Source organism: Ursus americanus, chromosome 34 (genome assembly GCF_024610735.1).
Source record: "Ursus americanus isolate L20-20 chromosome 34, mUrsAme1.1.p, whole genome shotgun sequence".
NCBI classification, from domain to species: domain Eukaryota; kingdom Metazoa; phylum Chordata; class Mammalia; order Carnivora; family Ursidae; genus Ursus; species Ursus americanus.
In genome coordinates this window covers 25,954,454-26,098,632 of record NC_142160.1, presented here as the reverse complement: position 1 = coordinate 26,098,632, position 144,179 = coordinate 25,954,454, and positions in this window count along the sequence as shown.

The window sequence follows — 144,179 nt, the reverse complement described above, 5'->3', positions numbered from 1 at the left end:
TGGGATCGAGCCCCACATCAGGCTCCTCTGCTATGAGCCTGCTTCTTCCTCTCCCACTCCCCCTGCTTGTGTTCCCTCTCTCGCTGACTGTCTCTCTCTGTCAAATAAATAAGTAAAATCTTAAAAAAAAAAAAAAGACTTAAAAAAAAAAACCTCACCAAGTGTTAAGCATCAAGACAAGAGAATTAAAAGTATTTCTAACCCAGGGAGGTCTTGTTACTCATTTCTTTCTGTTTGAACTTGAGTCAAATTCAACCGTTTAATCATGGCATGTGTTAACAACAACAACAAAGTGAAAAATATCCCCCCCCTTTTCAGTCCAACATAGTTTACTCTTTTATGAAGAAAGTAATCATCCAGCACCATAAACAAAACAATGCTGCAGAATTTGAAACATACGCCTGGTAAGACTACAGGAAGAGAATTTTAGAAAGCGTATTTATGGATTCAGAATGTGTGCTAATATATCTTAACCTTTGTGTTTGTTAATCATGTGTTATATTCATTTAGAGTTTCAAAAGTGACTTCTGAAACAATGCGTTCTAGAAAAGATTCAAAATAAGACAGAGAGACTTCTGCTTTTGGTCAAAATGGAGTAACAGTGACTGAATTTATCCCCCAGCTTGAAATAACCACAAAATCAGACAAAAATGGGCACTCAACAGATAGAGTATTAGATGATAAAGGGCTAAGATCCCAGAAAAATGGGAAACAAAGGAAAGGAGACCTGTGATTGCCCAGCTTGTTGTATGGAAATATTCCTGGTCTGTGGTGCAGGGAGGGGAGCTCAAGAAGAATATAGTGGTCTTCTTGAGATGAGAAGACAGAACTGTAAGCCTAGGGAAGCCTAGGTTGTTAGATTTCACAAGGCAGAGCACCTGAGAGGAGAGAGCTATATCTAGGGAGACCTCTGGAGATCTGTAGTATTCAGTTAAGTACTAATCAGTGAATATGTTTGAGGAAGCTGAGGCTGGGGCAAGAACCACCCAAAAGGACTAGAGAAAATCTTGCCCAGTATTCACACAGTCAAAATAATGGCTGTTCCCAAAAACCAGATGGAGAGTTATCTGGAAAGCATCTTGTCTCAGGACTAAGGGAAAAATTAAGCCTGGATTACATGCTGCTCTGGTCCTTCCTAATGAATCATAAAAGTAAGATTTAAAAGATTTAGACTGTTTTCAAGTAATTTATTATTACTGCATCACTGAACAAAAGCTCAAGAAAATATATAGGAATATAAAAATATCCAGCACCCAACAGATAAAATCCAAAATGTCTGGCAACCAAACAAAAATCACTGGGCATGCAAAAGGATAGGTAAATACAGTCCACAATGAAAAGAAAAATCAACCATTAGAAACTGACCCATAACTGACACAGTGATAGAATTAGTAAACAAGGACATTAAAAGTTATGACAACTATATTTCATATGTTCAAAAAACTAGAAGAAAAATTGTATGTGTTATGTAGAAATATGGAAGAGAAAAAAAAGACCCAAGTTGAACTTCAAAAGTTGAAAACACGATGTGTGAAACAGAGAATACACTGGGTAAGATTAATACTGGTTTTGACACTGCAGAAGAATTAGTGAACTTGAACATAGCAATTGCAACTATCTAAAATAAAATTAGAGAGAAAAGAAGTGAAGAGAACTTCATCGAACTGTAGGACAACTTGAAACAAATACAGCTGACCCTTGAACAACATGGGGATTGAGGTAACCATGATGTTGAAAATTTTTGTATAACTTTTCACTTCCCCCAAAATTAACTACTAATAGCCTACTGTCAATTGAAAGGCTAATACATATTTTGTATCTTATATGTATCATATACGGTGTTCTTATAATAAAGTAAGCTAGAGAAAAGAAAATGTTATTAAGAAAATCATAAGGAATAGGGGGCGCCTGGGTGGCTCAGTCGTTACGCGTCTGCCTTCTGCCCAGGGCGTGATCCCAGAGTCCTGGGATCGAGCCCCACATCAGGCTCCTCCGCTATGAGCCTGCTTCTTCCTCTCCCACTCCTCCTGTTTGTGTTCCCTCTCTCGCTGGCTGTCTCTATCTCTGTCAAATAAATAAATAAAATCTTTAAAAAAAAAAAGAAAATCATAAGGAAGAGAAAATACATTTACAGTGTTGTACTGTGTTTATAAAAAAAAAAATCCATGTATAAATGAACCCCTGCAGTTCAAACTTGTGTTGTATAAACGTAAACTATATACATATAATTGGAGAGAGGACGTGCAAAATATTTGATTGACCAAAATTTCCCCAAATTTGATAAAAAATTATAAGCCCAGATCTCAGAGATTATCAAACCGCTGGCATAAGAAACATGAAGAATGCAGCGTATGGCCCATTATAAGCATATTGCTTAAAACCAGTGAAACAGAAAATTTTAAAAGCTGTCAGAGAAGAAAGATACATTATAAATGGAGGGTAAAATTAAAGAGCAGTAGTTTTCTTTTCAGAACGCTGCATGGTAGAAGATAGTGTACTGAAATTAACAAAAAGCCCTGTCAACCTAAAATTCATTACCAATTAAAATATCCTTAAAATATGAAAGCACAATAAGGGACTTTTAGTTATAAAAAAGCTGAAAGCATTTATTGTCACCAAACCGATGCTATAAGAAATATTAAGGCAGGGGCGCCTGGGTGGCACAGCGGTTAAGCGTCTGCCTTCGGCTCAGGGCGTGGTCCCGGCATTATGGGATCGAGCCCCACATCAGGCTCCTCCGCTGGGAGCCTGCTTCTTCCTCTCCCACTCCCCCTGCTTGTGTTCCCTCTCTCGCTGGCTGTCTCTATCTCTGTCGAATAAATAAATAAAATCTTAAAAAAAAAAAAAAGAAATATTAAGGCAAACCCTTTAAACAGAAGGAGAATTATTGCCAGATGGAATCCTGGACCTACACAATGGAATGAAGAGTGCTGGAAATAGTAATTGTATGGGTAAATAACAGTATTTTTTTCTTTTTATTTAAATCTCTCTCTCTCTCTTTTTTTTTTTTAGAGAGGGAGAGAGAGAGACAGAACGCAAGCAGGGGAGGGGCAGAGGGAGAGGGTGAGAGAGAATCTCAAGCAGGCTCCACATCCAGCATGGAATAAGATCTGGGGCTAAATCTCACAACCCCAAGGTCATGACCCAAACTAAAATCAAGAGTCAGATGCCTAACTGACTGAGCCATCCAGGGCCCCCTTATTTAAATCTCTTAAGAAAATAATTGACTATTTAAAACAAAAATAAAACATATTTGGGGGTCTAAAACATACATATAAAATATATGATAATAGTAGCAGAACAGCTGCAAGGGGAGAAATGGAAGCATATTGTTCCAAGCTTCTTACACTATGTATGAAATAATATCACTTGAAGGTAGATTGTGATAAGATCAAGATGCATGTTATGAACCATATTTCAACCACTAAAATCTCAGAAAAAAATAGTTCTATGTAATCAGCCTACAAGAAAAATAAAATGAGATCATGAAATTACTCAGTTCATCCAAAAAAAGTGGAAAGAGAAGAAAAAAGGAATAACGAATATGTAAGACTATGAGGAAATAGTAAGAGAGTAACCATACTGGTAATTAACTATATAATTGCTTATGACCAAAACACCCCAATTAAAAATAAGAGATTGTCAGACTGGATTTAGAAAAAAAAGACCTAACTTTACCCTGCCTACAATAAACTTTGAAAAGACACAAATAGGTTAAGAGAACAACAAAAAATATACCATGTTAACAATAGTCCAAACCCCCCCAAGCAAAAAACCAAAAATAACCTGTAATAGCTAAATTAATATCAAAATTGATTTTGCAGAAAAAATTCTTTGCTGTGGGTAAAGAGAGTAAACTCATAACAAAAGCGTCAATTCATCAAGATGATATAACAGTTCTAAACATTTAGGCACACACACACACACACACACACACACCCCAAAGTTCAGAAATACTTGAAGCAAAATCTGATAGAATCACAAAGAATATAAAAAAAAAATGTCCACAGTCCTTCACTCAATAATCGGTAGGAGTAGATAGAAAATCTGTAAGGTTATAGAATACTTGAATACTATAAACCAACTTTAACTTACTAACACTTACAGAACATTTAGTCAATGACAGGAGAATACATACTTTTTAAGTACAGACAGAATGAACACCAAGATAGACCATTTTCTGAGCCCCATAAAACAAGTCTCAACAAATTTAGAAGGATCATGTCATCCAAAGTATGTTCTCACACCAACATGAAATTAAATTAGAAATCAAAATAAGAATGATACCTGTATTATTTAGTTTCCAACTATTTGGAAACTAAACGATGTATTTCTAAATAATCCTTTGGTCAAAGAAGATATCAAAAGGGAAATTAGAAAGTATTTTGACCTGAATGAAAGAGGAAACAAAATATTAAAATTTATGGAATGCAGCTAAAACAGTACTTAGAGGAAAATCGATAACACTAAATACTTACATTAGAAAAAAGAAAGGTCTTAAAACAATGACCTTAGCTTCTATCTTAAGAATGTAGAAAAAAGAAGAGCAAATTAAATCCAAATGAAGCGGAAGGAAATAATAAAGATCAGAGCAGAAATCATTGAAATAAAAGACTTAAAAAGAGAGAGAGAGAGAGAGAATTAATAAAACCAAAAGCTAGTTCTTTGATAAACCCCTAGTGAGATCAATCAGGTTGGGCTGGGGGGAGAAAAAACACAAATTACCATGTTAAGATTTTACAAATTTTATACATATTGAAAACCTCATAAAGAAATACCATAAATAATTTTATGTCAAAAATATTTGACAACATAGATGAAATGGGCACATTTCTTGAAAGACACATACTAACATAACTTGCTCAAAATCGTAAGCATTTTGTTTATTAAAGAAATAGAACAGATAGTTTAAAAGCTTTCTACAAAGAAAACTTCAGGCAGAAATATTCAGTGGTGAATTCTGCCAAATATATAAGGAATAAATATTATCAATTCTATATAAACTCTTGCAGAAAATTGAAAAAGAGGGAATACTTCCTAATTCTATAAAACCAGCATTAATCTGATATGAAAACCCAGACCAAAAAAACCAAAACGACAAGACAGGAAAACTGAAGGCCAATATTTCTTGGGAACACAGATGCAACAATCCTTCACAAGTCAATTTCGATAAACATGTTAAAAGAATAATGCATTGGGACCAAGTGTGGTTTATTTCAGAAATGCAGGGCTGGTTTAATGTTAAAAAAACCTATCAATATAATCTCTGCCATGTTTACAGGCTAAAAAAAGAAAACTGTATGATCATTTTAATAAGTTTAAAAAAGGTATTCAGTAAACTCCAAAATCTACTCCTGACAAAAACTCTCAGCCAAATGAGAATAGAAGGGAATTATGTGCATCTCATAAAAGACATTCACAAAAACCAACCAACCAACCAACCAACGAACCAAATAAAACCCCTCTATTTAACATACTTTTTAGTTAAAGACTGATGATTTCCCTCTAGCAGGAATAAGTCAACAATGCCTGCTTTCACCACTTCTATTAAATATTATCCTGAAAAGTCTAGTCAGTTAATAAGGCAAGAAAAAGGGGTGGCTCAGAGTAGTCGACTCTTGGTTTCAGCTCAGTTCATGATCTCAGGGTCGGCGAAGGGCTCCATGCTCCACAGGGAATCTGCTTATGGATTCTGTCTCTCCCTCTCCCTCTGCCACTCCCTCCCATTTTCTCTCTCTCTCAAACAAATAAAATCTTTAAAAAAATAAGGCAAGAAAAAGAAACAAATGGTATATAAATTATAAATGAAGAATTGTAACGGTTATCATTAGCTAACAATATAATCGTCTATGCAGAAAATCCTATCAAGTCAACAAAAAACTTCTAGGATTAGTATGTGAGTTTAACCATGTTGTACTAAATAAAATCAATATGAAAATGTCAGTTGTATTTCTGTATATTAGCAACAAAAATCGGAAATCGAAATTAAAAATAGCACAATTTACTATAGTATAAAATATGTAAAACTTAAGGGTAAATCTTACAAAAATGTGCAAGACTTGGAAACTACAAAACATACTGAGGGTGATTAAAGATGACTTAAATAAATAGGGAGCTATATTATGTTCATGAATTGGAAGACTCAAAATTGTTAAGATGTCAGTTTTCCCCAAACTGATTTATAGCTTCTGTGCAATTCTAAACAAATCTCACCAGACTTTTTTTCTTTTTAAAAATTGACAAGCTGATTCTAAAATTCATATGGAGATGCAGAGAATTTAGAATAGCTAAAACAACTTAAAAAAAAAGAACAAAGTTGGAGAACTTTTACTATCTGACTTCAAGTCTTCTTATGAAGCTATAGGAATCAAGACACTGTGGTATTGTTGTCAAGATGGACAAATAAATCATGGAATAGAATAGAAAGTCCAGGAAGAAATCCACACACATACAGTCAATCGATTTTTGGTGAAAGTGGAAAGACAATTCAGTGGAGATATGATGGTGTTTTTAACAAATAAAGATGGAACAATATGAACAACTCATATGCAAAAATATGAATTTTGAGCCATAGCTCACACTATATTAAGTTAAGTCAAAGTGGATTGTAGACTTAAATGTAAAACCTAAAACTATAAAATTTCTAAAAGATAACAGAGGAGAATATTTGTGTTATCTCGGGTAAGGCGACGTTTCTTATAAACCACACGAATAGTATGACCCATAAAAGAAAAAAAAAACTTCTAAATTACACTTCATCGAAATTAAAAACTTTCACTCGCAGGAAAACAGTGTTAAGAGAATGAAAATTCAACCTGTAGACTGACAGAAAATATGAAATATGTGCATATCGTATATCTGATAAAGAACTTTTACCCATCATAAATAAGAGACTCTCAGAACTCAATAAGAAGAAAATTAAAATGCAATAAAAAAAATGGGCAAAAGATTTGAACAAACAATTCACCAAGGATGCATGGATGGTGAATAAGCACATGAAATTGTCTCAACACCATATGAGTCATTATAGAAATGCAAATTAAGGGGCGCCTGGGTGGCATAGCGGTTAAGCGTCTGCCTTCGGCTCAGGGCCTGATCCCGGCGTTATGGGATCGAGCCCCACATCAGGCTCCTCCCGCTATGAGCCTGCTTCTTCCTCTCCCACTCCCCCTGCTTGTGTTCCCTCTCTCGCTGGCTGTCTCTCTCTCTGTCGAATAAATAAATAAAATCTTAAAAAAAAAAAAAAGAAATGCAGATTAATACAACAAAGCACCACATACACCTGTGAAAATGATCTAAATTTTCAAAATTGACCATACTAAGTGTTGATAAGGATGTCAAACAACCGGAACTCTTACACGCTTATCATGGGAGTGCAAAGTGTCACAGCCATTAAAAAATAATGGTTTGGCAATTTTTTCAAAAGTTAAACATATAAGCATTTAGGTATTTACTCAAGATAAATAAAATGTCCATACAAACACTTGTACACAAATGTTCGTAGTAACTTTATTTGTAATAGTCCCAAATTGGAAACAATCCAAATATACATTACCAGGTGAGTGGATTAAAAAACGGGTACATTTATGCAGCAGAATACTAGTCATGCTAATAAGAAGGAATAAGCGATTGATCTATGCAGCAATATGGATAAATCTTAACGATTATTATGTTGCATGAAAGAAGCTAGAAGAAATAGAGTATATACTATAAGATTCAATTTATATAACTTTCTAGAAAATGTAATCTAATTTGTAATGACAGAAAGCAGATTGGTGGTTGCCTGAAAACGGGAATGGGGAGAAAGGGTTGGAAAGGGACGGGAGGGAGGAACTACAAAAGAATGCCAGGAAACTTTTTGGATGAATACACTCATTTTCTTGATGTGGTGATGGTTTCACAGATGTACACACACGTCTAACTTACATAATTTTATGCTATTAACACCTCCAGTTTAAAACGTCAATTATATCTCCAACTGCTTAACACAAAAGACTATGATATAGGAACTCAGTCTCGGGTTAAGGGAGGAACTGATGTTTTTATGAACTGGACACTTTAATCATTGAAACGGTGTAAATATTAAAATATCAAATAGACATTACAAGTAATGAAAAACAAACAAATATTGGAATCCATTGAAAAATAGTCAAGTCGGAAAATACTTTTAAAAATATATGGGTGAGAGTATTTCCTCTGCACACAGATTTGTCCATTCCAAAAATGTTGCCATCTGCTAAATTATAATTTATTTCAATAGGAAAGGATGATATTACAAATCTTGACATGATCTGGGAGTGCAACAAATGTCATCATTTTATTTTTTGAAAATTATCAAGGAGCAAATAAATCTGAAACCCCATCAGCCAAGCAGTCGTGGTAATACTATCACTGGTAGAAACCATGATAAAAATGAAAGTGCACAGGGATGTACTGTATGGTGACTAACATAATGTAATAAAAAAACACTTAAAAAAATGAAAGTGCTTTTTTTTTTCTTAAGGAATACATAAAAAAGGTCATAGTACATTTCAGAAATGCTTAATTTTAGAGCGTCTGGATTTTAAGCAATGAGTTATTATTTTTTTAAACACTCCAAAGTCCTAAATAGTTGATATTCAAAATAGTTTTTGAATGAATGTATGTGAATACGATCATTGCAGATTGAGTTTTGGGCATGGATTTTTTTTTATAATATTGCAATTCACATTGAAACAAAACAAAACAAAAAAACAACCTTGACTCATGTGAATGGAAATTACCACTGGGTTTGCTTTTTGCCTGATCCTTCTGTCTTCCCCTGGTATCTCCAGAGCCCATAACAGGGCCTGATACTCGATACGTCTCAATTAGTATTGTTAAATGAATTAAAAGATTTTTGTGATTGTAAAACTGACCTAGGTACTTCCATCATTGTCTCCTACACTTTGATGACTTGACTCTGAGAGACAGACCACTTTACTGTTGTCACCCCTGTCTCCACAAATTCGTCTGCTTCCCCAGTGACGGCTTTCCTGCCATACTTCATGTCTTCATCATTCTGATACGCTCTTCTGGGAAGCTGACAGCCCTCAGGTATTGTTAAATAAGGATCTTGAAACTTGAAACACAAACTGATAGATGTCTTGCATACTTAGCGCTGGTGGTGTTTTCTTTGAAGACCCAGAGATGATTAAGATTCTTATGATTATGGAAGCTGAAAGCAAGAGAAAAGACACTCATTGCTGCAAATATTTTCTTTTCACAAACTACATGGGGAAAAAATGGGTGTTCATCTCTTTTTCTGGTAATACACCGTAGGGGACACAGTTTGATCTATCACACTGTGATTTTTGCCTTGAAGAAATTACAAAGTTGCCCTTCACTCCCTAAAGGCTTTGCTATTTCAGCAAAGATGGATATGGCATTTGGTTGACTTATTTCATTTCCAACATTAAAAAGAAAATACCCACCCCAAATAGATATTGCTTTTAGCACATCCTAGTTATTTAAATAATTAAGCCAATACTAAAAATTTATTGAAATGGATTTTCAACAGTAACAGATGCCCTAGAGCTCCCTATTAGGCTCTCTACTGTATCTGGCTTTCTTAGAAAGACAGATTTTTAATTTCACAAAATAAAAAGTACCCTGAAGATTCAACCAAATTAAAAAAAAAAGAATCTACGCTGAGAACGTAAATGGCTTCACCTCTTAAACTTGAGCTTATTTGAATCACACAATCAATGCATGAGTTATAGTGCATATGCATAAGTGTGCTGTTGGCCTAGAGGCCAGCTATCACATGGTCCCTTAAGGAAATGCAAGCCAATTGTTACATAAAGAGACCAATGAGTTGGAAGCAAATGGCTTAAATGGCTTATGAACATCTTATTGCTTATATACTGTATTAGTCCACTGGAGCTACAGTAGCAAAATGCCACATATTGGATGGTTTAAGCAATAGAACAGTCTTCACATTTTGTCCTCACATAGCAGAGAGAGAGAGAGAAACTTTGGCCTCTCTTCCTCTTCGTGTAAGGTCACTATCCCCATCAGGGGGTCCCCACTGTCATGACTTCATTTAAACCTAATTATCTCCCAACGGCCCCTCCTTCAAATACCATTATCTTGAGAGTTAAGACTTCCAACATACGAATTTGAGAGAGAAACAAACATTCGATCTATAACATTCTTTCCTGATCCCTCCAGATTTATGACCTTCTCACTTGCAAAATACAATCATTCTATCCCAACAGGTTCGAAAGCCTGAAATTATTCCAGCATCACCTCGAAAGTGTGAAAGTCTACCGTCTCATCTAAATATCATCTAAATGAACTATGGGTAAGACTTGAAATGAGATATAATTTATCCTGAAGCAAAATTCCTTTCCAGCTGTAAACCTGCGAGACCAGACAAGTTCTGTGCTTCCAAAATACAATGCTGGGGCAGGCATAGAGTAGAGTTTCCCATTCCCAAAAGGAGAAATAGGGAAGGAGGAAGGAGTGATGGTCCCCAAGCAAGTCCAAAATGTAGCAAGGTGAATTCCATTCGATCTTAAGGCTCAAGAATAACCTTTGGTTTGATGCTGTCTTGCAGGCCCCCTGGGGCAGCAGTCCTACCTGCACAACTTTGGGTGGAGGTCCTGTTCCCAAAGTTCCAGGTGGCTCCGTCCCCAAGGCTCCTCCCCCAAGAGTCTGGGCGACTGAAATCTGAAACCAAGGCAATGTCCCCCTCCCAACCCGCCTGAAACCGAGGAGGAAGCCCTAATGATCTCTGAACTGCCCTCCGAGACTTCCCTTGTCTTGAAGAACAGCGTATGTATCCAGCTGACTAACTCCATGACCCCATCGCATAAGATGTAAGAAGTCCAAGAGCCTTGCTTCATTTTGCCCATCCCTGTCCCCTTCAGCTCAAACTGGCAGTGTCTCTGCTCATATAATACCATAATCTCTTCTGAGTCTTAGTCCTGACACAAGCTTGGTGTTCTCTTCCAAACATGCTTTCTCATTTTTTGCAATGTGGACAGGCTGAGGATTTTTGAAATCTAAGTTCTGGCTTCTTTTTGCTTAAAAATTCCTTCCCATTCCTCCCTTCTTGGATTTTACTATAAGCAGTCAGGAGGAGCCAAGTTGCTCCTTCAACACTTGACCTAGAAATATCCTGAGCTAAATAGCTGGTTTTATCAGTCACAAGTTCGACCTTCCATAACACACTAGAACCCGAACCAAATTCTCTGTCACTTTATTTTTCAAAAGATTTCATTTATTTATTGGAGAGAGAGAGAGAAAGCATGCACACAAGACAGAGCATGAGCAGGGGAGAGGGGCAGAGGGAGAAGGAGAAGCAGACTCCCTGCTGAGCAGCGAGCCTGAGGCGGGGCTCCATCGACCCCAGAACCCTGGCCTCACAACCTGAACAGAAGGCTGATGTTTAACTGAGCCACCCAGGAGCCCCTCTTTGTCACTTACAAAGGGCTGCCTTTCCTTCAGTGTCCACTAGCATGTTACTCATTTCCATCTGATGTTTCTACCAACCTTCTGTTCATGGATATTTATGTATTCTCTGGGGGTATGGAAGCTTCTATCCAGCTGTCCTCTTTGCTTTCTAGATAGTAGACACCCTGTGAGGCTGGGGGTTCAGCTGGAGCTGTGGTCTAGCCCGTCACAAGATGAGATGCTGCGTTCAATTTCAGGCAATCTCAGCCCTGCAGCGCGGGAGATAAGGGTTTCCTTGAGGACACACGTGGAAGCTTTCCGGTCATTTAGACTGTGCTCAACCTTGGAATTAGAATCCCTGAGCTCATCCCTTTTTTTTTTACTACTCTGTCCAGGAACAATGGGAGCAACCAGCCAACCTCATTATCTTTGTTAGGTTTCCAGAAAGGTTTGAAAGTAACATACACTATCATCCAGATCCTTTTTTCTTATAAGTGGTTGATGATAAGTATACAGTGGAGATATTTTATGTATGATTAGCACTGCTCTCTTTACTATTGGAAATAGAGTCAGTAGCATTTTAAAATCTAATCAGTTTAGAGAGCCATTTCCAGAACCCCAGAACAAATTTAGAAACCCATCCTTAAAATTCTGTCCCTCTAGAACCACTCTTAGTACCCAAATCTGTATTACTCTGGGTTCTCCGGAGAAACAGTATAGGTATATTGATATATATGAATATATATATTCTTATACGGAATTGGCTCATGTTTTTAAGGAGGCTAAGAAGCCTAAGATCTGCATGTGGCAAGTTGGAGAACTACGAGGAAGGGCAATGGGTCCAGAAGAAGCAGGAGAGCCAATAGCATTATTTCCAGTGTGAGTGTGAGTCTAGAGACAGAGGAAGACTGATGTCTCAGCTTGAGGGGCGGGGTGGTGGTGGGGAGAGACAGAGAGGAGAGAAAGAGAGAGAGAACGATGGAAGGAAGGGAGGGAGAGAGGAAAAGAAGGAGGGAAGGAAGGAAGGAAGGAAGGAAGGAAGGAAGGAAGGAAGGAAGGAAGGAAGGAAGAAAAGAGAAAAGAGAAAAGAGAAAAGAAGGGAAAGAATTATTACTCAGCATTTTATTCTATTCAGGGCTTCAACTGATCGGATGAGACATCTTCACCCTTAGTAGGACAGTCTGCTTTACTCAGTCTACTGACTCAAAGGTTAGCCTCACCCAGAAACACCCTCACAGGCACACCAGAAATGCTTAACCAAATACCTAGGTACTCCGTGGCCTATTCAAGTTGACACATGAAATTAACCATTACATTTACCAGTTAGGGAGTATCACCTGGATTCAACAGTTGGGCTAAACCAAGATCTCAGTCTAACAACATGGAAGGAGGTATGCTCCTCCAACAGCTGTTTGCATGTGTCAGCTGATATTAGCGATGGGAGCAGTTGTGCCTGGGCCCACGCGTGTCTCCATGACAAAGCCAGCTCAGATCAAATGGCAGGAAGGAAAAGTTCATCAGTGACTCCTTCTGATTTCAGAAAAACAACTTGATCCTCTTATGGAAATTGATGTTGGTTGTAGCTGTTTACTAAACATTGGGGAGAATCTTAGGAGAGACCCCATCCTCACACTCTGCTCTTCAATGGGGTCCAAGCAGCCCTGACAAACAGGGTTGACCCCAGTCCTTCCAGAAGATTGAGCCCAGCTGAGGATGGAGCAGGACTCCTTTTGGTCATTCAAAACCATTGAGTTCATTGAGTCAATAACTAAGCAACATACACATACACACACGCGTGCACACACACACACACACACACACACACACTCTTCCTTTAATCAGTCCATACGTGTACAGATTCTGAACCAAAGAAAAAACTTGTCGTTTTCTATTGTTTAGTCATCAAAGCAAGATTCTCATTGTCTTTAACTCCATCTTCCATTGGGATCCTTGTTTTAATTGCTTTCTCGTCAGATGGATTTAACACCCATTAAAAAGCCTTATTTCAAAGTGTTTGACCCTTCCTTTTTTTTGAGGGTGGTGGTGATAAAAATTTTATTGACTTATAATAGGTCTGAAAGAGGACACAAACCATACAATTGGCTTGGTGCATTTTCATAAAGTGAACACGTCTGTCTAACCACCACCCGATTCCAGAAATAGAACATGACTTTAGCCCCTTCCTCGTTCTAAAACCTTACAGTAAACTATCAGTTAGTTTTGCCTAAACTTACACTTTACATAAATAGCATAATATAATATATAATTTTCTGTGTGCTGCATCTTTCAAATTACAGTCCATATGACAGATTTATCTGTATTGTTGAATAAAGTAGTAGCTCTCATATTCTCATTGCTATGTAGTATTCCATTGTATAAGTATGCTCAAGTTATGTATTTATTGTAATATTGCTGGACACCTGGGTTATTTCTAGTTTTTGGAAATTGCGAATAATGCTACTGTGAATATTATAATACATCTATTTGGGTGGACACATCATGTGATTCAGCCAGGTATAGACCTAGGAGGGGATTCCTAGGTCATGTATGGGTCTGTGTGGTGTCGGAGACATTGTTTCCTGCAGTGATTGTACCAACATATACTCCCACCAGCTATATATGAGAATCTCAGTTGTTCTGATCTGATCACCTGGGATTGTTACTTTATAAAATTTTAGACAATTTGGTAAATATGCAGTACTTTGTTATTGGATTTTTACTCTGTATTTCTCTGATGATTAATGAGATTGATCACATTTTCCTATGTGCAATGACCAATTGGATATTATCTTGTGAAACAAATTGAGTTATCTGTGTTTAGTTGATTCAAGAAGATGGTGAGTGGATCTAAACTTTGATCATGTGCGATGTCTATAGGTTTTTACAATTGGGTATATTCATTTTCTAGGTGGCAGAAATTTGATCTTTAACTGTGAGCACATTAGTAGAGTGTATCTGCATAATCACTCTGTTCTTAAGTAAATAGACTATTATTTTCGTACTGGTGAGGTCCTCACTAGGTCCTGTCACTTCATTAAAATAAGGATTCCCGGTGATAGCCGAGGGCTCACTTTTGACACAGGTTCATTGCCAGGACCTTGAAAGAACACATATAGTGGTCCATATAGTGGTCATGGCAACACTGGCTATTATCAGCTGAATGGTGTCCCCCCACCCACTCGCATGTTGGAGTTCTAATCTTCAGTACCCTAGAATGTGACTATATTTGGAGATGAGGACTGTAGGATACTAAATCAGATGAAAAATGAAGTCATTATGGTGAGCAGGAATTCAGTATAATTGGAGTCCTTATAAGATGAGGAAATTTGGACTCAGTCACACACGGGGGAAGAACACGTGAATACAAGGAAAAGACGGCTACCTCTCTACAAACCAAGGAGAGAGGTCGCAGAAGAAATTAAACCTGCCAACACCTTGATCTTGGACTTTCAGCCTCCAGAACTGTGGGGAAATAAATTTCTGTTATTTAACCTCCCCAGTTTGTGGTACTTTGTTCTGGCAGCCCTAGGAAACGAATACACGGACCAAACACTATGAATCCATCCTGCAAGTCGAAACCATTGAACTCTGGAGGTGGGATAGCTGGCTCAACCCCTTAGACAAATACAACATTCAGGCCCCGTTCTCCTGAGTGGAGCAATTTCAAGCCTTCAAAGAAGTCGCAGGCAGGGGTATTCAAATTGATTTTCCAACTACCTAGACAATGCCCTTTCTGCCAGTATGTGGTTCTCCCATATGCGATAGGCTATGCTATTCCCTTTTCTTTTCCCCCTCTCTTTTTGGAGACTTTCCCTCTACTTTCAAATGCCAAAGCACAAAATCACTTCTCAAGTTGGGCCACTTAAAGCTGCTCCCAGCTGGAGAAAAACACCAGTATCCCTACCAACTGAGCTCAGCCACTGTCTATCCATACGAGAAACTTCTAAGTACAGTGTGTGTGCCATGGTGAGTCGTACTGGGGCTCGTTCAATCCACGCACTGTGTCTTGTTTGCCAGACACTGCAGGGTGGGTAAGGGATGCTGACATGACTGGGCCAGTATGCCCACCCTTGTAAAGATAAATTAATTGCTCAACCACCTTGACTGAATCTGGTGACAATAAGTGGGAAACAGTACAGCAGTTACTTAGTAAGGAACTTGGAGGAAACATTTGGTGGTAGATATGGAGAGACGCCCTTCCCCTGCCCCCAAAATACCTGCCTATGCTTGCCTGGGTAGCCCCTAAGGCCCCGAGGTGTCTACCTTCTGAAAACGCACCAGGATAAGAGAGAAGCCCGAAGAACAATAAATGCATAAATCTTCCCATGCAGCCAGGATCCTATAGCTCTCTTTGGATCCCTCTGGGTTCTGTAATGTAAGAAGGTCTCCACAGTGTCCCGCACTTCGCATGGAACAAAGGAGCACATTCTTTGCTCCCGATGCACATGTGCTCCAATTTAGAGAAAATGGGAACACCTCAAACAAGGACCTGGGAAGAGGCAGGGACCGGGCTGGCAGCGTGGAGAGTAGGAGGCAGGGCCCTGAGAGCAAGTGCATTCTACACAGCCCCGGGGACGTGCGGGAGTGGGAGGCAGCCTGTAATTTTTTTTTTTTTTTTAAGTTTGGAAAAGGATCAGGAGCTATTTTTTGGTTCGTGAGCTTTGCTCTTGTTTGAGTTTGCCCTCAGAGGGCTGATGGCGTGGGCAGATGGTAATGTTCGAGTGTAAAATGGGGCAACAGTTGGTGAGTGGTTAATTTCAGAGGGAATCATTGGTCTGACAGAACAACCCATGTGTCCTGTCCTGTAAGCGTGGGGAGAAGGGAGCCAGCGCTGCATTTATTGTTTGAATCGGCTCCGGGTAGCAGGTATTAGTACCTCCATGATGCAGAAGACACGATTTGCAGAGGTGAAAGCAAATTAACTCAGGTTAAGTTGAGGGCAGAGTTAGAATTTGAATTTAGCCTAGGCTTAGGCTGTGTACCTTCCATCAAAGAATGGTTTGTATTTTATTTATTATTATTGATTTTTAGTGCTAAAGAGAAGACATTCAATGGTGTCCAGCTGAGGAAAGAAGAATGCGCGCCTGCGGCCCCCCTCTGGGGTCCGTGACCCGCCGGGGTTTTCGTGGGTTGCTCCCCTGGAGCCACTCCTCTCTGGTGTGGCAGTAAGGTCAGCAGGGTGCCCTTCGTCCACTCCCCAGGGCACTTCTGCTTCTCACTACGGGAAAAGGAGAGGCAGCGCCAGTGGGGAAATTAGGATCTTCTTTTCCTCTTGCCTTTTAAGTTTCAAAAGAGTAGGCTCTTAGAGTGACATAAAAAATTAAAATGAAAGCTCTCTAGTGCATTTTAGGCAATGAAATACATTTGGGGCAATGCAAATAATATGAGAATAAAGCTTTCCTCCCTGTCTTTCCATTAGAAAAAACCTTCTCAGACCAAGGGAATGTAGGGAAAGACAGAAAGGACAGATGGAGGAAGAGAGGTTTGTAATGTTCTAGATGAGAGCAGGGGTTCCTAGTGGACCCCAAGTGGAGGAGCGCTGTCAACACTCAAAGACCACCAGCCTTCCCTGGAGCCAGCACCATCCCCCAGCTGCCAGCATCAGGGCCCACACAGGACCTCGGAAGCGCCTGAGGACATCCACGCCGCAGAACAACACGGCCACACTTCCCCCGGCTTCTGGCGGGGATCTCACTTTGACAGTGCTTGCGACTCATGTTTGGGTCTAAGCTTTCTTCAGCTTGCATTTTCCCCAGATGGAGAGTGGGTCCTAGACACGCAGAGCAGGTTATGGTGGAGAAAGTCGGAGCCCCTCTCCCAGGTCTGGGTGGGCCAAGAGGAACCAACTTCAAGGTTCAAGTTAGGCCTCACCCCCATGTTCTGTGTCATCTGTCTCAGCATGACGGAATCTCCACAGATGCCGTCTAAGGAGCCGTGTTTCCCCGGGTACAAGCATGGACAGACACCCGTCTTGCTGAGACATCCACTCATTCTTTCCCATTGTCCTTGCTAGGCCAGTGCGAGACCGCAGCAGAACCTAGCTTTCTGGCACCAGTGTTTTGTGCACTTAAAATTCCATCTGTGCCCTTCAGGGTCAGCTCAGCCCTCCCAGGGCTTGGGCTTGGAAGAATAAAATGTTCCTCCAGGATCTGGCCCCAACCTGGGACTCATTGACAAATGGGCGATCTCGTTACCTTCCCCCAGTACTTACGGGAGATTAAGCCAGGAGATGCTGAAGAAGCCCGGGGAGGCCCTGGCTAACGACAGAAGCCGCCTGGGACCCGGTGAACTGGGCTTGCCAGAAATAGACAAAGTTATTGGTCACGCAATCAGGAATGGAGTCAAAGCCGGTGACTTTCTAGGAACCCAGGACAAAATATCGGTTTCCTTTGTGTTATAAAGAAAACCCCAAATGGTATCTGTTAGTCCAGGTTACCAATCCGGGGTAAAATACCTTGCAGTTCTGACCTCCCCCAGAAATGTAAGTCTTAACCTGTCAATCAGGAATTTTCTGATGAGCACCAGTGAAGTAAGCTGTCACATGGGCCCTCTTCTATCCCCAAATCCACCTAATAGGACCCCTGCCTTTTGAGGAAGGTGACTTTGCCTGAAACAATCCTTTCTTTTCTTTTTCGTGTTGCCCCACCATCCTTCCTGTAAAAACCTTCCATTTTAGGCAACTCTAAGTTTCCCCTCTGCTTGCTAGATGGCCAATTAGGTCTTCACATGTACTCAGATGAATTTTTGTTTTTTTTAACCCTTGCTACAGGGTGACATCCTTGAATTCAGAGCAACGGGGTAATAAATGGGGGGAGTGTCTGGGGGCCTGGCGATGTGGCACCCACATCCGCATTCAAGGGAGGACCTGCTGCCCGTGTTACTGGCGTGTGGTCATAGCCAGCGCTCAGCTCCCAGCTCCTGTGGGTCCGTCTCGGCTGCAATGACTCTGACACCAACTAACTAAAGTCGAGCCAGACTTCACAGGTAAAGGGCAGGTTTTCCCACAAGGCTGCTCTCTCTCTGTAGACATGACACACAAGGTTGGGGGTCCCCAGGCCACGTTGACTTCTGACCCGTTGGCTACAAATTTGGAGGTTCCCCCTAACCCTTCAGGTTTGATAATGTGTTAGGACAACTCACAGAACCTAGGAAAGCCCTATAGGGAGAGACAAATAGGGCAAGTCTAGAAGGGTCCCATCTGTGAAGCTTCCTTGTCCTCAGGACATGGCAATCTGCCACACATCCATGGGTGACAAGACACAGAGCCAACTAGGCTCACCCCGGCTTTGATGTCCGTCATCTTTATCAGGACTTCATTACGTGGGTGCAACTGATCAGTCCCTGACCTTGTGACTTAATCTGCCCGCCTCATCTATTCCCCCAAAGGTCAGACTGGTCACGTGGCTCAAGGACCCAACTCTCCAACCACAGGGTTGATCTTTCTGGTGTGACCAGCCTTCATCCTTGGTCACCTCATTAGCATAAATCAGGTGTGCTTAGGGGTCCTGTGTGAATAACAAAGACATTCTAATCACTGGAGAAATTCCAAGGGTTTAGAGGCTCACTCCCAGGAACAGGGTACAAAGGCCACCCAAATTCTTCATATGCACTTTACAGTGTAGGACAACTGTGATGGGCCTCTTCCACTTGGGGATCCCCATGGGGGTGGCTGAGGCCCCTGGGGCTGTCATAGTTCCTCCTCCTCGTCCAGTCCTTTCACAGGTGCTGATCTGTGGGTATTCCCTGTCCTAAGGGTCCTAAGCACTCATTTCTGTCTCAGTGCCAGCCTCTGAGAGAGCCTAACCTGTGGCAGTCGGTTCCTGCGTGACCCAAGAAAGGATGATACGATGGAGTATTGCGTTGGCCTTAGATCACGAGCACGAGGTGGCCGTCCAGCTGTGAACCCTTCCACCCATGGTGAGCCGGGTAGCAGCGAAGGGAAGGGCCTAGCGTGATGTATCAGGAGTCCGACTGGAAGGAGGAGATGATAGCTACCATGGCATTGGCTGCCCATTGCCAGATTCTATCGAAGCTCTAGAAAACTATGAGAAAGGGCCCAGTGTGACAGTCAGAGGCCGTCCATGGTACTTTATAAAGAGGTCTCATCTTCTGTAGCTGGAAGGTCATGGGAGCTGAGGCTATGGCCTGGGATTCTTTGTTTTTTGGGTTTTTTTTTTTTTTTAGTAAAGGAAGGCATTTCATTTTATTATTTTTTTAAAAGTAAACTCTACCCCCAATGTGGTTCTCGAACTCACAACCCCAAGATCAAGAGTGGCATGGTCTTCAGACTGAGACAGCCAGCGGCCCCCTGGCCCAGGATTTAAGATCAGAATCCTGAACTCCAAAGAAACTAACCTCCAATAAAGCAGCTCAGCTCTGCCAGGGTCAGGGCCTCGGCCGAGAGAGAATTGGACTCTGACACATGGACTGGGTCTATGCTCTTGAAAATCTTGAACATACAGATTTCCCCAAGCCCTCTGAGCCTGCCAAAGTGACTTATCCCTCCTGGAAGGGCCAGGGCCACTGTCCTAGAGGCTTACCCTCCAGTGCAGGGTCAGATAGAACAATGTGTCAAACCAGAGGACCCACTTTGCATATAAATGATGCAGGAGCAGGCCATGCCCACGGGATCCACTGGTGATATCCCAGACCCAGCACCCCAAAGTTGCCGCATGGCTGAGGTTTGGAAGAGCCTGCATAGCTGAAGCACCAGCTTCTAGGCGATTCTTTGCGAGGATGAGAAGAATACCCAGGCCCACGAATGAGGGAATAAAAGCAGCATGCTCCTGATTTCTATCATGCCCCAGTGTGTATTTCCCATCCTGCCACTGTGAGCTCTACAGGGTGAGATGGGACTGTCCCAAAGGGGACACAGCAGCAAGATTCTCATTGAATGGCAAGCTTCAGCCCCTACCTGTGCAACTGTGCGGTCCTGCACCCAGAGACCAGCAGGCAGGAGGAGGACAGAGTATTTTGGCAGAAGGGACTGACCATGACCGTCAGGAGGCAGGGCTGCTGTCCTACAGTGACACAGTGCGGGCCAACAGGTCCCAGGTCCTAGGTGATACTTCCTTGCCCACATTTGACAGCAAATGGCCAAGGGCAGCAACCCAGGCTTGAGAGGGGCTGGTAGCCTGACGCTCAGACAGCTCAGGCCTCCAGCTAGTCCAGCACAATGGCTGGGCAAGTGTGTTATGAGACGCTGAGGGCAAGCTAGACTGGAGAGCAAGGAGGAACATGACAAGGGTCAGCGGCAGCTAGAACCCACCAGAAGCGTCTGCCAGCATCTCCTGTTTATGAGAGGACGCTGGCAGATCTGCATGAGTTAAAAGCCGCTTAGGCATTGAATCTCACACATCAGAATATGGCTCGAAGAAAGATTCCGGTGGGATCCGTGGCTCCTATGTCACCTAAAACAGCTTGAGAACTGAAAAGGAGCCTGACTCCCCTGGCACTGGGCCATGGCCACCTGCTTCTAGAACAGTGGATGAGGTCTCCATTATGCTCCACAGTCACCTTGGGGGGGCAGGACAAGGCCAGTCCTCAGTGGCACTAAGACCTTTACTGGATGAAGATGATGGTAAGAGAGAAGGCTTTCTGGGAACCAGCGGACCAGCAATGGAGTGTGGAGGAGAAAAGAGACAAAGGAAGAAACCTAGTCCATTAGGGCCACCAAGGGTTCAGGGAACGCAGGCAGACTTGTTCTGGGCTTTTGTTCAGAAGGAGGGGAGGCAGGGAGAAAACATTGTGGGTAGGAGGCTGTGTGCAGGCAGGGATATGAGAAGGACACTGACAAGGTCAGTAGAAGAGAAAGAGCAAGTACCTGGGCCAAAGCGTGGGTGAGGAGGAGTAGGACAAAGACAGCATCTGAGGACCATGTCGTGGTGGTGGTGGAGTGACTGGAGGTCCTAAGCTGGGGGCCATGGGGGCCTGCAGGGGGCCAGCTGTGTTCTCTGCACCCCTCCCCAGTCAGCCCCCACCACCCTCGGGCTCCTGCTTATACCTGCTGGCCTGGTTGCTCTTCAAATGACCTCATGCCTGCTCTTGTCCCTACCTTCTCAGAGTCCCGTGAGCGTCCCGTTATGCCCAGCTCATCAGCTTCTCCCCTTTTCTATGCGCTCGCTTCTGGAGGGCAGCTCAGAAACACCTGCAGGAGTCCCCTCCCAGCCCCCCATCTGCACACCCGCCTTCACCTGCCTGCCTGGTCTGCATTTCCAACCGTACAGACAGACCTCACTTGGACCTCCAGCAGCTTGACATCAAACTAATCTTTCTCACTGAAATGAACCCTTTAGACTTTCATTCTCCCATTATTTTTCAGCCTCTCAAGCTGGAAGTCTTGACTCCTGCTTTTTTTAACCAATGCCTCGTCCAAACTGTCACAGAAATCTTGCATCTTCTTTAGACATTTTTCCCTGACATTTTTTATTCCCTTTTATACCAGACACGCCGTGTCCTGGGTCGCCTGCCCTAAACACAGTCTCCCTCCCCATTCCTTCATCCCCATGCCCTATGGAATCTGCCAGAGTCTCAGGGAGTGGATGGTAGGAATCTCGATTTCCCATAACCTTGCAGGTAATTAGTTTGCCTTGCCCTGGTCAGGACTGAGGGTAGTGAATCAGCAGGGTAGACTAGGCTATGGTCCTGTAACAAATTAATCCTGAAGTCCCAGTGAATGAGCATACCACTCACTTACTCGTTGTTCGCACACATTCTCATAAGGGTCGGGCAGCCTCCTCCTCTTGTAGCTACACCATCTGGAGCGTGTGGTCCCCAAGATGTTGAGACTTGGGAGGAAAGCGCTGGAAGGATTTCCTAAGGGACGGCCTGGCAGTGGCTACAGCTTAGTTATGGGATGCTGCACAGAGCTGCAGGGGCAGCTGGGAAGTGCTTCTGAAGCTCCCAGGAGCAAGGAAGGGTCTTTGCGGCCACTGGTCTCCAGGGCTTGCCTGGTTTTCCTCCTCTCCGTGTGTATGGTTGTTCCCAAGTCCCTGCCAGCCTGCATGGTGGAAGTGACTCGGTCTCACAGGTGTCCTGCAAAGTTCTCTGCCATTTGCACCAATCCTAATGCATCCTTGATCTTGGAGGTGAAAATAGGACTCAGCATGCTCCTACCGGGGGCCCCACCACACCCACTTCATACTTGCTTATTAGAGTGCTCTTCCGGTTCTCTGCTTCAGCTGTTTGGTTTATTCTAGGATGCTCAGAATTTCCCCCTCAAGTTCCCTGAAATTTGCACTGGGGGAAAGAATAGAACTTTCTAGAAGCTCCTTGAAGGAAGATCATCCTATACTGACTTGAGCTTTGGACGTGAATTGAGATGAAACAAAGAAAGGCTTGAGAAGGTAGAGCCAACGTTGAGGCATAAACAATTATTTCTGAACTGTTTTCTCCACCTTCGCTGTTAAAGTGGAAACAGTTTCTCAATATCCAGGATACTTAATCATGCCCTTCAGAAAGGCAGCACGGCGGGGCCGTTAAGAGCGGGGATTGTGTAACTAGACTGGCTGGGTTTGCGTGGCAATCCACTTCCCTCTTTCTAGGGGCCGGTCCTGGGCAGGTTGCTTCCCCTGGCTCAGCCTCAGTGCTCTCCTCTGTAGAGTGGGGAAGATTCCAACCCCGTCTCCTTGAATGTGTGACTCCTGAATCAGGGGCTGGCTAGTTGGGAAGCAGCGAAAGCAAGCTCTTACCCCCGTCGTTGTAAAGCCCTTGTCTGTGCTGACACGCCAACTTCTTCCCTTTGAGTTTCGGTTGGTATCTGTGAACATCAATTTCAACCACAAAATTTGGGCATTTGTCCTACTCTACACATTCTTAGGGAAAGCTATGACCAAGGATTGTTTCCTGTTGGTGAGAAGGTGACCAGCACAAGCTGGTGGGAGGACGAAGCCCCCTGACAAGTGTAAAAGGGCCGTCGATTTCCTTCACTTCGCATCAAGCACTTAGATTTGTCAAGGGCAAGCATTTTGTGATACAGTCCACGGCCTGTATGAGGACCTTCTGTGAGGGGACTCTGTCCCGCAGACTGTCCCCATCTGTAGTGTCCTCTGCTTCTGCTTCATCTGGGGCTTCTAGTGGGGTCTGCTGCTGCCTCTGCTTTTGAGGAATGGGTCGGGAATAATGGGGAGGAGAGGACCTGAGTCATTATTGCTGTGTCCCTTGGCTTTTCTCCTTTCTTCTCTCAGACCCTAGGTGATGGGAACAGCAAGGAAAGGAGGAATTAAGAACATTAAGCGGGGGGTGTTCTGGATCTGTCAAATGCATTGCTTGCCAGTGGGGTTCCCACCCGTGCTGGGCATGGTGGGCTTTTTCTTTCAGGTTTTGTTCTTACCCATAAAGGGAACGCGCACAGGGGCGGGAGTGAGGGCGGCATACAGAAGCCATAAAGGAAGAGAACTGGAGTTCGGGTGTAGCAAGCGGGAGGAGCTTGGAGTCAATCTTCGCAATAAAATAAAGAAAATACCGGCGGAATGATTTTCCTCCCAAGGGCTAGGACAGAACAGGGTAGGCAGAGACCGCTTCTAATAGGCCCATAAAATGGGAGCAAACTTTCTGGACCAGCAGCTCAACATTTTTTCTCTTAAAATTCTTCTTGCTGTTCATTAAAGGTGTTCTCCCACTCACCTCAATATTTTAAAATCAAACGCAGCAGAGGCCAGATCCGCCTTCACGACTCTCAGAACTTACCAGCTTAGTTCAACTCCACTGCGAGTTGAATATATAGCTGCGAGTATATATCTTCTCCTTTCAATTACGCTCTCGCTTCCCATTCTGATTATTGCAAGTTATGCAAATCAAGCTAGAGAAGAGATTTAATTTAATCAACTGTGGGCTTGCTTGCACCGATTTGAATATTAGCTGTCGTCTATATGTAAATGACTGGAGAGAGGGGAACTTGTTGCTCTGCGCAGTGACCGATTCCTGATGCCATTCTTGCCGGCTCACCGTGTTGCAGATCTCAAGGTCAGGCTCAAAGTCAAAATGGTTGTGGGAGTTTGTGTGCTCTGGAGACACTCCACCTTCCAGGTCTGCGCTCCGGTGACTCTAAAGACCCGCTGTGTTTATAGATAGTGTCAGGGAGACCTCCATCTTGTCTGTTATTGATGGCTTCCGAGAGAAAAAAATGGAAGGAGAGAGAGAGAGGGGGAGTGTTTCTTTTTACCAAGAATTCTCCATTCCCTCAAACGAAGCGACATTCTTTGCATTCCAGACCCGGGAAAGCAGCTAAGGTATCCATCCCCTGAGGAAAAAAAGGAGAGGAGGCCCTTTGTAGCTGTTAGCAATCGAGGAGGAGAAAGAAACTCTCTCCATTTCGCACAAAGGGACAGGAAGGGAGAAGCCATCAGCACGGAGAGGCTTATCAGCAGACAGGGGAGGAGAGTACAAACCCAGAAGGTTCCTTGGGGGGCCACCCCTCTGGCTGACCACAAACAAAATACTCATCTCTTTGAAGTGCTAAGGCCGCTTTCCAGTGGGGGAGGGAGAAAGGGAGAGGGATTCCGGGGAAGTAAACACACTGCTCATCTGGGAGGTGCAGGGCCAGTTTCCAGGCGCAGATGTTGTTTTGCTGTTGGAAAGCCAGAGATGTGGCCTTCGCAGGAGAGCTGACCAAATCCTTGAACTGATTCTTCTTCTTCCTCGACTCCCCTCCCCCCTCGCTAAACTGGGTCAGGGAGAGTTTCATATTTTTGTTGTCGTTGCTGCCCTGCCAGCTCACGAGGAAGATGATTGGCTGAGACTTGGAACTTAACAATTAACGTTAAATACAGGCAGCTGGCTGTGTTTTGATTAAAAGCCACAATCAAGAAATCTGGCAATCTGGAATTTTGTGTTGGCTGAAGCTTGTTTTTTTTTTTGTTTTTGTTTTTGTTTTTAACCCTATTTGCACAATTGCTAGTCTTTCGGGGCCTGTTCCTTTACTCTCCCTACTGTTTTCCATGTTTAAAAAAATTGGCAGCAATCCTCCAAAGTCATGCAAGGTGCCTTGGGGTCTGAAGCAGGCAAGGTGTGCTGGGTCGCTGCCCACGTTATTTGCAGGGTCTGCTCTATCTGATGGAAACGAGTGCCGAAGACAAGGATCGCTTTGTTAGCACAGTCCTTAATTCTTCTTTTTCCCCTACTCAATTAATTGCTCATAAATGGGTAAACAAAAACAACAGAGATGAACTCCTTTCAGTGACAGGGCCAGTCTGGAGGCTGCATTTTGTTGCTTCTAGGGCCACCTTGCGGTTGACAACTGTATTTACAATTTGGAGGTCAAGGATGGATTCATTTGGAAAGTGTGGTCGATGTGTCAGTGTGACATTGGACTTCCTGGTTATAAGATCCGAGTGTGACCACCACTACTCAGCTTCCATTAGGAAAACAGTTCACAAAATATCCTATAAAGGAAAAACGAATTGAAAGGAGTATGGAAATTTATGCACCATTATGAAATACATCAAGAAAATCCAGGTTTTATAGTTCCTATCAAGCATCCGCATCTCCTTGCAAGCCCCCGGGTGTTGGAGGTGGGAGAAAGACAGGGGAGCCCCTGTTTTCCTGCTAGCTCTGTATTTCCGATTTCTCCTCTCTGCTGCCCCCTAGAGGACAACTGGCTATATGAGAGAACAGACTGGAACCTGGGGAGGTGAGGAAGGAGAACTTGGGTCCCTGGGCACCAGCCCAATATCTTCTAGTTGTGGATGGGGCCGGGCCATTCTCTGGACATCTGCATGGAGTCTGTGTGGGGGAGCAGCTGGCCCTTTCTGGCTTTCTGGGTATCATGTTAGGGATGCGTCACGAATCACTGTGCTCCACGGAACCCACGGCCCCTTCATAGTGACCTTTGGCTGGCAGGGGTACTCTCACCACTTCCGGATCTCTTTACCAAGGAATCTTCTGAATCCTCTGCAGTAATACTCAGGAACAGTGCAGTTACTGCATGTAGTACCACTCCGGCTATCTAGCCCCCCATTGCTAGTTTTTCTGTTAGACGTGGTCCCACATCAATGACTGATCTGTAAAGACGTGCTTGGGAATTGTCAGGTTCCCCATGTCTATTGACCTGGACGTGGAGAATAGACATTGAGAACACTGGCAACCGACCCCTTCCCTCTGTCTCTAATCTCTTTCCATGCTCCTTCAAGGGGAGAAGAAGGTGCTTCTGTCTTCTGCACCCTTCCATCACATCTTTTCTCCTCTGACCTGCATTCTCTGTTCAATGACCCGCGGCAAACCTGTAGAACCAGTTTTGCCCAGCCTGACTTAGACACTCGCAGAATGGTCCAAACTATCATATTTCTAGAGACTCAAAAGTATGATTTTTGTAGTCAGAGCCAAAAATGAACTCTTCTCTCTGTGCATTTTTGATGTACTTATTCTGATTCGTCTCAGAGGCAAACGGATGCTTCTGGCAGAATGGGGAAACAGCATACACTGGGAAATGCAAATTGAAAAGCACATCGATGTCTTTCAATAAAACATTGTCTTCGTGCCGTTGTTATTATTCATTTTAAAAATGCAAACCTCTCGGTTTGGATAGAAGCTTAGAAAGCAAAGCACAGACATCAGTATTACTTCTCCTTAATGCTTCTCCCCCGCCCAGACCAAACACAGATTGGTAGATATCTGATCTTGCATTGACAGTCTCCTTAGACGAAAAGCAAGAAGAGTAGGAGATGTTGGCGCGGTTTAGTAGGGACCTGGTTTCCCACAGCAAAGAGGAAAGTCTTTGCAAAGTCAGTCTTCTTGACAATCCAGTCCCCACAAGGAAGCAGTATTAACTTTTTTAAGACAAAAACATCTTTATTATGTATTCCTTCCAAAAACCTTCAAGGTTCCCCAGGGGATATAGATAGAAACTTTCAAGGTCTCTTACAAGAGGGCACACTTTACCCCTCCACGTGGAGCTCCCAGTACTCTCTAATAGATGGCTTGTAGGCAGACGAACTGTTTTCTGTGTCAGCCTGCCATGCTCTGTCCCTTCCCACCACCCTACTCTGAACATCTATTTCTTGCTCTTTCTGCTATTTAGATTTAGTTCACCCTTCCAGGACCAATTCAAATCCTTTCTCATCTGTGAAACTTTCGTAGCGAATCAGCCTCTCCTGACTGCCTTTCTTTAGGCCAGTGCTTCTTAACCTGCAATGAGCGTCAGAATTGCCTGGCAAGCATTTTCCATGCATGTTCTAGCCTTAGACTCAGAGAATCTAATTCACTTGTTCTGGGATTGGGTCTTTGTGGTGCTGAGACCATTCCTGCTTAAGAATCGGGGCTATCCTTTTCTGGTCCATTCCGTTCAGCCTTTAGCAGCCATGGCTTGCCCAGCAGTTACATTCGTGTGTGTAATGAAGTTCATGGGCAGCGTCTGATAGATAAACCATCAGACTACATCAGTGCTGACGGTCCATATGTCCCCCAGGGTCCTCTGTATGTTTCGGTCACAGCAGTGTTCTGCTTGTTCATGGAATGTTCTAGGAGTGCCAGGATGTTACAGTTCCAGGATACCTTCCTTGATTTACACGGTGGGCTTTTTCGCACCATTGGCCTTCAGACCTAGAGAGCCCTCTGGTGGTCCGTAGGATAAATAATAAAATAAAAAATAAAATAAAATAAAATAAAATAAAATAAAATAAAAAATAAAATAAAAAATAAAACAACCACATTCCTGAAAGAACAATCACCACCAGGGAGGAAGTATTGATTCCGTAACACTGATTTGTTCAACATCTACCATGCGTCCCAGGGTACATTGGAGGTGCATGATAACAAACAGCCCCACTCTCTCCCTCATTTTGCTGGGGCACGAGAGGGAACAGGCAATAAATCTGCAGCGAACCACACGAGACAATTCCAGATCGTGCTTGGGTCTCTGAAGACCGGCAGGTGCACCAGATGGAGAAGCTCCAGGTGAAAGAGGGAAGAGTGGGTCTCGCTCTGAGTGGGCTGTACCTCCCTGAAGGGCAGGGTAGCCCCTTGCATTGCCCCCTCTGAGCCTGCAGACTCACCCCTAGAGTGCTGGGACTCTAATGGAGGACAGGCCATGAAGGAAAAGACAATTTTACAACTAAATAATGGAGCAATGAGATCTTTCCTTGGAAGATGGACAGAAGGTTGACAGAAGCCAGCTCCCTGGGGAATATAGGCAGGGTTGTGGACACAGGACCAAGGGGCATGAAGGTTGGGGTCTGGAGGTGATCGCAAGCACTGTGGGCCATGGTCCTAGATCAGGAAAGTGACAGCGGGCACCAGGCAGCAGGCTGGTGTGCAAGGAGGACCCTGGAGCTCAGGAACCGTAGAGCTCTCTGTAAAGCACTCCCACTGCACCCACGTGCTCAGAACCCTAGCAGGAAATATACCCCAGGAGGAGCTCTGGGCTCTCAGGCCCTCTATGCACTCAACACCACAACCTCCAGTAAATGTTCCTGGCCGTTAGTCAGCAGTCACAGCGCATTAGCCGGTGGGCACTCAGCGTGGGCATTTAGTTAGTGTGTGACAGTGAGCGAACGTGCTGGCTAGGTTGTGCCCCCTGTGCCTGAAACCTGGCCCACTCTCTGTCTCTCTGTTGTAAGAACTCTGAGGTCAAGGATTCTGGATTCAGCACCAAGCAAATTGTCTCCCATCATCGGAAGTAGGACCTCAACAAATATTTACTGGTTTCTATCTGACTGTTCCGACCTTGGGCTTTGTTTTTTGTTTGTCTCTTATCTGAAGAAGCATTCAAGGAAAGACCGGCATGTGAATCAGACTGATGCGGGTAAATCAGTGGTTGATGAAATTGGGATTTTTTTTTTCTTCCTGATTCTCCTGCAAGCATGATTTAGATAATTTGTAATTATATCTGAGGAAGAAATAAACAATTACGGGATGCAAATGAGCTTAAAGTGATTCTCTTTGGGGTCAAATGTACACAACTGCTCAACTGTTGGAGACATGCCCAAAGTTTGTGTTTCAGTTATTTAGTGCTGAGTGACAAACCACCTTAAAACTTAGTGGCTTAAAACGATGATTTCAAGAAGATATATGCACTCCTATGTTTATTGCGGCATTATTTACAATAGCCAAGGTATGGAGGCAACCCAAGTGTCCACTGATGGATGAATGGATAAAGATGTGGTATATATAGTCAATAGAATATTACTCAGCCATAAAAAAATGACGTCTTGCTATTTGCAACAATATGGATGGATCTAGAGGGTATAATGCTAAGTGAAATGGGTCAGACAGAGAAAGACAAATACCAGATGATTTTACTAATATGTAAAAAATCTAAAAAATCAAGACAGATAAGAAAGTGAGAGAAAGAAGGAAAGAAAGAAAGAAAAGAAAAGAGAAGAGAAGAGAAGAGAAGAGAAGAGAAGAAAAGAAAAGAAAAGAAAAGAAAAGAAAAGAAAAGAAAAGACTTAAATACAGAGAACAAAGTAATGGTTGCTAGAGGGGAGGTAGGTGGGGAGTGAAATAGATTAAGAGGATTAAGAGGTATAAACTTCCAGTTATAAAATAAATAAGTCACTACACTTACCATTATGAGCACTGAGTAATGTATAGAATTGTTGAATCAATATGCCGTACAGCTGAAACTAATATTACATTGTATGTTAATTATACTTCACTTTAAACGAGGCAAAGAAGAAATACTGAATTTTAAAATAAATAAATAATGTTAGCTTTCCCAATTTTTTTTTCCAGATTACTATCTCATAATGAACTTGTATTTAGAATAATGAAGAATTTGCTAAACTCAATAGTAAGAAAACAAACAATCCAATTAGAATATGGGCGAAACACTTGCATGGACACTTTTCTAAAGAGGACATACTGATGGTAAATGAACACATAAGCCTCTAGGGAAATGCAAATTAAAGCTGCACGTGTTACATATTGCACATGTATAAAATAACAACTATTAAAAATATCAATAGTGCCAAGTGCTGATGAGGAATGTAAAATGGTTTAGCCACTTTATTAGTTTTTTATAAAGTTAAATATACACATATCATATGACCGGCCATCTCTGTCATGGATATTTATGTTAGAGAAATGAAAAGTTACGTTCACACAAAAGCCTGTACACAAATGTTCATTGTGGCTTTCTTTGTAATAGTCAAAAACTGGAAGCAGCCCAAAGGTCCTACAACAGGTGGATGGATACGCAAACTGGTAAATCTACACTGTAGACAACTACTCAGCAATAAAGTTAACTATTGACAAAGTGACAATTTAGATGCATTTCAAAGGAATTATGCTGAGTGAAAAGAGCCAGTCTCAAAGGGTTACGTAGAGTCTGATTCTATTTATATAATATTCTTTTTAAATTTTAAATTCAATTACTTAGCATATAATGTATTATTAGTTTCAGAGGTAGAGGTCAGTGATTCATCAGTCTTATATATTACCTAGTGCTCATTACATCACGAGCCCTCCTTAATGCCCATCATGCAGTTACTACATCCCTCTACCCTCCCCTCTTTCCCAATTCTACGAGTTGACAGAGCTCACTTGAAAGAACTTCTAGGTTACATGATTTGGGCTGGGACTATAGGCATTTGGGTGCTCGGTTGCACTGAATTGTCCAGAATGGCTCCTTCGTAGATCTGGCAATTGGTGCTGGCTGTTGACTGGGAACTCAGCTAGGGCTGTTGACTGGCTGTCTTAGTTCTTGTTCATGTGGCTCTCTTCATAAACACAGCTTGGGCTTCCTCACAGCATGGCAGCTCAGCCCCAAGAAGAAGGTTCAAGAGGAAGGAAACAGAAGTTGCCAGTCCTACTAAGGCCTCTGGGGCAGGATAACAAACTTTCACTGCATTCTGTTTGTCAAAGTACTCATGCGGCCAGCCCAGATTTAAGGGGAGTGGACATAAACCCTACCGTTGATGTGGGAATGGCATGCATGTGCAAGAAGTCTCCATCTTTGGACACCGTGTACCATGTTTGCTCTCTGGCCACAATTTACATCCCTTCCATGTGCAAAATATACTCACCTCCCCCCCCCCCCCCCCACTTAGTAATATGGTATTAGCTCAAAGTCCAGGACTGCATTATCAAAATCAGGGTCAGGTATGGATGGAGGTTCTTGGGTACAGCCTCTCTGGCATGTTTCCTTGGGTGCAGAGTCCTGTAAATTGAAAAGACGCTTTCTGCCCTATACACCCCCAAATTACAGTCTGAGAAAAGGACAGTATAACTACAGTAAATACAACACCAGGAATATAACTTTCACTTGTCCATAGTAATTCTGAAATCCAGCCATGGGTATGTTGACAGGTTCTTTTTTTTTTTTTTTTTAACTTTTTAATAACCATTTTTAAAAAGCCACTCTCCCTGGGGAGTGGTTCTCTATGACTCTTGACTCTGACCCCCTGAATTGTCCTTTCTTTTCCATTAGAAATGACCTATGCTTGCAGATAGATGAATAGCTTTCTCCTCCTTCTTCCTCACTGTAAGGTTAGGGGCCAAGAAACCTCCTCTCATTTTGAGCTGTTTCTATTCCTTTTCGTACAAATTAGTACAATTCTTCTTAAAAAAAACTTTATAGGTTTCCTCTGTGTCAAATGATAAAATTCGCTCTATGAGACAAACTCCCTAGACCATCGTTGTTTGGGGACAGGCACCTCTAAACCTTGGAATGACAGTCAGGATCCTGTGGAAAAACACCTTCAAGATTCTTAGAAGTCCTATAGTTTGGAGGAGAAGGTCTCGGAACACCGTCTTACATCTTTCTGTGGACTTCGAAGGGTCCTACAACTGCGTTCTTGGCTTGAACTTTACTCTGAGACCACATTTTACTTGCAGAAACCTGGATTTAATCTTTGTCTTAAGGCCAATCTTCCTTTGACGACCTTTTCTTGGGTCGGGGGGTTCTCTGTGTGTTTTCTAAGTTCTGCTCCCAAATTGAACTGTCCCTTTTTTTTGGGGGGGGGTCTCATCTCTCCCTTTCCTCAGATGTTCTCAGAGGCCACTACAAGCAACTAGCTGTTCCTCTGAACACTCTGTCTGGACATCTCTATCGCTGGGTGTGCACTTTTGTTGGTCACCTGTTGTGTCCATTGCAGCAGACAAGGCAGCCCAAGTTTTAGAGTGGAGCCAAACTTGGACATGGATTTCTTTTCTTCAGCCTCCCGTGGCAATTTCCTCTCTCACTCCTTTTAGGCCCCATCAGAGGTTTCTTGGAGGCCCATCTGGCTCTTGCCTGCCACCCAATCCCAAAGCCAAAGCTGCTTATTTTTCGTTTCTGTTACAATACCCCCGGTTCTGTTTCAGTATTTTACTGCAGAATAAACTCTAAGCCAAACAAGCATTAAACTTAGTGGCTTAAAACAGCATCCAGTTAACTCTGTCTCAGAATCCTGTAGGCTGAATGGACTCAGCTGGGCAGTTCTGCTCCAAGAGATGGCAGCTGGGACTGTGGTCCTCTGTGGGCTGTGCAGGAATGGAAACTGCAGGATGGCTCACGCACATGTCTGCGGTTGGCACTGGCTGTTGGCTGGGAGTTGGGTTAGATCTGTTGACCAAGGACCTCAGTTCTCTCCCATATGGGCCTGAGCATGTAGCTGCACAGACATCCTCAAAATCTGGGGCTCGAGTTCCAGGGAGGGGTGTTCGAAGAGGAAGGAGGGACAAGCTGCTAGCTGAAGGTCTGGGTTCGAAATTCACTTCTGGCCTATTTGAGCAGTCAGAGCAAGGGACCAGCCCAGATTGAAAGGGAGGGAAATAAGCTCTGCGTCTCAGTGGAGAAGTGGTTCGCACACCCCGGCACACAGGGGACGCTGGGTGGCGTGTGGGTCACCTTGGGCAACAAGCAGAGCTGGGGAGTAATGATCACCTCTTGTAGCAAGGAATCACATTGAATCAGACACTGCTTTTCTCTTGTGCAGGGGATAGACCTCACATTTCTAGAGTGTGCCATCATTTTTTCTTCTGATTCATTCTGCACACTAAAGGCATATTCATACTTCCCATTCGAACAATGGATTTTTTTACCATCTACTGACAATCCAGTGTAAAAAATGTGACATTTCCTTCTGTTGGGCAGCAATTTTTGGAAAAACGTTGGAAAAATAGGAACAGAGGCATGAAGCAAAGTCATAATTTCACACCGATGTGCAATATCAAGAGTCACCACAGCATTCTTTTTTTTTGGAAATTAAATTTTTTAAAAATTGTTGCAAATTCTCTGCCTGATCATGACTGGAGTAATGGAATGTCTGTGAGGAGTAGAGCCATCCCTAAACCACACCCAGTCTGTCTTAGTGTGTCTTCCCCTTCTTCTCCTTCCTCCTCTTCTTCTTCTCGTTCTTCTTCTTCTTCTTCTCCTTCTCCTCCTCCTTCTTCTCCTCCTTTTCCTTCTTCTTTAAAAGGATCAACATGCATAAAAATTCAAACCATTCAGAATGACATACACTTAAAAAAAAAATCTCTGGGGGGCGCCTGGGTGGCACAGCGGTTAAGCGTCTGCCTTCGGCTCAGGGCCTGATCCCGGCGTTATGGGTTCGAGCCCCACATCAAGCTCCTCCGCTGGGAGCCTGCTTCTTCCTCTCCCACTCCCCCTGCTTGTGTTCCCTCTCTCGCTGGCTGTCTCTATCTCTGTCAAATAAATAAATAAAATCTTAAAAAAAAAAAAGTCTCTGCTTAAGCCCCACCTCCTTCAAAAACCCATCACCACTCTCCACAGACAACAGTTTCTGGTGGCAGATCTTCTGGTGGTTGTGATCAGAAAGAAATCAAATATATTTATAACTCTTTCTTGATTGGTAAGTTTAAACAGTATTTATTGTGTCCTCATTAGAAAGCAGTTGTTTCCAAATTTTAGCGTGTATTAGAAACCTCTTGAAGGTTTTTTAAAACACCCCCAGAGTGTCTGATTCAGCAGGTCTGGGATGGGGCCTGAGAATTTTAATTTTTTTAAATTAATTAATTAATTAATTTTTAAATTTATTTGAGAGAGAGAGCATGAGCGGAGGATGGGCATAGGGAGAGGGAGAAGTAGACTCCTCGCCGAGCAGGGGGCTCAATCTCAGGACCCCAGGATCATGATCTGAGCAGAAGGCAGACACCTAACTGACTGAGCCACCCAGGTGCCCTGAGAATTTTCATTTCTAGTGAGTTCCCAGGTGGTACTGATGCTTTTGTCTGGGACGCCATTCTGAGAACCACTGTCGTGAGGAATAAAATTCTTTGTTATTGACTTGTAGTACATTCTCTTCTCTCTCATTTATCTACTATTTTTCTTAATTATATATATTTTAATTCTGGTGTTTAACTTCGTGTGAAATAAAAATGTGCATGTTTATTTCTGGATTGGTCATCTTTAGACAGTATCCATTGACAGCCAGAACTTTAAAAGGTGAGCAAATGTGGGAATTATTTGTTTTATGATTTTGTTGATGTTTTAAGTGTGTCTTCTGGGAAAATTGCATTTTTAACCATTTGGTGCTGTTATAGAGAAATGCAGTTCATTTTTACATTTCATTCTTACGTCCAGTCACCTTGCTCATCCTTTAGTGATTCTAAGTCTTGTAAGATTGTGTGTGCTGATACTTACAGCACCAACTCATTCACTCTTACTGTTGTGTGTTTCATTTTCTGGTTATAACAAACACTAATAATCCGTTTTCATATTGATGGACATTTAGGAGTTTAGATGGTCTCCTCCTGCTTCTGCTTCTCCTTTGACTTTTTCTTTGCTGTGACATAATAATGCAACAATAAAATTTTAGCACACGCATCCCTGTGGACATGCGTGATTTCTCTGTACCAAGATACAGCAGGGAGTGGAGGTACTGGGTTGGGGAGACCCAGCTACCATTTACCTGCACACAGTTTAGAGCCTGTTGGCCTGGCCTGTTTTTCTGGGGATTGCCATGGCGACCAGCTCTGGGAGAGTGCCCAGTGACTTTGCACAGTTTCCCTCCTATCTCTACTCCCTGCCTCTTGCTTCCAGCCTAGGACGGGGAAGAGGCATAGCAGACCCCTGCTCAATGTCCATGAGTGTGGGGAGTCTACGCCCACAGGGCAAACCTTTGGCCCTGGGACACAGGGGCCAAGGATAAACCTTCCTCTTTCTCCCCCAGGACTAGCTGTCCTGCAGTTTCTTTGGCCTCTAGGTGGGTGATCTCAGTTCCAGACCCTGCTGCTGCCCCCTTTCCCTACCTCACTCTGACCACTTGGAAGAGACTACTTGTCCTTGGTGGGGATGGGGGACAATGGGGGTGGGGGTGTGTATATGAAGCAGTGTCTGCATGGGCTGATCTCTGCCTCATGGGGCTGCTTTGAAGTATTCCTGTCTATGAGGGCGGGAGGAGTGTGGAGGGCTCGTGGAGACACTGCTCATATCGAGATCTGGGGTGTGCATGACACACTGTGAATGCTGCACTGAGGAGCGTAGGGACTTACTTTCCTGGGCTTTAGCTTTGGGGTCCGACGGACAAAGTTGGTGCTAGCAGAGATCGTATTTTAGGGGTTGGTTTGTTGCAGTGAAAACAGCTAGAGATGTAGCTGTTTACTCAGGGGGTTGAAATGGATGTGACCTGGATGCCTGCTACCAGCTTAGATTAGTAAACAGTGTCAGGCAGATGGCTTAATAAGCCCCGATTCTGCCTACTTGACAATTGTCATAGTTGGCCCATTGAGTGAATTGCATTCGGTCTATGATATGATCATTCATCGTACATATATTTTTTGAGAACCTACTATATGCCAGACACTGCTCTAAGCACTTTAAAGATAGCAACTCAGTCAATCCTCAGAAAACACTGCGAAGTTAGATGCAGTATTAACCCATTTTACAGATGAGGAAATTGAGGCACAGAGTGGTTCAAAAACATGGCTCAAGTCCCACGGGGTGGAGCCCTATTTGAACCCAGGCAGTCTACGCCTGGGCCAATGCTCTCAACAGCTGTGCTGCCCTGGTTCTCCTGGTAACTGCTTCTTCCTCCTTCCCTCCCTCCCTGTCTTCCTTCCATCAGCGCTTCCTTCTTTTTTCTTTGCAGGTTAGATTTGTTGAGGTATAATGAACATACGGTTATGATGTATTATGCTATAATTAACATATGATTAATGATACTATAATCAAGATGAAGACATTTTCATCACCCCAAGAAGTTCACTGTGTCTTTTTCACCTCAGCCCCTGGCGACCCCTGATCGGTTCTCTCTCCCTGCCATTTGCCGTTTGGAGGATGTCACATGGATGAAATGGAAGAGTGTAGCCTTCTGAGCAGCTTCTCTCAGCCGGCAGAATGCACGTGAAATTTACCCGGGCTGTTGCAAGTCCTGGTGGCTTGTTTCTGTTTATGACGGAGGAGTCTCCCTTGTGTGAATGTGTATGAGTTTGTTCCCCCGTTTACCAGTTGATGGATATTTGGATTATTTCCAGGGTGGGGTGATTATGAAGAAAGCTGCTGTAAATCTTTGCCTCCAAGTATTTGTGTGGACATCTATTTTCTTTCTCGTGGGTGAAATGCCCAAGGGTGGGATTGCTGGGTCATATGATAAGTGAAAATTTAACTTTATAAGAAAGAGTCAAACTGCTTTTTCAAAAGGCTGTGCTAGTTTGCATTGTCACAGGCAAAGTGTGGTTTTGCGGGCTGCCCGAGGTCTTTCTCAGCACGGAGGACAGTCAGGTCTAAAGACAAGTTTTAGCCAGTCTAGTAGATAAGTGGTATCTCACTGTGGTTTTAATATGCATTTCCCTCACAATGAGTGAGGGTGCACATGCTTCCCACGGGTTGGTTTGTTATCTGTATGTCTTTTTGGGAACGTTTTCTTATAAATAAGATTCTGTTTTAGTTAACCAGATGCTTCTTAATCAATGTCATTAATTTCAACTCTACAAATCGATGTTCACATACCATTCAACATTTTTATTTCTTTTTTTTTTAAAGATTTTATTTATTTATTTGACAGATATAGAGACAGCCAGCGAGAGAGGGAACACAAGCAGGGGGAGTGGGAGAGGAAGAAGCAGGCTCCCAGTGGAGGAGCCTGATGTGGGGCTCGATCCCAGAATGCCGGGATCACGCCCTGAGCTGAAGGCAGCCGCTGAAACGCTGTGCCACCCAGGCGCCCCCCAAATTTTTATTTCTAATCATTACGAAGGATGCAGAGTAGTGGGGTAGTTAGGGACAGGAACAGGGTTCCAGTGGCAGCTCAGTGACCTACTAGCCGTGTGCCCTCCAGCCAGTTGTTGTGAAACTCTGTGACTGTTTCTCATCTGTGAAAGAGAGTAATAAGAGCATCTACTATAAAGAGTTATGGCGAAGGTAATAGGACACGATCCATGTGGTGTACAGAACACAGTGACTGACACATAGTAAGTACTGTGTGAAGTGTTAGTAACCATCACCATCGTCATCATCTGGTCCATGATTGAGTTCCATGAAGGTATACATCCACTAAATATAGATTTAGAAAGTTCACCCATTTCACTATGAGAAACAAACTGAGGGCCTCAGAGGGGAGGGGGGTGGGGGAATGGGATAGGCCGGTGATGGGTAGTAAGGAGGGCACGTATTGCTTGGTGCACTGGGTGTTATACACAACTAATGAATCATCGAGCCTTACATCGGAAACCGGGGATGTACTGTATGGTGAGTAACATAATATAATAAAAAATTCATTATAAATATAAAAAAAGAAACATTTTTTATATATATTGAATAAAGAAATTAAACTAATTAAAAAAAAAAAGAAAGAAAGTTCACCCATTTCTATTTCATTCCAGAAGTGTAAAGGGATCTAGTCCAATCTCCAATATCACAAAGGAGACAAGAAGATCTGGAGATTACGTCTTGACTACATAGCTCACATAGCCAGCAATTGGGAGACCTTGCAAATGCTTTATGAAATGCCGATTCAAATACGGAAAATCATGATAATTTCCAGACCTGTTTGGCATCTGGAAAAGTGTAAGAGCTGTTTCTTCCATTGCTGCTCCTGATTTTCTAACAGTCAGTAGACCCATCAGACCAGAATTCAGATGCTTCCTGAAGGTCCCAGATTGACAGTGAAAGTGTGATTAGAATTAAACAGATGTGCAAACCTCTTTGATGTCTGCAAACACCTTTAGGTGAATAGATGTCATTTTAATTATCTTTGCCTTTAATTGGTACAGCTCAACTCTGATTTTGTCTGATAGAATATTGTGATGGCATGAGATTTCAGTGGGTTTGGGTTGGTGAAATGAATCTTTGGGAAAATCAATTTTCTGTTGATGAATAGCTATTGACGTCAGTTACCACCTCAAGCAGGACTCCCGTTCTTAAACAGGAGGGGGAGTATGTGTAATTACTCAGTGGGTCCACTAAGGGGAGCCATTTCCTTAACAAAGACAGAGATGGGACCCGGAGCTTGCGTTCAGGCTCCAATACCAACACTAAGGTATAAAGATAAAATACGCACAAGATGTCCAGATTTCTAAATGCACCATAATCCTGTAATAATTGGACAGAAGCATATTCAAAAAGGCAATACAAACATTTGGCTGCATTGATTCAAAGCACAAGTTTGTTGAATGTAGGTGATGGTACATCTTCTCAGGGAAGGTGAAGAGCATTGTTTTTTCTCTTTGCACTTCCTTCAGAAACATCCAGCACCTTCAAAAAGTTTGTAGCAGATAGAGATAGATAATGTTTATTGAGAGCTTGCTACGTGCTGAGTCTGTCAGGAATACGGACTCATTTAACCTCACAAGGATCTTTTTTTTTTTTTAATGTTTTTTTATTATATTATGTTAGTCACCATACAGTACATCCCTGGTTTCTGATGTAAAGTTCGATGATTTATTAGTTGTGTATAACACCCAGTGCACCATGCAATATGTGCCCTCCTTACTACCCATCACCAGTCTATCCCATTTCCCCACCCCCCTCCCCTCTGAAGCCCTCAGTTTGTTTCTCAGAGTCCATAGTCTCTCATGCTTCATTCCCCCTTCTGATTACCCCCCCCTTTCTTTATCCCTTTCTTCCCTTACCGATCATCCTAGTTCTTATGTTCCATAGATGAGAGAAACCATATGATAGTTGTCTTTCTCTGCTTGACTTATTTCACTTAGCATTATCTCCTCCAGTGCCGTCCATGTTGCAGCAAATGTTGAGGGAACCTCACAAGGATCTTACAGTGTTGGGAATAGCCATCACCATCCCTATTTCGTAGCTGGGAAACAGAGGCACAGGGAGGTAAGTGAACCGTCTTGAGGTCACAGAGCTACTAAGAAGCAGGCAGTCTGCCTTTAGAGGCCAGAGGCTCCCACTTCATATGCTTGGTGGAATGAATGAGTGAACACAGCAGGAAGTAAGAGAGAGATCGGGGCGTGACGTAGGCCAGGCACATGTTCCAGTGATCAGAAGTAGAAGGATTTTCACTTGAGCCCGAGAGAGAAAAGTCAAAGGGCACAAGCCAGTCCTCCCAACAGGTGCGTGAAGACGGCTTAGACCCAAGGAAAGAGATGAAGGTGAACTTGATTTCAATATGGCTTCGTATTGGGAATGTGGTCGAAATCCCTCAAGTATAATGATGTTGGGGCTAGTAGCAGAAGGATTTGACCCGGATGAAGTGAACCGGGCATCAGAAACAGTTTGGGTGAAAAACACGCTGTGTTGTGCAAAATTGAGCTTTGTTATGGTTCTATTTTCTCTGTGTTTTGTTAATATCTCCGAAGTGCCTCAACTTCCTGGACCGTCTTTAAAAGCTTTTCCTCCCCTTTTTTATTCCCATTTTGGCAGCTGTTTCGAATACGCTGTCTTTGCCATATTTCCTTGGCTGTGATGATATGTGAACCCCGATTTGCCTGGTGATAAAAGAGGTCTCACAGAGAAATCCAGAAAGTTAAGAAAACTGAGCCAGTTTTTCCTGACTTCAAATGATTTCAGCCATGCTATATTTGACACACAAAATATCAAAGATGAAAAAAGTAAATGAATCATTTATAACCCCGAAGAGAGGAAAAGAGTCTCTTAGAGACTCTTCTGAGAAAAAAATATCTAATATGGAGCCTGAGAGATGGACTTGTAGTCCTTGGAGAAGCTCATGACCCGTAGCTGTGTTCACTTTCAGATTATTTTCTTGGCTAAACAAAACAAAACAAAACACATGGTAATTCAGAAAAATTGACTTATGGAGACTATCTGCTTTGCCAAGGGAAGTGAGAGCGCCCTGTTTTATTATCCTTGTGAGTCAACTTTTCTCGGTTCTGTAAAAAGCTTGCTATGAAACTCATTAACTGTTACTTAGGAATAAAACCAATGTTTGTGACTCATTTATAAAACAGAAATTAATTGATTCCCATAATTACATGTAATTTTAACTTCGAGGTGCTGCAGAAACGATATTTGCCATCGACGATGCCATTTTTGGTATCAGCTGCTTGTGTGGAAGCCTTTTTGGATTCTTACATGGGCTCCATTTCAGTTCGGAATAAGAAAGACCGTCCTGGAGCTTTGGTCAACTGCTTGGCCATCGGGCTGGATGGTGCACAGAAAAGGACCTGTTCTCTTATTGCGATTTGATTTCACCTCAGGACGGGCCGGGTGGCCACAGAGGGGTTTGGGGCCACCCGGGAACCTAGGAAACTGGTGGGGGGCAGAGCTCGGTCAGGTCCAGAGAAGGGGGGGTTCAGCCACAGAGTGTGGAGAACCACAACTAGAGAACCCACATCCATCAGTAAGTTCTGAAGGAATTGGGGGTCTGAGGGAAGCCACGAGGAGGAGGGTCTGTGCAGCCACGAGCACAAAATGGGGATTGGAAAGCATAAGCAGAAGCAAAGGTTGTCTAAGAAACTGCCTCCAGTGAGCTCCCCCCGGGCCACTACATGTGCAGTTGTCTACCTGACACACGTCCCATGATGAGGTCAGACCTGTTAAACTCCATGGTTACCCTGAAACCACAGAAGCAAAAAAAAAAAAAAAAAAAAAAAAAAAAAAAGACACATCTGACTACATAAAAAACAAAACAAAACTCTGTCTGGTGAAAGGCATTTTAAGAGAAAGTTAAGACACTCTGTCTGAACAGCTTAACCCTCGGTCTGTGGATGAGGAGAATGGGGCCGGGTAGGGAAGATCTTGGGGCCACACTCAAGTTTACCCCCTCGCCGGGAGTCCCTCTCATGGAGCTACTTTTTCCCTTCACCTTCCTTGGCTACCCTCCCCCCCCAACCCTTTGGATGGGGGCTGGTGGCGACTCAGAGCCAGGGTCTCCCAAGGCCCGTGACTGGGGAGATGGCTGGGAAGAGGGGCTGGGAGAAGCCACCCGTGGAGATGGGAATTACATTTCTTCTAGACTCTTGCACCTCGGGTGAGCGAGAGCTTCTGCACATTTCTGGAGCAAGTCTAAAAATCTATCATTTATGGTTTAGATGTATATATCTATATATACATTTTTTGGTTGCTGTCGAAAGTACCCCAAAATATGTCGTCTCTGGAACCCAATACCTAGACGTTTTTGGGACAGTCCAATAGTGACTCACATCCCTTCTCTAGGAGGAGATCCAAGAAGTTTTTGTATCTTGATGGAGTTTCCTTTTCCAAGAAAAAGGATTAAGATGAATATCTTGGAAATTCTATCTCCTTGAACTGCCGGCTCATCACGCTGGGGATTTGAGGAAAATGCAGGACATGTGTGACAAGATACAACTGTTGGTGTGAGCACAGCAAACACTTACTGTGCTTTGTTCAAGCACACTCACTGAATCCTCCCCACAGCCCCCTGAGATGGATAATTCCCTTTAATAGTTGAGGACCCTGAGCTGGCTCTCAGGTGAGCTGTCTTAGCTACTCTACTCTCCCGTCTCCGAAAATGGAAAGGCGATCCATTCGTTGCTATTTTTCCCCTTTTTTTTTGAATTAGAAAAATGGAAAGCACTATCTTCCCTGCCCCAAACCTTCTGGAAAATTTGGATAGTAAATCTTGTAGACTGTCAAGGAGAAAGAAATTAGTGTTGCTTTGGGGGAAGTTTCTGAGTCTAATGGGCCATCTGTTGGAGTGTGAGCTTGAGATGCAAATGCCTTTGGAGGTAGGACAAGATCTCTAAGGCAAAACGAGGGCAGAGGATGGAGGAGAAGAAGAGGAACTGCAGAGGGGTGCCCGGGAGAGTGGGGCTCATCTGAGAGATGTTGCCTAAAGAATAAGGATTCTCACCCTGGGAAGACTTGGGTGGGTCTATGGACTTAGCAAAAGACTGTTGTGGATGATGGAGTCTGTGGTCACTTTTGTGACTCTCAAGGAACCATGCCTTGCCGTATTCACACACTTGTGTCGTGTCTGCTTCTTAAATCTGATCCGAGCTTGTCAGATTGTGAGTTGCTTTAACCAACAGAATGACGCAGATGTGCCATGGTGTCCTTGATGGACTTCAGTTTGAAGAAGGTCTGGCAGTTACCATTGGGCATTCTTGGGTATCATGAGCCACCATATAATAAATGCGGGTATCCTGCTGGAGAGACCACATGGACAGGCCATGTGGAGACACAGAAGCCCTGAGATTATGTGGAGGAAACCAAAGAACCCAGCCAACAATGGGAATTGAGGGGATAGACCTATGACCTCTGTCAAGTGGCTCAGCCAGCTTCCAGCTGCTGGGGTCATTCTGACTGGAGTCACTGGATGTAGGAGTGAAGAAGCCCTGCAGACATCATATGGGATAAAGACAAGCTACCCCCGTACCCTAACCAGAGAATCATGAGAAATAATACAATGACTATTGATAGGGGCCAGCCACTAAATTTCAAGTAGTTTGTTTCACAATAATTGATAACCAAAACAAACTGTCAGTTTGCATGCCCAGAAGCTGCAGAGAAATTAACTGAGGACCTAACCCTCTTTACTTAATCTCTGCTCCATGGATCCTGGTGACAACTTTACTTCACCTGTATCTAGCATTTCTCCTCTCGGTTCCCCTAGCATCAGTGATGCCATGACTTTGCAGAAATTCTTCCTGGTTACTTGGTATGGGCACCTGCTGGCTCCTCCTATCATATCTTGGAATATCCTAAGCCTGAACAAGGGGAGGGGGTGGAGACTTGGACATTTGGTGAGATAGTGTGGTGGTTAATTTTCTGTGTCAGCTAGGCCATGGTGTCCAGAGATTTGGTCAAACATTATTCTGGATGTTTCTGTGCTCATTGGATGATATTAACACTGAAATTAGTGGTCTTGGGTAAAGCAGATTATCCTCCATAATGTGGGTGGTCAGTGTTTAATTAGTTGAAGGCCTTCATACAACAAAGACGGACCTCTCCAGGGCAAGAAGGAATTCTGCCAGAAGATGACCTTTGGACTGGAACTACAACTCTTCCTTGAGTCTCCAGCCTGGTGGCCTATCCACACCAGATTTTGGACTTGCCAAACCTCCACAATTGTGTGAGCCAGTTCCTTAAAATCTCTTAATCTCTCTGTCTCTTTCTGACTCTCTCTCTATATATGTGTGAGTGTGTGTATTTGTGTGTGTGTGTGTGTGTGTGTGTGTTTATAAGCCTGTTGGTTCTGTTTCCCTAGATTACCCACACTATTCCAGATAATAAGGTTTGCTGCATATATTCTTTGTGTCCCTGAATTGAGTAAACTCAAGACCTTCTGAGTTGGGACGGTAGTGAATGACCCCTTGTTATGTGTATTAGAGCAATTACTGGTTTGAGAATTTGGGGCTGTGAGTTAGGCTTCTCTGGCTCTGCCCCTCTGTGACCTTGGGAAAACCAATCAACCTTTTTGGGCCCCTTTCATTATGGCTATAGCTCTCAAAAATTTCTGTAATTTCAATATGGTTATTAGGATAAAAAAGGAAACAATGGAGCCATTGTTACTGCAAAAATGAGTGCTTAATCATGGCCCAGGTGGGGACCATATAATAAGCTTTTTTTTAGAGAGAGCTTTAGAAAGTGCACATATTTTGCACTTCCTACTTTCTGCAGTTCAAGTTGTATGAGCTGAGCAGAGGCGGACTCTCAGGGGTTGCCATACTTAATCAATTATCCAGGGACATTAACTGGCACACCTGTTCACATTTACCTTTTTATTACTTGGCCCCAGAGCCAATAAAATTATGGTTTGCTCAATTCATTTTCATAATGCATTGATTGCTTTTAATCATATGCTTTCTCCCAAGTGTCTGAGCGCACTGGGGAGAACGGCCATGTAAGTGTCAGGGTCTGTCACTTGAAGGGAAACCAACAGATTCTCTTTGACTTCAGAGGCCTGGTCACTGAGAAGATGTGTTTTCCCTGCCTGGGCTGCTTGCTGGGTTTGGTGTGTGTTCGCTAGAGTGGTCACGGGCCTGGGTGAGCTCAGGAGACCCAGCCCCTCCCTGAGCGTTAAGGAGGACCCTAGGTCCTGTGCACCCTCAGAGTTGTGTCTCACATCCTTAAGTGACCAATGATGAAGGCTGGCTAGTGTCCCGTTTATGATAAAACAGCTGTGGTCCAGTTCTCCCGCGGAAACAGGCCACAAAGTTGGAATGACTTTGCAATAAGCACCCCTTGAGTGCTTTCTGACTCCTGGAAAGATCCTTTTTCTGTCTCGCTTGCTGGGACCCCGTCTCTGGACAAACAGCAAGAGTGGACTGGCTGCTGCTGTTCCACCTGGAGTTCTAGAACTACAGAGATTTGAGACTGGAGAGTGTGACCTTAGTGATGGGGCGTGTGTATGGTTTTCAAACTTAATTTTAGCTGTGGAGCCATTTGTTGAAAAGAAATGTGGTGCAGAAGTGCAGTAGGGGAAGCTGATGGGAGGGGCACTTCAGGCTGAAGCAGTCAGGGAAGGGCATGAGCACTGATACCTCCTTGCGGGTTCCCTCAGCCCTCACAAAGCCCCTAAGGTGGGAGTCTTTGAGAATCAGGGGTGTAGCTCAACTTCTTCCTGATACTCAAGAGGAAACTGAGGCCCAGGGATGTGAAGGGCCTTCCCAAGAGCACTCTGAGTGAGTAGAGCAGCCTGGCATGTTTCTTCCAGAAGCTTCTCTCTCAAGTCATTCCCATACCACCACACTGCTTTTACCCATGCCTTGCAAGGATTTTGGTTTGTTTTTCCTGTTGTAAATCTTGGTGGGTTGCTTCCCATGATCTCCTGGAAGAAGTTCTGCTATCATATACAGCAGTTTCCCATTATCCGCGGTTTTGCTTTCTGAGGTTTCAGTTCCCCGTGGCTGGTATGGTCTGGAAACAAACAATCCTCTTTCTGACATGTTGTCAGGAGCTTAGTAGTAGCCTAACGCTCCGTCACAATGCCTGCATCATTCCCCTCACTTCATCTCATCATGTAGGCATTTTATCATCTGACATCATCACAAGAAGAAGGGGGAGGACAGTACAGTAAGATATTTAGAGAGTGAGACCACAGTCACATAATTTTATTATAGTGTGTTGTTATAATTGTGCTATTTTATTTTAGTTATTGTTGTTAATCTCTTACTGGGCCTAATTTAGAAACTAAACTTTATCATAGATATTATGCATGGATAAAACCATAGTGTATATGTGGGGGTCGGTTCTATCCAGGCATCCCCTGGGGGTCTTGGGATGTATCCCCTACAGGTAAGGGGGGACAACAGTACAGCCTTCCTTATGCTTAGGTGAAGGAACAGAGCTCCATCTAGGAGCTGGCTGCCGTAGTCTCTAGTTCTGACCCCCTTGCTGCCCAGTTTCAAGATGACAGGGCAGTTGCTTTCTTTTACTGGGCTACAGTTTCCTCATCTGGGCAATGACGATCATAACTTTGGGGCCACTAGTCATATCAGCTATGAATGCTGCTGTAGAAACTCGGCACACACTTGACAGCCCAAACAACAAAAATGCATCCTGCCATAGTTCCGAAGGCCAGGAGTCTGAAATTAGTTTTGCTGGGCCCAAATCATGGTGCCAGCAAGGCTCTACTCCCTCTGGAGGCTCCAGGTGAGAGCTGTTCCTTGCCTCTTCCAGGTCTGGAGGCTGTCAACATTCCTTGGCTTGTGGTCACATCACTCCAGTTTCTGCCTCGGTGGTCCCATGGCCTTCTCTTCTGGGTGTGTCAATTTCCCTCTGCCTCCCTCTTATAAGACTCCTGTGATTACATTGAGGGCTTGCCTAATAATCCATGGTACTCCCTGCTTCAAGACCTTTAACTTACATATGCAAAAGTTTTTGTCATAGCAGGTAATAGTTACAGCTTCCAGAAATTGAGACCTGATATCTTTGGGGCTACGATTCAGCCTACCACTCTAGTCAACCTCAGGGTCTTGTTCTGGCACTCAGGGTAGACGGTACGCACAAAAATGCTTACTAATCAAATCTATCCAGTATCACTGTTTTAAGTGATAACAAATGTGTTTAGTTTTTTAAATTGTAATAACGACAGTATCTGTCTCCATAGCAGAATGTACGTTAAAGTAACATAACAGAGTAAATGTTAACAACAATAGAGATCTTAATGGGAGGTAAACTGGGGACATTCATTCATTTTACAGATATTGACTGATCACCTACTATGTGCCAGGACTCTTCCAAGCACTTGAGAGCCACTGGTAGATAAAGATCCCTGGTTTTGTGGAACTTGTATTCCACAGCAGTGAGGGCTGAAGGGAGTGGAGAATGAGCAATAAGTGTGATCACAAGGAACTTACAGAGTACATTAGGAAGGAGGACAGTGAGTGTTGTAGAGAAAGCAGGGACTAGGCATTGGGGGTTGGGCTAGGCCCATCGAATGGAGATATTTGGGCAGAGTTTCAAGAGGTGCAGGTACGCGCCCTACAGGCCTTTCTTTCTTTCTTTCTTTCTTTCTTTCTTTCTTTCTTTCTTTCTTTCTTTCTCTTTCTTTCTTTCTTTCTTTCATTATGTGTTTGTTTATTTATTTATGACAGTCTCATGCACGTGGACTTTCCTGAAGTTTGGAATATTTAAGAAGGCCTGATAGTTACTTAAATGAAATCAGGACTTGGTTATCTACCTGGTCTGAGGTCACAATTTCTTTCCTTAATCCTATGAAGAATTTTGGGCTTTCTCGTGCCAGCCACCATTCTGCTTATCTTCTTCCCAGACCCATAATGAATCTTTTCTTTATTTAATTATTTACTTAAATAAAACTATACAGGTATGAAATTAAAAAAAATAGTTGTGCTATGCTTGCAATGAAAGCAGAGTATTTTTTCAGACAATTTTTCAAAGACTAAGCGGTATGGAGGAAGGCGGGAGAATTGGTAAGATGGATGAGTGTCTTTGAAAGCCTCTCTAAAATGGAAACACATTCCAAGAAATAAAGCATAATAGTTCTAAAAGAAAATCTGATGGCAATTCATTTATTAAAATGATGGGACAAACTAAATATATGCTTGGGCCAGATTCAGCTCAGAGGCCATCGCTTTTCAACTTCTGGTGGTTGGGATACCATTGGCAAACTTCCGAATGTCTGTCCAGCCAAGGGTGGGTAACAGTTTCCCCAGGGTCAGCATGAGGAGTGCAGAGAGGAGAAAACCATATCCGCGCTCTGTCCTTGAGGTGACTGGGGGCTCACCTGCAATGTGGTCTTGAATTGCCCTCCTGTGAAGCTCTGCGTGCTATTGGGACCACACAGACCATTTTCCCGTCAAATCCCTTTGTACTTACGTTCAGCTCTTGGTCCAGCCCTTGGTGTTTATTTCAGAGCATAGCATGAGAATCTGAAGAAAAGAAATATTTCAAAGCTTTTTGGGAGACTTCTCATATTACCTGATAGAACTAATATGTGTAACAATGTAATGTAAATTATAAGGCACAGTATAAATATTAATTGTGGTTTTTATTGTAGGTGCCAGTAGATGTTTTGCCATTATTGCCTGAATAAATGGTGGTTTAAACCTAGAGACCAGTTGTAATAATTTTTTGGAGGGGTACTTTCTTTTATTTGCACAAAACAAAGGGAGTAAGGACTGCAAGTTATCACCCCCTTTGGCCGATGTTCCTACTTGTCATCAGTGTCTGGTTCCCCTCTGCTCCCGGGCATCTAGGAGGACAGTATATCCCTGCTTGCTTGAAATTTGACTTGCCACGTGACTTGCCTTGACCAGTGAAACAGGAGTGGGAGTGACACATGTCCCTTCCCAGAGAAGACCTTTAATTGGTGGTGCTCACCTCTCCAACCTCTTTCCCTGATTCAGCAAGTGCGCAAACATCTAGCAATCCGGGGAGGTGACACAGAGTCATCACATGGAGGACAGCTACCCTACAGAATGGCCCTGACCTGTAAGAGATAATTCATACCACCAAGCTTTAGGGATTTGTTTCCATAGGTGAATCCTAGCTCATTATAACTGATACCAGATATATTTACATATAAATATATTTAAAATATGTATATTAAATACATATATTTATATTTAAATAAATACATTTAATATATATAAATATATAAGAATATATTTTATATATGTATATATAAACATAAACATATATATTACACATATATACATATATATTCACACATATGTACATATATATGCATATATATTATATACATATATTAACATACATATACTATGTATGTATATGTATGCATGTATTATATATATTAGGTCACTATTTATATAAACTAATATATAATATGGTATATAATATATATTATATAATACGATAGTAATTGTATATCTGTATCAATATAGCCAGTATATAATATATAAAAATAGTCAATATATAATATATTAAATTAATATATACCATATATAATATAACAGCTGTTGTATCTTATATATACCTAATATGATAAGCACTGTATCTTATATATATCTACTAGAATAGGCATAGTTTTATCTATATCTAATATATTCATCATATCTTATATATATAATTATATATTAATATATATTATATATTATTAATAATAATATAATATATTTTTATATATTATATATACAATTATAAATACTATATAATATTATATATTGTAATATATATTATATATTATATATCTATTATATATAATAAATATATATTAATATATCTATTATTATCTTATATATATCTATGCTATAGGCATGGCATCTTATATCCGTGTATTATATACACATGCATATATTAGCCCATTAGTTAACAAAAAAGTCACATTATGCTATGGAAGAGCACAGGCTTTGGAGGTAGACCCCGGTGTCTGTCCTGGCCCCTTTGCTTGTTCATTGAGTGACCTCCAAGACGTGGTTTCGTCATTTTTGAGATGAAGAACAATGACTGGGACCAACTCTCGGCTGGAGAAAAGGAGACACCGTGCAAGTTATGTATTACCCATCACCTTGAGGTTCTGTGTGTGTGGGGGTGTGTATCCACTCAGCAGGGGAGGCAAGCAAGGCCCCTAGAGGGTAAAGTGCAAGGAGGCGCCCACTCCCAGGCTCATGCAGGGTAGACACATACTTGTGTCAATACCGGTCCCTCCCCGGATGGGAGATGACAGCTTCTTGCTGGTCACAGCTGTGTCTGCTTCAGCTTTCTCCAGGGCCTACTCCCTCAAAGGAGTATGTAACATGATTTTCATTTATAGGGGAATAGACCAGCACTTTTGCTCTTACAGAAGAAGGACTGAGCCTTCAAAGAAAATTCTGCCACTAGCCCTAGACTACCCACTTCCTTAGTAGTGAATGGAGCTCTTGCTTTCTGGTTCGTGGTAGCTGTAATACTTTGAAACAAAAGGGTGTTTGGGAGTTGGGAGTCAAGCTGGGTTATCAAGGGGTGTTTGGTGATGCTGGAGATAATATTTACCCCCCGACTAGGCAGAATTCCAAATTATTAGTCGAACTAGACTAAACTAGGACTCATGGAAAAAACTTGCCAGTGCCTTTTAATAGCTGAGTCGGTTTAGACGTCTGGATGCAAAACTATCAGTGTTTTAGACATTGTACTTAGGAATATTCCAAAGTCACCAGGATAATGTACAACATACATCACTGGACTGCTCCTTATCTGTCCCTTTCCCCCCAGCACTTTATCAGTTTTCTTGGCAGAAAAGGAGGAGACAGAACAATTCATCTTTTTTTTTTGCCTTCTTTCACCTGACCACATGTGCACTATCAAATGAACTTGGGGAGGGGCACCTGGGTGGCTCAGTGAGTTAAGCGTCCAACTCTTGATTTCAGCTGAGGTCATGATCTCAGGGTTGTGGCATCCAGCCCTGAGTTGGGATTAAAAAATAAATAAAAATAAAATAAAATGAACTTGGGGAAAGACACTAGCTTGTTGTTTTTAAAAAAAGATTTATTTAATTATTTGAGAGAGACAGAGTGCATGAGTGGGAGGAGGAGCAAAGAGGGAGGGAGAGGGAGAAGCTCAAGCAGACTCCACGCTGAGTTGGTCTCTCGACCCTGAGATTATGACCTGAACCAAAACCAAAAGTCTGATGCTTCACTGAATTGAGCCACCCGGGTGCCCCCACTAATCCAGTTTCTTTAGTTAACGTAAAGTCTCAAAGTGTCAAGTTATACAGGGGCGCCTGGGTGGCACAGCGGTTAAGCTTCTGCCTTCGGCTCAGGGCGTGATCCCGGAGTCCTGGGATCAAGCCCCACATCAGGCTCCTCCGCTATGAGCCTGCTTCTTCCTCTCCCACACTCCCCCTGCTTGTGTTCCCTCTCTCGCTGGCTGTCTATCTCTCTGTCAAATAAATAAATAAAATCTTAAAAAAAAGTGTCAAGTTATACAATCCAACAAACATCTCAAAATGTTCATGGATTCTCTAGAGCAAGATTTGATACCATCCCAGATGAACAGGCAAAGGATCATTCTATTTCACAGGCACAGATGTTCCTGCTGTCATGTGATATATACATTCCAAAGAATGTTGAATTCTGCAAAATTGAGCACTTAAGAGAACAGGGCTTCTTTTCACCTTTGCACCTTTGTAACTAGACAACACAAACAATCATCATAAAAATACTAATACAGGGGCACCTGGGTGGCACAGCGGTTAAGCGTCTGCCTTCGGCTCAGGGCGTGATCCCGGCGTTCTGGGATTGAGCCCCACATCAGGCTCCTCTGCCAAGAGCCTGCTTCTTCCTCTCCCACTCCCCCTGCTTGTGTTCCCTCTCTCGCTGGCTGTCTCTATCTCTGTCAAATAAATAAATAAAATCTTAAAAAAAATACTAATACATTTTAAAAGGCATCGTTTCTAGAAAAATAGAAATTCTACTGAAATATGGCACTTTACCTTTAAAAAAAAGATGAAAGTGGCTTGGTTGGAGGAGACCTAAGGCAAGGAAAGCCTGCTGAGTTGTGAAGACAAGGGCATAATGCACAAAGCTTGGGGAGAACAGAGCAATATGTCCGTGTTATAAGGAGCACGTGGTTGAACTGAGGAAAGAGGAAGAATGTGGGGTGAGTGGCATCTTACACAGTATTCTATTCCTCCGGGGTTTGCAGCATTCAGCACTCTTGTGTACTTGATGCTGAGTTGTGTCTGACTTTAACACGCTGGGACAAATCATGTATGAATCCATGAAATTCCTACGTACATTATTCCCTCATTTGTTAATCACGTATGAAATAGTGTATGTTACAGAAATATGCATTTATGGAAGAACAGACTGGATTGTGTACTCTCAGGCATGAACTGTTACGACTGCGATCAAAGGAATTTTCAAGGAGCACAGGCAAGTGGAATCTTTTTTTTTTTTTTTTTTTTTTTTTTATTTTTTAATGATTTTTTATTATATTATGTTAGTCACCATACAGTACATCCCCGGTTTCCGATGTAAGGCTCGATGATTCATTAGTTGTGTATAACACCCAGTGCACCATGCAATACGTGCCCTCCTTACTACCCATCACCGGTCTATCCCATTCCCCCACCCCCCTCCCCTCTGAAGTCCTCAGTTTGTTTCTCATAGTCCATAGTCTCTCATGTTTCATTCCCCCTTCTGATTACCCCCCCTTTCTTTATCCCTTTCTTCCCCTACTGATCATCCTAGTTCTTATGTTCCATAGATGAGAGAAATCATATGATAGTTGTCTTTCTCTGCTTGACTTATTTCACTTAGCATTATCTCCTCCAGTGCCGTCCATGTTGTAGCAAATGTTGAGAACTCGTTCTTTCTGATTGCTGAGTAATATTCCATTGTATATATGGACCACAACTTCTTAATCCAGTCATCTGTTGCAGGGCATCTCGGCTCCTTCCACGATTTAGCTATTGTGGACATTGCTGCTATGAACATTGGGGTGCATATGGCCCTTCTCTTCACTACGTCTGTATCTTTGGGGTAAATACCCAGTAGTGCAATGGCTGGATCATAGGGTAGCTCAATTTTTAACTTTTTAAGGGACCTCCACACTGTTTTCCAGAGTGGCTGTACCAACTTGCATTCCCACCAACAATGTAGGAGGGATCCCCTTTCTCCACATCCTCTCCAACAATTGTTGTTTCTTGCCTTGTCTATTTTTGCCATTCTAACTGGCGTAAGGTGGTATCTCAGTGTGGTTTTGATTTGAATTTCCTTGATGGCTAATGATTTTGAACATTTTTTCATGTGTCTGTTAGCCATTTGTATGTCTTCATTGGAAAAGTGTCTGTTCATATCTTCTGCCCATTTTTTGATTTGTTTATTTGTTTCTCGTGTATTGAGTTTGAGAAGTTCTTTGTAGATCTTGGATACCAGTCCTTTATCTGTAGTGTCATTTGCAAATATATTCTCCCATTCCGTGGGCTGCCTCTTAGTTTTTCTGACTGTTTCCTTGGATGTGCAGAAACTTTTAATCTTGATGAAGTCCCATAAATTCATTTTATCTTTTGTTTCTCTTGCCTTTGGGGATGTGTCATGAAAAAGGTTGCTTTGGCCGATGTCGTAGAGGTTGTTGCCTATGTTCTCCTCTAGAATTTTGATGGATTCCTGTCTCACATCGAGGTCTTTCATCCATTTGGAGTTTATTTTTGTGTATGGTGTGAGATAGTGGTCAAGTTTCATTCTTTTGCATGTAGCTGTCCAATTTTCCCAGCACCATTTATTGAAGAGACTGTCTTTTTCCCACCGGATGTTTTTTCCTGCTTTATCAAATATTAGTTGCCCAAAGAGCTGAGGGTCCATTTCTGGGCTCTCTATTCTGTTCCATTGGTCTATGTGTCTGTTTTTGTGCCAGTACCATGCTGTCTTTGTGATCACAGCTTTGTAGTACAGCTCGAAATCCGGCATTGTGATGCCCCCAGCTTTGTTTTTCCTTTTCAACAGTTCCTTGGAGATTCGGGGCCTTTTCTGTTTCCATACAAATTTAAGGACTGTTTGTTCCAGTTCTTTGAAAAATGTCCTTGGTATTTTGATCGGGATAGCATTGAAAGTGTAGATTGCTCTGGGTAGCATGGACATTTTAACTATGTTAATTCTTCCGATCCATGAGCATGGAATATCTTTCCATCTTTTTATGTCTTCCTCAATGTCTTTCAAGAGTGATTTATAGTTTCTAGAATATAGGTCCTTTACGTCTCTGGTTAAGTTAATTCCAAGGTAACGTATGGTTTTTGGTGCTATTGTAAATGGGATGGATTCCCTAATTTCTCTTTCTTCGGTCTCGTTATTCGTGTATAGAAATGCAACTGATTTCTGAGCATTTATTTTGTATCCTGCCACGTTACTGAATTGCTCTATAACTTCTAATAATTTGGGAGTGGCTTCTTTTGGGTTTTCCATATAGAGTATCATGTCATCTGCAAAGAGAGACATTTTGACTTCTTCTTTGCCAATTTGAATACCTTTGATCCCTTTTTGTCGTCTGATTGCTGTTGCAAGGACTTCTAGTACTATGTTGAATAATAGTGGCGAGAGTGGGCATCCTTGTCGAGTTCCTGATCTTAAGGGAAAGGCTTCCAGCTTTTCCCCATTGAGAATAATATTTGCAGTAGGCTTTTCATAGATGGCTTTTATGAGATTGAGAAATGTACCTTCTATTCCTACACTCTGAAGGGTTTTAATCAGGAAAGGATGCTGTATTTTGTCAAATGCTTTTTCGGCATTGATTGAGAGGATCATATGGTTCTTGAGTCTTTTCTTGTTGATATGATGTATCATGCTGATTGATTTGCGAATATTGAACCACGCTTGCATCCCAGGTATGAATCCCACTTGATCGTGATGGATAATCCTTTTAATGTACTGTTGGATTCTATTAGCAAGTATCTTGTTGAGGATTTTGGCGTCCATATTCATTAGGGAAATCGGTCTGTAATTCTCCTTTTTGAGGGGGTCTTTGCCTGGTTTGGGGATCAAGGTAATATTGGCCTCATAGAATGAGTTTGGTAGCTTTCCTTCTGTTTCTATTTTTTGAAATAGCTTTAGGAGAATAGGTATTATTTCTTCTTTGAATGTTTGGTAGAATTCCCCAGGAAAACCGTCCGGGCCTGGAGTTTTGTTATTTGGAAGGTTGTTTATCACTGACTCAATTTCTTCATAATTAATTGGCCTGTTTAAGGAATCAATTTCTTCCGGTTTCAATCTTGGTAGTTTATAGGTTTCCAGGAAGGATTCCATCTCTTCCAGATTGCTTAGTTTATTGGCATATAGCTGTTGATAAAAATTTCTAATAATCCTTCCAATTTCAATGGTGCTCGTCGTGACCTCTCCTTTTTCATTCATAATTTTAATAATCTGGGTCCTTTCTCTTTTCTTTTGGATAAGTCTTGCCAGTGGTCTGTCAATTTTATTGATTCTCTCAAAGAACCAGCTTCTAGTCCTGTTGATCTGCTCTACTGTACTTCTGGTTTCTGCTTGATTGATTTCAGCTCTAATTTTGGTCAACTGCTTCCTCGTGCGTGGATTAGGCCTGTCCCTCTGTTGCTGTTCCAGCTTCTTGAGGTGAGAATATAAAAACTGCATTTTAGATTTTTCTATTCTTTTGAGTGTGGCTTGGATGGCTATGTATTTCCCCCTTAGGACTGCCTTTGCAGTATCCCATAGGTTTTGGACCACTGTGTTTTCATTCTCGTTGGTCTCCATAAATTGTTTAATTTGATTTTTGATTTCCTGGTTTATCGAGTCATTCCTGAGCAGGATGGTTCTTAGTCTCCAAGTGTTTGAGTTTCTTCCAAATTTTTCCTTGTGGTTGAGTTCCAATTTCAGAGCGTTGTGGTCTGAGAATATGCAGGGGATAATTTCAATCTTTTGGTATCGGTTGAGACCTGTTTTGTGTCCCAGAACATGGTCTATTCTTGAGAATGTTCCATGGGCATTAGAATAGAATGAGTATTCTTTGGTTCTGGGGTGTAGTGTTCTATATATATCTATGAGGTCCAACTCGTCGAGTATGGCATTCAAAGCCTTTGATTCTTTGCTTAGTTTTTGCCAGGGTGTTCTGTCTATTTCTGATAGTGGAGTGTTGAGGTCCCCTACTATTAATGTATTTTCATTTATATGTCTCTTTATTCTGGATAAGAGTTGGCTTGTGTATCTTGCTGCTCCCCTGTTGGGGGCATATATATTTATAATTGTCATATCCACTTGTTGAATACTTCCCTTAAGAATAATATAGTGCCCTTCTGCGTCTCTAACTATAGTCTGTAGTTTAAAATCCAATTTATCTGATATGAGAATTGCTACCCCAGCTTTCTTTTGAGGACCATTTGCGTGAAAGATGGTACTCCATCCCCTTACTCTCAGTCTGAATGCATCTTTGGGTTTGAAATGAGTCTCTTGTAGACAGCAAATGGATGGGTCATTTCTTTTTATCCAATCTGCAACCCTGTGGCGTTTTATGGGATGGTTCAAACCATTTACATTAAGACTGATTACTGATAGATATGATTTTAATGTTGCCATGTTGCCAGTAAAGTCTTTGTTTGTATTGGCTGTGACTTTCTGTTTTGTATCACTCTTGGGGCCTTTTTACTTTTATAGAACCCCCCGTAATATCTCCTGTAGGGCTGGTTTCGTAGTTACAAAATTGGTTAGTGACTGGCGATTCTGAAATGTCTTTATTTCTCCATCAATTCTGAATGACAGTCTTGCTGGATAAAGGATCCTTGGCTGCATGTTTTTCTCTGAAAGAGCTTTAAATATGCTCCCCCAACCCTTTCTCTCATTCCAGGTCTGTGTAGACAGGTCTGACGTAATTCTGATGCTTTTGCCTTGGTACGTGAGAAATTTCTTTGCCCTGGCCACTTTCAATACTGTATCCTTGCATCTAATATTTGCGAAATGCACTATGACGTGACGTGGCGTAGGTTTGTCGTGGTTGAGCTTGGGAGGGGTCCTCTCTGCCTCTTGGACACGAATGTTTGTTTCCCTTGCTAGATTAGGGAAGTTTTCAGCTACAATTTGTTCAAATATCTCTTCTAGACCTCTGTTTTTCTCCACCCCCTCGGGGATGCCGATGATTCTAACATTGGATCGTTTCATTGAGTCAGTAATCTCCCGTAACCTACATTCGTGGGCGTGGATTTTTTTAAGACCATCTTCTATTTTCATTTTTTCCTCTATTAACCCATCCTCCAATTCACTAACCCGTTCCTCTGCTTCTGTGACCCTGGCCGTCAGAGCCTCTAGTTTTGCCTGCATTTGGCTCATAGAATTTTTAATTTCTGTCAGATTCGCTCTCATTTCTGTCCTTAGGGATTCTATATTCTCAGTAACCTTTTCGTTTATACTTTTTTCAATTCTACTCATCATTTTGACCATCGTTACTCTGAATTCCATTTCTGATAATTTGGTTACATCCATATCCATTATTTCTGTGGCAGAGGCCACAGTCTCACTGTCTTTTCTTTGCTGGGGGGGGCTTCTCCTTCTTGTCATTCTGATGAAGAGAGGTTGTGGGGTTTCCAGAGCCCAAATTATTGACTGGGTCCCAGGCCGTGCCCCTTGTTTTATAGGGATCTTAGGGATGTGGGCTTCTTCTTTAAAGATTTTATTTATTTATGTGGCAGCCAACCAGCGAGAGAGGGACCAGAAGCAGGGGAGTGAGAGAGGAAGAAGCAGGCTCCCAGTGGAGGAGCCCGATGAGGGACTCCTTTCCGGAACGCCGGGATCACGCCCTGAGCCGAAGGCAGGCGCTCAATGACTGCGCCACCCAGGCGCCCGGGTTGTGGGCTTCTTGATTTTTCAGCCTGCCTTCTGGGGGAGGGGCCTGCCGCGCCGATACTCAGGCAGCCCTGTTTGGGTAGAGTCTCCGTGTCCCCTGCGAGGGGGGATGGGGATGGGCACTCCCTGACCCGGTATTTCCAGGCTTTTGTTCTCTGGCGGCTTTCCCTGGCGGTTTGCTGTGCCTCTTCTGAGAGTCAGAGCAGCAGCGGCTGAATTTCAGCCTCTGTCACGGAACAGAAGGATTGCGGCCCGTTCTCTACTAATGTTCTGGCCACTTTAACTCTGTTTCTGTTGGTGCTGCTCAACCCTGCAGCGTCCCGGGATGTGCGCCCCACACCCGGCGTCCCAGCCCTCACTTCCAGGGCCGGCGCGTCTCTGTCCTTTGTGTTTCTAACGCCGCCAGCCGCCCCGCGCGCGCTCCCGGATCTCCCGGTCTCAGTCTGGATCCAGTGAGCGCACCGGGATTCCGGGGTTCCGCGAGATGCCTGGTGGCGCGCGCACCCGGCTCACGGTCTCAGTCTGCTGTTTCGCGGGTGCCAACCGCAAGCCCCGCCCGCTCCCCCGTGCAAGTGGCTGCCGCTTCCCGGCGCCAGAACGCGGCGGCTCCCTCCCCCTTCCGTTTATCTTCCGATATCTGTGCACAGTTTCATGGCTCCCCGCTTCGTACCTCAATACTCAGCGCTGGAGATGTTCATTTGTAGAGATCCAGATGCGTCTTCCTGCGTCTCAGGCTGGTTCCGTGGTTGTTCAGGCTGGTCTGGTACCGATCCAGCTCGACTCGGAGGACCGGCTGAAAACGGTGTCTCCTACTCCTCCGCCATCTTAACTCCTCCAGAGGCAAGTGGAATCTTGACCAAAGAGACTCATATGGTCTCTCATCAGCTTCATTCACCAATTTTCTCTTCTTATCCAGAAGGAAACTCACATCAACTTTTTTGTATTGACTTCCATATAGTATTAGTTCATAAAAGAAGCTCCTCTCTTTTTTAAAAAAGCATGACACTTATAAACAAACGAGGTAAAATAGTTTAAATAAGGTTAGTGAAAACTTTCACAGTAAATGGATCCAGATTTGGGTAGGGAGAGAGGTTTGGCTTCCCAGTTTCTCTTCTGTTAGTCACCGTTGGCAGGGGAAATTGTTATCCCGAAGGCATCTAGCTATTTTAGGAGAAACAAAATCTTAAGCTTTTTAAATTTTTTAAGCTATTTGGAGGCCTGGCAAAATCCCATACATGTTTGCTGTTTTGGGTTTAGTTTTGCTGAACACTTTGCCTATTCAAAATCAAAGGGAGATTTAATCTGCACGGTATGTTTCTGATTATTTGTATGTAAGTCAGCAAAATGGTGCTCGGTCAGAGTTATTTATTTATTTTTTTCCTCTCTTTAATTCTCATTGCACTTCATGAATTTTTTCCCCCATTTCCTCTCTTTGGCTTTAATTTAATGAATGTCCTTTTCATGGACAATAAAATATTTGCATTTTGAGAGGCTCAGATTTTGTCAGAACATCAATATTCCCAAAGTGGGACACGATGCATTTCCCATAAGGAATGCTGGGGCTGTTATGAAGCCAGAGGTGGGGCTTGGAAACCTTTTACTACGTCTTTGATTTCTTGAGTTGCCTTTTTGTTGGTAGTTCTTAGATTGAATATGGTTGCTTTGGTATTAGGAATAAGGGAGAGCAACAGTACAGCAGCACCACCAGCAACCCTCCCATCTTTATTACCCCTCCCCTCCTTTCCCCTGCACAAACACTCCATCTTGCCATTGCTTTAAAAAGATTAGCTTCAAAGTCACAAGTTGAAAGAATCTGCAGTATTTTTACGACCCGTCAACTTCGAGATAGTATTAAAGTCTGTTGGGCAATTTGACTTTCCCTCCTTTGCTTCTCCAAATGTCTCCTTTTATCTCATTCTCCTGTTATTCTACCTTCCCAAATGAACTTGCTCAGCTTTTCCAGATTTTGCGTTTCTGACCAGCGTCAAGAAGCGTTTGGCTCGCAGACTGCTGGCTTGGAGCGCTGGCCTCAGCAGGAAGCCCTGGGGGACAGCTGGTATCCGAGAGACTGGCGGGTCCGTGGCTCCACGGCAGGTCCCAGGCTGCGAACAGAAGGCAGGACTCTGGCTCTGGCTCTTGGTCATCAGCTCCCTTCAAGCACTTCTCCCGGAGCCTACAGAATGTGGTGAATTCAGGGGGAAACTGGGGTCTGGATAAGACAACAACAGGAAGGCAAAAACTGGGGACTTGGCATTTATTTATTCTTTGCTTAAAATGATTCAACCTTGCCCGTGAAGAGCAGGCCCATCTTTTTCCCCACCCATGGAACACATTTCCTCTGGACAACGCCTACACTCGCAAGCTGAAATCTTGAATCATTACTGGTTTTATTTACATGTACTTTCTAGCTTTAATTTATGATACGGTTTTCTTGGGTTTAGACTGTATTTCTTCAGCCTTTAGCAATACAGATTCCTTCAACTAAATAAAATTAATAACTTGTTTCCAGATTCACTGCCTGGGGTGGGTTAGAAGGTCAAGAAAAACAGAAGGAATGCAATTATATAAAAGCCAATTCAAGGATAGCGTTTAATATTTTTCAAGTAACAGCTTTAGTGAGATCTATTTCACATACCGTAAAACTTGTTCACAGTGCACGATTCAGTAGTTTTTAGTATATTCACAAAGTTGTGCAACCATGAACACTGTCTAATTTCAGAACATGTTTGTCACCCCAAAAAGAAACCTGGTACACTTTAGCAGACAACACCCCCCCCCACCCGACCCCATTCACTCTCCCCCCAGCTCCTGTCAACCATGAATCTATTCTTGTCCTTCTGGATTTGCCTAATATGGACATATTATATAAATGAAGTTATACAATACTTGATCAGTTGATGGATATTTGGGGACGATTTTGCTTATGAGTAACACTGCTACGAAGGTTCACGTACAAGTTTAGTGTGAACGAACATGTGTTTAGTTTTCTTGGGTGGAATTGCTGAGTCATGAGAAAACTCTAGACTTTTGAACAACTGCCTGTTTTCCAGAGTACCTGCATCATTTTATATTCCTACCAGCAGTTTCCAGGAGGGCTCTAATTTCTCTACATTTTTGCCAACACTTGCTATCGTCTTTCTTTTTTATTTTAGACCTTCTAATGGGTGCGGACTGGTATTGCATGGTGGTTTTGATCCGTATTTCCCTCATGGCTAATGGTGTCGAGCATCTTTTCAAGTACTTGTTGGCTCTTTGTATATCTTCTTTGGAGAAATGTCTACTCACATCTTTTACACATGAGTCATTTATCTTTTTATTGTTGAATTGCAAGAGCTCTTTATATATTCTGGATACAATCCCTTACATATGATTTGCAAATATTTTCTCCCATCCTGTGGGATATCTTTTCACTTTCTTAACGGTTTCCTTTAAGACATGAAAGTTTTTAATTTTGATGAAGCTCGAAGTATCTACTTTTCTTTTTGTCATTTGTGCTTTTGGTGCATATCTAAGAAACCATCGCCCAATCCAAGGTCCTGAATATTTACTCCAATATTTTCTTCTAAGGGTTTATAGTTTTAACTGTTACATTTGAGTCTTTAGTCCATTTTGAGTTAATTTTTGTATATGGTGTGAAGTAGGGGTTCAACTTCTTTCTTTTGCCATCAATATTCATTTGTCCCAGCACCATTTGTTGAAAAGAGTATTTTGCCCCCCATTAAATTGTCTTGGCATTTTTGTTGAAAATCCAGCTCTATTTTTGGACTCTCAATTCTATTCCGTTGACCTGTGTCTATCATTAGGCCAGTACCACGCTGTCTTGATTATTGTAATTTTGTAGTAAGTTTTGAAATTGGGAAGTATGAAGTCCTCCAACGTCTTTTTCAAGATAACGTTGGTTGTTGTGAATTCCTTACATTTCCGTATGAATCGGAGATCAACGTGTCAACTTCTGCAAAAATTGCAGCTGAGAATTTAATAGTGAATTACATTTGTTTTAAAAGGAAGAAGAGACTATTACTCAACCACTGCTATTACATTTATCTTAAAAAATAAGAAGACAAAACAACTGTGAAGTGTTTGTGTAGTGAGCCAGGGAGGCAGAATAAATTGTACGGGGTGTTTAGAATCAGGGAGGTCTGCGTTCCTTCTGAGTGCACCAATTACTAATATGATTTTTTGTAAGTTACTTAACTTTTCTGTTTCCTCAGAAAAAAACTGTAAAGTTGAAATAACAATGGGTACATTGTAGGGTGACTGTAAGGATCAAATCAGGTAACATGTTTTTCATGCTCCTGGCACAGTGCCTGGCATATCGGTGCCCAGTATATAGTAGCAATTATTACTGTTATTGGACATTCCCCACTTCTGTTAAGAAGAGAATTAGAAGGAATGAGACAAATTATAGACCTAATTATGCAGATTATAATATAAAGGGGAGCTCTTGGCACCTATTGTGAATAGCTTATTAAAAGAAGACTTGGCTTCTTCACCTGATGAAATCGAAGTGAGCAGGACAGCCCACAGTGCAGGGAATTTTAAAGTATATTAATGCCTGAAAAGAGAAGAATATAATGCACCCACGGTTTCAATGTGTGGTGTGAGGTCTGTGAAGGTCAGAGCTCTCATCTTAAGCTGTTTTTTGCTTTCTCCATTATCCTTGTCTTGGAGTGCACAGTGGAGTTTTCCAGAGGCTAGATGACATATGATGATGTCAGTGCTGTAATGGGTAATGGAACGTGGGCTCTGTATTCTTGTGTTTTAGACATTTTTTTTTTTAGTTTTAATATGAAATATGGTAAATATCAATAGACATACCCTCATATGCGGAAGTTCTCTGGGGTCCTCCATAATTCTTAAAGCATAAAGGTGCTGAATCAAAAATTTGGGAACTTCTGTAATAGACAAACCCTGGGATAACAGTAACAACACATGTTTTGAAAACCTTATACTGGGCTAAGTGTTTTCTTGGCATCATCTCATTGAAGCTTGATGACACGCCATTGTTGTATCTCATTTTGGTGGTAAGGAAACTGGTCCTGAGTAAGATTAAGTAAACTGTTGAGAGTCGCATGGCTGGTAAGCAGCAGAACTAGGATTTGAATCCACTGCATCTTGATTCCTGGGCTCTGTCTTAAGATTTTGTAGTCTTGGAGATTCAGAGGGTATTAAGCTTCACAGTGAACTCTTGCTCTGGGATCTGAAGAGCTGAAAGTCCGAGGTATGTGCTGAGCACACTTCTAGAAGCCGGTTTTGTATTATGAATCTTTAGTGAGTTGATTGGAACAAAAAGCCGAGGCCAGGATTGCGTCCATAATATTCCCAGAGATCTTGCCTTGACATTCCTGGCTCTTTCCAAAAGGGGTTTGTTGGCTGCCCTATGTCCTTTACCTCGTTAGATTTATGAGCTCCTGATTGCAGCAGGGGAGAACTGGCCAGCGCTACAAGCCCTGCTGCGGGGGCTGAGTAATCACTAGCTCCCAAGTGAAATTCGGGCAGAGAGTAGGACAGCCAGGAAGGTTACAGGCGGGGCTACGCCTCCACATGCAAGCTTTTTTTGGTGCCAATGTCTGCACTTTTGGCATTTAAGAAACAAAAGGGAACTAGGGATAGCAAAGTGAGATGAGGGTGGGGGGCTGTCACAGGCACTGTTAGGAAAAAGGAAAGAAGGAAGAAAAGAAAGGGAGGGTGGAAGAAAAGAAAAGAAGGGAGAAGAAATGACCCCAATATTTTTATATTTTGAAAAATTCTTGACTTGACTTTTTCAATGTTATGGATATCAGAAATTTACCTAATTAATTTCCATTAGTAAAAATTCTTCTAAAAAATTACCACTTATTATGTGTGTGACCCACAGGAGACTCGAAGGCCTGACTTTGCCCATGTCACCAAGCCCTGAGCAAGTTCACCTTTGGCAGGTAAACTGATCCCATTCACCCCCAATTTCCTGATGAAGGAACTAAAGACCATAGAGTCTCAGGGGTTTGCTTGAGATCCCACAGTTGGTTTACAACGTGGACACCATGTTATTTTCCCTTCTCCATATGTTCCGCATTTCTGGATTTTAAGGACCAGCGAGTTGTTTTTTTGTTTGTTTGTTTGTTTTTTAATGGAAGTGTGTGTGTGGGGGGGAGGGATGAATATAACATAACATTGCCAATTTTTTGTTTTATCAAGTAAAGACATTAAGAAGCCATAACTACTATCTGATGTCTGTAGTTCTCACTGAAGAAAGGACTTTTGTGTGTATTCTAACATCTTTTGAAAAAGCTTAAATTTAGCTCTATGCAGTACTCTAGATTTTTCTACTTTCCCTTATTTGGAGGCAGGATGGGGTAAACTTCACCAAGACTACTCTTTGTCCTCAAGCTGATATTTGACCACTAATGAGCTATACAGCTATTTTTCTTTTTTAAAAATTTATTATTGAAGTATACTTGGCATCCATGTTGTCTTTTATTTCAGTCTCAGGTGTAAAATGTATTGATTCAACAATTCTGAACATTATTCAACGCTCACCATGATAAGTATAGTCACCATTTGTCACCACGCAGCATTATTACAATATTATTGACCATCTTCCCTATGTTGTACTTTTCATTCTTGTGCTTATCTATTTTATAGCTGGACATTTGCACCTCTTAATCCCCAACATCCACATCTCCTCTAGCAACCACCAGTTTATTCTCTGTATTTAAGAGTCTGCTTGTTTTTTGTTTATCTGTCTGCTTTATGTATTTAGGTGCTCTTATATTGGGTGCATAGATATTTACAACTGTTATATTCTCTTGTGGAGCTGATCCCTTCTTCATTATGTAGTGTCCTTTTTTGTCTGTTGCTACAGTCTTTTTCTTAAAGTGTACCGTGTCTGATATAAGCATTGCTAACCTAGCTTCTTTTTTTGTTTGTATTTCCATGAAATATCTTTTTAATTCTTTCACTCTCAGTCTGTGTCTTTAGGTCTGAAGTGAGTCTCTTGTAGTCCGCATATAGGTGAGTCTTGCTTTTTTTTTTAATCCATCAGTCACCTTACGTCTTAATTATTTTTTATCTGACTATAGTTGATACAATGTTGCATTAGTTTCAGGTGTATGACATGGTGATTCAACTTCTCTGTTATGCTATGCTTACCACAAGTGTGGTATTATTGTAATACCATTGACTATATTTCCTTTTTTTTTTTTTTAAAGATTTTATTTATTTATTTGACAGAGAGAGAGACAGCCAGCGAGAGAGGGAACACAAGCAGAGGGAGTGGGAGAGGAAGAAGCAGGCTCCCAGCGGAGGAGCCTAATGTGGGGCTTGATCCCAGGACTCTGGAATCACGCCTTGGGCTGAAGGCAGACGCTTAACGTCTGAGCCACCCAGGTGCCCCCATTGACTATATTTTCTATATTATACCTTTTATTTCCCTGACTTATTCATTTTATTTTTTTAAAGATTTCATTTTTAAACAATTTCTACACCCAACATGAGGTTCAAACTCACAACCCCAAGATCAAGGGTCACATGCTCCACCAAGAGAGCCAGCCAGGCAGCTCCCCCAACCCCCGACTTACTCATTTTATAACTGGAAGCCCGTAGGTCCTATTCCTTTTCACCATTTCCCCATCCCCCCTTCCCTTTGCCAACCATCAGTTTGCTCTCTGTATTTATAGGTGTGATTTTACTTTTTGTTTGTTTCTTTATTCATTTGTTTTGTTTCCATAAAAAAGGATGAGATTTTGCCATCCGTGACAACATGGATGGACCTAGAGGGTATTATGCTGAGTGAAATAAGTCTGACTGAGAAAGACAAATAACATATGATTTCACTCATATGTGGAGCTGTACTTTTAATTCAAGAGGAAGGTGGAGCAAAACCCTCCCATAGTCTCTTCTTTGAGGGTGAGAGTGAGCCCTGCTTTCTGATCATTTGAACAGCAGGTGTGAATTCTAATGCTTGTAAACTGAGCCCCCAGGGTTGGGCTGCAGCCAGTCCACTGAAAGCCGTATGTAGTGATGCCTGAATTCCCACGAGGGCCGTGTCCACCTGGCCTGCATTCCTGGCTAACTGTTGGGGCCAAGAAAGTGACTGATGAGAATCTGTGGGATGGCTTTTCTTTCCATTTTCACTTGGATTCCAAACTGATGCGATGTAGCAAAAGGTTTATGGGAGCATTAAACATCTCCACTAATTGTCTGACCTTCTGTGATTGGGGCTCTGCACGACATCAAGGCTCTAGTTTTCAACGTAAGCTGAACTCAGCTGACCACAACCAGAAAAACAGAAATAACTGACCTTAGTTGGACTTTACCATGACTTCCATAGCAATGCTCTTTGGCTTTCCCAATGAAAAAGTTATAAACATATTAAATCGGAACGGGTGAATGTGATTGCACAATATGTCTGCTATTATAGGTTAGAATGTGGAAAAAATTCCTCTCTCAAGCCGGTCCATTTGTTAGGGTGTCCAGCACACCAGTAGATGACCAAGAGGCTTGGTCATTTCAGGCGACTGGCTAGCCAGTGGGGTGGTCACATTTCACCCCTAAATTCTGGGGTAATCTTAGGAACTCTCAGGCCTTCTAGGGGATTCTGAAAAGTCTGAATGACAGTGGGTCATGGGGAATTTGCTAGAGTAGAGGCTTCACGCAGGAAGATGTTAGTCCTTATGCATGTGCCCAGGACACTAATGATGGGACCCCTTTTCAGCCCCGGACAGTTTTCCTCTTGATTTATTGTTCTGTTCCTGAGCCCCTCTGCTCGAACTTCCCATCTCCAGGTTGGTTTTGGAAACTCTAGGATCAGTTTGCTCTTTCTGGGGGCTGCAGGGTGTGTTGTGCCTTAGAGCAATAATGGGAGTTAATTAAACCAAACTACTGTGTATTTCCAGAGATCAACTGTGTGCAAGTCCCTGAGTCTTTTTTTTTAATTTTTTAAAATTATGTAATGTTAGTCATCATACAGTACATCATTCGTTTTTGATGTAATGTTCTATGATTCATTGTTTGCCTATAACACCCAGTGCTCCGTGCAATACGTGCCCTCCTTAATACCCATCACCAGTCTATCCCATTCCCCCACCCCCCTCCCCTCTGAAGCCCTCAGTTTGTTTCCCTGGAGTCCCTGATTCTTGTCACCTTGTTCAAGATAGTGGCACAGGAAAAAGGGCTGAGAAATCTGGAGTCCTTAGAAGTTTGAGACTTTAGAATGGGTCACATGTTGACATAAGAGTATTGATTGATATATGGGGGCACCTGGGTGGGTCAGTCAGTTAAGCATCTGCCTTCAGCTCAGGTCATGATCTCAGGGTCCTGGGATCCAGCCCTGCGTAGGGCTCCCTGCTCAGCGGGGAGTCTGCTTCTCCCTCTCTCTCTGCCTTCCCCCCTCCCCTCCCCCTGCTCGTGCTCTCTCTCTTGCTCTCTCTCTCAGATAAATAAGAATCTTGAAAAAAAAAAAGCATACTGATTGATTTAGCACATTATTTACTTAGTACTTACTTTCCATTGTGATCTCACGGAACAACCCATGGTAAGTGTCTACTATGCCCATTGTACTGAAGCTCAGGGAGGCGAGGTGTTTTGCCTGAGGCCAATGGCTAATGAGTGTCAGATCTGAGGTGCTTGCCTTTCTAACTCCAAAGCTGGTTATGCTGTGCTGATTCCCAATCCCCTTCTCCAGGCCCTGTACAGGAAATACACTGCAAGGTTATCCTTGGAACCACTAACTCATCTCAAAAGCAATGATCTTTATCATTGTACTGCTGTTTTGTGGCGTTTTTGCAGTCATTCTAATGACACCAATCTTATCCCAGCTACCTGAAGGACAGTCGTGATGGAGAAGAATGTTCCAGCTGCTTCTCTCTGTGGAGACTCATCTGACCCAAACCCAAGTTCATGAACCTAAGGTCTGCAGGAACGACATCTCCAGCTCGGTCTGTCCTGCTTAGAAGACTGATCTTCTTTGGCTGGAAGACGGTGAATCATTTCTCACCCCTGTTGCTCAAATGCCCATTGAGTGTGTGGGGCCTGCCTTCATGAACCATGAATGATGAAAGCAGGTTCAAAAAAGCCGTCAGCAGAAATAGGGGTTTCAATCCAATTAGATCCTTGGAGTCGGCTCACAACTTGCTGGCTATCACTAAATTTCAAAAATGGTTTTTGCCACTTTCCAGGCCTGGGCTGCAAAAAGCCTGGAGCTTTAATGACCTTCTCTGTCCATTAAGGGATGTGATAGACATGAAGTTTTATAAGGTAAGGGCCAAAAATGGATTGGGCTTTCGATGCCAAAATTCCATTAAGCCTGCAATAAAGGACGTAGACGATCTATTTAGCAGATATATTTTCAGGTAGTGAAACCAAGTAAAATAATAAAACCTTTTAAATTTAATGTTTTTTCTAAGACCTGATCATTTAAAAGAAAAAAAAAACGTTCTTAATGTGGCTGGGTAATATGTTTTTTTGCTCTATTTTTCTTCAGGGGCCTAGTTACTTTTCTCCGTTCCCTGGGGGCAAAATAATTTTGCTGTTATAGTATGTTGGCTCATGAGATAGATACAGGGCCCTTGCTCGTTCTTTCTCTAGACTGACTTCTCTCTGCTTCTGTCACCAAAAAGACCACAGGGGATGAGGCAATTCCCCCAAGCAGCCCTTATGATCTCGTTCAGCCCTGCCTGCTTAGTATTTGTTCATCCTCTTTAACTAAAATGAAACAGCATTTGGTTTGTTCTGAGTGTGTTACTAACCATCATTATGACTTGATCGGAGATTGGTTAAGAGAGGAAGTTGCATAAATCCATTTAGTACCTGTCTAGTTCTTGAAGTGGGAGGAAAAGCTGCTAAAAAGAATAAATCCTTTGATGCAAGAATACATTTCCATCACCAGGGAGCCAGCGATTTTGTTCCCGGAATGTGAGCGAGCACATGGTTATAGTTCCAGAGAAATAGCAGCAGAGGCCCGAAAATGTAGGTGCAAAGCAACCATAGGGGAAAGTCAGTGTTAGAGGTAAAAGTGATTTCAGTGATGCTGCAGGTGCATCTGGTTTCAATGCCTGGGTGCCGGTGAAGAGTAAGCAGAGCTAGCTTTAACCAGGATCGGATTTGCCAAGTGACCGTGACGGTGGGAGACGGGAAAGGAGGGCACGGCCATAAGTGCACTGAATTGAGAGTGAGGGCCTCTGGAGTCTCATTTGAAAGTGTGAGTGCTGACAAAGGAGTGTGTTCAATTGTCTGGGGGTCCTCGTGGGGCTGAGGATTGATAGCGGGGGTGATGGTAGTGGTCCTAGGCAGACAATAGGGGGTTCAGATGCGAGCTGCTGGAGGTGAAGTATTTACAGGTCATGACAAGATCCAGGACGGGGCCACGAGAGCTGCTGTCTGTACAGGCAGGTAGAGGAAGACATCACGGCTAAGTAGGGAGGACCAGGAACCCTGTCCTCCTGAACAAAACAAAAGCCCAAGAGAAGGCGGACCAACCAAACCCAAATAACAACAAAAATCCGTCAACATCGCCACTAAAATAGAGTCACGTACTGTTTAATAATGAAGGCGCCTAAAAGAAAACAACCCAAGAACATTACCAGTAAAAGGAACAGACAACTTCTGACCAAAGAAAAGCCTGGCACAGGACTACGGATGGCTGATAGAGAGAACGTCTCAAGGGAAAGCCGTCAACGAGAAAAAGAGAGGTTTCCATTTGGGAAAATTGACGGTTCACAAAGGAGACGTGATCAGGATGAATCTTTATGTTCCTGACAATGTAGACTTGAAATATGCAAAAAATCAAAGGATTCGGGGAAACAGATAAAGTCTCAATCCCGGTGGCAAATGATAGTAAGTCAGACACCCTCATAGGCACAGTTCGTAAACAGAAGTTAGAAGTACAAAGACACGAGCGCATGTAAATAGTTCGTCCTTATGTTGGAATCTGTGAGCGTCTCTAAGGAGTTACTGAACATGGTGCAAACGGCTGACAGCACTAAGATCCCACTAACTATGAGAACAAAATCCAAAGTTTATGAACAAGTAGCTGATTGCTTTTATCAGACCAAAGCTTAAGTCTTAAAACCGAAAAATGATGGAGTGAAATGGGCCTCAGCACTTTAATGGCATTCTGCCTCTAACTTCCAATTCCTGTTCGTGTGGAAGACATAAGCCTTAAGTCGTGAAATTCGCATTTTAGCTGGTTGCCGGCTGTAAGTTAATATGCAGACTTACTTCGCTCACCCCTGCCCCCAGCTTATGCACAATGCTTTGAATGTTCTGTGTTTTCCTTGCCTTTGATTGCCATTCCATCCCCGGATTCTCATTTCCTCCTCTCCTGAGTTTTGGCCGGCATAATTTTGGAACTTAAAAAAAAAAAAATGCATCCTCTGTCTTTTCTCATAGGCTTCGTTTGCATTTTAGTCTATTTTGGAAATTTTTTCTACGATGTCTTCAATATGCTTTATTTCCTGTTTTTATAAGCTTTATACAACTTAAGAAAAATGTGATCCAAGACATGTCTGGGTGAGAGGTGATGATTATTATTTTTTTACTGTAATAGGGACTATATTGTGCTGCAGTGTCTACGTTGGGTATGGCTGTTTGCGGAGTTGTCTTTAGACGACAGTGACGAGAGTATTTTCCGGGGCTCTTCATCTTGGTGACCTGGGTGCCCGGGAAGGCACCCGATGGGACACACATGCCGACAATTAGCCTGTATGCACTGCACACCCTCTCATTTCCAAAGAAGGAAGTGGAATAGTTTCTGCTATCCTTCCTTTAGCCCCACTTCCTTGTTTTCCATATTAACGGTATAGGTCACCCTTGACCAACATGGTTTGAATCATGGGGGTCCACTTATGTGAGGATTTTTTTCCCAATTAATCCAGTACTGTAAATGTATTTTCTCTTGTGAGTTTCTTCATAACATTTACTTTTCTCTAAATTATTTTATTAAGAATATAGTATATAGGGGCGCCTGGGTGGCACAGCGGTGAAGCGTCTGCCTTCGGCTCAGGGCGTGATCCCGGTGTTATGGGATCGAGCCCCACATCAGGCTCCTCTGCTATGAGCCTGCTTCTCCCTCTCCCACTCCCCCTGCTTGTGTCCCCTCTCTCGCTGGCTGTCTCTATCTCTGTCAAATAAATAAATAAAAATCTTAAAAAAAAAAAGAATATAGTATATAATACATATAACATACAAAATACGTGTTATTCGACCGTTTATATTCTCGGTAAGGCTTCCAGTCAACAGGGGGCTATTAGCAGTTAAGTGTTTGGAGAGTCAGAAGTTATACCGGGATCTTTGACTGCATGGGAGGTCAGTGCCCTTGACCCCCACGTTATTCAAGGGTCAACTGTACTTCATTATTCAGTAAAATGCATACATCGTAAGTGTTCAGCACAGGGAATTTTGACAAATGCATATACCCTGATTACAACATAAAACAATTCCATCATTCTAGAAAGTTCTTTCATACTTCTTTCCAGTCAATTCCTATTCTCACAGCCCTCATCTACAGGTAACCACTGGCTGCTTTCTGTCATATAGCTCAGCTTTCTGTGTTCAAGAACTTCCTGTAAATGGGATCACACACATGTGTTCTTTCATTAATGCATCATTTCACTCAGCGCGTTATTTTTGAGATTTATCTGTGATATGTATATCAGTAGTGTATTCTTTTTTTTTTTTCTCTGTAGTATTCCTGGATGAATATGCCACAATTTTTTTGGTCATTTTTTTAGGCTTACATTTTAGTTAGTGAACATCCAATGCAATATCATTTTCTGGAGTAGAATTCAGTGATTCATCACTTACGTACAACACCCAGGGCTCATCACAACAAGTGCCCTCCTTAATCCCCAGCCCCCACCTAACCCATCCCCGCCCCCTCCCTCCATCACCCTCAGTTTGTTCTCTATTGTTAAGAGTCTGCTATAGTTTGTTTCCCTCTCTCCTTCTTTCTTTTCCCCCTTCCCGTATGTTCATCTGTTTTCTTTCTTAAATTCCACATATGAGTGAGATCATATGTGTACCAGCTTGTTAACTCATTTTTCTATCGATGGAAATCTGCGCTGTTTTCAATTTTTCCTTTTATGCATAAAATTGTTATTTATGGACAGGGCTTTTTATGAAAACATACCTTTGTTTCACGTGGTCTATATCTAGGAGTGTTATTGCTAGGCCAGAGGGTAGGTGAATATTTAAATTTATCAGAGAGTGCCAATTTGTTTTCAAAGTGACTGTATGGCTTTAAACTCCCACCAGCAATGTATGAGAGTTCTAGTTGTTCCGCGTCTGTGTCAACGCTTGGTAGCTTTAGTTTTACTTTTAGCCATTATCGTGACTGTGTAAAGACTGTGTAAAGGTATCTCCCTGTGGTTTTGTTTCATATTTCCTTGATAGCAAATGAGGTCGAGCACCGTTTCATGTGCCTGCTGAGTGTCTTTGTCCATTCTGGATGGTAACACAAGAATACCATAGACTGGGTAGCTTTACCACAAACATTTATTCTTTATAGTTCTGGAGGCTGGGAAGAGACCAGTTCCTGGCTTGTAGACATCTGTTTTCTTGCTGTATCCTCACAAGCTGGAGAGAAGGAGACATAGAGGAATAGAGATAGAGATAGAGAGATAGAAGGGTAGGGATAGAGATAGACAGAGATGGGGGGGCTCTTCTGTTGAGTTTCTTCTTATAAGGGGTGCTAACTAATCATCTCCTTTTTTTTTTAATTTTATTTATTTATTTGACAGAGATAGAGATAGCCAGCGAGAGAGGGAACACAAGCAGGGGGAGTGGGAGAGGAAGAAGCAGGCTCATAGCTGAAGAGCCTGATGTGGGGCTCGATCCCACAACGCCGGGATCACGCCCTGAGCCGAAGGCAGGCGCTTAACCGCTGTGCCACCCAGGCGCCCCTAACTAATCATCTCCTAATGACTGAATCACCTCCCCTGGTCCCACCTTCTAATACCATCATATTGGAAAATTTCAATATATGAAATTTGGGGGGTGACACAAACATTCAGCCCATTACATTGAGCATCTGAATATCTTCTTTTTAAGTCTTAAACCAATTTTTAGGGCACCTGGTCTGTTCAGTCAGTTAAGCCTCTGCCTTTGGCTCAGGTCCTGATCCCAGGGTCCTGGGATTGAGTCCTGTGTTGGGATCCCTGCTCAGTGGGGAGTCTGCTTCTCCCTCTCCCTCTGCCCCTCCCCCCACTCATGTTCTCTCCTCTCTCTCATGTGCATTCTCTCAAATAAATAAATAAAATCTTAAAAAACCAGTTTTATTGGGTTACTTGTATTCTTAATATTTCATTTCCTTTTGGAGAGCTTAAATTATTAATATGCTCAAATCAAGAGCCAGCCAGCTAGATGCTTGGACTACCACAGGCTTTCAGATGTGATGTGTGAATCAGTACAATAAACTGCTGAGGTCAATGCATTTTTCTCATTTTACAGAATAGGACGCTGAACCTCAGACAGATTGAAAACCTCTCTCAAAGTGGAAACTTCCTGAATTGAAGTATATGGCCCCTGGTAGTCAGTTTCACCAGATTTTACCAAGAAAAAGGTGGGAGGGAAGACATCACAGAAGAAAATTCATTGTCCTTGAAATTGGCCCTGGCTTTTTCAAAAAAAAAAAATCGTTTTCAAAAACTAATCTTTTATTTGAGAATACTTAGATAGTTATGGAGAAGTAGCAAAGATAAATGCAGAAAATTGCCATATATCCAACCGGTCCTGTTCTTCCTTTAAAGCTTTATTGAGAAAAAATTCATACACCTACCACTCATCCATTTACAATGAAACGGTGTTTAGTATATTCACATATATGGGCACGCACCCACCCCACGGTCAATTTCCAAACATTTCATCATCTCAAAAAGAAACTCCATACACTTTAGATATCATCCTCCAGCCCTAAGCCACCACTAATCTGCTCTGTCTCTGTAGATGCACCTGTCCTGGATGTTTCATGTGACGAACCACACAATCCGTCGTCTTTTGTTACTGGCTTGTTTCGGTGTTGGCTGTTCTTAAGCTGCTGTGGGCACCACCACTCCTGGGCACTCTGCAAACTCCATTTCCAGTCCCCTTGTGGTCGGCTGTGGCACGTGGCTGAGTTCTGACCAAAGAGGTCCAAGCAGAAGTGATGTGTGTTTCTAGACTTGGCCCTTTGCAAGCAAAACCAAACCAAACATCCCAGCCCTCATCCTCATGTTCTTTTCTCAGACTTGGCTTGAATGAGAAGAATTCTAAAGACCTAGACAAAGGCGAAAGCAGAAGACGAGAGGAGCCTGGGACACTGAATGAGGAGCAGAACCCTCTCCTGACCCCTCCTGAACAGCAGCGGGGACTCTAAACAAATGTTTACTGTGTCAATGGAGCCGCTGGGGTTTAGGAGTGGTCAGCTTCCAGCAACTAGTCTTATCTACCTCTCCTACTAATGCATTCTGTGGAAGCCCGCGAGCGTGTGTACTTCTAGCGTATCCAAAACTCCAATCATGCCTGTCTTTTTATTAAGGTATCTTAGACTAGCCACTCACCCAAGGCCAAGCGTTAAGAACCACGATAGCTTTTCCGACGGTGCCCTGGCCATGGAGGGCCAGCACACATTCGTGTGACTGCCAAGTGTCTTAAAAACAGATCTTTCCTAAAGTTAGTATCTTATTGAGTTGGAAAGGGCGAGAGAGGGCATTCTTATGGAATAAATCCCATACATCCAAAAACATTTCTCAATGTCCTTATATTGGATTCTCCAAGCTTAGCGTTTACTTCGCTGTCTTTGCTCCCTAATCTCCCAGCACGTAGGAGGCGCCTTGGGAAACGCGAGGAACAGAGCTATGTGAATTTCAGAGCATTTCAAGAATTATAAAAATCTGTTCAGTTCTAAAGATCAAAACTTCCGCCCATCTGGGGTGTATAAATCCTATACATAGAATTTATGAGGGGGGTTATCTTGAATTATGTGTTGGGTGTTGGGTTTGGCACATAATAAATATAAATGATCCCCACAGGACAGTAGATTAACATCCAGGGAGAAAAAAAAAAAATCAGGCATCTGTGAAATTTAAACGGGAAGATGCCCTACTATTCTCAGAGAAAAAAGAGCTTACAACCCCTAGGACATAGAATGATGATCTTTGTTTTTAAGCTCCTAACTCTTCCCCATGGGAGACGGAGAGATTTATCTGCTCAGTGATATTCGGAAAAGGAGCAGATACTTGGTTTGATCCTCTGGATCCTCTCATTTTCATTTCTTTCTGCCCCCAAAGGTGCCTTTGGCTGTCTGCTGGGCCACCGGTGGCAGTGCTGTGGGAGGCCTGTGGACGGCCTGCTGCTCCAGGGACCAATGGAGGAGGCTGTCCACTTTTGATGGGAGGTATTAGGAAGCCAGTGGAGGCTGGCTGTCTAAGCCACACCCTCCAAAACAGCTTCGATTGGTAATAAAGCTCACATTTTCTGCTTCGTCTCTATGACCCTGTGTCTCTCAACTAGGTCTGAACTTGGAGTGTAGGGGGCATGAACATTGGAAATACTTACTGATCCGTTGGTTTCTAGCAAATGCACATCTACTATATTGCATGTGATACACACATCAACGACCAGCTAAATCTTCCTCGCCCGGCACAAAGTTGCACCTTCAAAAAGCTGTGACTTTGAAAGAACAACAGCATTTTTGAATCTTTTCAAATAGATGGAAACTCCTTGAAAGGAGGGGAAAACTTGCATGAAAGGTAAAATCAGCTGAAGATGGCATATAAGTAAGGGTTAGGTGAGGTGGGAAAAGCAGTTCTAACAGGATTTCAGTGATAGTGGCTGATGTGTGTAACTCTGGGATGTGTGTAAGTTTATACACAAAGAGACAAAAAAATCAACAACCCCATAAAACCTTTTCAATATACCTCAGCATATGTGGTTTCAGTTTTCCAGAAGTTATTTCTGGTCCCCCCCCCCTTTTTTCCTTCTAGTTGTGGTTTTTCCATGGTGTACAAGAAATGATATAGCCAAATACACAAAGCAAATCTAAGGACTTTGAGTTGATGTGTATTTCTGTGTTTAAATAGTCTGTGTTTTTGAAATTTCCATAGCACACCAATGTCAAGGATGTACCAACAGGAGCAATGTGAGAGCCGACATGACCTTCAGTCGTTCTCATCTTTAAGCTCTTCATTATGTGGTTTTCTCTGAATATCTCTCCTCCAGCTATTCTTGCTCTGTAATGTATCACTCTTTCGAAGAGGGGATAAGTCAACACTTTCCAGGACATCATCAAAGGACAAATCAAAAAGAATGAACATAGCCTGAAGAAAGCAAGTGGCAAGAATGGCTGTGAAAACTGGGTATGTGAATACAAGGACGGGGTTGTGAAAGCTCTTGTTCCTGAGATGGCCTTTGCCCTATGGTTTGCCAACATCTGAGTGGCTTTGGTATACCACACACTCCTGGTTCTCATTTCCATCAATCACCTGAGTGTTGGCCAACATCTGCTCAGTTAGCTGAGCATATGGCCTTAATATGCCTTAAAGAAGTGCATAGTAAAGGAAAGTTGCCACATGTGGTGCAGTGTCTCAGCACAATTCCCCAGCAGTGTCACTGGGAGAAGGGTGCCTTCGTGGGGGTGAGAAGGGAGCCCCTGCTGGAAGTCCTGGGCATTACACCTTGCCCTTGTTGACCAGCCATCATCTGTGTAACCCCTCTTTCTCCTTCTCCTTCACTCTGCAGAGATGAAGTTGGGTCAAGAGGCACTGGCCTTGAGCACCTCTGAGACTGATTCCAGTGCAGGATGCTCAGGATTCTTGCCAGTCACGTAAGTGCTCAGTCCTGAGCCCCTCTTACTTTGGGCACGGATGCATTCCCGGCAGCTTCCTGAGATGTGTTGTGTGGGAGAAGAGGAGGGAATCTGGTTTTCTTGACTGTGGTAATGTCTTCCTCGGGTAGGGGTGGTTTCCCTTTAGCCATAAGACCAGGCACATCACCCTTTAGGTTTATTGGGGAATATGAAAAGAAAATGTAAATCTTATAGATCAGGAACGTTGAAGTCAAGGTTACTTGATGGTTCACTGATATTCTTGATGAAATTATGCTTTCTTTTAATTTAGATTGATTTTTTAAAATAAGCCAGATAACTTTTAACCTCTGTATTATCCAAGATTTGAGGCCAAGTGTTCTGACATGGCTTTGTTATACTCCACAGAAGCGAGGATTCTGCCTGGAACACACCACTCAGTCTTTCTGAGCATCTAGTTTCATGAAACTAAAAGACACTCATTAAATGTCAGATGTTTAAATGATGCTTCAGGCTTTGTGTCAGACCTGGTAGTTGTTTACCTAATATTCTCTCCTTTTTCTTACTGAGAGAATCACATTTTGTTGGGTTGACAATGTAGCTACCTTACGTATGTTCATTTTCTAACCTGTCTTGCTTGTGATATAGTTCTGGCCAAAGAGATGTTAACAGAAATCACTGGATGGGACTTCTGGGAAAGGAATTTCATAGGAAATTGTCTCAACGGACATATACCCTTTTGCTATTGGCTCTTTCATCTTCCTTCTGCCTGGAATGGCCATTGTAATTGTTGGTGTTCCGGCAGCCATTGGGGGACCACAAAGACACTGTAAGACTGAAAACTGTGTGCTAAAGATAGAGGAACCTACATCCTGATGACGTTGTAGAAATTCCATGCCAGCCATCAATTTCTCATCTCTACACTTCTTTTAAGTCACCGCTACCTGTGTTTTTCGTTACATTGCAGCAACACTCAATTCCTGACTGATAAAATACTCAATTTTCAGATTGCTTTACTTAGAGATAAAACAGAAAAATGATTGATATGAAAATTTTTTTTTTTTTTTTTTTTTTTTTACACACAAGAGTTTTGGTGAAATTCTAACTTTAAACCTTGAGGATAGGGTCTGTCCTATTTCTCTGTAAATCCTATATAGCATCAAGGAGGCCTAGCTTAAAAAAAAAAATCAGCATCTTTTCCATTTCAATTTAGCCTGGGAAAAAATCCTTTTGCTTTGATTTAGTTGTCATTATATGCATGTGAATCCTCTGTTACTTGAAGTTTCACAGAAGGGGAAGCACGAAGTTTGGTGGAAAGACTAAGGGCTTTGGCATCTAAGCAGATGTGGATTTAAATCCTGACTCAACTGTAAAACAGCTGTGTAATTTTAAACCCATTACTGTATCTTTGTCAGTCTCCGTTTTCTGATGTAGAAAATGAGGAAGGCTTCAGGGTAAAAAGGAAGAATCTGTAAACTAGCATATGGAAGGCATCCAGGGAAGTACCTGCTACCCTGGGGGTCATTACCCTGTGTTTTCATCTTGCTTTTCATTCTTTCACTCAGCAGCTGTTTGTTGAACATCTACTTTGTGCCCAGACTGCGTCAGGCCTTCAGTTCTTTGACTCTCTGAGTTTGGTCCAGATGGGATCATGGCTTCAGGGCTGAGCGTCAGAAGGACTAATGCTGATCCACTTAAAAGCCCACTGGCACTAACTGGGGGCGAGCGGGTTTCAGAGCTTTGTCACAAGGTTTCAGTTAAGAAACCAAATTGAAATCCTAGTGGCATGGTGAGGTTTGGTGATTACCATCCAAAACCAAATAGAATTGGACACAGGTAGTATTTGGAAGCTACAGCAGAACTTTGAAATTCCATCTGGAAAAAGCTGCACTTCCCCAGGAAACAGAATGGGTTTTGGTGCACAGAGACCCTAAAAATTGAAATGAAATGGGGCTTATTTCCTTGTGACTCCAGCCCCCACCAATTTCATATGACCCACAGATGTGAGACCAAGTACCTGAAAATCTTTTAAGTCAATGGGTTATTTACAGCAAGAAAACACATATTTTACCCCAGCCAGCCCCTGAGTCTTCAATACACCTTTCCTCAGGTACCTCTTGAACTTGGCCAACTGTGTGAACTCTTAAATGGTCAGCAACTTTGAGGTTGTTCAATATATATTGTTTGTCGATCATGACATGAAATAAATATTTAGAAGAAATACTTTGGAGAAAGTACAGAAAATTTATCTTGTGAGAAATTATTATTCATTTTCCCCTCCTCATTCAACAAGACCCAGGGCTCAAAGAACTTGCATTTACAAAGAGCAACCATGAGAGTAGCTCCTATTTGCTGCATGGTTCTCAAGTGCCAGGACTTCATGTGGCTTGTTATTATCTTTAGTCCTGAACATTAATAGCTGTCTTTCATGAACACAAAACCAACATTGTTTTCCTGGGAAGCAGTGTGCCATCGTGGAAAAAATAGGGCCACCAGCATCGGTAAGACTTGAGTCTGACTCCTGACTGTATAACTTTGAGCACATTATTGGACACCCATCAACCATTGGTAATTATTTTCTACAGCTTTTCCTTTTTTCCAAATGAGTAAACTGAATCTGGCTGAGCTGGGCCACTGGCTCAAGGTCACACAGCTGGTTGGTAGAAGAGCTGTCTTCTATCTGTGAGAGCCTGCTTTCCCACACGCTTCTTACTGCACAGATGTGAAAGACCCCATGGATCTCAGAGGGACAGGAGACACCCCCTTTCACACAGAGGACCAGTGGGGTGAACAGGAAGCTCCAGTGATGGCAGGTGTCAGAGTTCCAGCCAGGTGTCTGTGTTCACCAGTATTTTACTTCTCTTTGTTCATTTTCTGGCTTTGGACTGGGACGTGAGTCAGGATAAGATCTGGGTTAGATGCATTCTACTGGTTTCTAATATTTCACATTTCTTCATGATGTATGGATGTTTTCTCCTGGGCTGGAGCAATAGCTGTCGGATTATCAAGTTGTATTTACATTTTTCTCTTATCTCCACAGCATCGTTTGGGTCTCCAGCTCCTGCTCTGCTCTCCTGGGATAAGCTTCTGCCATTTGACTCCCTCCATTGTTCAACACGAGTTCCCCTCAGCCTCTCTCTACCTCTATCACTTTCTTTATTATCAGTTACCTGCTTTCTTCCTCAAGAGCTATTTGGGTAATTCCCGGCCTTGTGTTTCCTGGTTAGTACAAAGATTATCTCCTAAATATTTGTGCATACTGGGGATCAGTGTTTGTGCTCCTTATCCCTCCATTGAGGAAAATACTTCTTTCTCCAGTCTCTCAATCTGGATCTCATAGTCTTTTCTCTCTCTCTCTCTCTTTTTTTTTAAGATTTTATTTATTTGAGAGACAGAGAGCAGGAATAGGGGGAGGGGCGGAGGGAGAAGCAGGCTTCCCGCTGAGCAGGGATCCTGGAGAAGGGGCTCGATCCCAGGACCCAGGGATCATGACTTGAACTGAAGGCAGACGCTTAACCAACCGAGCCACCCAGGCGCCTCTCTTTTCTCTCCTAATAGCGAAAGTTGTCCTGCTGTTCTGGGTTTTCAGTGGTTTTGAGGAACACTTCCGGTAGATCCTCTGTAACCAGAAAATACTTTTTGCTTCGAGCCCCACAACTGTGTTTTATGGAATTTTCTTTTTAAAAACAGAACAAAGAGCAGTTGCAACTGCCAGTTCCTTGGCTCTAGTTGTTTCGTTTTAGGCCCTAAATGGTAACCAGACACTGACTCAAATTCCGTGGCCCCATGACCACCCTCCCCCCCTTTTTCCCTTTTCCTCTTGAGGTTCATTATTTGCTGCAAATTAAAACGTTCTGGTTGGAATGAGTGAGTATAAAGAGACAGGGCAGCAGGGAGCTCCGGTTGTACTGAGGGATTATATCTCAGGGAGGCCTTCCTCGCCGGTCTCTGATATGATTAATCGGCTGAACGGAGCATAGCTTTGTAGTTTGAGGAGATCGGTTTTGAAAGGAAGTCGGCTTTCCTTACCCGTGACACTTGGGTTTTAAAAACAATGTCTCAGAATATTGGAGACCCTTCGGTTTCGGCTTTATCCAAATACGAAGCTGTTGTTCATTCATCCGTTCACGCGCTCGCTCACTCATTCGTTCATCCTGCGAAGAGCGACGGCATGGCTGCTAGACCATCAGGCTTTGCGCTCAGCTCGGAGAACTCCAGGGAGAGCCGCAGGACCGTCAGGCATTGCGCTCAGCTCGGAGAACTCCAGGGAGAGCCGCAGCACGGCCCCGGCTCTCTCCGCTCTCACAGCCAAGTGAGGCTGAGAAATAAGAAGCCGGTAATCCCATGCGCGAGCGCACATCCTGGAGGAGAGCAGGGTCTTTGCAGGGCACAGAAGAAAGTGTCCCCTCCCCTAGGCCAGAAGGAAGTGTCCCCTCCCCTAGGCCAGGCTGGCGTGCCTGAGCGTGAGTGCGCGCAGGCGCGCTCTGGAGGAAGACTCGTGAGCCGGCGTATGAGCGGTGAGAGGCAGTTCACAGGGCAATGGCTGGGAGTGGGGATTGTGTATGCTTCCAGGGGAGCACGTTCCCATTCCCGACAGAGGGAACGACGTGTGCAAAGGCCCCACGGAGGAATGAGCACAGTGCACGAGAAGAAGTGAATGTAGGCCCAACAGGCTGGGTTTCTGGGTGTGATAGGGCAGCGGAGCAACGGGGACCCAGTTATAGGCCAGGACGAGAGACTGAGTCTTTGTCTTCAGGGCTGCTGATGGGCTCTGCCCCAGGAAGTAATATGCCAAAATTTGCAGTTTGAGAAGAGCACTCCTGCTTTAGTGTAGGGAACAGATTTTCAGGAGGCTGGAGTGGATCCATGCAATCACTCCAACCAGGGCCAGGATGGGGGGCACGTGGGTCCCTGCGCTGACAGGATTATAGTCTGGTGAGTGAGGACAGATAATCAACGAACACATAGATTAAGAGAAAGGTAAGTTCTGGTGGTGATTAAGTACAGTAATAAAAAAAATAAGTCAGCCAAGAGGCATCTGACTGATAGCGTGGGTTGATGGGGGCCGGGGCCACTGCTGACACCAGTTCCATAGAGTTTTCAGGGAAGATCTCTCCAAGGAGGTGAGATTTTCCTCGCTAAGTGCAGCATTTCCCCCCTTTTTGGGTTTTGCGTCTTACCTGGAGCAGAGCCTATCACCTTATCAGCTCTTTGGATGCTTGTCCGTATGTGCTGACTCTGTAAATGGACCTCTGGACACCCCCACTTTTCTTTGGCCTTCATGCAGTCATGCACTGTGTGAGCTTGAAGGAACTTTCTAGATCATCTGATTCACCTCTCCCATCTTACAGGCAACAAAGCAGAAGCCTGAAGAGGAACTGTGCAGGGAGTTAGCAACCACATCATCCTAGCATGCAGGCCACCTTACCCTGGGGTCAAAACCCCCTACCCCACCATTTGGTCTTCTTGGTAAGGACGGGGGCACAGCTGTGCTCACTGAGGTCATACTGCCTGTTTCCAAAGTACTTTACACTCTTCGGTGCGTAGGAGACTCCAAATACCTGCAGAAAATGATTAATGATCTTTTTTTTTTTTCCCCCTCCCCTGGCATCTCCTAATGCAAAAAATCTTGGACAGCAATCAATTTAATTTAGACTCCAGAAAGTGCTACTTTTTTTTTTTCAATCTGGCTTATGTTAATGATATTTTTAAAACACCCTGAAGCTCTAAAGCATATTTTAAGACCATGAAATAGCATTACAAAGCTTTTGCCATTTACTTTACGGAGTTGCATGGAATGCAAAGTCAAAAAAAAAAGAACTCTCTTTTCCCTTGGTTTCCTTAAGATTTCAAACTCAATAAGACATTTCTTATTGAAGATTTATAAAAATAAATATATGTATTTTTCCATAATTGAGTCTTATTGGTTAAGGTTTAATCTAGAACATAGTTTTCATGGTTGAGTTGAAAATCCCTTTGGGACTCATGGTATAACCTAATTTGAAATAACACTTCCTGAGCTGGATTTAATTAAAGTTCTTTTATATTGGATCTCTTAGGAGATTCCTCACCCCCTCCCCCCTTTTTTGCAAATTGTTCTGGGAGAAAAATCTCAGTGCACTTGAAGGCATCAGATTTAGTCAAGGCCATAGGCATTGAAGAAAGAATTAGATAGTATTAGATATCCTGGTGGAAAATATTTTATTGATGAATTTCAGATCTATCTTACTGCCTGGAAGTGTCTTTTTCATTTGAATGAGATAGGCTGTTTATTGTCTCCAGTTTCAGATGAAGAAATTGAAATCCAGGGAAATTAAGTGGCCAAATTCACGCAGCTAAACCAAAAGCGTTATGACCATCAAGTGGCTTGAAGACATTTCCTATGGCATTTCAGTTTAGGTAAAACAGATGAGCTTGGTGGAGGGGGAGCTTCATTGGTAACCAACAGTCAAGCTTAGAAATTCATGTTTGAATATCCCCTTGGGGCTTTTGTTTCTTCATTTGTATTTAACAGAGCAGAATGGCACAGGAGAAACCAAGTTCCCTGAGTCCATTGAGGAGAGTAAATGCCAGCTTTTCCTCAAAAGTGTTACAGAAGTTAGGGGGCTGAGATGCACTTGGCTTCACAGCAGGATTGCAGAAAGCGGCAGGTGCCGCCGGTCTGACCCAGGTAACCTGGTGTGCTAGTCTCCTGTGGTTGCTGTAACAACAGCTCTGAGGGCCAGATATCCAAAATCAGCTTCACTGAACTAAAATCAGAGTGTCAGCAGGGGGCTCCCTCTCCAGGCTCCAGCGGGCAATCCATTTCTTGCCTCTTCCAGCTCCCGGTGGCTGCCACGATTCTTTGGCTTGTGGCCGCATTGCTCCACTGCGTCTCTGTGGTCACAGTGCCCTCTTCTCTGTGTCAAATTTCTCTCCACCTCCCTCTTATAAGGATACAGGTGATTGCACTTAGGGCCCACCCCAATAATCCAGGATAATCTCCTCATCTCATGATCTTGAACTGAATCACGTCTTCGAAGACCGTTTTTCTGTATAAGGTGATATTTACAGGTTCCGGGATTAGGACCTGATATTTCAGGGGCCACTATGGAGCTTGTCATACTGAGCCTGGGTCCATCACGCTGACATCATATATTTATGGCCAACAGAGGAAAAGGTTACGGGCAAGAGGCCAACAGAAGAGAGCCTTCCTGCTCTCCAGACTTGGGGTAGAATGTCATAATCAGTGTCTGGCAGAACAAAAGACCAAGGGTAAAAGCTTAAGCAATACAAAGCTTCAGAGTGACCACACTGGCATGATTACTGCTGAGTTTGTTTATGAGAGGAAAGAAAGCAGCCATGTTGGAGGCCTCGGGTGGTTTTCATATCCTGGAAGTTATGTAGAAATAGTTGGAGAGGAATGTGTTATTCAGGAGTGTAAAACGATTTCTTGTTCAAACAGACCGCAAGGCTTGAGAGACGAAAAAATTCTCCCAGAGAGCAGAAATGTAAAATGCCCTTCAAAAGGTTATTAATGTGGCCCTTTGGGGACAAAGGCACACATCATCCCAAGTCTCCCATTGATTTGACCCCATGGAGACTGGTTGTTGGGGAGGCACGATGAAAGAGAAGCATCCAGCCCTGGTAACCAAAAGTTGTGGTGAGGAGCGGTTCTCCGTCCTGACTTCATTCATAAGTCAGGAATGGAGGGGGATGAAGATGCCCAGTTAGTGGAAATGACACATTCTTGTCCATTTACTTGCTTTAGATGAAAGAACAGTACCATACTGCTCCAAAATAAGTAAATAAATAGATAACAGTAACCACGCTTGATCTCTTATAAATTTCAGAAGCATCTGTGGGCATTGGCAGCAGAAAGAAGCTTCTAGGCCATCAACCTCACTGCCTTTCCAACACCTAAGAAATGAGGATGAGGCTTTTCATTGAGATTTTCCAAATGCACATCAAGAGCGTTTCTGAGCTTCCCATGGGCCTTGGTGGTTATGTTCAGGACAGAAAAGACTTTTTCTCACACTATGATCTATTGTCTCTCAAAGTTCTGCAACTCCCTGAAGTCCCAAATGTCTTACCTCTTTTCATTTCTTTCCTTCTTCCTCCTTCCCTGATCATCATAAATAATTTCATACCATCAAGTCAGTTCCAGAAATGATGTTCAGGTAGAAATTCTTACCTAGTCCCAGTTATCCAACCCAGCCCTGAATAGAGGTCCTCAAACTTTGGCTGGTCCTCTATTTGGCAATACTGTAATTAAAGAGAATGGCTGGTCTAGACGCTGTTTACAAGGTTTCTTCTGGGACCCCCAACTCAGTGACTTCGAGCTTCCGTCTTGTGTCCTCTGGGGACTCCAAACACTCCGCATCCCCTGCTGATGTTTCAGCCAAATGAACAACAACACCCTTGCTGTTTCCTGTCAAAGAGCTACGCAGTGGAGTGACCTGTATTATTAAACTGTTTGAACATATCAAAGCATAAAGCATTTTTTTTTCTTTGCCAGAGGGAACTCTGTCAAGGACAACTCCATTCCAGGGTACAACAATAGCAAAACTGAGCAGTCCTGTGACTTGCTGCCCCATCAGTGAGAGTTTTGGCCAAGACCAGCCTCAAGGACCTGGTAGATTTTGACCCTTTGTCTTTCTTAAGGCTGCACTGTGGAAATGATATTCCTGTCTTGTCACATAAATGCCTTTCGTGTCTGCCCTTTCAGAGTCCACTTTCCCCCGAATGATCAAGCAGTTGAACTGCAGTTGCCCCCTCCGTTGCGTAGGACATTCGCAAATGTCTCCTTGATTACACTTCCACTAGACTTGATTGGCTGGTTTAGTAACCAGGCCGAAGACATTGCCTATAGGATTTGTCTGATGGTCAGTCACTGATAGTGAATTTATTGAAACCTTCCAAATATATTCTATTCTTCTGAACCCGACTCAGACCCTGCATTTGGAATAAAGTTGTCTCTTAAACTCCCCACCACGAAGTGACCTTTAATTTCCAGAATGTCTCTTGCTCACAGGTGCAGGGGCACCGCCCAACCCCCTCTTTCTCTACCATAGCACACTGGCCTGCCGGAGCTCAGATGGGGTTGCTGCCACAGTTTTCAATGTGATTTCCAGTTGAACCAATTCAATGGGCACAAATATAGGTGTCTCTGGAGGAATGTTTGCAGGGTGACAAATATATTCGATATAATTATTTTTCCACGATATATAGTACAAGACAGAGTGGCTAAACTCTTCTTAGCCTGGTGGTCTAGGAGATCTCCCAGACTGATGGAAAATCATGGATAAACAGAAAATAGAGAAAGAAAATATATATATTTTAAGATTTTTGTTTATTTATTTGAGAGAGAGAGAGAAAGAGTGTGAGCACATGAGTGTGAGGAGGAGGGGCAGAGGCCGAGGGAGAAGCAGACTCTCTGCTGAGCTGGGAGCCCAATGTGGGGCTCGACCCTGAGATCATGGTCTGAGTAGAAGGCAGACACTTAATCAACTGAGCCACCCAGGTGCCCTGAGAAAGAAAATATATGGGCATGAGTTAAATAGAGGACGGTTGCATGGCCAGTTTTCTCATTCTGTCCCAGATTACACTTACTGTTTAGAAATAAATATGTATAGCACCCCTTTCTTTTGCTCTTCAAGTATCTTGGCTTAGATATTACATGATAACTCTAGTTAAAAAAAAGGTTGAGAAGCAGTGGTCTGATAGACCTCCAAAACAGTTCCCAGAGTTGTTATATTCAAGGTGCAATATCTGGGAACAGAGTTTGGGTAGGAGAAAGGTTTCACAGCAAAATAAATTCTACTTTTGTTCATGCGTTGATCTCCAAAGAGATCACCATGGTTAGCTGCTTGGTGCTTGTGAACATATAGTTTCCCTTGGCTCCGGGACATGCAAAAGAAAAAGGTTGTCAAGAACCAAATACCATTTTGGCACCTGAAACATTTAGCTCTCATAATGAGGGGAGTGATGGGAACCTCGTAGTAAAGAAGAAGTAGGAGAAGGGAAATTTAAAAATCGGTCACATCTTTCTTTGGACTCTCTGGATATCTACTCTTTGGTGACTCTATTTCTTAATTATCTTTGTTGTCTTTATGCAGTACAATTTAGACAACTCTTGCTTCTAACTTCCTTCTTCTGCAAGGAAAGGGGGCAAAACATAGCCCCGTGTGGTTCCTACCTGCAGCTGGGACATACAGTTATTCTTTGATTGGTCATGGGGAGGGCTTGGCCCTGTCTACCCCTGAGAAAAGTTGACCGAGTAGTTTTGCCTCACATCCACGGACCTGGGTAAGAATATGTCGTAACATGAATTGCAATTAGTTATTAGTTTTTTCAATGCATGCATGAGAAACTATGATTTAAACAATGAAAACAAAAACAATGGCACCAAAACAAGATCAATGCTTGGAGCCAAGTTGCTCAAGTGACTCTCTCCAGTACTTTTTTCTCTTCCTAAAATCTCATCTCTGGATTTTGACATGTTAATTTCCTCCCTCCCTCATTTAATTTGTAAGCAAAGAAATAAGGTGACAACCCATCGCCAACAGCTGTCCAGAACCCACCGCAGCCCGTGTGAGTCCTGCCGGACACCAGTTGTCTGACTGTGAGTCTTCCTGGTATGTTCAGAGAAACCTGTACTTTTTCTGTTTCAATTAGTTTTATAGATGTTTCAAGCTGGGGCCTGCATTTTTCTGTGGTAAGCTCACCCCTCAGTGTTCCCCTGGAGGCTTACTAACCTTGTCCATATTCATATTTTATGTGAGCTGAGCTGTACAAACTTGCTATTGCCATTTGCCTTTTTTTTTTTTTCTTGCACTGAAATAATCTGCTTTTCCCTTAACAGCAAACCTGGGCTTCAACAACTTGAAACTGGTCTACGGACTGAAAGAAGAGAAAACTTGCTCTGTGGTTATCACATGAGAAAGAAAAGATATCCAAAAATTTAAGAGATTAGCATTGTTTTGTTTGAATCAACACATATGCCAAGTTATCTGTCCTCCATCAGCATGGCTCACAGGGGTCCTTGGTGGACAGCTTCCCAGGAGGTTGGGTCTTAGGGACAATGTTTGTAATTCAGTGCTATTTGTGTTCAAATGAGTTCAAAAAAACTGGCCAACTCCGTTTTTTACTTTCTGTGGTTTTCAGTGTCTATGTCCATTGTTTCTCTAACACAGGAAGGTATTCTGCCTGTTTGGGCATTCTTGCAGTCCGACTCTGAACACAGGAAGTAGGGCTAAATAGTAAAAGAAAAATTCTTTGAGACTTTCTCTTTCTGCTTGTCCCCTGCTCTTGTGGCAGATGCATGCCTGAAAAGAAAAGGTAGACAGTTATCTATACAGTTTGGCTCAGGGTTACAGAAAAGTTGCCCCGAATTAAACATTTCTGCCCTATTGGCCTACTGGGGCACTTAAAAATCCCAACCTTTAGACCACACACTCTTAATTGTGGCATGTGGGTTTCTAGGAGTTGAAATTAAGAAACCCGCAGAAGGTTATTTAACAGTTCCAACTCTTAAGTGTGTCCTTAAGTCTCTTCCAGACTAGGCCCTGTGGCCAAGAATGGTGACAATTGGGTTAAGCCATTAAAGGCTTTTGTCTAAACACTAATCTTGGGGGATGGGAAGAGGGGGAGGGGACCAACAGTGCCAGTGATACCATCAGGTGTGATGGCCTTACTGGGAATTAACTCATTGATTAACCCAGTCGCTTAGGAAGGCCCTGGAGAAGGACCTTGACTGGCCCATCACATGATTCCCCCTATGCGTGGACAGAGTTCATGAAAATATACACCTGAAAAATGTATTGTTAACGATTTAGCAGCCTTATTGAGATATGATTCATGTACCATACCATGTATGCATTTAAAGCATGCAATTTAATGATTTTTGGTATATTCACAGAGTTGTGCAACCTTCATTTAGGATTTCCTCGCCTTTCCATTTTGGCATTTCCTCCCTCCACAGTGTTCTTGGACTAGATATTGGCTCGCCCCCTTCTCGTCATTCAAGTTTGTGCTCAAATGTCGCCTCTAAAGAGCAAAAGAGTTTTCCCTTCCCTAAAATAGCACCCTGTCTGATTTCTCCCTTCTCCCGGCTTTAGTGTCTCCATAGCCCCAGTGTCCTGTGACAGTCTTGTTTGTGTGGGTCTGCGGTCCTCGGCCCTCTGAGGGCAGGACCTTTGCCCTGTCCTGGCTGCTTCCTCAGTTCCTGGGCCCAGGACTGGTTAGAATTAGCAGCTGGAAGGAGGAACAAGTGTTGGGGGCTCTTCTTCCTACACTCTGTAGAGACAGAGGCAGAGGGGAAGTGACAGGAGCAGCAGCGACAGAGAAGGGCTGCCTCACTGCAACTGCTTCCTGGGTCACACATCTCCCAGCGCCTGACCCCGGAAACAGACGCTGCCCTGTCACCCGGTGCTGCCAAGGAGAGGGCAGGAAAGCCCGGCGTGGGGTTCTGGGGCTTTGAGCTCTAACTTTGTGTAGGACCTGCAGAAATGATCTGGTCTCTCTGACCCTCTGTAAGATGAATACATTGGACCTCTGGTGCCTTGTAGTTCTGACCTTCTAGAACTCTGATGGAATTCTCGGAGGGGGCGTACCGAGCAAATACAGGTAAGGTGCACTTGGGAGGACTCTACCTTTAATAAATCCTGTCTCTGTGGCTGCCTTTGCCAAGTGAAGCTGCATTTCTCTCCTCCTTCCCCTCCACTTCTGACTCACACCCTTTTGGAAGGATGGAGTTTTCTAATGCCTGGGGTCTTAGACCCATGGCAGAAGAAGGGTGAAATAAAAATTGTGCTTTGAATGTGCCATTTGAGCTGGAGCTAAATTGAGGAAAAGCTTTGTCTGTGAGTTTACAAACATACAATTAAGGCTCTTATAGTTATCTAAATCCACTTTCTTGCCTTATAATTTCATGGTTAGAAGCATTACAGTTGTTTTTAGATTTTCATTATAACTGCATTATAACCACAGACGGAACCGAATAGTGTTTATTTGTGTAACAAATTATGCCCCTCAGCTAACTTTCCTGTGTAATTTGCATTGGGTGTACATTTTGCAAAAAAGTATACATTGGTCTGAGAGCCTTCTCCCTTCCTTCTCTCTTCCCCCCAAAGCAGCTCCAACAATAGAAGGTTGGGGACCAATGTGCCCAGAAGGGCATTTCATTCACAAGTGTATCACACGTCATTTGACGTGTGAACAACGCAAGTGCCTGCAGACCGACAGACAGACCCGCAGAGAGAGAATTGTACTGAGACCTGAATTCGAACTCCATTTCTTCAACATCAACTAAGTAACTCGAAGTCAGCTTACTTCATCGATCTTTTATTCCCGTTTAGCTCTGGCCCCAAAGCACGCCCCAAACACGCTCTTCTAAATTACAGATATTTTGTGTAAAACCAGGATAATAGTCCTCTGAGTTGCTAGTGAGTTGGAACAAGATAATGTCTGAAATTCCATTGCAGATTGTGAGGGGTCTCCTGAGTACATGCTAGAGGTGATGGAACGACAGGAAATGGTGTTGCCTTTCACATCAGGTGAAAATCTGTTCAAGGTAACTTTTTTTTTTTTTTTTTTTTTTAATCTGCACGTATGGCATTTGGGTCTCAGAGTGAATAAGGATAAACTTTCCATGTGCCCATTGGAGATACTCTGTATGAGCAAGGACTGCTGTCAACCTGGCTGACCATATAGGGTTCCTGGTAACAGAACTGAAACTTGCGATGGGGATGTATCCCTTTTTGTGTTATTTTCTGGTTCTTCTCAGCAATCCAGATTTCCATTGTGACCACGTTGCCTTTGGGTGTCCAGTGATTTTGTCCATAGCTGATTTTATCCTTAGATGGTACTTTCTCTTTGGTCTCACAGACCACCTGTGACGAGTGGCGGGAATGTCTGAAGCGGCAGTAAAGCAGAATTTATTAAAAACAAATTAAACATAAGTAATATATTTACACAATTTGAATTGATTAGCAACTTGGGTGGGAGTAATGTTTTAGTTCAAAACGACATACGAGTTCTAGATAAATGGCCAGGTCCATAACTAAGCCTTACACATTCTGGATTCCTGGTGAGATAAAATAATCACGAACATATAAAAATAATGTAAATACCTTACATCAAACTATTGCTTTATAGTTCATATAACACTTTCAGATAAATCATTCTCTGAGAGATCTTGCCTCTGCTATATCCCAGCTGATGACCTTGGCAATGACCTTTTAGCTCAGGTTCTTAATTCGACCCTCTCAGAGGGTGGGGGGGGAGTGGCCTGGGGTCATCCTTCCAGCAAAACTCCTTCTAGCTCAAAAGAATCTATGGCACTGGTAACTTCTACTTTTATTTTTTCTGCTTTGTAGATTGGAAATGAGAGGAATCGTGGGTCTCGTAATGGGATAAGATGACTTAATTTGTAATTTTCAGAGAAAAACACTAATGCGCTCCTTCTGTGTGTTGGGCACTTTTCTAATGCCAAAGTGAAAAGGGCACTTCCCGGACCTTCTTGCGGGGAGTAGGGCGGCCTACTGCCCGGGCCTCCTGCTGAGACTGGGAAGGTCTTGGGCACGCCTGGACCAGTTGGTCACACCCAGTGGGCAGGGCTGAGCATAATGAGTTAAAAAAAAGCCAACGAGGTAATTTCAGGTAGTGACAAGTAATGATACATAAGTAGCAAATGCTTAGGAGGAAGCTATCGAGTGCATTTGTGGGTGGGAGCCGGCTGGTGCTTCAGTGTGGGTGCTTTCAAGGATCCCCCAGGAGATCACATTCCGCCCAGGTGGGGAGGGACGAGCAGGGAGCAGACATGCCCGGAGCTGCGGGGGACGGTGTTCTGAGCAGCAGGAACAGCAAGTGCAGGTGTCCTGAGAGGGGCAAGAACTTGGCCTGCTCGAGAAATAGAATGTCCTGGAGGCAGGGGGAGGGGTACAGGCTTTGTGGACCTCACAGAAACTCAGACAATAACAGTGATAACTGCTGTTATATTCTGGGCCCTCCTTCGTTTCATTACATCAATCTGCACAGTAACCCATTTTACAGATAACGATCCTGAGGCACAGAGACTTTAAAAACCAAAGTGTCTTGAGTCACCCCAAGATTCAAACCCCAATGGATAGTGCAGAATCCACGCTTGTCATCGCAGGCTTTACTGAGGGGAACCCCTTGGTCAACGTGGTGGTGCGTCTGTCCACCCGAACTCGCCATGCCCACTGATGCCCACATCACCTATAAGGACCATCTTTGTCGATGACATGCCCCCCACCCCACTCCCGCCGTGCCGTTTCGGCTTAGCCGGCAACAGCCGCTGGACGAGGCCTCTCCTGCCTTTGGGGCCTCGTTCCAGCACTGAATGAGGGGAGTGATGGGACGGCTTAGAAACGGTCACTCTGTGTGTAATCAGGTCACTTCGCTGAGAAAACATTTCTGTTTCAGCTTCCTTCCTTCCCTGGGTCTCATCCAGGGAACAGTGTTTCTGACCTTCTGAGCCACAAAGGCTGGAGATAATGGGGCACAGCCGGTCTACGGACTCAAAAGAGGGGAGAGTCTGTGGTGAGGACACACACACACACACACACACACACACACACACACACACAGGATAAAACTGTTAGAGTCACTAGCCAGGCTGTCACATTGCAAATGTACTTAGAAAAAGAAGGCTAAGAGACAGATGAAAGCTTTCCTAGTCTGTCATTCTTTTCTGATTGCTTGAGATCCCCGTTCTGCTCAGAGTGGTACCGAGGAAGAAGGTACTGGGCTCGCAACAAGTGCAAAGAATCATGCAGCTGCTACCTTTCCTTTCTGTCCTCACAGCTTGGCTGGCATTCAGCGCCAGCGTGGCCAGCGCGGCCTCTGGGGATTGGGTTTACTCTTACGGCCTCAGCAGGTGTGCCAACAGCATCGAGAGATGGGTTTCACACTTTCTTTCCAGGCTGCTTAAGAATGAGAGAGACCTTTTCCTATAGGAGAAAAAGAAACACCTTCTAATTAATTAGAGCCAGAGATGAAATAACAAAGCAATATGGAAAATTCAAAAGACTGGAATTTTGAACGTCGAATTCTGAAATTAATTTGTAAGAGATGTAATCAATTACTTAGGCCTCAAAACAAGGAACCCTGAAAGATTTTTCAGAATCATCAGTTTTTGTTTTGTTTTTTTTTCTTTGTCACAACGCATAAAATGGTGGCTTTCAGTTCTGGGAACCAGGAGAAAAATGCAGAAGGAAGGTCATGTATTTTGTTTTAAAATGTTCTGTACTGTTATTTGGTTTTGACATTCAAATCTCTCTTTTTTTGTAAATTCCTAACTCCCCCCAGCACAACCATGGTTCTTTGACTTTTACAAACTTACTGAATAGAAATCCTGTTTAATTACAGCCTGGCTCACGTGTACTAAGGAGTTATATTAATGACCAAAATGCTGTTAATTAGTAACTGGAGACAGATTTTGTGAAGAAAGGGAGATGGAGAAAATTTGGGGGTTCAGGGGAGAAAGCTAGATTCTTTTCCTTTTCCTTCCACTCCCTGTTTCAGCTGCAAGTTTTCCCAAGTTAGGGTGGCCGGGGGGAGGGGTGGCATCCCTGTCAATGTAGGGGACATGGCAGGGGACATGCATGAGCTCTCCTTTTCCTGGTAACGTCTTTGCTGCTCTCCATGTCTCCTCTGGACACTCACGGTAGTATCCCTGAGGTGTGGGTGCCACTGTGAGGAGCTGACTCGCATTCTGGTTCCAGCTCTTACAGCTGTGTGACCTCAGCCATGTTACTTACATTCTCTGAGCCTCCGTGTTCTTATTTATAAAAAAAATGGATGTATCAACAGTTCCATAGGATTGTTAGAATTAACTCAAATATCGTATGGAACCATCAGGAACCCGATGTTTGAGATTATTATCACTTTAAATCTAGAGCATTGGGTCAAAGTCAGAAGTAAAGGACGTTGAGGCATTGGGCAGATGGCGTTGGGCATGTATGGAGGCTTGGTAGGGTGCTGGGTGTGGCAGAAAGCTGGGGACCCGTGTGAGGCTGGCTTTCCCCCGTACCACTCTCCTTTGCCGTCTGTTGCCTTGTGTCAGCTGTGTTCCCACTCGGGTGCTGTCGGGCTTTTCATTCCTCTGTCAAAGGGCACATCTGCTTCCCATGCATTTTCAGCCCGAGGCAAATCTTGAAGTTAGTTTTAAATGTCCCTGACGAAGAGCACTAGACTCAGAAGTGGAAGAAACGAATTCTAGTCTCGTTCCCTGGGTCACCTTGGGTGAGCCGTGTCAGAACGCAGGTCCCTCGATGTCAAGTTTACACGCTCTGTGATACCTCACGTGCTTTGGGGAGGAGACTAGGTAGGAGACTATGTGTGTCAGACCACTTTGCCTGCTCTCATAGTAATAGTCATCATAATAATGAGAAATAAAGTTGCTTATTTTCTTCCCTGGGCCCAGAGTTCTCCTGCTGTCCATTCGCTACCTTCCCAGAGTCCTCCCTGCAAATGCTTTGCTCAGACTTATTCCATATTCAAGGTTTTTTTCAGTTTTTTTCTTCCTTAGTCTCTATCCCTAATTCATTCACACACACACACACACACACACACACACACACTTGACTTATCCCATAATCCTTAGGGTCTCACTCCCAATTAGTTATCTTGAAAAATGTTCTCACAGGATTTCCAGAGCTGTTGATGGGTTCATGTAACACAAAACTGCTTTTGGTAGAAAATACCAGACCACGGCTCAGCCAACTTTTTCTGCAAAGGGCCAGTTAGTACATATTTAAAACCCTATGGGCCATACAGTCTCAGTTGCAGCAGCTGAACTCGGCCATTGGAGCAGGAAAGCCATCGTAGATGATACAGGAATGAACGCACATGGCTGTGTTCCAATAAAAGTTTATTCGCAGGAGCGGATGATGAGTTGATCTGTTCTGTGAGCTGTAGGGTGCTGACCTCTGCCACAGATAAAGAAATGAGCAGTGGTGGTGATCTCGGGCGTTTAGGCAGGTTACTAGCAAAGAGCTTTAGAGCTGGAGAGGGCTTTGACGCCCCCTCCCTTCGACACCCCCCCCCCCCCGCCTGACTGTCCCCAGGACACGGGCAGGGCTGGGTAGAGGCTCTCACCCTGGATCCCCGCAGTTTGTCGAGCCAGCGACTGGCCTGGGGTGGTTTGGAGGATGGAAATTTACAAGTGGGCCGAGAGCCCTGTCTCTGCCAGGCACTGATTCAGAGTTCAGGGATTAAGCCTCTGGCGTGGGGATTAATCTGCAGCCTCACAGGCTCGGACCTTGGCGGCACCAGACGCGGGCCAGGCCCGGTATAGCACGTGCTGTTGGCCCTGAGAAGCTCCTCACCCCGGGGGTGTGGGCCTGAAAGTAAAGAAAGAAAGAAGGGGCCAGGTTTTCTGCTTTCAATCTTGATTTTTTATATTTCTGCTGAATCTGAGATGAGAACATACTTTGGAAACAGCCAAGGAGCATGAAGGAATTTATCCCCAAGGCCAAGAGTGAGTAAACTGCGGAGTGTTAAGTTCTCAGTAGGGAAGCAGAGAAGCGTAGGCACAGAACTCACATTCCATCCCTGCGCTTTGTTCTGCGGGCTCCATGGTGCTGCTTCCTGTGGGTCTAGAAAATGACCCCCATTTCCAGGAGTTCAGCGTGCATGTGCCAGCACACGGGATCTATTACAAAAGGAGCTTTTTGTCGCGTACGGTCATGTTTGCACCTCCTGTTGTTGTCAGACATCCAGGAACACTGTCTCGGAGAGCCCTTGAATGCTAGAGCTTGGAGAAGAGGTGTCTGGGTCAGTAGGGACCGCTGGGTCAGTCCTTTGTTCCTCACAGAGGGCCCTGAGACCCAGAGAGGGAGGTGAGTGGTTTAGTCAAACACTGATCGGAGGCGAATGAAAGACTAGAATCCAGTTCTCTGGGCTTCCAGTCCCGTGGTCCATTCAGTGCACAGAACTACGCTCTTGTGCGTGATGATAAATGTAATGGGGATACGGGCACCCGTAGTGGATTTAAAGTTAAATTAAAGAAGTAGATATGCTCTTTGCCTTTGAGACAGAAAGAAGTTGTGGCCTCATTCTATAACTCTAACTTCATCAAATCATATAAAACACAACTTTTGTTGACTTGCATGGAGGTTATCTGTGTATGCTCCTGTATCAGTCAGGGTAGGCTGAGTTACGTGGTGGTGACAAATGACCCCCAAAGTTAAGTGGCTTACAAAACCAGAGTTGTATTTCTCACTCCTGCTACGTGCCTGTTGTAGGTTTCTGTGTTTTTCTTCTCACCTCCTTACTCTAGGACAAGGCTCGCAAAGCTGCCTCTATCCCAGGGTTGGAAAACTCTAGATCATGGGCCAAATCCAGTCTGCCATCTACTTCTGTAAACATAAATATATTTCACTGAAGCACAGATATGTTTATTCACAGGTATGTTTATTATTTGTAGATATGAAACATAGATATTATTTACCACTGCTTTTGCATTATACCAACAGAATCGAGTATTTGCAACAGGGGTAGTATGGCCCACGATGCCCCAAAACTTTACTTTCTGGCCCTTTACAGAACCAGTTGGCTGACCCTGAGTCAATGTTGCACATGGACAGGAGAAAAAGAGAGCTAACTACAGGCTGGTTCTTGAAACTTCTTCCCGGAAGCGACACAAGGTCATTTCTGTTCACATTTCCCACACTCAAGCAAGACACGTGGGCCACTCTTGAGTTCAACAAGAGGGGCAGAAAATCAACCTATTTCAACCTGATTTATATTTTATTTGTACAGAAGTGGACTCTCTCTAACTTAAGCAGAAGAAAGATTTCTGTGAAGGGTATTGGGTAATCACACAATTGGTAGGAAGGCCGACAACCCAGGCCCCAGCAGGAGAGAGGAGGAAGCACCACGATCCCACCACAGCCATGGCCTCTGTGAGTTGTGCCCCCTGGCGTCACCCGCACTCCCCTTCCTGAGCCACTGTGAGTGACTTACACTTGGACCTCAGCCTGCATGTCACTCCCTCAAGATTCAAAGTGCTGAGTGGGTGCCACTGACTGACCGCATTTAAGTCACGTGGTCATGTCCCCGCAGCTGAAGGGGCAGGAAAATGAGTATTCAGGTTTTGTGTTTTTTTTTTCTCCTTTCATCTTTGAAAGGGGGAAGGAAGGGCCCTTACGTATACAGACTTACAAAGGGAGAAAGTTCATCAACATATAGGAATCCTTGCCGGGAGCCTGCAAAGCCCAGGCATCATTTGTTCTAATAGGTAAGTGCTGGAGCTGGAGGCTGGATAGAGTGTGGCAGAGTTTAGCGTTGCTTTGAGTTTAACCTCTTCGTGGACACTTGTGCAGCCTTATCTTTCAGGACGCTTCCGGCAGGTGGCCCAGAAAGATCGGAGGAAGGTGGGGCAGCTTCCTCCCTCCTGGTTGTTCAGACGCCAGAATGACACTCGTTACCTGGACTTTTCTTATCCCCTTCCTCATCCATCCATCATTCCATTCCCACAGAAGACCTCCACTGTTTTGTAAGAAATAAGTCATGAATCTAGTCGTGGCCAGCGTGAGAGGGACAGGAAGGTATCTGGAAATCAAACTGAATATGTTTTGTATTGTTGTTCCCACTGGGGAATCCTACTGGGACTGCGCTTAGTCTGAGCACCTGTACCCTCACAGGGTGCAAGGCAGGGGTGGTTTGACAAGCGGAAGTGGGGTTCGGTTTTGAAGGCGTGAGCTCCAAAGATCCAGAACGTGCCTTCAGGTGGGGTCCACGAAGGTCATTTCGACCAGGACGCCTTTTCACAAAGGGCCTCCAGTTTGAACCTTTGAATTCATATCCAAATGAAATTATGTATAGTCTAAAAGGTTGAAAAAGAATAACTTAAAACTTTGAATCCCATTACCAGACCTTGCTCTCTACAAGCTAATATTCCTAATGAATCTTCTATGTTGTGAGTAACCCAATTACATTGCATCATATTTTTTGCATTAAAAAAACATTAATTTGTTTGGTGAGAGTATTTGACCGCAGTTTTTTAACTCTATGTTGGTATTCTTTGAAGTGAATTTGAAGTCTCAGATTGTGGATGTGGCGTGGAAAATTCTGGACCTTTAATGCTTCCTTATCTGAGATGACTAAAGCAGGCAGGTCTAGATTCTCTAAAAGACATCAACCCCCAAACAGGAAAAGCTGGTGTGACAATCCAGGGGTCCAGGATGTGTTAGAACTTGGAGTCGTGGATGTAAGGACTCAAAACTGTTATTTGTCAGGTTTGTGGTTGCATTTTGAATAATTGCCTTGGAATGGATTAATGGTCAAGGGCTTCCTGGAAGTATGAGATGACATGGGATGGCTCGACACTGCACTTATTTGGAAATACCTAATGGAAACTATTTATGAAGTAGGTTTACATTTCTTTTGGTGATGTCAAATATGTTCCAAAAATGTCTAAAAGAAAAAAGTACATCCGGCATTGGGATTTTATCAGCAGATTTCTATCCTGTCTGGATCCCAGTTTTTTGCTAAGGTTTGGCTGGGGGCTGGAGGCAGGGCTATATCCCAAGGGTCAACAAGGATATGGTGGCTTTGCCAGGGCTCTGTAACTTGTGATGAGCCAGGGAAAGGTGGAGATTAAGCTCAGGCCACTAAATGGGAGCCCAGTTTCCCTGGTAAGAGCAGGACAGCAAAATAGGTCAGCAAGTCAAATGTCCAAATCAGATGGAAAAGAGTGCAGTGGGAGCAGGTTGGGGAAAGATGGAGGAGCAGTGGACATTTCCTTCTTCAGCCCCTCTTGGCTTTAGAGTCCGATACCACCATTGGGTTCTGGAGCCCATCCTGCCTAAGATGCTTCCATTCAGCAGGCTTCACTCCCTCTGCCAGTGGAAAGTAGAGAGTGTCTTAGAGTTGGCAATCCAGTTTCTTTTTGGGACCAGGACCCTGAAACCAAGACAAAATTCCTTGACTCCTGGATCCTACCCACGTGCCTTCAGCCCCGAAGTGGCATTCTGGGCCTGGGAGTTGCTTATCTAGAACCTTATTGCTGCCAACCAAGCTGACTCCTTTTATCTCTGTGTCTCCTTCTCTGGCATCACCTCCAAAATCAACCCTCTCTGAGGACGCAAGTTCAAGTCAGATATAAGTGCCCAGGGGCGCCTGGGTGGCACAGCGGTTAAGCGTCTGCCTTCGGCTCAGGGCGTGATCCCGGCGTTACGGGATCGAGCCCCACATCAGGCTCCTCCGCTATGAGCCTGCTTCTTCCTCTCCCACTCCCCCTGCTTGTGTTCCCTCTCTCGCTGGCTGTCTCTGTCTCTGTCAAATAAATAAATAAAATCTTTAAAAAGAAAAAGATATAAGTGCCCGTAACTGGCTATTATTAAGCTACCCTTTCCTTCCTTTTTCTTTGCTCTGCCAAGGAGCTTGACCAGGGAAGGAGGCGGAAGGCTTCTTCTATCACCGAGGGTCCCCCTGCCAAGGTCAGACCCGGGATCCCCAAGTGCAGTGGCTCTACAAGAAGGCTCTCTTGAAATTCTCAGAAGATGGATCGGGGCACAGTGGAGCTCAGCCAGGCCTCTGATGACCAATGGTGACTTTGTTCCTCATCTTTGCCGCTGCTTGCTGCCGGAAATGGTTTCAAACCTCTGGAGTCACGTTTGCCTTTTATAAGAATACTTTTCATGCTCAATTCCTTACCAGAGAGGGAAAAAAAGGCTCCATCCCTAGTCCATGTATTATACATGATTAAAGCTTTTCCCCTTTATTCCCATTCTCAAGGTAATTATTTTTATTGATGACAAATGTGAGACTATGGTTTCTCATCTGCTTCACGAAAAAGAGTATGCTATTAGTCAAATGAAATTTACAATTTTACTTTTTTAAAAGAAAGACTTTATTTATTTATTTTACACAGAGAGAGTGCACATGCGCTGGGGGAAGGGGCAGAGAAAGACTCTCAGGGAGACTCCATGTTGAGCCTGGAGCCCCAGGTGGAGCTTGATCTCATGACCCTGAGATCATGACCTGAGCCAAAATCAAGAGTCAGACGCTTACTAACTATCCTGGCGCCCCTACAATTTTATTTTTTAAATGACCCATATTCAGTATAATGGATTCATGCTATTTCAACATACTAGTTCAATCGTAGTTATTTCAGGAGCTTAGAGACCTCCTGGTCCAACCCCAAATTTTACAAATAGGAACCTGTGTCATGGAGAGGAAAAGTCAGATCAAAGTGTGCTTCGCAAATGCTCTTCCTGCTTCTTGGCCCAATGCTTTTGCTACAAGCTTCTTTTCCCTTAGCGATCCCGTCACTTCCTTTCTATGGATTGTTTTGAGCTGAAGGATTATTAAGCAATTGTATTGTTCAAAGGCTAAATAAGTACATCCCAGTTGCACAAATTGAAGCATGAGCTAGAAAGTAGGACTGTGACGTGGACATCGGAAGGTCTGAGGGCTCCTCCCGCCCGTTCAGATCTCTAATGCTTACGGTGCTTCTGTGTTTTGGCGTCAGAAAATCCAGGGCAGGGCTGAGGGAATGTTGAGAGACCCAAGGGACGGGATGGAATAAGGGGAGATGTGGGTGTGCTGGACAGGACGGCAGTGAAGCAGCGTGCAGCCGGAGGAGGCATCGGGCTGGGGGACAGCCCACGATACACTTTAAATAAATAGTGCTTTTCCAATTGGTGTTTACCAATTCTTAGCTGTGGATGTTTGGGGGAGGCTCAAGAAAATGTTTTCACAGCCCTTGGGGATCGTGTAATGAGAAGCATGTGTAAGCTGAATGTTGAAGGAGCCACACCTGGGACACATTTGACCCATGACAGATACTCATGTGGGAAAAGAGCCAATGTTTTCGGAGCTGGCCCACTTTATGGAAAGATGCCTACCCAAGCAAACACGAATGCGCAAACAAAGCAACAACAACAACAAATACCACAGAGCCTGAGGTTGAGGCATCGTTTTCTGAGTTTTCTGTACAAAAGGCTCGGCAACACCAAGCTCAGGAGGAGAAGCGGTGAAAGAAAATGCCACAGTCTGAAGGAAAGGCTGTCTCCCTTCTGCCTCATGCGGATCCCCCGCGGGGACTATCGTGTTACCGTTCTAATGAAAAGCAGGCACTTTAAAAATGACTTCATACCAAATGAAAAATGATTCTAAGCTGAGTATGGCTTGTTGAGGGGTGAGCATGGGACTCACATGGGGATATCTATGGCTCCTCTCACCCCTCCGGGCCAGGGTTTCCAGGCAAGTAGAGATGCCGCTGATTTGAACAAAAATGCCACATCAGGGGGTGTCTTCAGACTCTGCCCTCTTTGTGTATTTTGTTCTCTTTGCTACTACAATGTGAAAAAAGCAAAACCATGTCTTACTGGTCTTGATTCAAGGACCCAGAGTTCTAGATTTTATTCTGTAGCAAGTAGGGAGCCACTGAAGGCTTCCTCAGGCAAACACTGTCCTCGACTTGGGAGAAGGAGCCCTTCATGATGAGGTCTTTGCTGCTTCTTGTACTGTTTCTCAGTCTTGCACTGGAGCTCAGTTTACCAAAGCCGGGTCACTAAATGTCCCAGAGTTTCTCATACCGCTCTTCCTTTGCCAATAGGATTCCCTTTTTCTGCATGCCATTCACTCCCCGTTCGTTTGGCTCATGCCTGTTCAAAAATCACTTCACCCTGAATTCCTGCCTCTATCTCTTAGCCATCTCTGTAATGGCATCAGTCATACTGTTACAGTTATGGGTGAGGGGGAGGGATTGTCTGTATTACTCATGGACTCTAAGCTCTTTGGCTGAAAGAGATGTGCTCATTCATCTTTGAATCTCCAGTGCCCAGTAACTAGTCCAGCAACGGGAACACAGTAGGTGCTCCATAAATAACACTGATGGAGCGAGTCAAAGAATCTAAGGCTCATGGGTTCATAAATCTCCACCCGATTGGACAACTTTGGATACAGACATTGTTGGCTCATAGACAAGCCAGCAGGGATAACTAAATCCAAAAAAGAGAATTCTGGTTCTCCTTCTATGGTTCATGATGTCTCTGGAAGTTGCTGGAAACTAAAGACTTGCCAAACAAAAGAAATGTAGCTCATTGCAAGCCCCGCACATTCAAGAAGTTTTTGCTACTTTCCAGTGTCTTGGTTATTGTTCTCTACAGAACTCCAAGACAAATCACATAAAAGGAGTGCTATAGACTATGAGACTTCATGGTGGACTTCTCTGCTTTTGTTCAGAGTGGTTTTGGGTTCTATCCTTGGGGTGCTTATAGTGTAATTGTGAGTTTTACCAAGTAAGTGAAAACGATAGTTATCAAAGAACTCTTGGGCTGATGACTGATAGCACATTTGCAATTTCACAGCTATATTTCCTACATTAATGCAAAGGAATAAGTAATGTGAAACTTTGGTTACTGTGACAAGATCTGTGAATAACATAGGGCTTCTAGGGTTATAAATAAAAACCCAGCCTTGATAAGCTTAAACAAGGACAAGGGAATTTATTTACTCACAGAGTTGTAAAATCCAGACCAAGTCTGGCTTCAAGCATGGGTTGATTTGGGGGCTCAAATGAAATCATCAAGGCAATCTTTTCCCATGGCTCAGTTCCATCTGTTCCTGTATTTGCTTCATTTCGGGATGCCATCTTGTCCTCCATAGGTCCAAGATCGTACTCTCCTGGTCCATATTAAATGTAAAAGAAGACAACGTTTCCTCCTGAAATCACGTACTCCAGTCCTGGGATTCATTCTGATTAGACCGACTGGAGTCAGGTACGTCCCTTATCCATCCCTGTGGCTCTGTGGGTTGGATGTCCTGAGGGTCCGGGCTTGTAACATTTGCTCCACTTTGGAGGCTGGGGGCAAGGATAGGGCTCCTCCCAAGTCATACTTCCAGAGGAGGGGGCGTGACTCAAATCACCAAAACAAGGGAGGATGCATATTAGAAGGCAGAAAAAAAAATCAATTGTTTTCCACTCCGTGGATATAAAGATAGAAGTACAGTTAGATTATTCCCAGAGCTTATCAAAGCACAAAAGCACAAATGCCATGTCCTGCCCATGGTCTGGGCCAACTCTGTACAAAGGATTCCTTTTTCACTGGATACTTAAAGTTTAGAAGATGGCCCTATTATATGGGGTGAAATAAGAATAAAACCTTGACTCTGAAAGGTGAAGGTACTTTCCATATGCATGTGAGATGTCTTCTTGTTGAGCACTCTTTATAACTCCTGACTATGTACTAAAAAAGGATATGTTCTAACAACTGCTTCTTTGTCAGAACTTCTTGCTTGGAAGACAGGCAAGGAAACAGGAGAAAGGTTGAAGCCAGGGGACTCTCTAGGTCTGGGCAGGAGTGGAGAGCACCCAGATCTGGAAGGACCTGGGATGAAGGGATGGACAAGCCTCTCTTCTCCACCTTTGCAACTGCATCCAAGAGGGACAGCTATGGGAGGGTCATTTATTCATTACTCATGCATTCATCTCTCAGACATTTCCTGAGCAACCTCCCCCCCAACCATGTACTGGAAATACATTATGGTATCTAGCACACTGTATCTTCTCAATAAATGTGTGCTCAATGAATGAAATCTGGAGAAACAACTTTTCATGTCATAATTAGAGATATAAGGTCAAACATGAAAATGCATCACTGGTTTACACAGTAAGTGTCAATGAACTTCTGGACTGGGGGATGTACTGGTTAACAGGTCCTCTCTGATTTGAATGGTGAGGTAAAGGTGATCAGTAAAAAGAATAACTACTAATGGTTAACATTGGAGTTTCCTAGTTATATCTACATAGTTTTCTTTGCACCCATAATCCCATTTAATTCCCTACAATGACTCTATGACTGGTTACTATTAATTATCCTCATTTTACGGAGGCAACAAGAGGCTAACGCTCATGGTCATGCAGATAATAGTTAATGGAGCCAGGGCCTTCCTGAAGACCAGTCTGCTTTCAGAGTTGAGGCTCAGTACTGGAGAGGGTGGCTGTGCCAAAAGGGCACTGGGAAGGACAGAAGTCACAGATTTATTGACATTGCCTACCAAGAAAAACTGTTTGCACTGAACTAACCAGGAAGCTTCCAATGAGGGCTTTGTGGTCTCTCTCTCTTTGTTATGTAGCAAAGCTGAATACACAAGGGTATCACTGTATTTTAAGCTCTTAGCACTGACTTCCAGTTGGATCAAAGCCAGGTGGACACTAAGCAGAAAGGACTTGAGACAGGGAAGGTGGGAGGAGAAGTGGGAAATGGGTTTTACTTAAACCCTACAGAACCTTTCCCTGTGTCTTCCCTCCTGTGGGTCTACAGTCTCCTCTGCCCTCAGGTGGAGACTGAAAATCCCAGCACAGATATTTATTTTTAAATTTTGCTTTCACTGAAGCAAAATGGTGAGTGGGGTCACTCAAGTTTTGTCATGTGCTTCACTAATGTGGGAAGAGGACAAAATAATCAAGCCAAGACCTTGAAGAACATGTCTTATCAGAGTTTTTTAGCATTTGCCAATATACAAACTTTCTGTTTTGTAATGGCAATTTCTCCTTCTTTCTATTTCTGTGCAGTTATGCTACGAGAGGTAGAGAGATGGTGGCATGCGCCAGAACATCAAAAGAAAATTTACACTGAACACAGTGTAATGACTCTGGCTCTTTCTTTTTCATTAAAAAAAATGTGTAAGAGAGTTCTGGTCTGGAGGCAAGTTGTGTTTGTTGTTCTCAACAGCTATAGTGTTATACACCATCTGATGGCCATTTCGACTTGACTCGGTTTAACTGTTTTGAAGACCACAAGCTTCCGTCTCATGCGCTTGGTCATCATTCGGAAGCAGTCTGAGGAGTTTCCATGTGCTGTTAGAATTGGTTTTCCTGGAATTGTTAGGTTTGCATAATTCCAAAATAATCTGTAGCATTTTATTGCTGGGAAGGAACTTGGAGTTCTTGTCATGGATGGGCATGACCTACAACATCCCCTGTGCTTGATAACAGGGCTGGGCCCTCTCAGAAGCTGTTTGGCCTTGCCTGTAGGCCCCAACCTTTCAAGAGGAAGGGTATTTTCTCTGGAAGGAGGCCCTGATTGATCACTGCAATCCTCAGGCGGCTTTAACCACAAGATCCCCTGTATACCATGCTGGATACTTGATGGTTGTGGTCTTGCCCGGACTTCTTCCCACTCATAAGCACTCTCTGAGCTTGATTTTTGTTCTTGAATATTGCAGAAGACAAACAACAGTCCTTTAACACAAACCTAGCTGGAACTGGGCCAAAACCTTCGTGGGGAAGAGTGGCTATATCTTGTCACTTGAGCCTTCTGTTGCTTTTTGTATTCCTATTTATTTATTTATTTAACCTTAATGGAATCTCACTGTGAAAAGCAGTACTGTGCTATGTAAAGGGAAGTCTCTCTAGAGTCCAGGTGCCTGGCTCACCTACTTACCAGTTGTGTGATTTTGGATAAGTTACTGAATCTCTTCGTGTCTCTGATTTCCTCGTCTATAAATCAGGATAATAAGAGGAACATCGTTAAAGAAATCTCCCGGTGTATGAAATCAGATAAACATATGCCAGTACCTAGAACAGTGCCTGACATATAGAAATCATTTGAGTTATGTTAATTAGTATTATAGAAGTTACATAGAACATATAAAGAATACATATGCTCTTTCTGGACCTCTTTCCTGACATGAATTTAAGTATTTGGCTGTGGTATAAATGTTTAGATATGTTAAAAATGAATAAATGCCAGGCATCTGAGGCCATGTCTTGTAATTGGAATTCATTCATTCATTTGTTCATTTATTCATTCACACCACGCACACACTGTGGCAGGCACTAGGCTGGGCTTTGAGGGGCTGGGGAAGGGCAAGGTAGGTGCTTCCATGCACACTGAGTTTACAGTCCCCGTGGGCAGATAGCTATTAAGTGCTTGGATAATTCCTTTAAAGGAGGAGCACAAGGAGTCAGTGGTAAGGTCTTCAGCATGAGGGTCTGGGAAGGATCTGGGGGCTAGCTTTATCTGTATTCTTTCATGGGTGGGGCAGGAGATGTATGACATTTATCCACTGACCAATCAGCAGTGGCCAGATCTGGGGCTGTCCAGCTTTGAAGGAGTTTGGGAGGGAGTTTAAACCAGAGGAACTACAAGTTTCCTTTCAAAAATGAGATTTTTAAAATTTTTAAAAAAGATTTTATTTATTTATTTGAGAGAGACAAAGAGAAAGAGAGAGGAAGAGCGTGAGTGGGGGGGGCAAATGGAGAGGGAGAGGGACAAGCAGACTCCCCACTGAGTGCAGAGGCAGACTTGGGGCTCGATCCCAGGACCCTGAGATCATGACCTGAGTCGAAGTCAGATGCTTAACTGACTGAGCCACCCACTCACCCCACAAAAATGAGACTCTATGAACCCATCAATTTCTGCTGTTTACCAAGGCAAAGCACCAAGCTAGGGTAAAGAATAGGCAGAGTGGGCCTTGGGGAGTAGACTAGAAAAGAAAGTACAGAGAACTCATATGTATGAAAAGACAATGTCATTCCTGACTTAAATTAAGTGACATTTGTATCTGTCTCTTCCATTAGAATGGTCCATTTAGACAACACAGGGACACGCATTTCTTCTGAGTTGTCCAGACCTGCCAGCTCCCTGCATGGGATGTGGAATTCCCTTCTTGGAGAGCAGGAATGCTCTTCAGTTTTCCACATGGCTGTGCTTAGTCAGGCAGCCCTGACGGTCTGCCTCTCACTTGCCAGCGCTTCTGGGTCTCCCCGCTGTGCGCCTGGCGGGATGAATCATTGCCTCTGTGTGCCCACAGTAGGTTGTGTAGACCCAGCATCTCTATCATGGTGTTTTCCACCTGACCTGGGAGTGGTTTATGGGTCTCTGCTGACTTCCATGAAGGATTGCTTCATTTATCTATTCCTACATTACCGACCACCTCAGAACTTACTGCCTTAAAACTACAACCACTTAGTTACCTACAGTTCTGAGAGTCAGGAATTTGGGTGGGGCCGTTGCTGGGTGCAGTGCAGCTTGCCACTGAACCACACGGTGCTGCCTGTAGGTGTTCTGCTGGGGCTGGAGGAAGCACCATGGCCTCCCTCACATGCCTGGGGCCTTGGTCCTGGCTGTCTGCTAGGGTGGTCTCAGTTCTTATCTGAGCAGCCTTTCTCTCTCCAGGGGTCTGTCACCATTTAACAGTCTAGCTGGAGCCTTGTTATATGGAAGCTGGCTTCTAAGAGGGTGAAAATGGAAGGTGCAATATCTCTGAAGACCTAGCCCAGAAATCACATGCAGCCACACTAGCCAAAGCAAGACACAGGGATATCCAGATTCAAGGAGAGGAGAAATAAAGTCTACCTTTTGATGGCATGAATGGTAAAGCCATGCTACAGAAGAACATGAGGAATGTGGGGGGATTGATGTGACTATCTCTTATAACATCTTTGCTATTCGCAACACTTAGCACATGCCTGGAACCTGGTAGTTGCTTGACAGTGATAAGATCTGGCATTTAATGAGCTCACTTACTTAGGCATATTCGTGTATTATCTTGTTAAATCCTCACAACTCTTTGAGGTGTTATTATCCCCATTTTGCTGAGCAAATTGAGGCTTGGAGATGCTGGGACAATTGCCCAAGGTTATTAAACTAGTAAAATGTGGAACTAGAAATCAGACTCAGCAGCCTGGCTCCAGAGGTTAAGCACAGAACATTCTACTGAAAAACTGAATGATCAGGTTTTTTTTGTGACTTACTCTTCCCTGGGACGATTTGTCACCATTATAACCCTGTGGCTGCTTCTCTTGTTATCTTGTTCAGACTTGAAGGAAGTAAATGACACCTAATAGGCAGAATCCTTTGAAACCAGAAGGGACAGGAGCATGCCGTGTAGGCTGGGGTCTAGTTTTCAATACACTCTTGACTCCTCTTTTCCCTTTTCCAGAGGCAAATATCCTACTGTCCATTCCTTGCAACAGTTGGTTTCCAAAAGCAAAGCTTCTCTGTGATGGGATGCCAGTTGGTGGTGGAATTTTTCACATTTTGGTGAGATTTTCATAGAGTTTATATTTATCCACTTTTAAAGTTATGAGGTCATTCCTTCCCACTTTTTTGGAATTAATAGATTGCAAGAATGGATTGTAGATATTTTTTGGTGAAGATACTTGGCAACAAAAATTTTGGCAGCCCTGTGTTCATTATCAAAATATGCCAATTTCAACATTCTACTGGTTCTTTGTGTTCCCAAAGTCTGGGATCCTCTGCTCCAGCAGAAAAAGGAGGTAGGATGATAGGTCCATTAAGAGCAAGGGCTATGGGGTTGCACTGACTCCCACTACCATCCTTGAACACTGAGAATTTCACATTGTCTTTCTTCTTAACTATTCTTTGGCTTTGCTATTGCATCAGCAAGGGGATTGGGATAGGCTGGTGATGGGTATTAAGGAGGGCACATATTGCATGGTGCACTGGGTGTTATATGCAAATAATGAATCATGGAACATTGCATCAAAAACTGGGGATGTACTACTGTACGGTGACTAATATAACAAAATAAAAATTATAAAAAAAAGATGGATTTGGGAAAGTTGTGATAATTTGATGTTATTATTTGCAGAAAATACTTTCTTAGAAGAATGTCTTGGCATGTAGTAATGCACAATAAATGTGAGAGCATTCTTATTATTGATCCCTATGAAATTCCTGTACACAATGATGATTGGAATTCTTGTAACTTTTCCCCTAACTGGCCCTGGACAAGCAATTAACATTCCCCAATCAGCTCCATGAAGACGCCATGAAGACAGAGATATGGAGATGCAGAAACATCAGTGCCTAGCTGAAAGCTCCGTAGATTCCTGAAACAAAATCAAGCTATCAGAATAAAAGGCCTTTGTCCTCAAATCCTTAAGCCAACTAAAGAATTATCTCTTGGTTCTCAAGAGTCCCGGCTGAAAGATTTGAACTGCAATCAAATGCCACTCTTTAAAGGAGATAAGAAAATAATGAAATTTTATCAGAAAGAATTTTAATGATTTAAAAATTGCATCCAGTAGAGGAGATTCTAGGAAGTTAGCTGTCAGCAAGCACTTCTGGTGCCCTCCTTGTTTAACTCCTTAGGGTCACCTACCAGCTATCCCAGATGTGCACTTGCTGGGCTTGCAATTGGGCAGGATGGGAACGGTGTGACCCTGAGTCAGCCAGGGGCCAGAGAAGGCTGAACAGGTGCACCTTTGTACCCCTCATAGGAGCCTGTCTGAGTCAGGGTGGTAGAACTCCATAGTCCTCAGAGATCTCTGACTGCTAGAGTGTATGTCATGCCTCTCTTGTCCATAATCCTAAGCTGACCTCTGGGCCTCCCAGGTCCCAGAACAGTGGGAGATGTCTGGTGTGTTGGTTTCCTGCCTTTCCCTGATTCTGGGCAAAGGCACATCTCTCTGCTGAGCATTCCAGGAGGAACAGAGCCTTTCTTCTGGTGCCCCATACAAGCCTGTCACTTTGCCAGTGGGGCCTGCGCTTCAGGAGAGCACTACAGCTTAACGTTCCCCACCAATCTGACTTGAGCCCTGAGGGTGAAGAGAAACAGAAACAGGCAAAGAAAATCGACAAGACAACCCCAGAGAGAAGGAACAAGCTGAACTCTGAGAACAGGGAGCTGAAAGAAACAAGGAAATGACAACTTGAACACTAAAAAAATAAAACAATGCCAGATATTTGGAGATGAGAAAACTAATCTTTTTATTTAAATATTCAGCAGCTCAGTGAAAGAAGGACATCACTCTTAAGAACAAAAACTGTTATTATGCAAGATCAAATGCAAGGAAAGAAAGACTTCAAAGAGCAAAGGGACATAGAGTAATCTTAATAAAAGATGGATAAATTAGTAATGAACATATAATTGATCATTAATGGAGAGAAAATAATGCTTTATTAGGCCTGAGTTGATGGGGTGCTGAGGGAGTGTCAGGTTGTGAGGCAGACTCCTCAAGAATGCTGAAGATGTTGTTGTCCTAGATGGAGCTCAGATATCATGGTATAAGAATGTGTCAATCACTCCATACAGAGAAGGCAGGAGACAGGTATGCAAAGGTATTAGTCCTTTTTCTTGTTTGATCTTGCTGTTCATTTTATTGGCATGGCAGGCTGTGCCCACTGACAGACATGAGCGAAAGGTTTTGGCTTGACGCCAAGCAGAGGGAAACATTGGCTAGGTATTAAAGAACCTTTTAGACAGTAAGAGTCATTGAAAAACCAGACTGTATCATCTCAGATGTTGGTTGAGATACCATCCCTTTCAATGTTCAAAGGAAGAATTGAAAATATCATTAAGTGTAGTCATTGGCTTCAAATACTAGCTGACAGACCCATGAGCTCCCCTGCTTCGAAAATAAACAATGTGACTTCGGCAGCTTTCTCAATATCGTGTTGGGCTCACAAAGTTTACTAGCATATCATTAATCACTTGATTTGGCCACGAATTAAAAAAGAAATCTTGACATGGTTGTTCTAATAGATGGAGCTGTAGAGGGATGGTGTGTGATGTATGTGCAGGAGGAAGGGTACACGTGGATATAGCAGAGTTTGCCGCCTATCTGTATACCAGCTAGACCAGAGCTTCCAGCATCCCTTGCAGTAAGATGAGAATGAAAGCGCTCCATGGAACGGGAATGGAAACAAATGTGTGCTGTGTCTAAGCATGGCGCATAAAACCTGCATTCGAGCCCCTTCAAGTCCTTTTATTTGCAAATGACTCTGAGGCCATAAGGGAAGGTTGAAATGTAATATGGAAGGAGACTGGGTCTCTGAATCTCCCAGTGCAGGACAGTTTACCAGGATCACCTGCATTGCCCATTATACCTGCAAGAATAAACTCTTGTTGCAGCAAAGTCATTGAAATATTAGTTGTTTGTTACAGCAGCTGGCAATACCCTGAGAAAGGAACTGGCCACTGTAGGTGCACCATGGAAATGCTGTCTTGAAACATTTGAAAGTATTTTCCACGGACATGTACTAATTATGTACTGTTTAAAAGCACAGGGTACTTGTTCTCACCCAGTGTATCCTTCTACTTCCACACTCTCGTCCCCTCCCAAGACTTTGTAGAATCCAGTAATTAGTTGAAAAAGGACCTTGGACATACTTTGTTTCACCAGTGATGATTGGATATTTGCCACATGCTGGGATCTGCACTGAAGTGTGGCAGGATTTTCTTCTTTTTCATAGCTGATCAATTTTTTTCTTTCAAGATTTTATTTATTTATTTATTTTTATAATAATATTTTTTATTATATTATGTTAGTCACCATACAGTACATCCCTGGTTTTTTATGTAAAGTTCCATGATTCATTAGTTGCGTCTAACACCCAGTGCACCAGGCAATACGTGCCCTCTTACTACCCATCACCAGTCTATCCCATTCCCCCACCCCCCTCCCCTCTGAAGCCCTCAGTTTGTTTCTCAGAGTCCATAGTCTCTCATGCTTCATTCCCCCTTCTATTACCCCCCTTTCTTTATCCCTTTCTTCTCCTACCGATCTTCCTAGTTCTTATGTTCCACAGATGAGTGAAACCATATGATAATTGTCTTTCTCTGCTTGCCTTATTTCACGTAGCATTATCTCCTCCAGTGCCGTCCATGATGCAGCAAATGTTGAGAAATCATTCTTTTTGATAGCTAAGTAATACTCCATTGTATATATGGATCACATCTTCTTAATCCAGTCATCTGTTGAAGGGCATCTCGGCTCCTTCCATGATTTAGCTCATAGCTGATCAATTTTTAATTGTATATTTATACCATGTCTTTTTTACTCATCCATCCATTGCTGGACACTTAGGTTTTTTCCATATCTTGGCTATTATGAATAATGCTGCAATGAACATGGGAGTATAGATAGCTGTATGAGATCCTGATTTCAATTCCTTTAGGTATATGCCCAGAAGGGGGATTACTGGATCATATGGTAATTTTATTTTTAATTTTTTGAGGAACCTCCATACTGTTTGCCCTAGTGGCTACACCAGTTTACATCCCCATCAACAGTGCATAAGTTTTCCCTTTTCTCCACATCTTCACAAACACTTGTTATTTCTTATCTCTTTGATAATAGTCATTCTAACAGGTGGGACTTGGTTTCTCATTGTGGATTTGATTTGTATTTCCTTGATGATTAGTGTTGTTGAGTACATTCTCATGTACCTGTTGAACATTTGTATGTTTTCTTTGAAAAACCATCTGGTTCTTCTGCCATTAATTAATTTGTTTGTTTGTTTGTTTAGCTATTTAGCTATTGAGTATGTGAGTTCTTTATCTATTTTGGATATTAACCACTTTCAGATATATGATTTGCAAATACGTTCTCCTATTTGATGGGTTGCCGTTTCTTTCTTTCTTTTTTTTTCTTTTTCCTGTATAGTAGATTTTGGTTTGATGTAGTCTCACTTATTTATTTTTACTTTTGTTTTTTGTGCTCTTGGTGTCAGATCTAGGAGATTACTGCCAAGACCGATGTCAAGGAGCTTTTCCTTATGGTTCTTCTAATAGTTTTATGGATTCAGGTCATAAGTTTAAACCTTTAATCCATTTCAAGTTTATTTTTTGAGTGGTTTAAGATAAGGGGCCAATTTCATTCTTCTGCATGTGGTTATCCAGTTTACCCAAAGTCATTTTTTTTGAAGACCCCATTATTTTCCTATTGAATATCTTGGCTCCCTCGTCAAATATTAAACGACAGTATATGTAAGGATTTATTTCTGGACTCTTGATTCTGTTCCATTGGTCTATATGTCTGTAGATTTTGTTCTTCCTCCAACTTTGCTCTTCTTTTTCAGGATTTCTTTAGCTATTGGGGGGTCTTTTGTGGCTCCATACAAATTTTAAGGTTTTCTTTTTTATTCCTGCGAAAAATATCATTTGAATTTTAATAGGGATTATACTGAATCTATATGTGCCTTTGAGTAATATGGACATTTTAATAGTATTAATTCTTCTGATCCATGAACACGGGATATCTTTCTATTTGTGCCTTCTTCCATATATTTCGTCAAAGCTTTGTAGTTTTCAGTGTAAGGATCTTTCCTTGGTTAAATTAATTCCTAAGTATTTTATTGTTTTTGGTGCTATTGTGAATGGTACCGTTTTCTTTATTTTTTTTCAGATATTTTATTAGTATATAGAAATATAACCATTTTCTGTATGTTGATTTTATATCCTGCAACTTTACTGAATTCATTGATTAGTTCTAGCAGTTTTTTGGTGGAGTCTTTAGGATTTTCTCTCTATAAGATTGTCATCTGCAAACAAAGACAATTTTACTTCTTCCTTTCCTATTTGGGTGAGTTTTATATCTTTTTCTTTCCTGATTGCTCTGGCTTGGACTTCCAGTACTATGTTGAGTAGGGTTGGTAAGAGTAGTTACCCTTGTCTTGTTCCTCATTTTAGAGGAAAAACTTTTAACCTTGAACCATTGAGTATGATGTTGTCTGTGGGTTTGTCATATATGGCCTTTATTGTGTTGAGGTATGCTCCTTCTATACCAGTTTGTTGAGTTTTTATCATGAAAATCTGTTGTATTTTGTCACATGATTTTTTTGGCATCTCTGAATTTGATCATATGATTTTTATCTTTCATTCTATTAATGTGGTGTGTCACACTGATTGATTTGCATGTGTTGAACCATCTTTGCATTCCAGGGATAAATCCCACCTAATGATAGTAAATGACACTTTTAATGTGTTCTTGAATTCATTTTGTTAATATTTTGTTGAGAACTTCTCATTTTTCTATGTCCATCAAAGATATTGGTCTGTAAATTTCTTCCTTTCTTTCTCTTTCTTTCTTTCATTCTTCCTTCCTTTTCTCTTCCTTACTTTTTTTTGAGATGGAGGAAGAGAGAGAGAAAGAATTAGTTGATTCAGTGGATGCCATTTGACGTAAACCCAATACCATTTCTGTTAGTCAGAAAGATGAAGAACACATGGAACATCTAAAACCTAACATTTATTAAGATTTATTGAACACATAATATGTGCTAGGCAGTTGCTTGCATTGTCTCTGTTAATAATCACAAGAAATTTTAAGAGCTGTCCATGTTATTGTAGTTGGAATATTCCACAATAAATATGTGTCTTAATTTACTTAATATTTCCACTCTTGATAAATATTTCAGTATTTTTCATGTGGAATAGATACTGAAAAGTGGAGTTACTACATCATAGAACATTTCCATACATACTGCCAAATTATATTCCTTTATATCACTGTCCAATTTTTCCTCAACACATTTAATATTTTCATACCTATTTTTTTTCTAAACGAGTGCAAAAATGGCTATCTCATCATTATTCCTAAAAATCTGGTGGCTTAGAATTTTGTAGAAATCTTTCTTAGAAGAATAACATACTTTAAAACATTGGTTAGGGTATTATAACTAAATAAAATAAAAAAAACTAAGAATGCATGGCTGAACTGGAAAAAAAAAAATCAGACAATTCTTCAGGGACCAGAAACAAAAAGAAAGTGTGAACCATGGGGTAGGTGAGCTTGAGTCGTCTCTGGGCATATTTATTAGTCATAGGGGCTCTCTAGCCAGGGTTTTAATGGGCCACATGTTCAGGGAACAGGCAAAAACAAAAAGAATGAGATTTTCCATCAGTCAGAAACCACTAAAGGGCTACATCATTTATGTGATATCTAGAAAAAAAAATTGGCCTAGCAGAGGGAGATGTTAGGGGGATTTCCTGTTTTGGCTTTGACTTTGGCTGGAACAGGCAAAAAGGAAAATACTCACATTTAAAGATTACTGTTTTCCTAGATGTTGAAAGGCACACAACAAACAACACACATAAATAACTTTGATGAAGTGTACTAATTCTTCAAAAAACACAAAATGCTAAAATTCATTCAAAATAAAACAGATAATCTGAATAGTCCTATAACTATTAAAGAAATTAAATGCATAGTTAAAAACCTTCCAAGAAAAAAAATCTTCAGGAGCAGATGGTTTCATTGGTGGTTTCTTTCAAACATTAAAGAAATAACACCAATTTTCTAAGTTCTGCCAGGAAATAGAAGAGGGAATATATTCTAACTCATTTTGTATTGCTGGCCTTATCTTGATAACAAAAGTAAACAAAGACAATACAGAAAAAGAAAACCATAGGCCAATATCCTTTAGAAACATAGATGCAAAAATTCTCAACAAAATATTAGCAAATTGAGCCTAGCAATATATTAGTAGAATAAAACACCCCAACCAAGTGGGGCTTATTCCAGGAATGCAAGTCTGGTTCAATACTTAAAAATTAATGAAATCTACTATATTAAGAGTCTAAAGAGAAAAACCATATGGCCATAGCATTCAATGCAGAAAAAGCATTTAACAAATTTCAACACTCATTTATGATTAAAAAACCCTCAGTGTAGTAGGAACAGAAAAGAGGTAGGAGATGCAAGAAGGAGTTCTGAGTAAGGAAAACTGTTAAACATGAATAAATCTAAGTAATCATTGGTTAAAACAATGTCTAATTGTTAACAGTTGGAGATGGTACTAAAATATGTAACAATTCTATATAAATCAGGAGATGATGTGTTATTTTAAAAAGCATACCAAGTTTCTTTTGTTATTCAGATGTTGACACATTTAGACTTTGTAAAGTCAAATATTCTTGTTAAAATTGTTAAGAGTAGCCACCGAAAGAATAGCAACAAATTATGTAATACCTATACTAGTGGAGGAGAACAAGGACATAAAGGGAAAAAACAACCTCAAAAAATCCTAAGAAAGGCAAGGCAGGTCATGATAATAATCATAACAAAACAACAACAATCATGAAAGTAACTTAGAAAAAGGACAAATGAAAAGTGCAAAACAAGATTAAGAAATGTGTCATTAGTCAGTACGCCAGGTGGCACTGGGCTTATAAACCTGCCAGATATTTTGCTGGGGCTAGGCTGCAATGATAAACGTTTGTTCCTTGCTCACTCTCCACGTCCATACTGTGGGTCCAATGTGGCCCTGCCACACCTTGCTAGCAATTTTAGTCCCAGGCTCACAGAGCAGCCTCTGTCCTGAACGTTGGGGGGTGTTATGGCAGAGGAAAAGGAAATGTGGAGAATCATAGTGAACGACACCCCCTCACTTACTGCACATTGCACTGGCAAGCCACATGGGCACTGTTGAGATCGGTTGGGGGGGATGCGAAGTTGAAATCTTCAAAGAAAGACTACTTCAGAAATGGACAAAGTATTTGATGAATGCAATGTATGACAAAATAAACCCCAAAATACCAGAAATTGCATTTAATGTAAATACACCAAACTCTTCAGTTAAAAGGCAAAGATAATCAGAAGTTTGTTTTTTAATCATTTCTATGCCTTTTATAAAATTCCATTAGTAACACAAGGACACAGAATGATTGAGAGCCATAGACCAAAACAATCGGTTACAGATAAATGGTAACCAAAAAAAAAAAAAAGCTGAAGTAACCATATTAATATGAGTCTAAACATATCTGAAGACACGAACTATTATTACTAGAGTCACTATGGATTGGCAAAGGTTAAATTTTAACTAGTATGGTCCTAATTACCATACTTGAAAATATAATGTTAAAATTGATAGAGCCACAAAGAGAAATTTGTCAATTCACTACCACAGTGCTAATCAATAGACAAATAAAATAAAACAAGTTAAGACAGCAGACTTGAACATCTTAATTAATAAGTCATGATTATTAGTGGGTGTGTGTATATATATATATATATGTATTTATATATAACCACTAATATATTCATAATTTTCCATATGTATTTGAAAAATAGCAAATCTGGATTACTTTACAATTATTAAAAAATCAAATCAGTGATTAAGAATCTTGACCTCAAGAGAATACAAGGTAAAACCTACCACCCTGCAGTGAAAGAACAGCATGAAAGAAATGATTTGTTTCTTCTTCTTCCTAAAAAGAAGAAATAAATCTATTATTATTTTTGGTGATATCCTTGTCTTCACAGAATCCCTTTCTAAAAAACCAACAAGTTCTTAAAATTAATAAGGAAGTTAAACAAATTCTCTTGGTAGATGATTAGCATGCAAAAGTCAATTGCTTTTCTACACAGCAGCAGAAGGTAAAAGTCATGTAGAAATAAATGTAATACAAAATGCACAAAACCTTTATGGAGAAAACTATACAACTTTATTGAAATACATTACAGAATAACTTGTTAAAGGGAGAGTTGTATTGGTTTCCCAGGGCTGCCATAATAAACACCACAAATGGGTGTCTTCAAATAACAGAAATTTATTCTCTCACAATTCTGGAGACTAGAAATCCAAAACCAACAGGGCCATGCTCCTTCTGAGACTGTGAAGAATGCCTCCTTGCCTCTTCTTCATTTCTGGGGGTGCCCACAATCCTTGGGTTCCTTGGCTTGCAGCTACCTGACTTTGATCTCTACATCTTCGCATGGCTTTCTTTTCTCATATCTTCACATTCTTTACTTGTATAGACACTAGTCCTACTGGTTTAAGGGCCCACCTCACTCCAGTATAATCTCATTTTAACTAATTCCATCTGCAATGACCTTATTTTAAAATAAGGTCACATTCTGATGTCTTGGGGGTTAGACTTCAACACTTTTCTGGAGGGACACAATTCAACCCATAATAAAAGTAATACCATGTTGATGGATAAGCATACCATGTTCATGTTTCTGGGCATCTATCGCATATGCATGAATTGTTGCCCAATTTTTGCAGTGCGATTCCAATAAAAATTCCAATAAAGCTGATTTTAGAATTGATATGAAAGAGAAAATGGTCAAGAATACAGTCAAGATAATCCTTATGGAGAAGAACTTGGTAGAAAGATTCACTTTACCAGATGCCAAGACTTACGAAGTGATATAAATTAAGAAATGGGATATTGGGGCAGAATTGAATGAATGGAAAGGACTAAACAACACAGAATCAAACCTACACAAATATGAAAAACCTATTCTTGACAGAGCTGGCTGTGCAAATCAATGAAAAAAAATTGAACTACTCAATAAAATGGCCCTGGGAAAATATATGCATATAGAAAAAAATTAAAAATGGGTCCCCATCTCATATTACATTAAAAATCAATCCCATGTAAATCAATGGTTTCTATCTTAGGGATAGAAGAGATTTCTTAAATGAGTTATAAAGAACATGAAACACAGAAAGATTAATAAATTTATTATATAAAAAATCCTAATATTAACCATCAAGTGTATAATTTCTTTCCATTTCTTTCCTTTAGGTGCCTAATAAATTCTAGACCCATTGTAGGCACTGGAGATTCAAAAGTGAAGAACACAGACAGTGTAGGGAGGAAAAGAATATGCTGGTAAATAATTTCAGCTTTTGCAGTGTTATGAAGGACTGCAGGGAGCCCTAACCTGCCTGGAACACCAGAAAAGTAACAGAAAAAATGGCATTGGAGGAAGCTAAGGGAGTAGAGGCAGGAGGCAAAGAGTGCCTGTCTGAAGGGAGGGCAGATTGTATTTTTTAAACAGCAAACCAGGTGACATCTGGAGAACAGAGAGAGCATAAGTGGATATTGGAAGAGCTCACATCTTTTTCCCTTTTCCCACCCATTGGATGTCATTTTTCAAGTGTGTTTTATGAGCAAAGGAAGTAAGGAAGCCTTAAAAGTAACAACACATTATACAAATAACATAATAATAATAATAATGGTATTATTATTAATAATAATGATACCATTGTGATCCTCATTTTACAGAAAGTTCACTGGCTTGCCCAAGGTTGCTCAAGACCTGGCAATTGAACCTGGACAGTTTGGCTCTAGGGTCCATGATCTTAGCTGCTGCACCATGTTGGCCAGAATTAGGAGAAATAATAGAGCTACAGTATGTATGCATTCCTTAGGATACCATCCTTAAACTCAACCAAGACCCAATGGACGTCAAAGGCTGCCTCTGGTATAACCAGAGAAAGGAGGTATGGGTATGACCCAGGCCCATTTTTGGCCCAGCTAGCGGGGCTGACCCAGCACTGAGATGCTGCCCAGATCCATGGAGAGTCTGTTTAATATACTCAATGAGGACTGAGGTGGACTTGGACAGAAATTCTGTTCTTGAGTCTAAGAAAACCAGATTCACATCTTTGCTTGACTGTAGCAAATGTTGATCTGGCCTAGAATGTTGTTCACCCACTTCATCCAGCCACTGAGGCCAATGTCGAGATTGTGTAGCTAATTTCCACAACAGCCATAGTGTAGACATGAACCAAATCACACACCTGCACAGGTGCGTACGTGTCTACCCACAGCTTCCCTGTAGCTTTGGGAGAACTTGTTCTTTCAGAGGCATTGTCTCTATCCATTTCCCAAGCACAGTCAAGGGTCTGCTTGTATTTATAGCCACTGCTGCTGTCTGCACACCCACTGGGCCTCTGCGCAGGACCTGTGAGGTTCCATGAGGCAAGGAGGGTTCTCTGCGAGAAACTTTGGTCCGGGGCCGCTGCGGGAAGGAAAGCGCATGTGGAAGTGGGGCACTTCTTGTGGTGGCTGTTGTTCCAACATGTTCTTTGTTAGCATGGCTCCTTTTCACACCCTGCTAGTTTATACTTCCCTCTGTCCATTGTCAGCAGAGTTTCAGCCAGCGGTTCTCTCTCTGAATTGCCTCTGATGAGCGTTGGCTCAGCTGTGCTTCATCTGTTGTGATTTCAAATACACGTGATCATTGATGGGAAGCCAATGGCTTAGAAATGGATGGCCAGGAAAAACAATTATAAGACACGGCAATGTTGGTTCATTTCCTTTGTCTGGATCTGTGAGCACACAGGTGCCTCTGCTTTTCTCTGAATGTCGGAAGATGCATATCAGAGAAATGTGATCATTGCTTCTACTTAGCTGGGACTTTCCACTTGGCTCTCTCATTCAGTCCATTAATCAGTCAGCTCAGCGACTGACCACCCCAGGCCTACACACTGCTTTTCAAAAAGTCACTCTACATAGGAAGAGAGATTATGAATACAAGGGCATTGCCAGCTCAATTGCAGGAGGAAACTCGAATTGACTGGGTTTTTGGTTTTGTTTTTGATAGTAACTCATATTTGTAAATATACTTAATAATTTTTCAAGTATTTTAACAATTATTTCATTTGCTTCTCTCAAAAACTTTATGAAAACTATTCAAGAAATTGTTAATAATGCTTTTCCTTAGGGAGGCAGGGAAATTACACTTATTTAAATCATTATATAAGTCATTTTATTTTTCCAAAGCACATGCTGTATGTTTGTATTTAAAAAAGAAAAAAAATTGAAGAAATACACATAGAGAAAGAAAGATAAAGAAAAGGGGGGAAAATGTAAGCAATTGGCGAATCTGGCTAACGGCATTTGGAATTCTTTGTGCTATTCTTGCAATTTTTTCATGAATTTAAAATTAGTTGAAAGTTACAATAATGGCCTAAAAGGATTAAAGGTATGTAATTCTTGGGTAATGTTTAAAATGGGTAATTCCAACAAATTTGCTTGGAATTTCCCCAGGAATCCCCCAAATGCCTAGATTACAGGCTTTGCTTGAAATCATAGATTTAAAATATAATAGCGTGAACTATAGGCTGTGGGAGAAATTGTTGTGCAATTGCTGCGCTCTGACTGTATTGAGTTCATAGCTTTTATTGAAACATAAAGCAAACTAAGCAAATTCTTTGCATTTTCTTTGTATGCAGGTGTGCGGTTACAGAGTGACTGCTTGTTTTCTGAACATAGTATGTTCCATACGTTAGAAGGTGATAATTACCTTGTTAGATATCCATTCTATTTTTTACATACCATGAAATTCATCTGTTTTAAGTGTATAATTCAACTACTCTTACTAAATTTATAGAGTTGTTCAACCATCACCACAATCCAGTTTTAAAATGTTTCCATCACCCCAAAGGGATCCCTTGGGTCCATTTACCGCAAATCCCTGTTCCTACGCCCCAGACTCTGGCAAATACACTCTCTGTCTTTACAGATTTGCCTGTTGTGGACATTTTATATAAGTGGGATCATACAATATGTGGTCTTTCCCATCTGGCTTCTTTCACTTAGCAGAATGTTTTTGAGGTCCATCACCCCTGTTTTTTCTGGGAATTTTTTCTTGGCCTAAGAAGTTCCTCAGAGAATAAGCAAATACCTTACATTTACTCTGAGGAATGAAGAAAGTGAACCACTCACACATACTAACAGGTCTCTCACAGCTGAATCTGCATCAAGATCTCAGCCTGATAAGTTTTTCTTGTCTGGAACTCATGCTCTCCCAGGAAAAAACAGAGCAATCTGTTGACTGTCTACAGTACCTTCCAGAATCTGGAAGGCCGTCATTACCTTAATTTCTTAGTGACAAAGAGAGAAAGAGGCAAGGACAGAGACTCAGGTACCGCACAGAAGATGCAAAACCAACATGTTTTCTGGAAATTCTATTTCTTAGACTTAAAAAGAATTAGAAGCTCTCTTTCGAATGTGAGGGTTTGTGAGCACGAACGAATACATTAGCTGTTGTTGTTGTCACAAACAGTAGAATTGGTGTCATAATTGTCTCTGCAGTAGAAAACAATGCAGTATCTGGGGTCAGAATCAGGCATCCAAAGACCTGTAAGTACTTTTCTTCCAAGAAAGCACAGTGACTGCAAAGAGACCTATGTTTTCTGATTGTGTCATCCTGCACCACATGTGAGCTGTAAGGAAATGCTAAGATGCAACACGGTTTTAAGAGAATGTTGGTCTCAGGAAATATTGTATTTAATATAAATGCATGATGCAAAAAATTTTAAACGTGATCATTTTACAGTAATTTGAAACACCCCAGTTTATAAGAAAGTGAGAAAAACATTAGATTAAAAAGCCCAATTGGTAAATTTTTCTTAGCTTGAAAATGAATTCGCAATTTGCACATTCTTTTTCTTAAAAATGGCAAAAGAAAACATCTTTCAATTATGTGTGTGTGTGTGTGTGTGTGTGTGTGTGTTTCTCTTGCAAGGACCTTGTAGTGCCATTTCTTGCTTTTGCTTTATCTTACATTTTTGGAATTCTCTTTCCATTTCAAGCATCTATGACTCAGCAATAAATGTCTTGTCTTCTAGGACAGTTATAAGATTTTCCCATCAGCACCTTTATAGAGTCTGTTTTGCTGTTTTTTTATTTGCTTTACCTGCATTTCTCTTTGTAACTGAGTTGCCCAGACTGTCCCAGCATCCCCTGGTGATCAGCAGTCTGGCCTCTGATACTGCTACCATGTGTTACCTACAATCATGCAATCAATTATGTTGGTTATGTGACTTTTTTTTTTTTAAAGATTTTATTTATTTATTTGACAGAGAGAGAGACAGCCAGCGAGAGAGGGAACACAAGCAGGGGGAGTGGGAGAGGAAGAAGCAGGCTCATAGCGGAGGAGCCTGATGTGGGGCTCGATCCCAGAACTCCGGGATCACGCCCTGAGCCGAAGGCAGATGCTTAACGACTGAGCCACCCAGGCGCCCCAAGGTGGTGTGACTTTTAAAATGATTTTTAAAATGTGACTTCAAAATAAGGGTCTGTACAGACAATTCCGTCACCTAGATGCTTCAGGGTTTGAGAAATCTGAATAAAAGCTGTTTTGCCAAATCTTTATTTTTGTTTATTTGTGTTCCTGGGAGACCCTTTTAGGATAGAAAAAGCTTCAATTAAAAATTTCTACAATGTTTTCCTCCATGATCAAGGAATTGTGTGACTTTAGGGATGGAAATATATAGTCAGCATTTCACAAGATTAGACTTCTGGGCTGAAGATCAGAAGCTGTAATAAATCAGTATCTGAAGCTTCAAGTCAATGAGAATAACAAAGGCATTTATGTTCAGTCCAACTTCAAGACCAGCCACTAGGACACAAGCGTCTTCATTGGCTCCCCAAGTGATAAAACCCACACAGATGGAGACAAGGAGCAGATGTGGCGCCAGTGTGGTCTTCTGTCCCACCCCTGTGACTGGCGCCCCAAGAGGGTGAAAGACACCGCACTGGACTGTTCTGTCATCACCATGAAAACTTGATTCCCTTCCCCAAAGAAACAGTCCAGCAAAATAACACAAACATGACCAAAGCTGGGTTAATTGCTTCAGGGGAATGAGTGATCTAGGGGGTCTTGGGGGTAGGGAAAGTATCTCATTCCCTGAAAGCATCACAGGGAAGGAGAAATAATGATATAAAAAGTCTAAATTTGATTCTAGAAATTTGAGACTTTAGAACTTCTAGCATCAAATCCAGAATATTCAATGGTTTGGGCCTCCAATCTCTTCTGAGACTCCCCATCCAACTTGGAATGAGACCCTAAAGAAATGGGGCATAGCTTCTGGCCCCAATCTTGCAGTGAGCCTTAGAATCTTCCTTCCATTAGAAGCTTTGTTATTTTTAATTAGAATGTCCCTGCCTTACTCCTCTTCTCTGCATCTATTTGTTTTTCTCTCTCTGCCAAGCATTCCTCATGTTTGTAAATGATAGAGGATTATGCAGATTTGATGTTCCATCGTCATCATCAACACAAGCATCACCATCATCATTGTCACTGACATTGTTACCTTTGGGTGACAAGAGACATCATGTGAACAGCAATCACTGTACAGAAAGCCAGGGAAGAATGAACTTGCAAGCATCCTGAGTAAACCGATGATATCTCTAAGAGCAGATGTTTTAACATGTGCTTCCACATGCACATTCCTCCCTCACCTGTTCTCTTGGGAAAAAGTCCAGACAGTCCAACTATCCATACAAATACAGTACTTGTAGTCTGTGTCCGCTTCAAGCAGGACCCAGGTTTTCCCTTAGAATGCAGCTGCATGGCAAGCTAAGCATCAGCCTTCCTGAAGATTCAGTGACGAAATAATTTCCTCAGATTTCTCTGGTGATGATAACATAAACATTCATTCCAAATTGGAGGACCGATAGGACTGATTATGAATCAATGTGTGTATTAGAGAAAGGAATTATGGCATTTTACTTTGGGAAATAGCATAGTTTTCTTGAGTTTCAGAGTTTTTCTGTGACAGAAAAACTCTGGCTTGAAAGGAATATAAGTTTTCTGCCATCATTAAGTACAAAGGTGAAGAAATGTAGACAAGACATTTTAATTTTTTTATAATTTTTATCTTGTTATATTAGTCATAGACAAGACATTTTAGCAGCGGTTTGTTTAATCAATAATCTTCAACAATTTTCTAGTTTATGTGATAAGTATCATGCTAGAGAATAATAATAATAGTATTAGCTAACATTAATTGGATATTTACTATAATCCAGGTCTTGTGTTCATGTATCAACTTTAATGAATTGGCAGTGGCTGCCTGACATGTGGTGCTGAGATGGATTCTGACACCTCATCTGGGTTTAGTGAGAAAGAATGTTGCAATTGATCAATGATGTCTGCTTTGGGCACAAGAGGGAAGAATGAGGGTACATACAAATATATTCACATCCTATGATTTTTGTATTATCAATAACGATAAAATGTAGAATGTGACAAAGCACATTGAGAGAGACACATTCTGTTCTGAAGTCCAGAGGAGAGATTCAGGAAAAATCATTAATATGGAGGTGAATTTGACCTTAATTTTGACAGGGAGTCAGACTTTGCTGGTAGAAAAGAGAAGAGCATTTTAAGCAGAGGGAATAATTTCAACAAGATGCTTAGGAAAGAGGTATGGTATGCTAATGACCAGCTACTGGTTGGACCCATCTGGTACTTAGAAGGGACAATGGGAATTTAGAGGGGCAATAGTGTGGAATAAAAGTAGAGAGAGCTTCAATATTGATGGAAAATGGTTAGAAATGTATAACTATTTAAGTTATTTTGTGGTATGGCCAAATATGAGGATTCTTTTGAGAAGAGCACATAGAATGCATCCAGAAGAGGGGAATTAGAGCGTACCAACGCTCATGCCATCGCAAGAGTCTGGGTAAGACATACAAGGTCTCACTAAGGTGTAGGAGACCATTGTGAGTGACATCTGTAAGTAGAATGAACAACCTTGGTAACCAGGAGAGCACATGGGTGAGGATAGAGAGGCATGACTGTCATACATTTCTGTGATGTTTATTTAACAGAATTAAAGAAGCAGGAGGTTTTATGATGATGATCTCTATTTTGTTCATCTTGACTTTGCGGTGTTGAAAGGAAATCCACATAGAAGTATCTAGTAGGCAGTTGGAAATTATGTTTGGTGATTCTGCAAGGCAAGTAAGATGGTTTAGGGAGAGGTCTACCTGGGCATGCTAGCTGATAAACTGACAAGGCAGGGGCTTGCCAAGGAAGAGAGCACAGAGACAGGAAGATAAAAATTGACCTTGGCACCTGCCTTATTTAGGGGGCAGAAGGATGGAGCCACACCAGCAAAGGTGACAGAAAAGGAGAGGTCATTAAATAGAAGGGAGAACAGGAAGAAGAGAATGGCCAACCCTAGGACCATTGTAAACAGTCTTGCCTTGAATTTCCTTTGGATTTTAGGCTGCCAACTCATGTTCTCATTTGCTACATTAATTAATGCTCACAAGTTTGTTTTAGAATATGTTACATAAATTATGAAATATCCCTGGAAATGTCCTGGGTTTTGTCCTGTTTTTGCATATGAACAAGTAAAATTTAAATTATCCTTGAGCCATTGTTTTCTCATGTATCCCAACCATTGAAACGGGCAGAGGGTTAAGTACAAAAATGCAAAGATCTCTCTTGAATGTGCCCGGTCTCTATTTCCCTATTTGCTCTCAATTTCCTCCAGATGTGGGTGTTCCTTTCTTGCCATGTCATTTCCGTTGACCTATGGGTCACAGAATGGACTCCATCACTGGGGCTGTGTCCTCTTTCCCTCGGAGCCCTGTATAATATCCATAATATAAAAGTTGGCTTCAGAAAATCTTGATGGAAATAAAACTGCCAAAGATACCATGTTAACTTCATTTTCTACCTTCTTTATTTTTCCTCTTCACTTTCCTTTCTCTTTTTTCAGAAAATGACTCCCAAGAATTTTCAGGGGCTCATCATCCAATATCACCTCTATTTTCTGTTTGTTTTTTTCTTTCTTGATGTTTTCTTTGGCTGGTTTGCTTCAGATTCTGTGATTTACTATTTTTATTTAATTTAATAAGTGTGTGTAGTAGGGGAACATGCAGGAAGACATGCTTAAATCTTCTTATGTTTTCTTCTGATCCGTAACTGTTCAGTAAGTGTGGGCTGCACTGGTATCTAAATCTTGCCCTCTTTCAGCAGCTTCTATGGCATTCCTATTTTACCACAATATAAAACATGCATTCTCAAGAGGGTAATATCATCTCCAAAGGGGCAAAAATTAGTTCTTCGGAGGGAGTAAGAAAATCTTACTCAAAATCCCTAAAGGACTTATATGCATATAACGCATAAACAAATACGCAGTCTATCTGCGGTGTCGTCATTTTACTGGGGATGAAAGTAGGGATAAAAGAGTCTAAAAAGCCTTCTTTTTTTTTTTTTTAAAGATTTTATTTATTTATTCGACAGAGATAGAGACAGCCAGCGAGACAGGGAACACAAGCAGGGGGAGTGGGAGAGGAAGAAGCAGGCTCATAGCGGAGGAGCCTGATGTGGGGCTCGATCCCAGAACTCCGGGATCACACCCTGAGCTGAAGGCAGACGCTGAACCGCTGTGCCACCCAGGCGCCCCTAAAAAGCCTTCTTAGGCAGTGATGATGAAAACCAAAGGTTCAGACACACTGGTCTAAAAGAAAAATTATGGTTTGTCTCAACAAAAGCTCTTGATTGAGCCAAACAATACAAGTAAATTATGAAACATGACAAAGTAGAGGGAAAAAATAGACATTTTTGTCCAAATATTCACCTGTTTTCTGCCCTTTTTTACAAAAAAGATTTTATTTATTTGACAAGGATAGACGTAGAGAGAGAGCGCGCACAAGCAGGCAGACCGGCAGGCAGAGGGAGAGGGAGAAGAGGCTCCCAGCTGAGCAGAGAGCCCGACGTGGAGCTCAATCCCAGGACCCTGGGATCATGACCTAAGCCGACGGCAGATGCTTAACTGACTGAGCCAGCCAGGTGCCCCTATTTTCTGCGCTTTTGAGTGCTTTAAATGACCTACCCTTCACTAGTCTTATCATTTTTTTTCTAGTAATATTTTTCCAGAGAGCTTAATTCCAGGGTTTAGAAATGTGAGTGGCCCTGGTTTCTAATATCCTTTATCATTTGCAAAATCACACAGTAGGCATTTCAGTTTAATGGTATGTGTATATGTATGCATTTACCTTCTTCCAACCAACAATTATAATTCGTGCCAACATAGGAATATAGCAAGTGCCATAGAGAACAGGTAAGAAACAATAAATATGGAATGTTCAGGAATTTGGAAAACGCAAGAATTTTGTGTCCATCTAATAATGACCACTTCCCCTTTTCAGTCGAGTATGAATTGCTAAGTTATTCGTTGCTTCATCCTTTGATGGACATCCTCTATCAACCCATATCTTTCCATTTGTTAGACATGATGATTTCGTCTGATCCCTTCCCCTACTTCTACACCAATTTTGTAAAAAACTAGGCATTTCTGAAATAAATCTTGTAAAATACACCATCATAATATCTCTTGGGTAACAAAATTACAGTTTTTAAAATAATTTTTTAAAAAAGATTTAATTTATTTGTTTTTGAGAGAGAGAGAGAGAGAGTGCAAGCAGGGGTAGGGGCAAAGGGAGAAGCAGACTCCCCACTGAGCAGGGAGCCCAACGCAGGTCTTGATCCCAGGATCCTGGGATCATGGCCTGAGCTGAAGGCAGATGTTTAACTGACTGAACCACGTAGGTACCCCAAAATTACAGTTATAAAATAAATAAGTCATGGGATAAAGAGTACAGTATAGGAAATAGAGTCAATAATACTGTAATAACTTTGTATGGTGGCTGATGGTGACTATACTTATCGGGTGAGCAATGGGCAATGTATATAAATATCAAACCACTATGTTGATTATTATAATATTGCATATCAATATAATATTGTATAATATAATATAATACCTGAAACTAATATAATATAGTATATGAACTATACTTCAATTAAAAAATATCTCTTTGGGGGTCCCAAGGCAAGTGTTTACAATGTCACTTGCCACGCATCATGAAATTTTTATTTGTGTGTGTGTTTCTAAGATTAATCTTCTCTGGGGTCAGTTGACCCCAACCTTTAGGAGAAGAGAGATAGGGAAGATGCAGCAATGAGACCTCATGAGGATCACAGTGTTTTCTATTTGAAAGGGTCATGGAGACCAGCTAGAAAACCGCACAAGCTGAATTATTCTAATAGAGTTGTGCAGGTCCACCAAGGCCCAGGGAAGTATGAAAAGTCCCCACACTGAAGACAAGCTTGGGCTAGCAGCCAAGTGCTCTGACACTCATTTCTGTACATTCTTCTCTACGCCAAATAGTGATTTTCTGGAGTGCAAAGTCTTTTCAAAGTCTTTTTTTTTTTTTTTTTGGTTCTTTGTGATATTAGATGCAGAACTTCTTATAAGCAAAGACCCCAAGGTGTCTTAATGATATTTTAAGTGAACTCAAGGCGTTAAGAAAGATCAGAAATTTTCTAGAATGCTCTAGAAAGGAGACCCTTAATAAAAATCTATATGACTATGCCTAAAAATTTGTGTGACTATAGCTTTCTAAGGTCACCTGAGCTCTTTAGGGTGAAATTCTTCAACTTCTGGCCTTGTAATCTTTATATACTTACTATCCCTTTTTTCCCTCCAATTTTCACTGGCGTTTCTTTTAATTGTCATATATTTCATTCAGGTTTGTGAAACTTTGATAGTGGTGGAGTGAAAAACAACCTAATAAGGAATTATTAGCACCTCCTTTTTGGGGGATGGCAGTGTTAATAGCACCTATTTTATTTTGAAAACTATACTTTTGTACATGATTAACAGTTTTAAATAAAAATGTTTGCAAATAGACTCACAATTCTTATTTCCAATGTGTGTATTCCTTCTCCTTTTACAGAAGTCTTTGTACAGAGTAATTTTTAGGAGTATATACACCTCCTCTCCCGTCCAGACACACATTTCGGAATGAGGAAGGTACTAGAGCCACGAGCTGAATGTTCAACGGCAATTTTTGTGTTTATGATGTGGGATGGAAAGAAATAGAAATTAAAGCTCTCTTCTTTCCACAAGCCACATGCAGACTGGCTCCAAGCAAAGGGTTTTCACACAGGCCAGCTTCTGTACTATGAATTTACCCACTTTCTAACCAGTCCTGAGAGATATTTTAGTCTTAGCATCTGGTCGAGGCCATCTCTCAAGCACAAGTGCACCACTGTGCCAGTCGTGGGGCTGTTTTATTTGATGAGGACCACAGCTCTCTGGCAGATAGGCTCTGTTTTGATTTCCCAAACCTCCTGGAGGTGAAGGAAGGTTTGCTGACTGTGGTCAGGAAGGTCCCAATTATGAATGATTCCCTAACCAAGTGTTGAAACACTGTACTTTGTAATTAAAATGCAAAACACACAAACTGCCAAACCTAGAAAATTTTTTTTTTCAGGAATTTTCCTTGAAAGTTGGTTTCTCACTTCCTTCAAGCATCTTCTCTCTAAATCTACTTTGATTTCTTTTACTCTTCCATAAACAAAATGATCTCATCTGATCCCTTTGATTGGTTCTGTCTCTCAAGAAATATGGATGTGGGAGCACCTGGGTGGCTCCGTCGGTTGGGTCATGGTCTCAGGGTCCTGGGACAGAGCCCCACATTTGTTTGGGTTCCCTGCTCAACGGGGAACCTGCTTCTCCCTCTCCCCACTCCCTCGTGCTCTTTCTTGTTACCTCTCTCTCAAATAAGTAAATTCTTTAAAAGAAATATGTATATGATTTATGCTATTAATAAAATACATTTCAGGGACTTACTTTTTTTCTTAGATATTTCAAATCCTGTCCTCACTCTACCCCACTGCTGCTGTGCAAACTCTGTGCTACCAGGAAAATGAAGGAAAAGGCAACTCTAGAGAAAGCAACTTTTTCCTTTTAATCTAGTAAAATTTGCTCTGTGTATTGTAAAGACTCTGTTATTGGGTGCATAGAAGTTTAGAACATAATGCTCCTGTTATTTATTTTTAACATAATGCTTCTGTTATTAGGTGCGTACAAGTTTAGAACATAATGCTTCTGATGTTTATTTAGAACATACTGCTTCTTGTTTAAAGTGTATGTTGTCTGCTAGTTAACATATCTGTAGCAACTTTCTTCTAGTTGGTAGAATTTGCCTGCTATATTTTTTTCCCTATATATTTTTTTCAGCTTCTCCATCTCTTTTATTTTCCTTCCACATAGCTGAATTGGACAGGGTCAGGGCAGGAGACTATTGTGGGTCCAAGAGTAGAGAGAGAACTGTGACAAACAAAAGAAAGAACAAAATACATTGCACTTAAAAAAGTACCTATAGGATGCTAATTATGCAAATGCATCTACATATCTGGATATATATATATTTTTTTTAAAGGAGAAAAAGATGGAAAACTTTCCTTCATCAAATACCCCATAAACAAAGTCAAATAACTGTTACTAAACTAGGAGAAAATAGCTTTAACATGTGTAAAGAATCCATAAAGAATGCCTAAGGGGCATATGCACCCCAATGTTCATAGCAGCAATGTCCACAATAGCCAAACTGTGGAAGGAGCAGAGACGCCCTTCAACAGATGACTGGATAAAGAAGATGTGGTCCATATATACAATGGAATATTATTCAGCCATCGGAAAGGATGAATACCCACCATTTGCATCGACATGGATGGAACTGGAGAGTATCATGCTAAGTGAAGTAAGTCAAGCAGAGAAAGACAATTATCCTATGGTTTCACTCATATGTGGAACATAAGCAATAGCACGGAGGACCACAGGGGAAGGGAGGGAAATCTGAAGGGGGAGAGATCAGAGAGGGAGATGAACCATGAGAGACTATGGACCCCAGGAAACAAACTGGGGGTTTCAGAGGGGAGGGGTTGGGGGGATGGGGCAACCAGATGATGGGTATTAAGGAGGGCACATGTTGTGATGAGCACTGGGTGTTATACACAACTAATGAATCATTGAACACGACATCAAAAACTAATGATATATTATACAGTGGCTAACTGAACATAATTTAAAAAAAAGAAATACAAACCACCAATAAATATATATTTAAATGTGCAACCTTACTAGTAACTAAGGAGATGCAAATTAAAATGAGCTTTTATTTTTCACCGGTTAGAGTAGACGTATTTCAAAACCAGATAAAATTATATATCGATAAAGGCATGGGGGAAGAGAACTCTCCCACTAAATGATATCGCTGGTCAGGATTTAACTTTTTACTGCCTTTTTGTAAGACACTTTGCCAAACATTTTAAGCTTGTGTGTATCTTTTGGGCCAAAAATCTCACTTATTTGTATCTACCCAAGAGAAAGATAGCCACATGTGTGTAAAGGAGGCATGTACAAAACTGTTCCCTCGTGGTATTTTATGGAATAGTTAAAAAAGTAACCTTGAATTTCTACTAATGGGATAATAATTTCATAATCCATCCTATGGAATATTATGTAGCAGTTCTTTAAATGCAAGAAATCCATACTTAACACTTATGGAACTACCTAAAGACTTTGGCCAATTAAAAATGTCCACCAAAGTAAAGAATTATTCTATTTATATAAACAATATAGATTTGAAACAAAAATACTTATTCATATAGTTTCATATGTAAATAGATAAAGTTGAGTGGATATACACTAAATTCACAGAAAGCATCACATACAGTCAAAGAACTGGGAATGGAGGTACTGTTTTTAGGGTAACTACTTGTATCTATATTATTTCAATTTCTTATAATCAGAAATGAATTTATATTTTACTCCGTACTTAAAATAATTGTTTTTAAAAAGAGATGATTTTGCATTTGACTAATGGCTGAATTTTTACTATGATTTGATTTCACTGTTTACATTAATTGGATCATAGCTTTTAATGCAATGATGAAATTCTTCTCTAAACTTACGGATGAGACTCGCACAAACAAAATCTTTTGGTTGACCAGTGTGCAAAGCAAATTTAAAATTAACTTCAGCCTTAAGGAAGAGACTTTATATCTAGAGTGAAATCCACAACTGAGAGCCATGAACAAGTCTCTTTCCTTTGATACAGGGAACATCGATGCCCCTTTTGGTCAAAATCATGAGGGATTCTCAGTAGACACCAGTGACCTGTAGAATGTGGATGGGACCATCTGGAATAGTTCTTATTGTCTGTTTCATTCGATGTTTCTTACTCTTCCAGAACAAAAGGTTCTTTTTCTTTTGACTATGTCATGTATTTGGCTAGGCATTGCAAGCCTGGTACACACAGACTGGAGTCTGATTCTATAAAAAGCATCACTATCTTTAGGATTATAAACTATGATGAGGGCCAAATCCTGTAAACTGTGTGATAAATTTTAACCTTGCTTTAAAAATATGAGGCTTCTAAAAATTAAACTCTGAAACTCTGAGCTTCCATGGACGGTAGTCTCATCTGTCACTTTACAAAGGAAGAAACAGAACCAGAGGGGTTAAGTATTTCACCCAAGGTCACTCAGTGACCTTGGCAGTGACTTTTAAATTCACCAGGTACACAGTGGCCCCAAACAAATCACCAATGTAGCCTCTCTCAGGACCTAGGTGCTCCTTAGCGGCTGCCGGTCAGGCGGACTGATCTAGAGCCATGTGCTTATCTCATGATAACCCTGGAGAAGGATCAATCCGGGGCTGTTTACTAGACAGCTATAACTGCCTATTTATGGAGAACTCCAGAAATTATTTATTGCTTATTGTTCTCAGGCTATCTTGACCTTATACTGCCTGAATTCTATTTTCAAGTGAGATTTGTTAAGCCATTATCCCTTTGAACAAAGAAGAAATTAAGGGGCGCCTGGGTGGCACACCAGTTAAGCGCCTGCCTTCGGCTCAGGGCGTGATCCCGGCGTTATGGGATCGAGCCCCACATCAGGCTCCTCCGCTAGGAGCCTGCTTCTTCCTCTCCCACTCCCCCTGCTTGTGTTCCCTCTCTCGCTGGCTGTCTCTATCTCTGTCGAATAAATAAATAAAATCTTAAAAAAAAAGAAGAAATTAAGCTATCAATGTATAGAGGATACACGTCTCTATAAAATGTGGAAATTTAGAATGAAGGCTATTGAATACTTATTAATAAATATCTCTAACGATCTTGAGTTAGGTGCCCTGTTTCACAATTCTGAAATCTACTTATACCAAAGACGAAATGAAGGTATTGATCTTTATGTTTATTGAATTTCCTGGGTTGACATGGGATTGCAGTGTTATTTTAGTTTGTCTAAAATGCACAAAACCTTTTTGCAACTGAAATAGGATCTCCCCTTCCCTTCCCCCATTTCCTTTGTTCCTCTCCCCACTTAAGCATGCATACGCACACACATACACACACATGCTCACGTGAACGCACACACGTTATCTCCAAAAGAAAAAACAAAAACAGGACCTGGAAACTCAAAACACATTATCATCTTTTTGCTGAAATTGTACCCAGCAACACAGTGTTCCTACATTTCCCCACCCCTCCTCCCCCTCTGCTCAGTATAGTCCAGGGAGATTGATAAAGGCTGGAGACCCAGGCTAGCAGGCCCATTTATGACAGTCAGACTCCATTACAGGCTCAGCTGAGGACACATCTGGAACCCATTTCCTGCCAGGAGGAATGGTGGATGGCGAGCAAGTAGTCAGTGTTCAGCTGAGCCTCTCCTGCCTGGCTGTCGGTTGAGCCTCTCCTGGCCAGAGCCTGAGAACGTGGCTGCTAGTGAAAGTGTTTATGTGTTTATGTGACCACAGGTATGTGCCCTTGGTGACAGATCTCCTGTCCCATGTCGTGTGTCCTGGCAGGCAAGTGGAACGGTTGGAGCGGGAGGGAGTGCCCCTGAAGTTGCGATGTCACCGCCAGGAGAGGGAGTGTCCCTGAGTGTGGAATGTGGGCTTTGAGAGGATGATCAGTGGCTTTTCTTCTGGATTTGGGCAGGATGTGGCATTTGGGAATGACACTTCCTCTGCTGTTAAATTTAGTTAATGATTTTGTCCAATATTGGGGGGTGGGAAGATGGCCTGTCTCACAAGAGACAAGTCACTCTCTGCATGGAGAATGGATTTTCTGAGTGTAATATCCACCGCTTAGCAGGGCCATGACCATGGTCAGGTAAAGAGGGTCTCCTTTCCACCTGTCAGAGAACTCACATATTCTGAAACATTCAGTAAGCCTGGGGAGCCTTGAGACATTCAGCCTGGGGAGAAAGCTTCGCACAGATTAGGATGGCATTTGTGTCACCTCTGGGGAGCCCAATCACAGTAGAAACATTCAATCCCCTTCCTGAATGTTCCAGGAAGGGAATAGGCTGTGGAAAGACATTTAAAGGATACTGAATGCTATGCTAGGCAATGTGAGGAATACCAAAGTGATATAAGTCACAGCATTTGTGTTCTGTCATTATTTGGTTGTGTTTGTTTCTTTTTATCTTGAGATGCTTCAAGGTCAGTGGGGAGATAAGGTTAAAAATGAAAAGTCTCCTTCATGGCTTTCCTCAGTTGTGCATGTCCTTCGGGGGTGTGTCATCGGTTTGCTATGGGTTTTCCCCTTCTTATTCCATATGTTTTCCATTCCCTAGGTTCCAGCAATCCTGGTTGTACAGGCATCCCTTAGTCACTGAACCCACACGTGGGCCATTTAATATCCGTGGACCTCTCCCTCTTGCCCCCAGGGGACTTGAGTTGGGTTCAATGTCCCATGGTGAATCTACCACCATCCTCTTCGTATCTACACTTTTCAATCACCCACCTGGTAGCCCAAGTTAAAAATCTGAGGCATTTTTGACTGTCCCTTCTTTCTCAATCTAAAATATAGTACACAAGTACCATCCATTTTTTATTATGTTCAATTAGCCAACATATAATACATCATTAGTTTTTGATGTAGTGTTCAACAACTCATTAGTTGTGTATAACAACCCAGTGCTCATCACCGCACATGCCCTCCTTAATACAAATCACCCAGTTACCCCATCCCCCCACCCCCCACCCCTTCAGTAACCATCAGTTTGTTTCCCAGATTCCAGAGTCTCTCATGATTTGTCTCCGTCTCTGATTTCTTCCCATTCAAATTTCCCTCCCTTCCCCTGTGGTCCTCCATGCTATTCTTTATGTTCCACACATGAGTGAAACCATATGATAGTTGTCTTTCTCTGCTTGACTTATTTCACAAGTACCATCCTTTGACTTTTGTTTTTGAAATACTCCTGAATACATTTCTTCTCCTCCATTTCCAAAGCTTTAGTTTAGGTATTCTGCACTTCTCCCTGGACTGTCAAAGATGCCTGGCAATGCACAGTACTAGGAGAACAAATGCTTCCTTTTCATAAGAAATATTTTGTAACATCCCCCTTAGCACCCTGAAATGAAATTCATAAATAATGTAATCTACCTGAACACTATTTTAAAAATTCACATAAAGCTCAAACATTGATATAAAGGGAAAATACAATTAAAGAAATTTGTACTAGCTTAATATATGTTTCAGTAGATGAAGACTTGGCATGCCCACACCAGAAGACAGAATTAAGTGGTCGACGACTGCACCCATGGGAAGAATCATCGGGAATGTGACAACTGTCAGTGCAGCCCACCCTATGCGTGCTCTAGAGGTGGTTCAGGTATTGAGGTTGATGCTGCCATTAGGGACATAGTTTTCCGGAATGGTGAAGACATACGGCAAATTTCTGAACCAAAGTACAATCTCCCCCCAGAGATGCCAAGTTTGCATTCTTGGAAAATTCAGTGTATATTAAAATGATACCAAAAAGTTCTTTTGCTTTTATATGTAAATGTTTAGGACATTTGAAATGATGCAGGACACAGGACAGTTCTTCATGACCCCAGCACAAATGTAGGACAATTGGCATCCCCAGTCTGCTCCCATTTACTGCCAAATGTGTCCCACATCCTTGCAACAGCCAAGAAACGCCTCCAAAAGTTTCCAGAGCATACCTTGGCAGTTGATAGGAGTCTCCTTCTACTGGGAGTCACTACAGCAGCTTTATTTATTTATATTAATTTTTACTTGCTCAGACAATCTACCTTTCCTTGTAAAAAAATAACTATGACAGGTGAATATAAAGTTCCTTTGACTTCCACTCCTACCCTGGTCTACTTCACTGTCATCCGCAGAGGTAACATGGTCAATCGCTTAGTATTATTATTCCAGAACATTTATTACATATTGACCTGCAATTTATGTTCTCCCAGAATATATAGGGTACCTGTTATGAGTTGACTGTGTCCCCTGAAAATTCGCCATGTTGAAGTCTTAGTCCTTATTTGGAAATAGGATAGTTAGAGAAATAACTAGTTAGGTTAAGATGAGGTCATGCTGGAGTAGGGTGAGCCTCTAATTCAATATGGCTGATATTCTTATAAAAAGGGGAAATTTGGACACAGACACAGCACACAAGGAGAGTGCCATATGAAATGGAGGTAGAGATGGGGTGATGCTTTACAAACCAAGGAATGCCAAAGATTGCCAGCCAACCAGCAGAACTGAGCAGAGAGCCATGGGGCAAATTCTTCTCATCGCTCCCAGAAGAAACCAATCGTGCTGACACTCCTATCTCAGACTTCAGCCTCCAGAACTGTGAGACACTGTATTTCTGTTGTTTCGGCCACTGAGTTTGTGATACTTCTTCCTGGAAGCCTTAGCAAATTCACACAGTACCATTCTGTGTCTCTGAGCATCAGGTAACAGACAAGAAACAGACAAGAAACAATCAGAATTAAGACAGGCTGAGGAGGAGCAGGTCCTGGGGCTCCTACAGGTTGAATGACCTCCCTCCGTGGAACTGTCAGCAGGCTGGAACCTGAAGGCTAAGCGCACTGCGAGCGGAGACTCTTGCATCCAAACCGTGCCTTTCCTGTGAGTCCCAGCTCTCCGCAAAAGACTCATCTATTAAATCAGATTGGCAATCAAGTTGTTTCTATCAAAAAAGAAAAGTTGCAATTGGTCTCGAGCCTTTTTTCTAGTCGTAGGTTTGTTTGAGAAATGAAAATAATGAATAACTCAGACTGTAGCTGGGAGCCCGGCAGACTTTTAACTCTCCGCAGTTTATAGCCCGTGTGACTGGGAGAAATGCGATTTCCATCTCATTCTAGACCTTTCTCTACACCTTGCTAAGTGTGCATGATGAAATGGGCTCTATAATATGGCTTGAAATGTAGAGCATGACATACTACTGATGGAAATGAAATGAGCAGTTCAAAATCACGGACCCTGAAAGAAAAAGCAGACCTTATAATATCCAGTTTCAAAAAGCAATGCATTTAAAAATAATTTGCAAACTGGAAAGGCAATTAAAAGTGTCCTTTTACTCTACTATGCCATGTGTCACAAACTTTAAGGTTTGAGAGTTGCTCATTACGTCTAAGATTTAGCCAAAGACATTTATTTGGCTTCAGCTAAAACTAGGAAAAGCACTGCTAAAATGATCATAGTCTGTGTAATGCCTCGAATACTTTCAATGGTGACAAATTCTTCTGAAAGTTGGGCTTGTGGAATATGCCTTTTTTGTAGTATTTCACCCTGAAATGTTTGCAGGAATGCTTCTGTATACTTTAAAAATTTTATATTCTAAATGGAAATTTCTGAATATCAAAAATATTAATTTTCTAAAACAGTGTAAGCTAATCGATGCCTATATTATTTTGTTCTTCATTCAAAACAAAGTATGTTAATGCATAAACAATATATATATTATTATAGAATTATACAATTATCCTGTGTACCCAATATAATAGGGATGTGAACTTATCTATAGTTCTATCAACGTGTGTGAAATTGGCAGTTTTTAAATTAAAATAAGAACATTCCTTTTTTTGTATATGAGTTTTGTTTCTTGCTTTTCTGATATCTTCTAACAACGCAGAGATTACCAAAGTACTGAGTATTTCTCTTATCCCTGTTTGTCATACGTATTTGCCATTTATGAAATTGTTTGGAATAAATGAAGCAGTTGTCAGTTCAGCAAGATAATTACGTAGCACTGTAAAGAAAGGAGCATTAAACATTTTATCCGGTTTAGCTGTCTGAAAGGAATGATCACTTCTGTCTTGTGACACCACAGAAGGTCTTTGAGAAGGTGACAAGGACAGACAGACAAACCCCACTCCAACTGTAGCAGCTTTCCGTGTACAGTGTCCTTTACTCAAAGCACTTTGTATATTTATTGCCCTTCATAATCACAGTTAACTCTGATCAAAGCCCTTGAGTGTTTTCTGAATAATACGTATAATGATTCAAGATGAGCTCCCCTCCTAAGCTCCTTTTCCCTGACATCTTCAAACATCCTTGGCTACACCTAGCTCTTTCTGGTCCCTCTGCCTGCAATGCTCTTCCACCTTTTCCTTCTTACCTTCCTTCCCATCCTTGATGCCCTCAGCAACTTCTGAGTCTCTACCTCAGGGAAACTTTCTGGGCCTTCTGCTCTCGAGGTTGGACCTTCCTACCTCCACCCGCTCCTCGCTATGATCTTGCGTTGCATGTCTCAGTTGTATGGATGGATTTGCGTGAGCGTGTGCCCGATGTGTCTCTACCCCTGGGCTGTAAGCTCCACAGGCACAGGGGCTTTGTTTGATTTTGTTTGTCTTATACCTAATGCACCATCTGGCCCATAGCAGGCAATCACTACATTGCTAAATATACTTAATAAATATATGTGACTGGATGGATGAAGGACAATGTTAGGAAGTAAGTATTTTTGGCTTAAAAGCCTTGTGCTAAGAGATTTACTATTATGAAAAAAAATGATGTTTTGCCTGATGCCCACTTGTGCCTCTCAAGATTGGCCATGTGCTCCGTGGATGGACCACAGACTGGTCCTCGTGCTCGAGGGCACAACATATGGGGTGCATTTGACAATCAAAAGCACCTCCAGGGGCGCCTGGGTGGCTCAGTCGGTTAAGCTTCTGCCTTCGGCTCAGGTCATGATCTCAGGACCAGGATGGAGCCCTGTGTTGGGCTCCCTGCTCAGCGGAGAGTCTGCTTCTCCCTCTCCCTCTATTGTTTCCTCTGCTTGTGCTCTCTGGCTCTTTCCCTCTCTCTCTCTCTCTGTCAAATAAATAAGAGCACTTCCACACAGAAGGAGTACATTCTTCCCGTGTGTGTGATTAAGGCCTCATAGAAAAGGGAGCTCAGACATTGCTTAGACTCTGCATATTCTTTATTCATTCGAAACCATGCGATGGGTGCTCGTTACGCATCAGGCCGTGACAGTGACAGTGACAGAGGCAGACGTTTTCTGTGCCGCCATGCAGCTGGCAGTCTCACACACCGGTTCTCAGTGGATGAGTCTAGACTGTTCGCCTCAGAATCACACCACGGGTTATTAAAGCAGAGCTCCTCGGCCTGCACAGCAGACAGACCAAAATCAAATATTGTAGAGTGGGACTGTGGAAATCTTAAACTGGCAGATTTCTCTGTCATTCTAACATCAGGGTTCAAGGAGGCCACGGAGAAACATTTTTGAGCCCAATGTCACTTCTGCCTGTCACTTCCCCTGAGTCGGGTTGAAGCCAAATTGCCCAGGATGCTAGTTAGATGTCCTCTCGTTCTGAGGTTCCTACTATCCACCAAGGCAGCGAGGTAGCTTATAATTACTCAGCATGTCATCTGGCCACTTACAACAGCTGCCTGCATGTGGGTCCCTTGAGCGCTAGGTCAGGTGACAGCAGATTCAGAGAGATCATAATGGCCTGGGGGGCTAACAGCATCTCTTAACCACTGGCCTGAGATGTGTGATACCGAGTGTTTCACTCTACTGCTCTTGGCTAATAAAATGAAGACTAAAATCTCTTGGCCGTAGGCTGAGGGGACATGAACCACTGTAAAGTTCCTAAAATAGTGTCAGTTATTTAATAAGTACTGAATAGTGTGCTTCCCGTTAACATTATTAATTGGGAAACTGTTAACGATGTTTCCTGAACTACAAAAGAGAGAATTGGATTTGAAGTCTTCCAAAGTCCCTCTTTTCCCAAATGACTGAGAGCATAGAATAAAGGTAATAAGACTAAGCTCACCCAAAGTGCTATTATGTGCGTGGAAATGCTAGGAACATTCTACAATGTCCTCAGTCTGGCTGACAACCCCAACTAGCTTTGCAGGTAGAGCAATTAGATCAAAACGTCAGCCATGGTCCCAGCGGGAAATAAAAGTTTACCTGGATGGTCCAAGTAAAGAGACGTAATGAAGGCACTTCTTGTAGAGAAGAAAGACCAGGCAGGTGTGTAACGGCAGGAAGCCATTGCCACCTCCCTCAGGACTGCCAGAGCATGGGAGGGAACAGTACCTTTGGAGCTCCCTGAGAGCTGGAAGCCAGGAGGAGATGGCTACCTTAGCAGGGATGTAGTCATGGAAAGATGCGGATATTGCCAGAGATGTGGCACCAAGCAGGGAGGAACCAGGGAAGAACAACTCTAAGCCCTCCCCTTCTTCCACCCACCATGCTACTGCGAGTGCCCCTATTTGGCTGAACCCAAGCAGAAACCAGTCAGAGACAAGCCCCGGGCAGGCGAGCCCAAGTGTGGAGCCGCAAGACAGAAAGGCTGAGAATAGCTTGCCGGAAGGGGTGGGAAATGAAGAACAACAGCATGTGCTCTCCACTCAGACGTCTATATGGAGAACAGTCCCTTTCTGGGAAAACTTCTTAGGTCATACACTAAGCACAGAACGAGATGATAGCTGTTCAGTTGGAGAACGCTATCTTTGATCCATCTCAAAAGAAAGGCTTGAAAATAATCCAGAATTGAAAAAGCACTGAACAGGTTAAAACCGGTTAAATATAATTGATAGCGCTTTTGTTATTATTTTTTTAACCTGTCTTGTTTCAAAATATGTTTAAGGTAGATGTATCATTGTCACATTCAATTTTCTCTTAAGAAGCTTTATCTCTCTTGCTATTTTTCTCCCTAGCACCACATTAACTCAAGAACATTTTTCCTATAGGAAGGCAGGAAATGGAGAAAATTCAAAGAGAAATAATATATGATTTTTTTGAGGTACTCTGATACTCAAATGCTCATCTGAGTACATGATAAACTCCAAGGCATATACTTTTTAATATATTTGTTATGACTCTAAAAAATGAAAAAGGCTATTTACCTATCTATAGTTCAAGGGTGGGGGGGATGGATTTGCCATTTCTAATCAATAGTATGTCTGTGTTACATAGTTGATCTTTCACTTGGCAACCTAGAGTTAACCCTAAATTTCTTAGGATGATACAGGAATTTGATGCCAAATTATTCAGGGCTGGAGAGATTTTCATTTTTTGATTTTGCTTCTGTTCAACATTAGATGAGAAACACTAAGGTTTGCATGGTCTGGGGGGGGGTGGGGGATGAGCACAGTTGATTCAAGGGAAGGGTTGACTTTTAGTGTTTTCTTTGGGTTAGGAGTGACTGGTAATTGGTGAAGTTCAAAGCCCAGGCCCTTTATAGAAAGTCCTCTGAGCACCCCTTTGCAGGCTAATCTTTTGGGATAGCTACTTTGGGCACATCGACTGTATTGTTAGGGTATCTGAGCTCTAGCCAAGTCAGACAGTTGCCAATGCTCCTATCTGCTGCGCTGTGAATTTCTGTGCAGTTTTTTAGCACCTGACATCATTTTCCAGTCATGTCCTAACACTCCAATAATCAGGGCTAGTCCCCTAAGCAGAGAAATCTCTTTGCTAAAATGCTTCATTCACAGCAGTACAAGTGTATTTGTGTTATCAAATCAAAGCACTGAAATCTTCTCTTTAGAGAGATATGTTAGTTCTCTCCAAGAATTAGATCCCTCATAGTAACAGTTTAGGAGAGGGGACTCAGTTTTAAGGCAGGGAATTGAATGATGGGGACGTAATGAATCCTAAAACTTTATTACATCCTGTGGTGTGCGATATCACAGGCAGCATGTGCTTCCTAACATTTTCCTTTCTCCCTTTTAATTACTTCGATGCATTATTATAGAATTTTCATGGTCTCAGTGAGATCTAGTAGGGTAAGCACAAATTTCAACACAGATTGAAACACAGATTTCAAGTTCTTGATGCTGACCATTAAGAGACAAGTCATATAGCCTCCAGTGATCTTACTTTCTTCATCTGTGAAGTAGAGCCGCGATGTGCCATGGGCTCTTCCAGACTCAGGCACTGGGACTCGAGAAGGCAGCTCTAGAAAGTACTGAAGTGTCCTTGGTTCTGGTGAAAAGGTCCCACTGACTCACCACAAAAGAGCGTGAGATGGTCAGAACTGTCATCAGCATCAGACAAATTTTTCCCAGCTCCGAAGCCTTTTGCAGATTTTGATCTTTAGGGCATGAAGTCCCAAAGCCTCGGTGTCGTGCCTAAAGACCTCCTTTTCCAGCCACCCTTGCCCTTCCATTGCAGCTGGACAGGTAGCAGCTCCTTCAACCACATGCTCACCCCACTGTTTCCCCATTGCCCCTCAAAATAGCCCATGCTTTCCCTGTTGTCGAGCACAGCCTCTCATTTCTCCTCTGCCCATCTAACTTCTACCCATTGTTTCTGCAACCTTGCATTAGGTCACCTGCCCAGTTGCCTGTTTCTCCAGGATAATGCTTCACGTAGGGAAGAGAAGAAATCTGGCATCACTAGTACCAAGGAATGCTATATCTCTTGTCTCAGTTTGTGCTCATACACACCCTACAGTAGATGTTATCCCCTTATTTTACTTATGAGAAAGCCAATGTTCAGCGAGACTGAGTAGCGTGGCCAAGGTCACACACTATTAAGCTGCTAGTGCTCCACTTATACCCAGGTCTGTGCAGTACTTCTCGCTGCCCGCCTTTATGGGAGATGCACGGCTCTTTCCTAATGCTGCTGTAAGTAAGCAAGTACTTTTTTACTGATATAGCTTGAGAGGCATTCAAGCCTTTTCCAACATCCACTGGTTAATCAGAGGCCCTTAATTCCTTTGTAAACATTTGACAATAATAGATGCCTGCACATGAAATTCAGGCAGCTTTCACTTTTTCTAATCAGGTAAAGGATTTGTGATTGTTTTTCTGAAACTATAGAATGGAGGAGTGGTTAATTTTGCTCATATTTAAACCTAATGAGTTGTTAGCGTGTACCTGGAACGATCTGGCAGTCACAGTTCAGAGAAATAAATTCCACATAATTGTATTACTAATGTAATTTTGTAAGGATTTAATTGGCTATGCCTGATTTTTAATATATGTCTATTTTAGGACCTCTGCTGGCACTAGCAGCCAGGACTTCCTTCACAGTGGAGTGAAACTGGCCCCATGGAAGCAGGTGGGCTGCAGCTGCCTCCCGCTGAGCTGTAGGAGGTGGGGCATTTTAGACCTTCTTCTGGAGAAGCTAATCTCACACCAGGCTGCACCCGCACCAGACAGGAAGTTACCGAACCCTGACACTCTGTCAGACCCACTCCCAGAGATCCGAAACCATGGTGGTTAAGGTTCTTCTTCTCCTTCTTCTTTCTTCTTTCTTCTTTCTTATTTCTTCTTTCTTCTTTCTTATTCTTCTTTCTTCTTCTTCTCCTCCTCCTCCTCCTTCTCCTCCTCCTCCTCCTTCTTCTTTTTCTTCTTCTTCTTCTTTTAAGCTGCCTGAGGTGATGATGACTCATTGCAAGGTTAATGCATTTCACCTTTCACCAAAGCTGCAGCCAAAATATTTTTCCACCTTTATGACTCACCCTTTTCCCAGGCCTGTTAAATTCATAGGAGTTTAAAGAAAATACACCGGGGAGGCTGAGGCAGTCCCCCTCATCCACCGGATGAGCGCGGGTGTGTCCCAGCAGCAACCTGGAGCCTCCTGTGTTTGCCAGGTTCAGGTTGAACTTGGACTTCAGGACTCCAGGGGTTCCAATGGCAAATGTGCTACGGTTTTCAGAAAGTTGCCTTTCCAGTTTCAGAGTCATAGGACTTCTCTGGGTGCTATGAAACAAGGGTCTCCTTGATGAGAAAGGGGATCTGTTATGAGTCAACCGGAGAAATGTGTTTACTTGTGATGCATCGCTAGGCTTGTGTCTTTAGAGAGCTTTTCAGTGTGCACTCTGTTCTAGCTGGACCAGGCCTCCCTAAACTTGTCTTCTGCCGGTTTCCTATGTTATTCTTTGCTTCAGCAAGACCATCCTTTTCACGGAGCTGAAGTCTTGCCACAGTATTTTCACTTAGGATTTCCTTCCCACACCTGTGATCAGAATGTCCTCCCTGGGGCGCCTGGGTGGCACAGCGGTTAAGCGTCTGCCTTCGGCTCAGGGCGTGATCCCGGCGTTCTGGGATCGAGCCCCACATCAGGCTCCTCCGCTATGAGCCTGCTTCTTCCTTTCCCACTCCCCCTGCTTGTGTTCCCTCTCTCGCTGGCTGGCTCTGTCTCTGTCGAATAAATAAATAAAATCTTTAAAAAAAAATGTCCTCCCTTCCTTTAATCCGTTTCTTAACTATTCCTTAATTCTTCCTTAACCTTCTTTCCTGGCTCAGGTTAAATTCTGTTTTTGGGTGACATCTTCCTTGACAGAAATTGCTTCCTCTCCTTAGCTTCTATAAAAGTCTCCTCTCACTGCTTTTAGGAAACTCTCTCTGCCAGTGATTCGATAGATTTACCTCGATGTACCAATGTGTAGGTTTCTTTTTATTTACTCAACTTGTGATTCATGCCTTTCATCAGTTCTAAAAGATTCTCAGCCTTCATTTCTTTGAAAATATGTGCACCTTTTTCTTTGTTTTTTGATTGCCTCTCTTTCTCGAACCCCGACTAGATACCGATTAGACCTTCTCATACTTCAGCCCAACTTTCTTTGCTTCCGTCATATTTTCCGTCTCTTTCTTTTCTGTGTTTTGTGTCATTTCTTTGCATCTGTTTTCTAATTTTGACAGTTTCTAATCCAAACTTCCCACCGCGTTTTTTTTAAAACAACTTTATTGAGCTGTAATGTATACATGTAAATTACACACGTAAATTCAACCATTTTAA